The sequence below is a fragment of the Homarus americanus genome, unplaced genomic scaffold (genome assembly GCF_018991925.1).
Source record: "Homarus americanus isolate GMGI-L3 unplaced genomic scaffold, GMGI_Hamer_2.0 scaffold6317, whole genome shotgun sequence".
Taxonomy (NCBI): Eukaryota; Metazoa; Arthropoda; class Malacostraca; order Decapoda; family Nephropidae; genus Homarus; species Homarus americanus.
The window spans coordinates 18,783,961-18,912,902 of record NW_024730668.1 but is presented as its reverse complement, the minus strand read 5'-3'; the positions used below and the strand labels follow the sequence as shown (position 1 = coordinate 18,912,902).

The 128,942-nt window shown below is 41.1% G+C and overlaps 2 protein-coding genes across 2 annotated transcripts; one reads left to right on the top strand and one right to left on the bottom strand.

Annotated features, from left to right (window-relative positions):
- Positions 1-34,020: 34,020 nt before the first annotated feature.
- LOC121867264 lies at positions 34,021-72,277 on the top strand. Its single transcript, XM_042367130.1, has 10 exons — positions 34,021-34,152; positions 42,633-42,852; positions 46,299-46,427; positions 47,157-47,264; positions 52,191-52,385; positions 56,975-57,257; positions 57,613-57,711; positions 65,904-66,047; positions 66,341-66,585; positions 71,389-72,277. The coding sequence occupies exons 2-10, from the start codon at positions 42,655-42,657 to the stop codon at positions 72,016-72,018; spliced, it is 2,031 nt and encodes a 676-aa protein (XP_042223064.1). The 5' UTR covers positions 34,021-34,152; positions 42,633-42,654; the 3' UTR covers positions 72,019-72,277.
- A 14,367-nt stretch (positions 72,278-86,644) lies between these two features.
- On the bottom strand, positions 86,645-101,453 carry LOC121867263 (protein canopy homolog 2-like). The gene is made up of 5 exons (XM_042367129.1): positions 101,297-101,453; positions 96,099-96,186; positions 93,864-93,923; positions 93,295-93,387; positions 86,645-89,913 (listed from the first exon to the last, which is right to left on the bottom strand). The coding sequence occupies exons 2-5, from the start codon at positions 96,177-96,179 to the stop codon at positions 89,590-89,592; spliced, it is 558 nt and encodes a 185-aa protein (XP_042223063.1). The 5' UTR covers positions 96,180-96,186; positions 101,297-101,453; the 3' UTR covers positions 86,645-89,589.
- Positions 101,454-128,942: the final 27,489 nt, after the last annotated feature.

Sequence of the window (128,942 nt, the reverse complement as noted above, 5' to 3'; positions counted from 1 at the left end):
TCGATGCCGTTCCAGTTACATGTGCTCCTCCAACTGGTTCATTAGGGACAACGAGGTGCTTGAGGTTGACGTCATGTAGCCAGTGTTAACAGTGTTGATGTGAGAGTAAGCTCAAGTGTGCCTTACCTGTATTGCCTGTGCGTTGCCTAGGTGTTACCTAATATTACCTGTACGTTTACCTGGGTGTTACCTGTGTGTTACCTGTGCGTCACCTGTGTGTTACCTGTGCCTGTGCGTTACCTGTGTTACCTGTGCGTTACCTGTGCCTGTGTGTTACCTGTGTGTTACCTGGGTGTTACCTGTGCGTTCTTGTGTTTTACCTGTGTTACCTGGGTGTTACATGTGTGTTACCTGTGTGTTACCTGTGTTTTTACCTGTGTTACTGTGTGTTACTTGTGTTTTTACCTGTGTTACTGGGTGTTACCTGTCATACTTGTGTGTTACCTGTGTTACCTGGGTGTTACCTGTGTTACCTTTGTTACTTGTGCATTTTGGGTGTTACCTGTGTGTTGCCTGTATGTTACCTGTTATCATTGTGTGTGTTACCTGTGCATTCTAGGTGTTACCGATGCCTTATGCGTTGCCTGTATATTACCTGTGTATATTCCTGGGTGTTACTGTGCGTTACCTGGGTATTATTTGTCTGAACCTGTATTGTTACCTAGGTATTACCTGTACGTTACCTGTATATTACACCATTGCCTGAGTGTTACCATGCATTACCTGGGTATTATTTGTGTACCTGTGTATTACGGTCATGGGAGGTGCTTGTTACATTCCTTTGTTGTTATTAGGACACTCGGTGATTACAGGTAACGATCATACATTCATACATAAAACAGACCAGATATTCATACTACAGTTTCATACATCACAGAAACAGTGAAACCTTTATTTAATAGACTTCATGGAAAAAAATCCGTTATATCGAGGGGCTGTTAGATAATATGAAACCTCCATCTAATGAACATATATAGAGATGACATTCCGTTATATTAAGGGTCCTTACATATGAAACCCTCACCCTCTAACCGGATTTTATGGAAGATAATCCGTTATTGACTTCCACTGCAAAAGTCCGTTATTTAGAACTTTTCATTGTAGAAATCCCGTTATTTGGAGCTTTTCACCAACAAGTCCGTTATTGAAGGCTTCACTTTCATAAGTCCACATTATTTGGAGCTTTCATTGTAGAAGTCGTTATTTGGAGCTTTCTTGTAAGAACCATTTTCATAATAGGATAACGTAAAATAACCAACCTCGTTAAACACTCAAACATCAAAACCACGGTTAGATTCGGTTAGATTAGTTTAGGATTGGAATTAGGTTAAGTTAGAGTTAGGTTAGGGTTGTGGGAAGGGATTGGAGTTGAGGTTGGCTGGGAAGGTTAGGTTAGGTTAAGGTTGGCTGGGAAGGTTAGAATGAGTTAAGGGGTTGGCTGGGAAGGTTAGGACAGGTTAGGGTTGGCTGGGAAGGCCCCAGGTAAGGGGATAGCTGGGAAGGTTAGGTTAGGGATCGCTGGGAAAGAGTTAGGTTGGGGATTGGCTGGGAAAGGTTGGACCAGGTTAGGGTTGGCTGGAAAGAGTTAGATAAGGGGATAGCTGGGAAGGATTTATAGAACATTACACCAATTCAGAGAACTTAAAATGTCAGGTAAGTGTTAAGTGTGAGTGGAATATTACGAACACGCATCTATTTAACCATGATCTACTATCAGCACTACCCATCAACGCCATCTAGGGACCAGAAACCCGTGTATGACTAGTCTTGAAATCACCACTCAGTTTCCTTTCTCTATATCCTGGTTGTTCGTCACCTCCTCAACTCTTCCTCATCAGCTCGGATCAAAGTTCAATTCCTCTGGGAAGTGACCACACTTGGATTACCTATCCTCCTGGAAACCTACGGCACAGTGACTACCTACCATCTTCTTCAATACTCAGCCCTATCAGACTTCAGCACCACCTTGGAGTATTGTAACCTATATTACCTCCCTCACTTTAGCTTCAGATTGTTGTATGTTATATAAATATGTATATACTGTTAAGCCAATGTTCGTATGTTTAAGTTAAGTATGTTTAAGGGTAAATTATAGAAAAGATGGATATTTTTGTTAAGGAATTTATGTACTTTATTATACAACAAAAAACTTCATCCTTTGTCTACCCTTTTATAGTCGGATTGTCTTTGTTTGTTAAGTTTTTTTATTGTTGTTGCCTGTTGGGATCTGGGTAGACTTTTAACTATATTCTAAACCAGTTTCTAAATCCCCAACTCGTAGCAGTAAAATAATAATAAATAATAATAATAATAAACCATTTATTAATAGAGTTGCAGCCGTGTGTGTGTGTGTGTGTGTAAATAATAATAATAATAATAATAATAATAATAATAATAATTGCGGTTTATTGAAAAAGTTCTGCAGCCAGAAGGCTGAAAATATACATTGGACATAAATGAACATTACATACATTGGTGGTTTAACAAAAGCTTTCATTAGAAAGGTAAAGGAACATGCAGAACATACAGATTGTGAGGTGTTAAAAGCAGCAATCACGTAGTGTAGTAATTCCCTCACAGATGGTGTTATGAGGGACCTCGCGTGGTGTAATTCCCCACAGATGGTGTTATGAGGGGCCTCACGTGGTGTAGTAATTCCCTCACAGATGGTGTTATGAGGGCCCTCGTGGTGTAGTAATTCCCTCACAGATGGTGTTATGCTGGAGCCTCCGTGGTGTAGTAATTCCCTCACAGATGGTGTTATAAAGGGCCTCACGTGGTGTAGTAATTCCTACAGATGGTGTTATGCGGGAACCCTCACGTGGTGTAGTAATTCCCTCACAGATGGTGTTGTCTTGGGGCCTCGTGGTGCAGTAATTCCCTCACAGATGTAAGTGTTATGAAGGCCTCGTGAATGTAACTCCTTCACAGATGGTGTTATGAGGACCTGACGTGGTGTAGTAATTCCCTCACAGATGGTGTTATATATGGTGAGGTGTGGTCCCAGGCCTTCCTATACGTAGACGGATTAACACATACGCTGGTTTTTGGGTCTCACGGGCCGTCATCACTGGGTACCTGGGACCTCACTGAAGGTTAACTTAGGTACGACTGTTTCTGTTGAGTTGTTCTCACTGACTTAAGCACTGTTCACCTCTGTTTAACACGGTTCCATTCCTTTCCTAAATGAAATAGTAACTGGCGAGAACTTGTTGATATTCGGTGGGGAGGAGGTTCAGGGAGTTGGTATGGGCCAACTTAACAGTTGACCTGGCTGCTCCGAGAGGAGCCAAGGCCGTCTTGTTATGAGGTGGTCAAGGTGTGTATATTATATGACTGTGTGTGTGTGTGTGTGTGTGTGTGTGTGTGTGTGTGTGTGTGTGTGTGTGTGTGTGTGTGCATGCGTGCGTGCGTGCGTGAAAGTGCACACAACTTATGTAATAAGAGACAGGTGATTATCCCACTGTAACAAGACTAAGGTAAATACTTTAATCCATAGAGAGAGTAAAGGCAGCGTGTTGCGTGAGGTGACTTTCAATATATCACTAATCATGCAATAGGTATGGTGGGCAAAGAGTTAAATACCTGTAGATTAAATGTCTAACTCTAATTACAGGTATGAAGAGACACACTATACACCTGGTGGGTAATTAGGCTGAGGAAGGGAGGGGGACTGACATGACTATATTATATGAAGAAGAGTTGATATATGGTATAATAAATGGGTAGATACAGTAAAACCTCTATTTAGCGGACTATATGGAAAGGAAAGTCCGGTTTATCGAAGTCCATTAGATGTGAAACTCCATCTAACGGATAATATGGAAAAGAATGACGTTATGTGGAGGTTTCATTTCTCGTGTTGGAGAATGGTTACGTCAAAGTGCGGATGTTGGTTGGGCGGAGTTGGGTGGGCTTGGGCGGGTTGGGTGGGTTTGGGCAGGGTTGGGTGGGTTTAGGCAGGGTTGGTGGGCTTAGGCGGGGTTGGGTGGGTTTGGGCAGGGTTGGGTGGTTTGAGCGGGTTGGTGGGCAGGCGGGTTGGGCAGGGTTGGGTGGGCTTGGGTGAGCTTGGGTGAGCAGGCGGGGTTGGGTGGGTTTGGCTGAGGTTGGCGGGGTTTGGACAGGTTGGGTGGGTTTGAGGGGGTTGGTGGGGTTGGGTGGGCTTGGGCGGGGTTGGGCGTGTTTGAACGTGTTGGAAGCGCTCTCTCCTGGCCTTTTCGTAAGATATAAAGATGGAAGATAAATAGAGATCAAATAGATGGATAAAGATAAAAAAAAGACAGGGTTTTATATTCTACTATTTGATCAATTTCTTCTTTTTAATTCTTTTTCTTCTATTTTTATTATTTTCTTTAGTTTCATTTTTTTTGAGGGGGTACATTTTCGGCTTATCTTCGATTAATTTATTAGTTTATGGTTTTTTTGTCTGTTTCTCTTTGTTTATTTTGGAGTATTTTTCCTTATTCTCTTCCTCTTTCTTTCCCTCTTCCACCTTGCTAACAGGCCAGACTTCCTCCTCCTCCTCCTCCTCTCCGTCCTCCTCCTCCTCCTCCTCTCCTCCTCCTCCTCCTCCTCTCCGTCCTCCTCCTCCCTCTCCGTCCCTCCTCTCTCCTCCTCCCTCCTCCTCCTCCTCCTCCTCCTCCTCCCCGTCCTCCTCCTCCTCCTCCCATCTTCCTCCTCCTCCTCCACTACCGTCGCCTTCCTCGCCAGAACATGCCTCAGCAACCAATGAGTGAAGCAATCAATCGGTAAATCATGCGAGACTCCCGGCCCGTCAGGTGTCCGTGGAGGATGAATGATGGTCAGGTGGTGACGATACCCTCCCAGGTGTGTGTGTGTGTGTCTCTCTCTCTCTCTCTCTCTCTCTCTCTCTCTCTCTCTCTCTCTCTCTCTCTCTCTCTCTCTCTCTCTCTCCTTCAATCCCTCCCTCTCCCCTTCCAACCCTCTCCACCCCTCTCCTCTCCTTCCATCCTCCCTCTCACCTCAACCCTCTCCTCTCCTTCCATCCCTCCTCTCACCTTCCAACCCTCTCCACCCTCCTTCCATCCCCTCCCTCTCACCTTCCAACCCTCTCCACCCTTTCCTTCCATCCCCTCCCTCTCACCTTCCAACCCTCTCCACCCTCTCCTTCCATCCCCTCCTCTCACCTCACCCTCTCCCCTCTCCTTCCATCCTCCCTCTCACCTTCCAACCTCTCCACCCTCTCCCATCCATCCTCCCTCTCACCTTCCAACCCTCTCCCACCCTTTCCTTCCATCCCCTCTCACCTCCCCAACCCTCTCTCTCTCCTTTCATCCCCTCCCTCTTACCTTCCAACCCCTCTACCCTCTCCTTCCATCCCCTCCTCTCACCCTCCCAACCCTCTCCTCTCTTCCATCCCCTCCCTCTCACCTTCCAACCCTCTCCCTCTACTTCCATCCCCTCCCTCTCACCTTCCACCCTCTTCACCCTCCTCCTTCCATCCCTCCCTCCTAACATCCCAACCCCTCCTCTCTTCCATCCTCCCTCTCACCTTCCAACCCTCTTCACCCCTCTCCTTCCATCCCCTCCTCTCCCCCTCCCAACCCCTCTCCCTCTCTTCCATCCTCCTCTCACCTTCAACCCTCTCTTCCATCCTCCTCTCCTTCAACCCTCTCCCTCTCTTCATCCCTCCCTCTCACCTTCCAACCCTCTCACCCTCTCTGTCCTTCCATCCCTCCCTCTCACCTCCCAACCCTCTCCCCTCTCTTCCATCCCCTCCCTCTAACCTTCCAACCCCTCTCCACCCTCTCCTTCCATCCTCCCTCTCCCCTTCCAACCCTCTCCACCCCTCCCTGTCCTTCCATCCCTCCCTCTCACCTCCCCAACCCTCTCCCCTCTCTTCCAACCCCTCCCTCTCACCTTCCAACCCTCTCCACCCTCTCCCTGCCTTCCATCCCTCCCTCTCACCTCCCAACCCTCTCCCTCTCTTCCATCCCCTCCCTCCCTCACCTCCCAACCCCTCCCCTCTCTTCCATCCCCTCCCTCCTAACCTTCCCCTCTCCACCCCTCTCCTTCCATCCCCTCCCTCTAACCTCCCCAACCCTCTCCCCTCTCTTCCATTCCCTCCCTCTCACCCCTTCCAACCCCTCTTTTCCTTCCATCCCCTCCCTCTCACCTCCCAACCTCCCTCTCTTCCATCCCCTCTCTCACCTTCCAACCCTCTCAACCCCATCTCTCTCCTTCCATCCCCTCCCTCTTACCTTCAACCTCTCCCTCCTTCCATCCCCTCCCTCTCAACTCCCAACCTCTCCTCTCCTTCCATCCTCCTCTCACCTTCCAACCTCTCCCTCTCTTCCATCCCCTCCCTCTCCTTCCAACCCTCTTCACCCTCTCTTCCATTCCCTCCCCTCTCACCTCCCAACCCCTCCCCTCTCCTTCCATCCCTCCCTCTCAACTCCCAACCCCTCTCCCTCTCCTTCCATCCCTCCCTCTCACCTTCCAACCCCTCCCCTCTTCCATCCCCTCCCTCTAACCTTCCAACGCTCTCCACCTCTCCTTCCTCCCCTCCCTCTCACCTCCCAACCCCTCTCCCTCTCCTTCCATCCCCTCCTCTCACCTTCCAACACTCTCCCCTCTCTTCCATCCCCTCCCTCTCACCTTCCAACCCTCTTCACCCTCTCCTTCCATCCCTCCCTCTCACCTCCCAACCCTCTCCCTCTCTTCCATCCCCTCCTCTCCTTCAACCCTCTCCTCCCATCTCTCTCCTTCCATCCTCCCTCTCCTCCAACCCCTCCTCTACTTCCTCCTCCTCTCCTTCCAACCCTCTCTCTCTTCCATCCCCTCCCTCTCACCTTCCAACCGTCTAGACCTCTCCTTCATCCTCCCTCTCACCTCCCAACCCCTCTCCCCTCTCTTCCATCCCCTCCCTCTCACCTCCCAACCCCTCTTCTTCTATCCCTCCCTCTCACCTCCCAACCCCTCTCCCCTCTCTTCCATCCCCTCCCCTCTCACCTTCCAACCCTCTCCCTCTCCTTCCATCCCCTCCCCTCTTACCCCAACCCTCTTCACCCTCCTCCTTCCATCCCCTCCCCTCTTACCTTCAACCCTCTCCACCCTCTCACCTTCCAACCCTCTTCACCCTCTCCTTCCATCCCCTCTCCCTCTTCCCACCTTCCAACCCTCTCCCCCTCTCCTTCCATCCCCTCCCTCTTACCCCCTTCCAACCCTCTCCACCTCTCCTTCAACCCCTCCTCTCACCTTCCAACCCTCTCCACCCTCTCACCTTCCAACCCTCTCCACCCTCTCCTTCCATCCCTTCCTCTTACCTTCCAACCCTCTCCACCTCTCCTTCAAACCCCTCCCTCTCACCTTCCAACCCTCTCCCACCCTCTCACCTTCCAACCCTCTCCACCCTCTCACCTTCCAACCCTCTCCACCCTCTCCTTCCATCCCCTCCTCTTACCTTCCCAACCTCTCCACCCCTCTCCTTCAACCCCTCCTCTCACCTTCCAACCCTCTCCACCCTCTCACCTTCCAACCCTCTTCACCCTCCTTCCATCCCCTCCCTCTCACCTTCCAACCCTCTCCACCCCATCTCCCTCCTTTCATCCCCTTGTATTAGCCTCTGTCACAGTAATATTATATAAATATGGGCTAAGGACATATATTCATTATATACATTCTATCACCCACACTATTGAGCTACATAAACATTTGTTCTGTCACACCTCATTGGGTGGACAGCCCATAAAACTACAGACTCAACCCTCAGTGTGTGGTAGGCTGTTTAGATAATGTCCGTGTTGAAGTGTGGGTTACTCTCCAACCACCAGACACCAGACTCAAGAGAGTACAGCCCAGTTCTCACCAGTTCACAGCCCGGCATGATACACTAAAGTCGTGTCGTGAGACCAGCTCTCCAGGCTGTACCTCTCTCTAATTATATCAGCTAATTACAAGCTAATAGCTAATGCTCAATAGTCTGTCAATACCAAATAATTGTACAGACATGACTAACCCAATGTAACTAGAAAATCACCACGTGTGTTTACATTAAACCAAGGAACGAGTGAAGAGAACAGTACCTGTGTGTCTTGTTTAACTTACAAGCTAAGATAATTACAAGAACAACCCAGGACAGCTGTGACGATTTCAACTATCAACCAATCTACGACTGTATCAAAGGTGACACGACGTGAGATTACCTGATATCTCACTCAGCTACATCAAAGGTACCAGCGACATACCTACACTCGTTCAGGCTCCCTGTTACCTTCCAACCCTCTCCACCCCATACCTCTCCTTCCACCCCTCCCTTTCACCTTCCAACCCTCTCCACCCCATCTCTCTCCTTCCATCCCCTCCCTCTCACCTTCCAACCCTCTCCACCCCATCTCTCTCCTTCCATCCCCTCCCTCTCACCTTCCAACCCTCTCCACCCTATCTCTCTCCTTCCAACCCCTCCCTCTCACCTTCCAACCCTCTGCGCCCCATCTCTCTCCTACCATCCTTCCCTCTCACCTTCCAACCCTCTCCACCCCACCACTCTCCTTCCACCCCCCTCCCTCTCACCTTCCAGCCCTTTCCACCCCCTATCATATGCCGTGTCCTGCCTAGAAGAAGAATTGGCAGTGAATGGTTGTCAAGGGCAGTTGGTGTCAACGGCCGTCTTGACAGATATTGCATTTCAATATCAGTCCCATTCGTTGGCAACTAGTACAACTTTTACAGCAGAAGGGACCTTTATGCTAGGGATGGGGTGGCAACCCTGGCTGGCTCGCTCGAGAGGACAGGGGCAGTTCAAATGATTTCGAAGTTTTTACAGTAAACTGCTAGAGGAACATATGAGCACGGGAATCGAAGAGACTGCAGTGGGAGCGGGTAAACAAAGTGAAAGGTTACAGAGAAATAGTGCTAGGAATGATGACAAAACTAAACTAGGCAGGGAGTTAAAACCTAAACGCGACAAAGAGAGGACTCAGTTCACAACTAACTTAAATGTCTACTACGCAAACAGTAGAAGCATGAGAATTAAAATGAATGAAATCAGGGCGTTGGTATGTACCCAAAAAATCGATATAATAGCATTCACAGAAACATGGATAAATTTAGACTCACGGGAGTTACTTGTCGAATATCAAATTGCAGGTTTCAAAGTATTGCATAACAATAGGCAGATTAGGAAAGGAAGCGGAGTACCAATCTATGTCAGGGATAATCTGAAGTGTGAAATAAATAAGGAAATAAAAACTGAACTGAATACAGAAACAATTTGGATAGAATTGACCGATGGTAGGAAAAAATTAATCACAAGAGTAATATATAGACCTAATCTTGATAGAGTTAATGAGCGACTTATTTGGGATGAAATGCACAGGGCTTCCAGACATCGCAAAGTCTGTATAGTAGGTGACTAACTTTAGTCATATAGATTGGATCGACCTTAAGGGTAGCTCAGAATCTGAGGATTTTCTTGAAGCAGTTCAGGACTGTTTCCTAAGTCAATATATAACCGAACCCACCCGGGGTAATAATATACTCGATTTAGGTCTGTCAAACAGATAAAACCTCATTAATAATGTCGAGGTAGGGAACGAACTTGCTAACAGCAATCACAAAGAAGTAAGATTAAAATTAGAATTTAATGGCAGTCACAAGTGAAATTCCATTTAAGTCCTAGACTTCAGAAGGGCAAACTTTGATAATTTGAAATGGCAGCTGAGAGAAGGGGTATCACGTTTGGGGGTGAATTATATGACCTCACGTGAGGTGACCTCACACAATGTACACACAAAAAGTGACCTCACTTTACCTGGTGACCTGACAATGATAACCTTACAAAATATGATGGTGAGGATGACCTGATCACGATACTGAGGTTGAGGAGTTCTGCACAAAGGCAGAACATACCATACAGAAAACTCAGATCAAACAACAAAGACCCTAAATGGATAATAATTATTTAAAGAATATTATTGTACAAAGGAAGGCTATAGGTAGGAGACTAAATCGTGGTGAAGGTTACCTCCGAGATTATTATAGAGTATAAGCCAGTAGGGTTGAGACCGAGATAATTGTTGTTGTTGAGATTGTCGGACCGTAGTCCGACGCGGGCCTTTGCCTATAGGCGGCCCGTTTGGTGGTTCCGGCTAGAGCTCCAGGAGCAGCCAGACCGGATTGGGATTGGAGGTGGTCCCACCTGCAGATTGGAAGGATACTGCAGGTTGCAGTGGACGCTTACCACCAACCCCCACTCTTGGACGTGGTCAGTTTCGGAGTGGCGCGCCCCCCGAACTGGGGTCCGCACTTGCTGGGAGAGGATACTTTCTAAGCTATCTGGGTGGTGGGTATCGTGTGATGACCCGGAGTAGGTGGTGAATGTGGTCTGTTTGGGCCTTTCGGGTTAGAGTGGCCGCTGGTGTTGTGTGTGTTCCTTGGGAGATTTGAGTTCTGTTTCGGAGGCTTTGTGTGACCTCGCAGTCGATGAGATAGTGTTCAAGTGGGTTGGCTGCTGGCTCCTGATAGTAGGTGCATTCCATGACGTCATTTCCGATCATCTGCCAGGAGCACTTGTACCCTAGTCGTAATCGATGAAGGCTGACTTGGGTTTGTCTTGGAGTTTTCTTGTCAGCGAAAGGTGGTTCCCCTTTTGTGGCCGCCAGGTACCATTTGGCTGATTGGGAACCAGCGTTGAATGCGTGAAGGAAGCTCTTTTTGATGTGGAGCTTGCTAGTCTTTCTGAGGTGATTCTTGATCTGTTGCACGCTTGCTGGAAATTGAATGTGTACGCTACTAGAACGTGTAGCTGCCTTGGCTGCTTCGTCTGCCACGTCGTTTCCTCCGATCCCTACATGACTGGGAATCCAGTGTAAGACGACTGGGCGGTTTTGGCTTTGGAATTCCTGTAGCTGTGCGAGGATCGAGGTAATGATGTGGACGTTGTCTCTTGGTTGACTGTGTTGCAGCGCCTGCATGGCCGATTTCGAGTCCGTGTGAATTATGATGGACTTGTTGTGTTGTGTTGCAGCGTGTTGTAGGGCCTTTGAGATTGCTACCAGCTCTGTTTGTAGGGTGGAGCAGTCATTGGAAAGTCTCCATCGGAGGGTCTGACCTTGGGTGTAGAAGGCCGCTCCGGATCTATGATGTTTTGGGTCCACCGAGCCGTCTGTGAAGTATGATGCTGCATCAGCCGGTGTCTCGGTGGCTATGGCTTCGAGAGTTATTTTTTGAGGTCCTCCTTCTGGAGGTTGGCTTTACTATCGCCTAGGTCGGTAATTTTGAATGTGGCTGGTGGAGGGCTCCATGGTGGAGGAACAACGTAACCATTGTCTCGTGTGTCTTGGTTGTTCTTGACGAGTGTTTCTGCTTGCAGGTGTGGGATGACCTCGCTTGCCTCGTGCGACCAGGTGGCCCCTCGCACTCTGTGGTCGAATTTTGGCAACTGTGGGCTTATCTGATCTACAGATTTTGGCGAGGAGACCGGCTGTCACCTGCTTGACTCGTACTGCCAGGGACCGAGATAAGAAAAGCAAAGAGGAATAGTGAACTGAATGTTGCAAGGGATTTTTTGAAATGTATCAAACTAAAACACGAGAAAAAGATTGGACCAATACAGTCAGATACCGGCGAGCGAACTGATAACGACAGAGAAATGAGCAATAATCTGAATAAATATTTTTCAACAGTTTTCACCACCGAAAATTTAAACATGATACCCGAGGCACCAACTATGTGCAGAGATAGTGAAGAAAATAGATTAAGCGAGAGTGTAGTGACTAGTAACGATGTTAGTAAGCAAATAGACATACTAAAACCTAATAAATCACCAGGTCCCGATGAGATATTTGCCAGAGTATTAAAGGAATGTAAGGAAGAGCTTAGTATGCCCTTAGCAAATTTGTTAAACATGTCCTTAAAAACGGGTGTAGTACCAAAATCATGGAGGATAGCGAATGTAATACCGATTTTCAAGAAGGGAGATAGATCACTATCTTCTAACTACCATCCATTGAGTTTAACATCAATTGTAGGCAAATTACTGGAAGCAATAATTTCAAGCTCGATTCGAAATCACCTGGAGAAGCACAAGTTGATCAATGATTCCTAACATGGCTTCCTAAGATGGCGTTCATGTCTGACTAATCTAGTAATTTTTTTTATCTGTTTTTGAATTAGTGGTCGACGGGCACGACTATGATGTGGTATATCTCGACTTTAACAAAGCCTTCGACAGAGTCCCCCACGAAAGACTAATAAGAAAAGTGGAGGCTCATGGCAATCGAGGAGATATTCTAAAATGGATTAGGGAGTGGTTACATGACATGAAACAGAGAGTGAGCACTAACGGCTGATTGGAGTAACGTCACTAGTGGAGTACCCCAAGGCTCAGTACTTGGACCATTATTAATTATTATATACATAAACGATATTGATATACTGTAGGCATAGACAGCAATATAAGTAAATTTGCTGATAACACTAAAATAGGACGTGTAATTAAATCTGACGAGGACTCCGCAAAACTACAGGAAGATGTAAACAAATTTTTCGAATGGTCTGAAAAGTGGCAGAAGAAATTCAATGTGGACAAATGTAAAGTACTTAGTTTAGGAGATGTAAACAGAGAAACCATATACCAGATGAAGAACGATGTTATAGGGAAATCCGACTGTAAGAAAGATTTATGAGTAATGATAAGTAGGAATCTTAAGCCAAGTAAACAATGTGTATTTGCTCGAAACAATGCTAACAAAGTACTTGGGTTCATACAAAGGAGTGTTAGTGACAAGACTAGCGACGTCATCCTAGAACTATATCTTGCGCTTGTGAGATCTCACTTGGATTACGTTGTTCAATTCTGGTCACCGTATTACAGAATAGATATAGAATCACTAGAAAAAATTCAGATGAGAATGACAAGACTAATCCCGGGCATTAGGAACCTTGAGTACAGAGACAGGTTAAAGCATCTTAATTTGCACTCCCTCGAGAGACGTAAAGTGAGGGGCGATATGATAGAGGTGTATAAATGGAAGTCAGGGCTGAACAAAGGTGATATAACAAAGGAACTGAAACTATCCAACCAGGAGCGAACTCGTAACAATGGTTATAAATTTGACAAATGTAGATTTAGGCGCGAAATAGGTAAACATTGGTTTGAAATAGAGTAGTAGATGAGTGGAAAAAGTTATGAAACATCATCATTAACTCGAATACGCTGGATAGCTTCAAACATAGGTTGGATGGATATATGAGCGGTAGGGGGTTGGGTGTAAACTGGACTGCCCAGTATGGGCCAATAGTCCCGCTGCAGTTTCCTCCCTTCTTATGTTATGTTCCGGCCCTCTCCACCCCATCTCTCACCTTCCACCCCTCCCTCTCACCTTCCACCCTCTCCACAATCGCCGTCCATGTGTAACTCGACCTTGTTTACAACAGAGAGGAAGTTATGTCAGACTGTAAGCTGCATTTTTCATGTTGATTCTCTCCTGTGACGTCATCCCGATCTCCACCAATCACCTCTAACCCCGCCCTCAACTTCAATATGGAAACAAATGAATCTAGTGAGATGTGTTTACGTCATGCCAACCTACACCAAACACCTTTGACCCCTCCCACAAATTCAACATGTAAACAAATGAATCTCTTGAGGCGTGTTTTTATAAGTACAAAATATAGGTAAATGAGAATTATATAAACACTTTGTACCATAATTGCATGATATGATATGATATATATTTTGTCTTATATTTTACAAAAGAAGTTTATACTCTGTGATTATGTAATTAAATCTTCGTCTATTTGGAAAACTTATTTATTTTGGGGGGGGATTCAATATGACAGAATTTATGCAGAAATATGAGGCTTTCAAGTGTGTATGGAGGTCTTCAGGTGTGTATGGAGGGCTTCAGGTGTGTATGGAGGTCTTCAGGTGTGTATGGAGGGCTTCAGGTGTGTATGGAGGGCTTCAGATGTGTATGGAGGGCTTCAGGTGTGTATGGAGGTTTTCAGGTGTGTATGTACGGCTTCAGGTGTATATGGACGGCTTCAGGTGTGTATGGACGGCTTCAGGTGTGTATGGAGGGCTTCAGGTGTATATGGAGGGCTTCAGGTGTATATGGAGGGCTTTAGATGTGAATGGATGGCTTCAGGTATGTAGGGGTTGGCTTCAGGTGCGTATAAGTTGGCTTCAGGTCTGTATGGAGGGCTTCAGGTGTGTATAGGCTGGTTTCAGGTGTGTATTGATGGCTTCAGATATGTAGGGGTTGGCTTCAGGTATGTATGGAGGGTTTCAGATGTGTATGGAGGGTTTCAGGTCTGTATGATCGTGTAGTGGAATAAAAGAATTAGCTTTGTTACTCGTTGTCACGTTTCAGTCATAAAAGAAAGAATAAAATAACAAATAACTTTTATATGTACAGTATGTATGCATGTATGTATGTATATGTGTATGTATGTATGTATGTATATGTGTATGTATGTATGTATGTATGTATGTATGTACTTGTATGTATGTATGTATGTCAATGCTTTGATCTCTCCTCCCCTTCTCCTATTTCCCCTCTCCTCCTCTCACCCCCTCCCCTCCCCTCCCCTCCTCTTGTTAGGACAATTACCAGAGCAAGATACACTACACCTTTCTTGTCTCACTGTACCACCACTACCACCATCCACTATCACTACCACCATCCACTACCACCATCCACTATCACTACTACCATCCACTACCACCACTACCACCACCATCCACTATCACTACCACCATCCACTACCACCATCCACTATCACTACTACCATCCACTACCACCACTACCACCACTACTTTTTTTTTTTACAAAATAGCCTCCAGCCTCCCCCAATAGCCATACCTTCGCCACCATTTTATTACCTTAATATTAAATATCCTAATACATAAGTAGCTATCTTAGCTGTGTTGAGTTAGTTGAGCCGCAGATCTATACGGCATTCAGTGACTGTAGCCTCATAGTCAATATCTGCAACTGTTGTCGGCTTTGGGGCCGATGCTCTCGTTCCCCTGAGGCAGAGCAAAGCCGACCGAAGGAGAGAGAAGGACAGTCGACATCTCATCCAGGCTGTAACATAACTTCTGGGCTGCTGCTTCTGTTCGGATAGCACCTCCGCGAGTCTGGCGTAGAAGCATCTTGCACTTGGTCCCATCCCACCAGAGGTTGTGAACACTAGAGGAGTGAAGCTGCCTTGATCAATGTTCTGAATTCTCTCCCCGTATGCCCTTATCTTGTCGTTCTCGTTCCTTCAGTGTGCAGCATCGAGAGCTAAGTTACGGTGACATGCGGCGATGGATCAAAAAAAAATATTGACATAGAAAATATAAGCAAAGAAATATAAGATAGATACTAATAGAGAAAGACTAAGAGTAGAAGAATATAAGTAAATAAGTATAGAAAAGAAGAATAAATAGAATAAATCTGAAGTAAGGAAAAACGGACTCTTACACCACCATCCAGTACTACCAAAACTACCATCCACTACCATCCACTACCACCACTACCACCACTACCACCATCCACTACCACTACAACCACCATCCACTACCACCACTACCACCACTACCACCATCCACTACCACTACAACCACCATCCACTACCACTGCTACCACCATCCACTACCACTACCACCATCTACTACCACTACTACCACTACCACCATCCACTACCACTACTACCACCATCCACTAATTACTACCACCATCCACTACCACTACTACCACCGTCTACTACCACTACTACCACCATTTACTCACCAATTACCACCACCATTTAATACCAATTACCACCATCTACTACCACTACTATCACCATCCACTACCACTGCTACCACCATCCACTACCACTATCACCATCCACTACCACTACCACCATCTACTACCACTACCACTACTACCACTATCCACTACCACTACTATCACCATTACCACTACTACCACCATCTACTACCACTACTATCACCATCCACTATCACTACTACCACCATCCACTACCACTGCTACCACCATCCACTACCACTGCTACCACCATCCACTACCACTACCACCATCTACTACCACTATCCTTTTTTTTTTTTATAACGTGGCCTCCAGCCTCCCCCAATAGCCACACCTTCGCCACCATTCATTTACCTTAATATTAAATATCCTAATACATAAGAAGCTATCCTATCTGTGTTAAATTAGTTGAGCTGCAGATCTATGCGGCATTCAGTGACTGTAGCCTCATAGTCAATATCTGCAGCAGTTGTCGGAGTAGGGGCAGAAGCTCTCGTTCCCCTGAAGCAGAGCAAAGCCGACCGAAGGAGAGAGAAGGACAGTCGACATCTCATCCAGGTTGTGACATAACTTCTGGGCTGCTGCTTCTGTTCGGAGATCAGCTCCGCGAGTCTGGCGTAGAAACATCTTGCATTTGGGCCCATCCCACCAGAGGTTGTGAACACTAGAGGAGTGAAGCTGCCTTGATCAACACTTTGAATTCTCTCCCCATATGCCCTTCTCTTGTCGTTCTCGTTCCTCCTATGCGCAGCATCGAGAGCTAGGTTACGGTGACAAACGGCCATGGGATCAAAAATCCTGATGTCGAAGAAAGCTCGCTGTCCCCGCGTCCAGAATCCTCGAGCACTGACGTCCACACTTCGTTAGATGTGTTTGAAGTCCTGTGTTGGAAGATCTCGCCATCCAGTGGAAGGAGGGTCGGTTCTACCATGACGTCCCGGCAGATTTCCTTCAACATATTTGCTGTGAGATCCCTTACCCGTCATGCCCATATGAAGCCCCCTTCTGCAAAACCATGGCGTGATCGCCATCATAGGAATAGCCACACACGCATTGGGAGGGCAACCATCTACTGGCCAACCGTACCTTAGAGCAATGGCATCTGTAAATTCTTGTTTGTTAAGGCTGAAACCATTTGCCCTTATCGGTAACGTAGTTAGCCAGTTCGAGGCGCCCACCTCCTGCGCTATAGCTACTTTTTTTTGTCAAATTTTCTGGAACCAGCAGCAATAGTTGCTGCAACATGTCATTTTGGCAGTGCTGCCGATCTGTTGTAATGGACCTACGGATCTTATTGACTTCGGTGTCCACTTCCCCTGTTGCATTCCTGGGCGATTATGTGTCAGTGAGGGCTGCCGTGAGCTTAAGTGAATTTTGATGTTCAGAGTCAGCAATCTCCTCTGATTAGTTAGTCCCATCCTCCCAGTCTTGGTGGAAGTGCGTTCTTTCTGAGGGTTAAGTCGTGGTGTTTCACTAGTTTGGGAATGAACTTGACACTGATAGCTTCTTCCAAAGGGTGGAGGAGAGGTCGGATCTCAGGATGGTACGCACAGTGTAGTTCCAACGATGCTTGACTCCATGTGTAATGCTGCAAAGGCCGCATGTGGCTCTGTGTAGCAATATCCCATCCACTACCACTACTATCATCATTACCACTACTACCACCATCTACTACCACTACTATCACCATCCACTACCACGCTACCACCATCCACTACCACTATCACCATCCACTACCACTACCACCATCTACTTCACTACTACCACTATCCACTACCACTACTATCAATTACTACTAACTACCACCATCTACTAACTACTATCACCATCCACTATCACTACTACCACCATCCACTACCACTGCTACCACCATCCACTACCACTGCTACCACCATCCACCCACTACCACCATCTACTACCACTACCACCATCCACTCACTAAACAACCATCATCCACTACCACTACACCACCATCCACTATCACTACTAACACCATCCACTACATATCACTATCCATCACTACCACATATCCACCGTCTACTACCACTACTACCACCGTCTACTACTACCTACCACCATCTACTACCACTACCATCATCCACTACCCCTACCACCATCCACCATAACTACTACCACCATCCACTACCACTAATACCACCGTCTACTACCAGTACTACCGCCTCTACTACCATCACTACTACCACCATCCACTACCACCATTCACTACCACTACCACCATCCACTACCACCATCCACTACCACTACCACCATCCACTACCACTACTACCACCATCCACTACCAAAACCACCATCCACCACACAACTACCACCATCCACTACCACATACCACCAGTCACGACCATCACCACCATCCACACTACCACTCATCACCATCCATTTCACCACCACCATCTACTACCACTCACCACTACCTACTATCCACTACCACCACTATCACCATTACCACTACTACCACCATCTACTACACTACTATCACCATCCACTATCACTACTACCACCATCCACTCACTGCTACCACCATCCACTACCACTGCTACCACCATCCACTACCACTACCCATCATCTACCACTACCACCATCCACTCCACTACAACCACTATCCACCACCACTACTACCACCATCCACTATCATCAACACCATCCACTATCACTACTACCACCATCCACTACCACTTATACCACCGTCTACTACCACTACTACCACCGTCTACTACTACCTACCTCAACCATCTACTACCACTACTACCATCATCCACTACTCCTTACCACCATCCACTACAACTATTACCACCATCCACTACCACTAATACCAATCGTCTACTACCAGTACTACTGCCTCTACTATCACTACTACCACCATCCACTACCACCATTCACTACCACTACCACCATCCACTACCACCATCCACTACCACTACCACCATCCACCACCATCACTACCACCATCCACTAAAACCACCATCCACCACACAACTACCACCATCCACTACCACTACTACCACCAGTCACGACCACCACCACACATCCACTACCACTACCACCATCCACTACCAAACTGCCAACTTATCTCATCTACTACCATCCACACCACTAACTAACACCACCTTCCCACCATTCTCTATTAACCAATACCAACTACTACCACCACCACACCTCACCACATCCACCACTATCCACTATCACCATCCACCACCATCCACAACTACCACCACCTCTACCACCATTCTCTATCACAACTATCACCATAACTACCACCATCCACCACCACCAGCCACCCCACCACCATCACCACCACCATCACTACCACCATCACATCTTCCTATTAGCTCTCTCAAGTGTAATAAGAACGAAACATTTCTTTTTTTTTATCAATTTGGTGATGAGAAATTTATGTCTTGTAAATAGTCTCACTTTTGTTATAAATTGACCGATGTTGTTAGTCTTTTGTTTGTGTCTGTTGTTAAAGGTGTTTAAGTGTTTTCGTATTTAAGAAGGTGTTGGGATATAGAGAAAACACACACACTCACACACACACTCTCACCTCTCTCTCTCTCTCTGCCTCTCTCTCAACACACACTCTTGGTTTGGTTAGGTTAGTTGAGCCGTGTGAGTAGACTTACAGACGCAGGGATGGTTGCCCGGCAGGAGTCATCAACTGAGGGTGTTTACTTCGTCAGCCCATGAGACACGAGCCTTCCTATGTCACGAGAGAGAGAGAGAAAATTTAATAAAAATAAAGGCGTACATGTAATTTGATAATGAACAGGATGTCAGTTAAAACCTTTAATAAACTGCTTTGACTGTGTTGACTACAAAACCAAACCTAACTTAATAACCTAACCTAACCTTTCTTTACGGTGGGTTCAGGTGGCAGTGTTTGGGGTCGTCAGCTGAGTGGATCAAAACAGCGTCTTAAATGACAAGCGGTAGAAGACACTCAGCGCCTGCCACCACATGACGTTCCTAACACCCTTGGTCATGTGAGAGTGTTGGAGGGTGGAGGAGAGTGTGTTGGAGGGTGGAGGAGAGTGTTGGAGGGTGGAGGAGAGTGCTGGAGGTGGAGGAGGTGTTGGAGGTGAAGGAGAGGTTGAGGGTGGAGGAGAGTAGGTTGGAGGGTGAGGGAGAGTGTTGGAGGTGGAGAGGAGAGGCTGGAGGTGGAGGAGAGTGTTGGAGGGTGGAGGAGAGAGGTTGGAGGGTAGGAGAGAGGCTGGAGGGTGAGGAGAGTGTTGGAGGTTGGAGGTGAGGAGAGTGTGGGATTGGGGAGGAGAGAGTGTTGAGGGTGGAGGAGAGTGTTGGAGGGTGGAGAGAGGTTGAGGGTGAAGGAGAGTGTTGGAGGGTGGGAGAGAGTGTTGGAGGGGTGGAGGAGAGAGGTTGGAGGGTGGAGAAGAGTGTTGGAGGGTGGAGGAGGTTGAGGGTGGAGGAGAGAGTGTTGGAGGGTGGAGGGAGAGAGTGTTGGAGGTGAGGAGTGTTGGAGGGTGAAGGAGAGTGTTGGAGGTGGAGGAGAGAGTGGAGGGAGAGGTGTTTGAGGGTGGAGGAGAAGTTGGGGGGTGGAGAGAGTGTGTTGAGGTAGAGGAGTGTTGGGGGTGGAGGAGAGGTGTTGGAGGTGGAGGGTGGTTGAGGTGGAGGAGAGGTGTTGGAGGGTAGAGGAGTGTTGGGGGTGGAGGAGAGTGTTGGAGGGTAGAGGAGCATGGGGGGTGGAGGAGAGTGTGTTGAGGGTGGAGGAGAGATGTTGAAGGTGGGAGGAGAGTGTGGTTGAGGGTGGAGGAGGCAAGGGTGGAGGGAGAGTGTTGGAGGTGGAGGAGAGAGTGTTGGAGGGTAGAGGGAGTGTTGGAGGGTGGAGGAGAGGGTGCTGGAGGTGGAAGAGAGTGTTGAGAGAGATGGTGGAGGTGAGTGTTGGAGGGTGGAGGAGGTTGGGAGAGAGAGGGTGGAGGGAGAGTGCTGGAGGGTGGAAGGAGTGTGAAAGGGTGGAGGAGAGGTTGAAGGGTGGAGGGGAGAGGAGGTTGGAGGGGTGGAGGAGAGAGTGTTGAGGTGGAGGAGAGAGTGTTGCAGAGTGGAGGAGAGAGTGTTGGAGGGTGGAGGAGAGAGTGTTGCAGAGTGGAGGAGAGAGTGTTGGAGGGTGGAGGAGAGAAGGTTGGAGGATGGAGGAGAGAGTGCTGGAGGGTAGAGGAGGTAGTAGAGATGGTGGAGGACAGTGTTGGAGGGTGGAGGAGACTGGAGGATGGAGGAGAGAGGTTGGTGGGTGGAGGAGAGAGTTTGGAGGTGGAGGCGTGGTGGAGAGATGGTGGGGAAAGTGTTGGAGGGTGGAGGAGAGAGTGTTGGAGGGTGGAGAAGAGTGTTGGAGGATGGAGGAGAGAGTATTGGAGGGTGGATAAGAGTTTTGGAGGGTGGAGAAGAGAGTGTTGGGGGGTGGAGGGAGAGTGTTGGAGGGTGGAGGAGAGAGTTTGGAGGGTGGAGGAGAGGTTGGAGGGTGGAGGGAGAGTGTTGGAGGATGGAGGAGAGTGTTGGAGGTGGAGGAGAGGTTGAAGGGTGGAGGAGAGTGTTGGAGGATGGAGGAGAGAGCGTTGGAGGGTGGAGAGAGTGTTAGAGGTGGAGGAGAGAATGTTGGAGGGTGTTGAGAGTGCTGGAGGGTGGAGGAGAGAGTGTTGGAGGGGTGGAGAAGAGGTGTTGGTGGGTGGAGGAGAGAGTGTTGGACAGTGGGGGAAGTGTTGGAGGGTGGAGAAGAGAGTTTTGGAGGGTAGAGGAGAGAGTGTTGGAGAGGGGTGGAGGAGAGAGTGTTGGAGGTGGAGGAGAGAGTGTTGGAGGGAGGAGAGTGTTGGAGGGTGGAGGAGAGTGTTGAGGTGGGAAAGAGAGTGTTGGAGGGGTGGAGGAGAGTGTTGGAGGATGGAGGGACTGTTGGAGGGTGAGGAGAGAGTGTTGGGGGTGGGTGAGTGTTGGAGAGAGGGTGGAGGAGAATGTTGGAGGGTAGAGAAGAGTTGCTGGAGGTGGAGGAGAGGTTGGAGAGGATGCAGGAGACTGTTGGAGGTAGAGGAGAGTGTGATAACGGGGAAAGTGTTGGAGGGAGGGTGGGAGGAGAGAGTGTTGGAGGCAGGGTGTAGGAGAGTGTTCGAAGGAGGTGTAGGAGAGTGCTGGAGGGTGGAGGAGAATGTGTTGGAGAGTGGAGGAGAGTGTTGGATGGAGGGTGTAGGGAGTGTTGGAGGGAGGAGAGAGTGTTGGAGGGAGGGTGGAGGAGAGAGTGTTGAGGAGGTGGAGGAGAGGTGTTGGAGGGAGGTGGAGGAGAATATGTTGGAGGAGGGTGGAGGAGAGTATTGGAGGGTGGAGGAGAGAGGTTGGAGGGAGGGAGGAGAGTGTGTTGATATGGGGGGAGAGAGTGTTGGAGGGTGGAGGAGAGATTGTTGAGGTGAAGGAGAGAGTGTTGGAGGGATGAGGAGTATTGGAGGGTGGAGAAGAGTGTGTTGGAGGGTGGGGAGAGTAAGGGAGGGTGGGGAAGAGAGTGTTGGAGGTGGAGGAGGAAAGTGTTGGAGGAAGAGAAGAGAGTGTTGGAGGGGTGGAGGAGAAGTTTTGGAGGAGCAGGAGAGTGTTGAGGTGGGGAGAGGACTGGAGGAGGAGGAGAGAGTGTTGGAGGGGAGGAGAGTGTTGGGGGTGGGGAGTGATTGTTGGAGGGAGGAGGGAGTGTTGGACGGTGGAGGAGAGATTGTTGAGGGAGGAAGAGTGTTGGAGTGTGGGAGAGAGTGCTGGAGGAAAGTATGTTGGAGGGTGGAGGAGAGATTGTTGGAGGGAGGAAGAGAGTAATGGAGGGTGGGAGAGAGAGTGCTGGAGGAGAATTTGTTGGATGGTGGAGGAGAGAGTGTTGGAGGGAGTAGGAGAGTGTTGGAGGGTGGGGGAGAGAGTGCTGGAGGAGGGAGGAGAGAGTGTTGGAGGGTGGAGGAGAGTATGTTGAGGTGGAGGAGAGAGGTTGGAGGGTGGAGGAGAGTGTGTCGGAGGTGTGGAGGAGAGTGTTGGAGGGTGGAGGAGAGAGTGTTGGAGGGTTGAGGAGAGAGTTTTGAAGGTTAAAGAAAGATACAGAAGATAGTTGAATAAGCCCAGATAAAGGAGAGATCGAGTGATAGAAGAGAGAAAACGGAAGAGAAAAAATATAAATATTTTTCTAAACTTTCGTGAGTCTTTTTCTTGTGTCAGTCAATAAAGCTGTTAATAGCCAACCCACCCAACCCAATCCATCTACCCATCTCACCAGCTACCGTCCTCTGAGTAAATGTGATGATAGTTGTTGATTGTGGTTGTGTTAGTAGTAGTCGATTGGTAGTAGATAGTGGTGATGTTGGGTAGTAGTGGTGATGATAGTAGTAGTAATAGTAGTAGTAGGAGTAATGGTGGTGATGATGATAGTAGTAGTAATAGTAGTAGGAGTAATGGTGGTGATGATGGTAATAGCAGTGGTGGTGGTAATAGTAGTGGTAGGGGTGGTGGGGGGAGAGGTGGGGGTTGGGGAGGGGTTGAGGAAGGGAGGGGGGAGGGGTTGAGGAGGGTTGAGGAAGGAGTTGAGGGAGGGAGGGGTTGAGGGTGTGGTGGGGGAGGGGTTGAGGGGGGGAGGATTGAGGGGGTTGGGGAGGGGTTGAGGAAGGGTTGGGGAGGTTGAGGGAAAGGTTGGGGAAGGTTGGGGAGGGGTTGAGGGAGGGTTGAGGAAAGGTTGGGGGAGGGGGTTGAGGAGGGTTGAGGGAAAGGTTGGGGAGGGGTTGAGGGAAAGGTTGGGGGAGGGGTTGGGGAGGGGTTGAGGAGGGGCTGAGGAAAGGTTGGGGAGGGGTGGGGGGAGGAGGAGGGAGGGGTTGAAGGAGAGGTTGGGGGAGATGTTGGGGAGGGTTGAGGGAGGTTGGAGGGGTTGGGGAGGGTTAAGAGGGCTTGAGGAAAAGGTTGGGGAGGGGTTGAGGGAAAGGTTGGGGAGGGGCTGAGGAGGGGTCGAGGGAGGGGTTGAGGGAGAGGCTGGGGAGGAGTTGGGGAGGGTTGAGGGAGGAGTTGAGGGAGGATTGAGGGAGGGTTGAGGGAGAGGTTGGGGAGGAGTTGGGGAGGGTGAGGGAGGAGTTGAAGGAGGAGGGGGATATGGCATCAATCATTCAGACAGACAGCCACCACCACCGTTTATGATAGATTATCTCAGGATTTCCTTAGGCGCTTCACCCACACTGTTGACCCCCCCGGCCCTCCTACCCTCCTCACCTCGATCATTTCTCCTCACTCTCCTCCCCCGCCCTCCTGCCTCCTCTCCTCTTCCTCCCATCCTCCTTCACCTCGACTCCCTCCCCACTCTCCCGCCTCCTGCCTCCTGCTCACCCACTTCTTCCTTCATGTGATTATATTTTCCTTCCTCTTAAAACAGCTGGAAGAGGCTTGTGTCTATTGTAGAGTATCGAGATATTAATGTTGTCTAGCACTCAGGATGGAAGGAAACTCTAATGTTTTTGTATAATATAAGTTATAGGATACAGTCTGGTGCTGGAGGTGCCGTGGTGAGGAGCTGCTCAGTAGAGACGTTCGGTGAGTAGCTTGTTGAAGGAGGTAGATGCAGGAGCTTGTAGGAAGATGTTCCTGTTGCTGGCCTCCGTTGAATGAATGCTGACAGCGTGAGCTTGCTGGAGGAGGTGTTGCTTGTTCAGAAGATGGGCAGAATGAATCTCAATGGAGAGACAGAGCTTATATACCCAGCAGCAGCCGCCATGAGTCATGTTGGGAAACCCGAGAAGTCGCCGGTTCCTGTTCTGCTAAGATACGGTAACATCTGGTTGGTTGCTAGGGAAGGCGGTAGCAGGTGGTGGCTGTGGCTACACAGTTGTAGGCAGTTGTAGGAGAGACGTCCCATCACACATTCTTCCTCTGGAGGCGGTAGGAGACTTGTTGTCTGTAGAGTTGCTTAAGCACATGTGAGGCAGACTGGCGGTGCATGCCTCATGTGAGACAACGGCGATGGCGTGAATGAGCCGATCGCTGAAATACAACTGTCTAGATACACACTATCTGTGGGAGAAGGAGAAAAAGGGTGTGTGGGGGCGATGAATGTTGTGCTTCCTCACGACAGGTACAGGGTCGTCAGATGCGCCTGCTGGGGTGTGGGGCCTGGGTCAGGAGCAGCGGGCGTCAGCAGAAGGAGTAGAGCTCGTGACAGCAGCTGGCCTGACAGCAGCAGGGTGCAGGACAGTAGCAGGGAGTACCTGAGAGAGAAAAGAGGGTGTGTGTCCCAGACCAGGAACAGAGGCAACAGGGGAAGGGGTTACTGCTGGGCCGGGGTCGGCGTCTGAGGCAGGACGGGTGTGCTGGGGTCGTCAGGATGTGGTGCTTGGGGCAGGAAGAGGAGCCGGTGTCTGCTTGAAGACTGGGAGCGTGATCAGTGTCTCCTCCATCCTGTGTGAGTGCTGTCACTCTGGGGTCACCATTGTAGGGGTATAGAGATATTCATGTTGTCTAGCACTCAGGATGGAAGGAAACTCTCTTGTGGTTTTCTTATATAATATAAGTTATATGATAGACAGTCTGGTGCTGGAGGTGCCGTGTGGGAGGAGCTGCTCAGTAGAGACGTGAGTAGCTGAAGGGAGTTAGATGTGCAGGAGCTTGCTAGAGAAGATGTTGCCTGTTGCTGGCCCTGATTGAATGAATGCTGACAGCGGGAGCTTGCGGGAGGAGGTGTTGCTTGTTCAGGAAGATGGGCAGAATGAATCTCAATGGAGAGACAGAGCTTATATACCCAGCAGCAGCCGCCATGAGTCATGTTGGAAACCGAGAAGTCGCCGTTCCTGGTTCCGCTGCAAGATAAACATCTGGTTGGTTGCTAGAAGCGGTAGCAGGTAGGCTGTGGGAAGTAAGTAGCAGTTGTAGAGACGTCCAACACAATAATAATAATAATAATAAATAATAATAATAATAAACATAATAATAATAATAATAATAATAATAATAATAATAATAATAATAATAATAATAATTAAAGGTTTATTAATAATTCCAGCAACCATCAGCGTAAAATATACAGATGACATAAATGGTAAATATATTGATTAATGACAAGGAGAACAGCGTCACTTAACAAGGAATTTCAGAACAGTTAGGATACCAAGGTGAGATTACCAGGGAGGAAACACACTGGCGAACTACGAGTTGTTGATAGTTTTTACAATAGTTGGGATTAGCCTCGTATGGGCTGCATGCGCTTGTGTAGTGTGTGTGTGTGTGTGTGTGTGTGTGTGTGTGTGTGTGTGTGTGTGTTCACTGTACTTTGTCTACATCGTTATACTTACTAATTTATTTCGCGTCTGTGAAGATTATACACACCAGCTTACTTGCCTTAAGATTAACCTAACCTAACATAACATAACATAACATAACATAACATAACATAACATAAAAAAACATAACATAACATAACATAACCAAACATAACATAAATAAAAACATAACATAACATAACATAACATAACCAAACTGACGCAACATAACATAACATAACATAACATAACCAAAGACGCTAACATAACAACTAACATAACATAACATAACATAACATAACATAACATAACCAAACTGACGCTAACATAACATAACATAACATAACATAGCCAAACTGACGCTAACATAATACAACATAACCAAACTGATCAACATAACATAACAATAACATAACCAAACTGACGCAAATAACATAACATAACATAACAACCAAAGATGTAACATAAATATAACATAACATAACATAACAAAAAAATAACATAAAAGCTAACATAACATAACATAACATAACATAACATAACCAAACTGACTAACATAACATAACATAACATAACATAACCAAACTATTACAACATAAATATAACATAACCAAACTGATGCTAACATAACATAACATAACATAACCAAACTGACGCTAATATAACATAACATAACCAAACTGATGCTAACATAACATAACAATAACATAACCAAACTGACGCTAACATAACATAACATAACATAACATAACATAACCAAACTGACGCCAATATAACATAAACATAACATAACATAACATAACTGATGCTAACATAACATAACATAACATAACCAAACTGATGCTAACATAACATAACATAACATAACCAAACTGACGCTAACATAACATAACATAACATAACCAACATAACATAACATAACATAACCAAACTGACGCTAACATAACATAACATAACATAACCAAACTGATGCTAACATAACATAACATAACATAACCAAACTGACGCTAACATAACATAACATAAAAACACGCTAACATAACATAACAATAACATAACCAAACTGACCAAAACATAACATAACATAACATAACTAAACTAAACTGACGCTAACATAACATAACATAACATAAACATAACATAACATAACATAACACAACATAACATAACCAAACTGATGCTAACATAACATAACATAACATCAACCAACTAACTAACATAACAAAATAACATAAAATAACATAACCAAACTGACGCTAACATAACATAACATAACAAACCAAACACGCTAACATAACATAACATAACCAAACTGAGCTTAACATAACATAACATAACCAAACGACTAACATAACAAAACATAACCAAACCGACGCTAACAACAACAAATAACATAACCAAACTGACGCTAACATAACAACAACATAAACATAACACAACATAACATAACATAACATAACCAAACTACGCTAACATAAACACAAACAAAAACACAAAACACCAACATAACATAACATAACATAACATAACCAAACTGACGCCATAACATAACATAACATAACATAACATAACAAACAACATAACATAACATAACATAAACGACGCAACATAACATAACATAACATAACCAAACTGACGCTAACATAACATAACAAACATAACCAACATAAACATAAACCAAACACGCCAACATAACATAACATAACAACAAAACTGACGCCAAAACATAACATAACATAACCAAACGACGCAACATAACATAACATAACATAACACACAACATAACATAACCAACACCAACATAACAAACATAACATAACAAACACGCTAACATAACATAACATAACATAACATAACATAACCAAACTGATGCTAACATAACATAACATAACATAACATAACATAACATAACATAACCAAACTGACGCTAAAAACATAACATAACATAACCAAACTGATAACATAACATAACATAACATAACATAACATAACAACCAAAACTGACGCAACATAACATAACATAACATAACATAACCAAACAGCTAACATAACAACAACATAACATAATAACATACAAACACCCAACATAACAAACATAACATAACCAAACTGACGCTAACATAACATAACATAACACAACATAACATAACCAAACTGACGCTAACATAACATAAACATAACATAACATAACACAAAACATAACCAAACACAACATAACAAACATAACATAACCAAACTGACACATAACATAACATAACATAACATAACATAACCAAACTGACGCTAACATAACATAACATAACATAACATAAATAAAAATAACCAAACGACCTAACATAACATAACATAACATAACCAAACGACGCTAACATAACATAACATAACATAACATAACCAAACTGACGCTAACAACATAACATAAATAACATAACATAACATAACATAACATAACCAAACTGGACGCTAACATAACAACATAACCAAACTGATGCTACATAACATAACATAACATAACATAACATAACATAACATAACATAACCAAACTGCGCTAACATAACATAACATAACATAACATAACCAAAACTGACGCTAACATACAACCTAACATAACATAACATAACAATACAACAAAATAACAACATAACATAACATAACCAAACTGACGCTAACATAACATAACATAACATACATAAACCAAACTGACGCTAACATAACATAATAACCAAACTGATGCTAAACATAACATAACAATAACATAACCAAACTGACGCTAACATAACATAACATAACATAACATAACCAAACTGACTAACATAACATAACATAAAATAACATAACATAAACATAACATAACATAACCAAACTGATGCTAACATAACATAACATAACATAACATAACATAACCAAACTGATGCTAACATAACATAACATAACATAACATAACATAAATATAACATAACATAACATAACCAAACTGACGCTAACATAACATAACATAACATAACATAAACCAAACTGACGCTAACATAACCAAACCTAACATAACATAACATAACATAACATAACCAAACTGACGCTAACATAACATAACATAACATAACATAACCAAACTGACGCTAACATAACATAACATAACATACATAACCAAACTGACGCTAACATAACATAACATAACATAACATAACAAAACATAACCAAACTGACGCTAACATAACATAACATAACATAACCAAACTGACGCTAACCTAACATAACATAACATAACATAACATAACATAACCAAACTGACGCTAGCATAACATAACCAAAATTGATGCTAACATAACATAGCATAACATAACATAACTAAACTGACGCTAACATAACATAACATAACATAACCAAACTGACGCTAACCTAACATAACATAACATAACATAACATAACATAAACCAAACTGACGCTAGCATAACATAACCAAACTGACGCTAACATAACATAACCAAACTGACGCTAACATAACATAACATAACCAAACTGACGCTAACATAACCTAACCTAACATAACATAACATAACATAACATAACCAAACTGACGCTAACCTAACATAACATAACATAACATAACATAACATAACCAAACGGACGCTAGCATAACATAACCAAACCGACGCTAACATAACATAACCAAACCGACGCCACATAACATAACAACAACCAAACTGACGCCTAACATAACATAACCAAACTGACGCTAACATAACATAACATAAACCAAACTGACGCTAACATAACATAACCAAACCGACGCCAACATAACATAACATAACCAAACTGACGCAACATAACCCAACCTAACATAACATAACACAACATAACATAAACCAAACTGACGCTAACCTAACATAACATAACATCAACATAACATAACATAACCAAACTGACGCTAGCAATATAACATAACCAAACTGACGCTAGCATAACATAACCAAACTGACGCTAACATAACATAACATAACATAACATAACCAAACTGACGCTAACATAACATAACATAACATAACATAACATAACCAAACTGACGCTAACATAACATAACATAACATAACATAACCAAACTGACGCTAACATAACATAACCCAATTCTTAGGATGACTAGACTTGTATCACCGTAGCTGTTTATAAACCCGTGTATAATAGTACACAATACTTGTGCCTTCTTGTGGTGCCTTATAACGGAGAGGAGGAACGAGTGTCTGGCCGGGCCGGTGGCCACAGAGACACTCAGAGGTTTTTTTGAGATGTTGCTGTGAGTCCTTAACTTTTACTTTACTTTTATCCTCTTCACAACTGATCGGCTCGTTAGCCGCTTTGGCGATCGGACACGTCTCTGTTACGCACTGTTGGCAAGTACTGGGCATGCACCGGCTCCTGAATGTACCTGAACCTGCTCCAGTGTTGGTCAAGTCTGGTCTTGAAAGAGCTCACACTCGGTGCCGTCACAACACTCTCTGTAAGATTTTCCAAGAGTTCACAACTCTCAATCCGAAAAAGTTTGCCCTCACAGTTTTCTGGACTTGCGGCTTCTTCAATCTTGAGCTGTGACCCCTTGTGGGGCGAGCGTCCGCCAGCTCCAGTTAAGGACACTCGACTGAGTAGTGCCACTTGAGATGCTTATACGCCTCAATTAGGTCGCCCCTTGCCCGTCTGTAGTATAAGCTAGGCAAGTTCAGGCGCTCCAGTCTCTCAGGGTAGTTTAGGTGCCGAGGTGCAGGCACCAGTCTGGTGGCCCTCCTTTGAACATTTTCAAGTAACTTACAGTCCCTAGCACATCTCGGGGACCAGACGGTGTGACAGTACTCCAGATAGGGAAGCACTTCATTCTTGAAGATCGTTACGAGGGACGGACCGTCTAGATATCTGAATGACCTTCTTTTAGACCCAGTAATTTATTTTCCTGATTTACCTTCTTCTCGCAATGGCCCGAGAACTTCAGCTCATTGTTAACATACACACCTAGGTCCTTCTCACATTGTCTCAAATAGTGCAGTTTCTTCATCCCGTTGGGACATATGATACGTCTCCTTACCGTTGGTACGCCCCAGGTGCATCCTCTTACACTTCGTGACATTGAATATCGGCAGCCATTTCTTCAACAATTCTTGAAGCTCACAGAGATCCTTCTGCCGCTCTTCACAGTCCGCTTGGTTCTTGATTTCCCGAAATAACTTGGCGTCATCCGCAAACATTTGTATGAAGGAGTGTACAACGTCAGGCATGTCATTTATGAAACAAACAAACAACAACGGGCCCAATACACTGCCCTGTGGTACCCCGCTTGTGACAGGCACTGATGATGATTTCGTGCCATTAGTCATGTCGAAAGTCTTCTATCCACGCTAGGACATATCCCCGAATTCCGTACCCTTCCAGTTTGATTTTCAGCCTTTCATGGGACACACTGTCGAAAGCCTTGGCAAAATCTAGGTAAATACTGTCGATATTACCACCCCATTTCAGAATATGGGTCCAAATATCCAATACCTTGAGCAATTGTGTTAAGCAGGAACGCCCCGGCATAAAGCCGTGTTGGCAATCCTTTACAAGATTGTTTTGTAGTAGATGTTCCATCGCGGCATCTCTGATAATACTCTCAAGTACTTTACATACTATGCTGGTTAGGCTCACCGGTCTACAGTTGTTCGTGGAGTGACGATCGCCCTTTTTGAAGATAGGACTCACAAAGGTCATTTTCCAATCACTGGGGACCTTTTGTTCATCCAGGTATTTGCAGAACAGGATCTTCAGGGGCTTGGCAAGCTCGTTGTACAACTCTTCAAACTCCTTCCTCCATTTCTCTCCTCCCCCATTTCTTCCCCTTTACCCTCCTTCCCCACGTCTCCCTCTCCTTGTCCCCTTTACCCTCCACCCCCTCTCCTTCCCCTTCCTCCTCCTTCCCCACTTCTCCCCCCTCTTCCCTCCCTGTAGCAGCGACAACCAAGGATTTGCATACCCTCTTAGTGGTCCGGCAGCAGGAATCGAAAGGCGACTTTTGGATAAGAAGGTGGAAAACTTACATCCACTTCGCCACCGCCACAATGGACCACCTCGTTTGTCCTTCATCATCACTACACACACACACCCTATCACTCGTTGACGTTATGTTGCCCATAAACGACTATACCTGTATAGTCTTAAGCATGGGCCTATATTAATTACACTTGTCCAGTCTGTCTTCAAACCTTTTCACTGTCATTATTTTATCCTTGAGTCATTCACCCCAATCTCGCTCTCTGATCAGTTGTTAATTTCCCTTTTGTTATTATTATTATTATTATTATTATTATTATTATTATTATTATTAGTAGTAGTAGTAGTAGTAGTAGTAGTAGTAGTAGTAGTAGTAGTAGTAGTAGTAGCAGCTGTTTGTCTCCCTGCTCCCGAAGCTTACAGTAGATGCTGGATGGATGGTGACAGCTGGTCGTCTACCACAAACTGGTTCATAGAAGAAGTACCCACATAACACACACACACACACACGCCACACACACACACACACGAGTAACCAAGTTGTTAATTACTATGCAGAGCTTTACGCGTTCATAAGTGAAAAAAAAATATATCTTTCTTCTCATTCATTATACAGTTATTGTGTTAAACCTTTTGTGTGCCGCTACTCTGTTCTCCACACACCAGAGACAGCTTAAAGGTGTATTCTGTCTCTCTCTTAGGTGTGTATCCAGAACTCCAACTGTCTAACCTGACCTAACCTAACCTAACTTTACCTAACCTAACTACCATGCACAGTGCGACTGCTACAGGCCGACCTTGCAAATTCGTGTCTCAGATAAACAAACTTATTTAAAAATTATTGCATTCTATATGAACGATGTGGCTTAGAAATATAGAACATATAATATAAAACTATAAAATAAGAAAAATGATGAGCATGGATATGTATGTGTGGTCTTATAAGGTCGTTCAGATATCTAGATCAAAGGCTATGTACGCTTATCTTTGATCTAGATGGTCCGTCACTCGCCACGATCTTCAAGAGTGAGATCAGTGAGGTGCTTCCCCGTCTGGAGTACTGTCACCCCGTCTGGTCCCCCAGATATGCTAGGGACTGTCAATTATCCAGAGAGATTAGAACGCCTACAATTGCCTAACTTTACTACAGACGGGCAAGGGGGGCCCTAATTGAGGTGTATACACACATCTCAGTCGAGCAGCCTTCTGGAGCTGGCGGACGCTCGCCCCACAAGGGGTCACAGCTCAAGGTTGAAGAAGCCACAAGTCCAGAAAACTGTGAGGGCAAATTTTTCGGAGTGAGTATTGTGAACTCTTGGAACAACCTGCCAAAGAGTGTTGTGACGACAACGAGTGTGAGCTCTTCAAGGCCAGACTTGACCAACACTGGAGCAAGTTCCGATACATTCAGGAGCCAGTGCATGCCCAGTATTAACCAATACTGTATCAGAGACGTGACTGACCGCCCAAGCGGCTCACGAGCCGATCAGTGGCGAAGAGGATAAAAGTAAAAGTGTAGGGATGCAAAGGATATATGCATTATTTGTCAACAGTGTGAAATAAAGAACAGACAGAAGTGATATAAAGCTGATCTGTTCTGAGTGTTTACTGAAATGAGTCCTTTTGTTACTTTCATTCCTAAAAAAAATCTCGTAGCCTGAAAGCAGAACATTAAAGGAATTAAACACGAAGTATACATTTTCCCAGTGAATAAGTAAAAATAAAGGAAATTACCACTCAAAGAAAAGGTAAAATTATCCTACTCTTACTTGCCTCTCACTTTTGTGTCCCGGATTTGAATAAATATCCTTTATTCTTTTCTCACTAATACTTGAGGTAATTAAAAGTGAAACAAACAACAAAATACCCAATAGATTGACAAAGTAATGGGAATGATAAATTTAATAAACCAAAAATAATGGAAGTTTAATAAATTTCCATCAAGAACTGATTGAAATCTTACAACAGAAAATGGACGAAGTAGCAGCACAGAAGCGACCTCGTGAAGTGTATCTAAACAACCAATAGTAATTATCTTGACTAACGTTGACTACAGAATTACCTTCAGACATTTTAATAAATTCTTGCTGACAACATTTCCAGTTAACAGGTATGGTGTGGGTGTTTAATAGTTAGTTGGTTTAGGGGTTGACTAATGCAGCTGTACCCAAAGTTAAGCACTACCAAAAGATTTATCTGGATTTACCCCTTGGATAAAGTAGGTATATATTTCTATTGCCATATATGTAATTTATTATGGAAAATAGCTTTATATTATGTATTTCATTTCGAATTTGAACGTAATTTCCGTGAAAAACGAGTAGTTATTGAGTTATGACCCCCACCTACCCTCCCAAATTACCTGCAATATTGGGTACATAAAGTGGACAGGGCTTTGAAGTAGAGGGAAATTGTTGGGTAAAAACACGTAAAAAACTAATGAAACCAAGGTAATTATAGAGGACTAACCAGCAGTGAGCGAAATTGATTGACAAAAATTATGAAAACACCTGATTTCCACTGTTATAGTTTAGTGGACACTGTTAGTAGGTAGTTTGTGGAAATATGTTAAAAAAAAATTATTTTTAAAATAAACGTTGCTTAACTTGTGGGTATGAAGAACAGACCTAACCAAACAAACCTACTTAACCTTACCTAACTTCCTTGCACGGACCCACCCGGTATATTAAACAGAAAAAACTTACTATAATATGGTGAAATTTTAGGCGTTTTCTGGACGTGAGATGATACAGCCGCATCGGCGCTATGCACCCCGGGCACCGGAGTGATTTACTGTGTTGGCGGGTCCCACAATAAATGATTATAATATCAGAACTCACTGATGAAAATAATGTAAGAAAATATACAGTCTCTATGATAGGAACAATGCTGTAATCTTTAAACAATTGAAGCGTCGCGTTGTCTTTATTCCTAAATTCAGAAATTACGTCTATGTAAGATCGGCGACAACCTTCACACGACATGCTGAAAAAAACTGCCTCGGGCGCGGGAAAATCCCCTCGGCAGAGTGCGGCCTCCTTATCGCCTGCAAGATAAACTAGTGTGTGCCTAGGTGCCTAATTATCTATGAAATGAACAATTCTCACAATAAATGATTATCATATCAGAACTCACTGATGAAAATATTGTAAGAAAATGAACAGTAATAGGTCAATTTACAATAGTAGCCAGGTTTTGATTTTCCATAAAAAATAGGCAGTGGATATTTTCCTGTGACCGGCTAAGTTCCTACGAATGCTTTTTACTGTGAGTGCACTCTGATTGGCTAATCATCCATTACCGGCGAACAACACGAGAAGTATATTTGATTGTGACTGATAGCATTTGGCATTTTGCAGTGAGTCGATCGTTGTGTAGCTGTAAACATACCTAACCATATTTCTGTTGTTCACGGAAACTAATCATTATAAAAGAGGCGCCATTCACTAGAACCAAATAGAACCTAACCTAACCAACCAAAGAAACCTACTTAACCTTACCTAACTTCCTAGCCGGGGGGCAGACCCCCCCGTCATATTAAACAGAAAGTACTTAGCCAATCAGAGTGCATTTACGGCAAAATAGCGTTAGTAGGAACTTAGCCACTCACAACAAAATATCCACTTTGTAAAAAATATGTTTTTCCTATGGTTCTTGTTGTGATTCAAATGAATATGACCTTAGTTTCTGGTGCTAACCTAAACTAACCCAGCTGGGAATCTGACTGCTAACCTAACCTAACCGGTAGGACCTGACCTTACCTCATAGTCCTCAATATGATAAAAACTTGTTACCATGGTAAAGAGGTGTAGGACGATAAAGTGATGCCACATGAATGATGAAGTGGTGCAGTATGATGTTCAGACAACGTAAACCCACAATTATGAGATCTGTTTCCCTTGGGGGAGTGTCTGTCTCTTACGGCAATACCAAGTGCAATACTGACAGTCTGAATCACACCTTGGACACTTGACCGAAGAAGGGAGAACACCCTGAGCCCCGAAGAAGTCAACAGCTGCGGCTTCGTTTGTAAATACTCGGTGAATTACACGCCAATCCGCCATGGAGCAAACTTCACAGAGACTCCATCATACAGCTATTGTACTGTATGCAATTCAACTTCCAGAGCTTGTGTATGCTCACAAGTATCACGAGACATCTAAACTTCCGTTGATTGGCTGAGTAATAAGTAAACAATGTATTTCCCTGCAAACTTGCATTATGTGAGGTAGAAAAGTCAAAATAACTCAAAAACTATAAATTTTCAATGAAAATGCTTTAGAGTAAAGTACTATATTAAATTTTTGTTTGCTCCATCTCCCAATACTGTATGTATAAGAATCTATATAGAATTCTGTGCATGGCAACATTGAAATTTTAACCATAATAGCTTTTGTATCTATATTTTAGGTAATTCTGACTTATTAAGGTACAAGAACGCAGACACTACGCTGAATATCATAACTAGTAAAATGACCCATTTGATCGATAAATATATACCCAAGACCAAACCCAGTGCTTCTAGGAATACGAGGGGATCCCTACACATGAACCATGCGGCGGTCGACAAAATTAAGAAGAAAACCCAGAAATTCAAGACGTGTGTTGGGTCAAACGATGAGCAAGACAGGAGGATGTATGCAAGAGCCAGAAACCAAGCAAAGATAGAGTGTAGGAGGGCTGAAAAGGAGTTCCAAAGGCTGGTTGCACGCGAGGTCAAGTCAAACCCAAAGGCGTTTTACCGCTATGCAAAGTCGAAATTGAAAACGCGAGTAGGAGTATCAGACCTGAGGCTTGAAGATGGTAGTTACACAGATTCTGACCAGGATAAAGCTGAGGCATTGAACAGCTTCTTTTCCTCAGTGTTCACAAGAGAGGATGCAACTAACCTTCCTGCGTTTGAGGACAGACGGTTCGACACAGCACTGACCCACATTGTGTTCACAGAAGAGGGTATTAGAAATAAACTGTCCAGGCTAAAGGTCCATAAGAGTCCTGGACCTGACATGGTGCATCCTAGAGTGCTAAGGGAGCTGTGCAACGAGCTTGCAGAGCCCCTGAAGATTCTGTTTTGTAAATGCCTGGATGAACAAATGGTCCCCAGTGAATGGAAAGTGGCTTATGTGAGTCCTATCTTCAAGAAGGGCGATAGTCACTCCACGAACAACTATAGACCGGTGAGCCTGACCAGCATAATATGTAAGGTACTTGAGAGTATTATCAGAGATGCAGCGATGGAACATCTACTACGAAACAACCTTGTAAAAGATTGCCAACACGGTTTTATGCCGGGGCGCTCTTGCTTGACACAATTGCTCAAGGTATTGGATATTTGGACCCATATTCTAGAACGGGGTGGTAATATCGACAATATTTACCTAGATTTTGCCAAGGCTTTCGACAGTGTACCCCACGAAAGGCTGAAAATCAAACTGGAAGGGTACGGAATTCGGGGAAATGTCCTAGCGTGGATAGAAGACTTTCTACATGACCGCAAGCAATGTGTGGTGATTAATGGCACGAAATCGTCATCTGTACCTGTAACAAGTGGGGTACCGCAGGGTAGTGTATTGGGCCCGCTGTTGTTTGTTTGTTTCATAAATGATATGCCTGACGTTGTACACTCCTCCATACAAATGTTTGCCGATGATGCCAAGTTATTTCGGGAAATTAAGAACCAAGCGGACTGTGAAGAGCTGCAGAAGGACCTCTGTGGGCTCCAGGAATGGTCGAAGGAATGGCTGCTGAGATTCAATGTCACGAAGTGTAAGAGGATGCACCTGGGGCGTACCAACGGTAAGGAGGCGTACCATATGTCCCAACGGGATGAAGAAAATGTACTAGTTGAGACTGTGTGTGAGAAGGACCTAGGTGTGTATGTTGACAATGAGCTGAAGTTCTCGGGCCATTGTGAGAAGAAGGTAAATCAGGCAAATAAATTATTGGGTCTTATAAGAAGGTCGTTCAGATATCTAGACGGTCCGTCCCTCGTGACGATCTTCAGGAGTGAAGTGCTTCCCCATCTGGAGTACTGTCACCCCATCTGGTCCCCAAGATATGCTAGGGACTGTCAGTTGGTTGAAAATGTTCAAAGGAGGGCCACCAAACTGGTGCCTGCACTTCGGCACCTCAGCTACCCTGAGAGATTGGAGCGCCTGAACTTGCCTAGCTTATACTACAGACTGGCAAGGGGGGACCTAGTTGAGGTTTATAAGCATCTCAGGGGGCACTACTCAGTTGAGTGTCCTTACTTGGAGCTGGCGGACGCTCGCCCCACAAGGGGTCACAGCTCAAGATTGAAGAAGCCTAAAGTCCAGAAAACCGTGAGGGCAAACTTTTTTCGGAGTGAGGGTTGTAAACTCTTGGAACAATCTACCAGAGAGTGTTGTGACGGCACCGAGTGTGAGCTCTTTCAAGAGAAGACTTGACCAACACTGGAGCGGGTTCAGGTACATTCAGGAGCCGGTGCATGCCCAGTATTTGCCAACAGTGCGTGACAGAGACGTGACCGATCGCCCGGGCGGCTAGCGAGCCGACCTTTTGGTGAAGAATATAAAGGAAAAGAGACGTGACCGATCGCCCAAGCGGCTAACAAGCCGATCAGTGGCGAAGAGGATAAAAGTAAAAGTATTACTTGGGGAAATTTTTTGACTAATAGTTTAGATATCAGACGCTTGGGAAGGATTCATTTTATGTCATAATAGGAATTGTAGGAATCGAATAACCAAAAAGGTTTTTCTTGTGGTTTCTGCATGTGTTCTGGGTATCAAGTTCTATCTACAGGAGCGAACACAAACACCTGTAGAGTTTTCGTAGGTTCTATTTCCTGGATAAACAAAGATACACAAGCGAGGTGGCGCTCCTTACTCTGTCTGGGGGGTCAACTAGCTTTTTGGGCGACATGTGGTAAGTGATACATTAGCAGCTTCCATATGTCGCCAGGCACATTAATTAAGCGTGTGGGACATGGTAAATACATTGCCACACGCTGCTAGCTAGGCTGAATAAATAGTGTATATAAATGGAGCACATACATAATATACATACAGTTTCCATGGTGAGTTAAAAGAATATGACCTTTATTTTCATTGCTATTTTGCACAAAGTGGGCTGGGCTTTCAATAAAGGGAAATGTGGGGTTAAAACACTTTAAAAACACCGAACAAACCTTTGAAAACCTGACCTAATCTCTCCTAACATGCAAAAAGTCCTAATATAGTACTTTTACAATACTGTACTAAAAAAAATTAACTTATTTAACCGATGGCAGAGGAAAAATTGAATCAAATTTTGCTTTTGCGTGTTTTCAGTGTTTAGGGCATGAGGAAGGTTTTATTTTTTGTCGGGACATATCTCTTCTCTTATAACTAAAGTCTATGGGATAATGTGATACAGCTTATAAAAAATTAATTTACAAAAGTCTTTTTAGGATTGGACCACTTTCATAAATCAGGGAATACTTTTATGTCACTCTCTGGTAATGTGGGGACTGCATCCTCTCACCATTCCAGAATTCAGTTTGTTTTTGGCCCTAAGCTTGCTGGGTACAGTAATTGATTTATTATCTGTATTGTATTTTTGCATGTCCAGGGGTAGAAATTCACATTCGCCTGGTCGCCCAAGGCGACCAAAATAGCATAAGGGCGACAAGATTTTACTACAGTATTTTGCTGGTCTGGGATCACCCGATGGGCGAGTGGGCCGATGACAGTGGTAAGACACACTCAATGTGTATAAGAGCTTCCTATAGAGAATACACTATTAATGCTAGTTATCTTAATTGTATCACCAGTATTGCAAGCGGAAGGGATACCCATTTTCTGTATATAACACTTTATATGAAAATTAAAATAAAATATATACACTCAATGATATAATGTAGTGTGATAAAACTGGGCAAATGAGTTGGTGCAATGCCACCTAGAACACCAGGCCGGTTCAGGGATTGTATGACGTCACACACACATACCACCGCTATTCATGTCGGTGTATGGAAACCGTGCATTGTAATGAATAAACGCAGTCTGATTATGTAGATATACAATTATTATTGACGAATTCATTTCTATACATAATACTACAATATATAAAAGCAATGACAGCAAAATTTAATACCTGAATGTATAATAGGCAAGAATAAAAACAACTGACAAGTGATGAAAACTGCCTTTCTATCAACAATCACACCATTTATTATCAAAAAACAATTTCAAGTACTGTACATATTCAGATTATCACCGATACAAACAAGGTATCGAAAAATAATAACGCGTACAAAATTATACAACCAATTCACACACACATTCAAAATCAAATAGTAATTGACTATTGTATTTTAGAATTTTTTTATTTTATTTTTTTATTTTTTTATTGGGCACTCCCCTACAGCCTTGTGCAAGGTGAAGCGCAGAAGCGTTTACAGTGCCCAACAGGGAAGCATGCTAAGTTCATGCTTGCCTTTATGTCTCATGAGTTAAGGGCGTAGAAGCCTGAAGAGTCAAGGGTTTATGTCATTAAGTTATTGGAAGCTCCAACAACTTGTCCCTGAATACGAATTCGCAACTTTCGATTTACAACAAGTACCTACTTTACTGCTAGGTGAACAGGGACTAATGGGGGCTAGGAAGTATGTCCAAACAACTTCCACCGGCCCGGGAATCGAACCCGTGACATCTCGCTTGCGAAGGCAAGAGCGGTACCACTCTACCACCATCACCCCTGTTTTTTTTTAGAACAAAGTGAATTGTAAAGATATAGTATGAGAATTTGGTCATGGTTAAAAGCTTTTGCACATTCTTATTTTTTACTCAAACCTTATCATTATTTATTTTGCATAAATTATATATTATTATTATCCAATTGGGAAGCACTGGTGGAACTACACCAAGTTTCAATCGAAGTTGATGCTGCATCTATCAAGAAATGTGTCTGCTCTACGATGAATTCATGCTATGGCGAAACTTGGAAGCAGAAGCTAGTTGGCATTGGTACAGATGGGGCCAGCATTATGACTGGGTGCAGAAATGGTTTAGTAGCTCGATTGAGAAGAGATCTAGAGAAACCGGAGTTGGAAGGCATCCATTGCACTGCACATAAAATTGAACTCACTTACAAGGATGTAGTAAAGGATGTTCCACTAGCCAAAAAGGTTGACTTACTGCTGCGAGGCATATACCTGTTCTATGAAAAGAGTTCTCTCAACAGGAGCATGTTGAAGGGTGCTCATGACATATGTCAGGTACCATTTCTGGTTCCAACACGTGTGGGTGGTATAAGGTGGCTCCCGCATATGCTGCAGGCATTGGAGCATCTACTGAAGAGTTACAAGGCGTACCACAAGGATTCATCCAGAAAACCTAAGAACTACCTGCTCCTTCTAATCAGTGCTGACATAGTCCAGTACCTTCACCTCCTGCTGGTTGTGGGGTGTGGTGCCTTAGGGGCCTCTCAGAGCTGGTCCAGCATGGGCAACCAATATTTCTTCTACCGTGAATGAAATTCAGACTGCAGTTGTTGTACAGCTTAACAAATATTTGACTTGGCCAGGACCCAGCCTGAGAAGGATTGTGGAAGGTGACACGACCATGTTCCAGGGAGAGAAGCTGAGTGGTAGAAGCAACACTTTTAAGACTGCAAGGCGTGATTTGCTGACATCACTGATTTCATGTCTAAACAAAAGATTTATTGACATGGCCAGCACGATTCTCCAGAGCGCATGGATTCTGAATATCAAATTGTGGCCTGCAGAGTGCAGTGGAAATGAAGATTTCGGGGATAGCGCTGTGCAAGTGTTGGCCCAGGCTCTTGAGACAACACTGATGGAGGCAGAGGTGAATCCTACTTTGGTAGAGGATGAATGGACTGTGCTCAAAAGTTACATTTACAAGAATAAGACATCACTTGTTTCAAGACTGTCTTGGCAACAAATCAACCAATCATACGGAGAAAGGTGTGCCTCATTTCTCCATCTGGTTGACCTACTGCTTTCCATTCCGGCTAGTTCGGCTGATGCTGAACGTGGTTTTAGCCAGGTCAAACTAATTAAGACTGACTGGCGCAGTCGTCTCACTGATGACCACCTGACGGATCTCATGGTGGTTCAGTTGCAAACAGAGAGTGTTGGCAACTTCAATCCGGACAAAGCATTTGCCAGATTCTTAACAACTGGGGCCCGCTGTGTGGATGGCTACACTCACACTGCTGGCTGCTGCACAGTGGAAAATCTGGACGATGACAATGAATTGAACGAGGAGCATGTACAGGAAATGCTTGTTCAAATGCAATGAAAAATCTGTGTTCCATGCAATTAATTAAGTTATTCCAGTGTTGGTTTATGATTTAACATGGTTTCTACTTGTAAATAAATGTCACACAGTAAATAGAACTTTGTATAAACCCGGTAAGTGCCAATGTTTAATGTTTCTTGACAAATTGTTTAAGGGCTAGTAAAAATTTATAAGGACTAGTGAATTTTCAAATCTACTAGTCCTGCTGGCGACTGAAAAAATGGTGAATTTCTACCCCTGCATGTCCATATTTGGTAACTGTGTTCAACAGACTTCAATTTTGCATTTGCATTTTTTGTTTCAGGTCACAAGGCATTAGTATCAGAATGGAATCCCAAACTACCTCCCTTGTTAATTATAACTCACCTGCTGGCTCACCTGGGGTTCATAACCAGCTGCCACAGAGTACATCACTGCAGCCATCACCACACATCAACACAGAACAAATTGAGCTGTCACCAAGAACTGTTGGTATTCTGTCTGAGGTTCCTGAAGAAACATTAAAGACAAAAAATCCATTAGAGGTCAGTATGATAACTTAATTCCATAAAACAGATCTTGTTATAGTGATAATTTATATTCAACCCATCTTAGGACAATGCAATTTGATATAGTCATGAAGTTAGAGGTGGATCCCAGGGGGCCCTAACTTCTGTCTTAGATCTAAAGAAAAATAAATTCAATAGTTATATTATCCTTTCCTTTATTCTGAGTTTCTAAAAGATATCTAATTGTTGACGTTAGTTACAAAAGGCTCCAACTTGATAACTTCCCCATACTGTACAGTCGGCCCTTCACATACGCGGGTTTAGCATACACGGATTCGCAAATAGCGGATTGCCCCGCCGGAGGAATATTCTGTACATTGAAGTAATTGAAGTACATTCAAATCGAGCACGGCACCGCACACCGCCCGCCACCCCACACACACACGCGTCACACCACCCCGCTCTCCCTCACTCAGTCAGTCTCGCTGTAACCACACTTGTGTTGACATCAGCATTGTAGGTCGACCCTGATTTTTTGACCAAAAAATCGTTAATTTATGATATTCCTTGTTTATAAGTCGACCCAAGTTTTTGAGGGTATTGGAACAACAAAACTTTCAGTAAAAACACTACGTCCTATAAACTGAGGCTCGCCGTGCCTGAAACACCGAGTGCCGAAGGCAAATTGTTTACCATTTATTATTACGACACTTTACACTGAAACACTGGTAGTTTCAACAAAAATATTGTATATTTCCATTCAAGTATTTATTCAAGTCTATTAGGAGGGAATATTATTGTAATACAACAGTTTTTAACTGAAAACCAGTATTGTTCACTAATGAACAACAATTTTTATCTCTTGAGCAAAATATATGACATTTATATTCAAATTATTGGCTGTCTTGCAAGGATTCCAGCAATGCAAATTATAATCTCCTAACTTTAGTTTGAGATATTATATAAGATAAAAACTGTAAGCCTAAATAAACCCCTGGCTGAGCAGATGGGGGAGGGAGGGAAGGACGGAGCCAGCCAGCCGGTGGGGGGTGGGGGGGAGGGGGTTGAGGTGATATGTTTGACAGTTTGAGCCGAAGGTCTCTGAGTGTTTATTTAACAGTCCTACTACGCTTCTCCCATTTTAAAATGCCAGTGAAATGACCTGAGAGAATATAATTAACATTGCTGGGATTCTTGTAAGACACTGATTAATTTGAATAGCAACATGCTCTAATTTGCACTAGACATAACAATTTTAGTACCGTAATGAAATTAGTACATGTACACTCCAGCTTTGCACTAAGGTCATTTATTTCTTTTACGTTTCTTTTAGTATGGTGTGTGTATGTAAATGGATGAAAATAAATGAAGAAATTTATGTAAATCTACCCAAAAATACAGTTGAAAACTTTATACTGTATTATAAAATGTACTACACAGTATTGTACGCTAATGTACTACATTTTTATATCTTGAGCAAAATATATGACGTTTATATTCAAATTATTGACTGTCTTACAAGGATTCCAGCAATGCAAATTATAATCTCCTAACTTTAGTCTGAAATATTATATAAAATAAACACCTTAAAGAATAAAGTTATCACCAATCTTTTGTCTGGGAACACAAGGAGGGAGCATGGGAGGGGAACAGGTGGGGGAGGTGAGGTGACAGAGTGTGGTGTTTGTTTATTTATTTGAGATAAGATGTGACAGTTGGCGTTGAAGGCCTACTGTTTATTTATCATTACTTAAGAGTGACTGAGCTCTTCTCATAATTTGCCACCCAAATGACCTGGGTGAATATAACTTACATTGCTGGGATTCTTGTAAGATAGTGATTTATTTGAATACCTGTATAAACAATCTATATTTGCAATAGACATAACAATTTAAGTACCGTAGTCATTTAGTACATGTACGGTACAGGTTTGTTCCACGGTAAAATCTTTGAACAACGAAAGAAAGCTAAAGTCATTGTTTTCATCATGATTTTATCCCACTTTCCACTGTAATACGTACGTCATTTCAGCAAAAATTTTACATTTCCATATTTATTTCTGGGAATATATTCATTCAGGCACAGTTAAGGTAAAATATACTTGTGATGTAATATTTTAATGACAATACCCGGTATTTAGAAATACGGTATCGTAGTTTTCTTTTGTTTCAAATTTAATTAACAAAGATTGATGTTTCAAATGTAATGAACAAAAATTTATGTATTTGTATCTATAAATAAACTTTAAAAAATGAATACTTTATGTTTAACATCGTCCTGTGCATACCATACCATGCATTTGGCTACTTTGGGCTTGCTATGATGACTCAAGAGATCTGCCCTGGCAACTGTACTGACACTCACAGCTGGTGGTGCGTTGGTGCGTCGTTTCCATTGTTTACTGGTAGTTACTGGTAAATATTTTTCAACCTAATGAAACTATTACCAGTTTAGAGGTCGACCCCCAATTTTTTGCCAAATAATTTGATCTTAAAAACTCGAACTACACACAGGTATATACGGTAAATAAGGACATGGGGGGCCAGGGGTTTTTTAGGGGGGAGGGGGCAGCAAAAGTACACGGATGTTTAACATTCACGGGTATCTCTGTTACCTAACCCCCGCGTATGTTAAGGGCCGACTGTACTGTGCTCCGGTCACCCTTTACACAGCATGGTCACTTTGCTCTTGCTCTCATCATTCAGGCAGATAAGTGTTACATGATCCCTGGATCTAGGCACTTGGGTAGATTGTTAGGTTGTGCTAATAACTCAAGTACTGTATTTGGTTAGCTACAAAGTTGATTATGGAGTCATCATTCTACACCAAGTAAAATACAGCTCCTCCCCGACTTATGACGGGGTTAGGGACCCAAATCCAGGTCGTAAGTTGAAGATGCTTAAATAATACATAGAAAATCTAAAATGGGTGTCTCTTTTTCTTCTCAGCACCACAAAACTCTCACTTTTAAGCTTGCCAGCCATTTTAAAGTGAATTACAAACGAAAATTTTCTCTGTGTACTGATGTTGGGACTCGAAAATACGTAATTTGACAAAATTTTGGTACGACTGAGGCAGGTCGTAAGTGTGAGTGGTCATAAGTCGAGTTGGTCGTTAGTCGGGGAGCAGCTGTATACAGTATAAAAAATTCAGTCATTGTATCTCCTGTATTATCAGTCAGTCAGAAGAGAGCAATCCTCATATCAGAGGGTTGGCGACCACAGCCCACCGCTCGAAACGTTCTCAGGCTGTATTACAAGACACTGTAATTGTGTACAAAAATGTGGAATTTGGTTTAAGGCTACAGAGGGGTATTCCATGTTAGGTTAGGTTAGGTTTCCTCCTGTACTGTATTCCCCTGTATTGAATGTTGTAGGATGAGGAAATGATCTATAAGAATTAAATGGTTTAGATGGTCTGTTAATGTTTGTAGATTCTTTTTGAAAATAATGATTATATTCTTAAGGATTTATTTTTTGCAGAGCCTAGTGAACCCTTCTCTCCCATCTGAGCTGGGTGAGGCAGAGTGTGCTGTGTTGCGTGGTGATGCTATTGGAAACACTGCTTATACTCATCGCTGGGTTCTAAATACCCTTCTGACAATTACACAGGTCAGTATGCAAGGAGTCAGAATGGCTGGCACTGCACACGAATGCCAGAAAATGATGATGATGAATATAGCTTTACATAATTTATAGTCTTTTGTATTATATTTAACAACACTCCATTACAGTCACAACAAGAAAGAACATCACTAACAATGAAGATGAATTTAGTTCTTTTTTGTTCTTAGTGTTCTTGAGTTCATTTTATCAGGGCATATTGTCTGCTCGTGCATAACAAGTGTGCTGTAGGCTATTTGTTCAAGATACTCTTTTTAATTAAGAAATAATTTAAACCCTATCAATGCGATTGCCGCACCACATGCAGTAATAATTTTCCTGCCCATACTTTAAATCTTATTGCCAGATATATTCATCCCATTTGGTCAGCTGCCATGTAGGGAGGCAGCCACAGCCCACAAATTATCTCTAGGCCTGCCAGTAACTTCTCAATCATGGCTGAGATAAATGCATGTGCATGCAAGTTTGTGTGTGTCTGCACTTTCATTGTGGGCAAATACTGATATTTATTGTCAAAAACTACTTTTTACATTGTACAGTATAAAACAACTTCAGATGGTCAAATATTTTTACTTTTTTTTTTTAATTTTCAACTTTCCTTTGCACTGGGGGTACAGCTGTCTACAGTACATGGGATTCGCATAGAAAGGGTTGATATAAATTTGAAAAAATACAAGATCATTGTGGATTTATAATGTGCACTGTACCTTATTTTAGGCCTTGCCACGCTACCTCACTACTGATGACAAAACAATTGGGGAAACTACAAGTAATTGTCCAGAAGCTACAAATGAAGATGTGGGAATGGAAAATTTTGAAAAAAAGGTAAGACTTTGATCAGTACTATAGTCCAGGCATGGGCAACCTGCGGCCCAGACCACGTGTTTGTCCGGCCCGTGGAGTGATTGAGAAATTCTACTTTATGTGGCCCGTGGTTCAGGTAGATGCAACCAGTTTATGGTGAGTAAAGGAGTATTTATTAAAAGAATAATCTTCACACACAATTCATTACTGTTTCATCACCTGCAAAAGTGTAACAGTGAAATAAGTATATACTGTATAGTCAACAATATAAACATTATAACTTGTGTGTGTTGCAGACTAAGTTTGGCATGTTTTTTTTTTTTTTTTTTTTTCACACGGACATTAGCCCACCCGGTGTGTTATCCAGGTTGGATGTGAGTAAGGCGCATGGACTGGACGGAATACCCCCTCGTGTTCTGAGGAAGTGTGCTGAAGCCCTGGTCCCTGTGCTTGCTCGCCTCTTTCGCCTGTGCCTCAAAACCCAAACTTTTCCTTCTTCTTGGAAGCATGCCTTGGTTCAGCCCATCCCAAAGAAGGGTGACCATTCTAATCCCTCTAACTATTGCCCCATTGCCCTAACTTCATCCCTCTCGAAGATTTTCGAAACTGTCTTGAACTCCCATTTTCTCCGTCACCTTGAACGCCTTTCTCTTTTGTCGGATCACCAGTATGGCTTTCGCCAGGCGAGATCTACCGATGATCTGCTCTCCGATTGCACCCATCTTTGGTCATCCTCTCTTTGGGATTATGGGGAAACTTTTGTCGTGGCTCTCGACATCTCCAAAGCATTTGACAGGGTATGGAACAAGTCTTTGCTATCTAAACTTCCCTCTTTTGGTTTCTCTCCCCCACTTTGTTTTCTCATCTCTAGCTTCCTTGAGAACCGATCCATGGCAGTTGTTGTCGAGGGATCGATTTCTCGCTCTTTCTCTACCAGTAGTGGCGTCCCACAGGGTTCTGTTCTTTCACCAACTCTCTTCCTTCTTTTTATCAATGATTTACTTCACACTACAACTAATTCTATCCATTCTTACGCTGATGATTCTACTCTTCCTCACATTTTCCCCTTCCTCCTAACTCTCAAACTAGATCTGTTTCTAGAACTGATATCATTACTTCTATCAACGCGGATCTGTGCAGCATCTCTGAATGGGGAAGTACAAACTTGGTTAAGTTCAATGGTAATAAAACTCAATATTTACCCATTACACTTTGTAAATTAGACGATCTCCCACCAATTACATTTCAGGATGCTATCATCCTCCCAAATTCTGAAATAAATATGTTAGGCCTCACCATTTCCTCCAATATGTCCTGGAAATCTCACATCCTTAGTATAACTAAAGCTGCCTCCCAAAAGTTGGGAATGCTGTACAGATGCCGCAGCTACTTCACCCCTGAGCAGTTGCTCCAAGTATATAAGGGATTCATTCGTCCTAACTTGGAGTACTGCTCTCATATCTGGGGTGGCTCTTCTTCTGTCCAACTATTAGATAGGGTGGAATCTAAGGCATTTCGTCTTATTAACTCTCCTCCTTTAATCGACAATCTCTCTTCCCTTTCTCTTCGCTGCAATGTTGCTTCACTCTCTCTCTTTTACAGATACAGTATTACCCCGCTTTACACGGTTTCACTTTCTTTCACTTTCCGCGATTTCTCATTTACGCTGTACCTTGCCAGAACCGGACTTTAACTTTCCACGGTGCATCTACTCATATACGCGGTGAAGTATAATTTTTTTTTTTTTTTTTATTTACCTCATAAAATTCATACAAATTACCCTGCCAGAATATAATTTACATTGCTGGAATTCTTACAATATGATGATCATTTTGAATGTAAACATAATGGATTTTGCATTAGACATACAAATTTTAGATCTAATGTAATAATTTGGTTTACACAAAGCAAATATTTTATCGTTTGTGCAAAATATATGAAGTTTACATTCAAAATATTCCCTGACCTGCAAGGGATCTAGAAATGTCAATTATATTATCCTAACTTTAGTCTGGGTTATTATTTATTACTAAACGCTAAAAATCTAGTGTTTTCACCCAAACATTTCTCAGAGAGGTAGGAGCTAGTGAGCTGGGAAGAGGGGGATTGAGTCCATTATTTGAATGGACATTAACCTGGTGACTGTATATCTCTCTTAAATATTAATGTGTGAGCATACCATCATATATGATGTTATTTTTACTACAACATAAGTATTGTGTCGGAAAAAGTGGAGTTTGGGGTCGGGCCAGTCTCTATTGGAATTAATCCCATATGTTCTGTTGTTCATTTACGCGTACCCTGTGGGTTCAATTGACTGCAAATCGGGTACTACTGTACTTTAACGGGCAATGTTCAGGGGATTTGGCATCCTGTGTACCGCCGGTAAGGCCGTTGGTTCGTAACACACGCCTTGCCCGCGGTGCCCACCATTTCTCTGTGGATGTCGGTCACACGAGAATAACCCGTTATAGTACCTCCTTCTTTCCTCACACAGCCAAACTGTGGAATGCTTTGCCTTCTTCTGTGTTTCCATGCTCTTACAATCTGTCTCAATTTAAAAAGCTGGTTTTCCGGCATCTTGGTGGTGTAGCTTAATACAGTATAACCTTTTTTCTATATTTACAATTTCTTTCCGTTTTTTTTTTTCTCAGGCTCTGTTGTGGGTCGCTTTGACCCAGCCCGGGTAAAGTGAGAAACGCGTAAAGTGAATAACATAACATATGGGATTAATTGAAATGGAGTCCGGGCCGATCCCCAAACTCCACTTTCTGACGACACACAACTATGTTGTAGTAAAAATATAATCTTAACTTTATGATGGTATGCACACACAATTAATAATTAAGAGAAATATCAATAATATTAGGTTTTTTAACACTTACATTAGTAGAAAAAATGGCTGGGCACACGGGGGTGGGCGGTTGGTTCCGAGGCAGAGGGCAGATTATTGGCCCTCACCTGTGTCACTTGTATCAATTGTATCACTATCCATCACAGAGGCTTGCAGGGCCTCTTTGTCAAACTCCCCAAAGTCCATATAAGTCCATATCCTCACCATAATTATCACTATCACTGACTTGGGCCGGCTGTGGTGGGTGGCGGGTGAAGAACTGGTAATGTTTTGATGACTGGGCGACCTTGTGCGCACCATGTTCACGCCGCTTACACAACATGGCGGATGGCGGGAGGTTTGGATCCAAAAATGGCGCGGCTCGCCAGCCGCTCTCCGCGTAAAGGGGTACACGCACCGCGGAATGTGAGCATCCTGGGTTCCGGCAGGGCACCGCGTAAACGTGGAAACGCGGAATGTGGGACCGCGTAAAGTGAGGGTTAACTGTAAATGATGTGTGTGTATGTGATGTCACATTGAGGGAGGGAGGGTTGGAGGCGGAGGGAGGGCTCCTCATTTATCGGGCAGCGTACTTTCCATCCACCCACACACCCATGTTCTTTATTTTTTCTTATTTTATAGATTTATATTATACAGTATTATCTTTATTTCTAAGCCACATTAGAGTATTTTAATGATTTTCTACAACTTTTATTGCATTAATGCTCCAGAAATGGTTGTGAAATGTGGCATAGTGTGTGTCTACTGCGCTGTATGTGATGCCATGGGACACAGCTGGAATGGTGAGTCAGCCATTCCACATACTCACTTTCCACACAAACATCCATGCTTTTCATATGTCTTAGCTTATACTGTAGTTTTGTATTATATTTTATAGTTTTATATTATATTATCTTTATTTCTAACCCACATTAGAGTATTGTAATGATTTTTCCACAACTTTCCTCGCATTACTGTTGACTTTTAGTAGTTGTGGAACATATCCTAATTTTCTCATAAGATTAAGTACTGTACTGTATTCACTGTATGCAGATTCCCATTATGCTGTGTTGTTGCAGAACACAACCATAGCATAAAGCGAGGGTCAGTTGTACTGTGACACAGAAATAAGTGGATTAGCAGAAAAGGCAAAGAGAAAATTTTATATTATAGGCCCACTGATACCGTCCCGAACCATCGAAGCTACCGGACTATCGGGTTCCGGATTAGCGGGGTCCAACCTGTACTGTACTGTAATTTGTTAAATAGAGGTTTTGTTGTATATTTTTAATCATAATCTTCATTTTCTACATCTGCAACTATCACAAATTCTTTTACTGTCTGCAGAAACTTTTTTACTCAACTTGTTGCAACTGTTTGAAAATGTTTTTTCCATATACAGTACCTTTCTTCCCTTTCTCTTTGCTGCAATGTTGCTTCACTCTCTCTCTTTTACAGGTACTTTAACTGGCAATGTTCGGTGGATTTGGCATCCTGTGTATCGCCGGCATGTCCGTGGACTCGTAACACTTGCCTTGCCCGCGGTACCCACTGCTTCTGTGTGTATGTCGGCCATGCTAGAATAACCCTTCCCATTATAGTACATCCTTCTTTCCTCACACAACCAAACTGTAGAATGCTCTGCCTTCTTCTGTGTTTCTATACTCATATAATCTTTTTCTTTTCTACTTTTAATTTCTTTTTACTCCTATTTTTTCGCCCCCCTAGGCCCCGTTGTGGGTCGATGACCTGTGCCTGGGTGGCTATTCCCCGTAAAAAAATCCTACTTCCTTTTCTGACCCCACACTGCACTACTCTTACTTCATACACTCTGTTTTTGATACAGTTCTCTCACATGTAATGATAGTATACACTCTACCTGGTACAGTATACTGAACAAATTGATTCTTCAATGACTTTTATGTGTATCCTTTTTTTACTTTCCTTTTTTATCTTATATATGTTTCAGTATTATAGTAGAAGACATTGACAACTGCATCACTTATATGGTAACCTATCCAAAGTACATTTTTCTAACCTTCAAAAATAAATTTACATTGTACACTGTACTGTATAATGGCTAGGTTAGCTTTTTAAATACTATGTTCCCTTAGCCTGTTGAAGAGGATACAGCAGAGAAGAGCGATAGCATCCTAGAGTTGGCAGAAGATGTAGAGAATGCTGCCTGCCAGTTGTGGGACATGACAGCAGAGCCAGATGTGGTGGATTACCTTTTAGGTTTAAGCGTTGTGGACATTTTACATCTGGCCAAAGATATCATCACACTGTCTCGAGCACCTCGGCTTACCGTGAGTATCATATATGACTTGTCCGTGTTGTAGACTTTGCTTTTTACTTGTTTGTCTAAAATTGTGTCCCAACATTCTAGAAAGGCGTTTACTACTGTACTTAGGAAAGGTGTAAGATTATGATGACACTGGAATTGGGAAAGGTATTGAATGCAGGGTTGATATTTCTTTTGTAGAATATGAGGTTATTTTATAAAGGATTATTGACAAAGTAATACAAGGTTGATATTATTTAAATAGAGGGGCCAGTGTCATGAAGGGAGTTGAATAGTTCGAAGAGAGAATGATGTTACCAAACGTGGTGTTAGTATGGTTGAGGGTGGCGTTATTGTTGGTGGACCTATGGAGCAGTCTACCACCCCAAATTGTGGAATCGAGAAAATACTGGGCTTCAAAATAGCCCTGGACAAAGTGATCAAGAGGAAAGGTCATGGCAGGCTTAGCTCCCGGGGATTAATTGTCAGTAATGGCTAGTGCTACTTGTGAACAGGGCTGTACCCTTCTGAGGGCCGAGTTAGAGAGGGTCAAGGAAGAAACCTTGAAATTTAAGGAAGTGATAGTGAGGATGGAGGAAGAAACGAGACAAGGAAAGCCCGTGTCTGACGAAAACTCAGGCGAATGGAAGGTCGTGAGGAGAGGGACAACCAAACTGGTGGTAAAAAAACACACCAAGGAAACGACAACAACAGCAAAGTTTGCCAACTCTTTCAGTCCTTTGATAGACAAATTGGACATTTGCATAGTCAGGGTCAAGGCTGACAAGGAAGGTACGAAAACCTTAATTGTTGGCGATTCCCAGGTATGGTACCTGGACAGAGCTTTTTGTGGTAAAAATAAAAATAGGATGAGGGTGTATTTGCCAGGAGCTGGGGTGGAGGATATAGTTGATAGGATAGACAATATCTTGTATGGTAATGGGACTAAACCCATTATCTGCCTCAGTGCAGGAGGCAATGATATTGGCCGGTGTAGGAGTGAGGAGCTTCTTGATAAGTTCAAGACAGCAATAGAATGTATTAGGTTGAAGGGAGGGATCCCTATCATATGTGGTGTCCGGCCTAGAAGGAGAGTTAGCAATGAATGGTTGTCAAGGGCAGTTGGTGTCAACGGCCGTCTTGACAGATATTGCAAGTAAATATCAGTCCCATTCATTGACAACTGGGACAACTTTTACAGCAGAAGGGACCTTTATGGTAGGGATGGGGTGGCAACCCTGGCTCGCGCGCTCGAGAGGACAGTTCAAAAGATGTCGAAGTCTTTAAACTGCTAGGAGAACATATGAGCATGGGGATGGAGGAGATTGCATTGTGGGAGCGGGTAAACAAAGTGAAAGGTTACAGGGAAATAGTGCTAGGAATGATGACAGAACTAAACTAGGCAGGGAGTTAAAACCTAAACGGGACAAAGAGAGGACTCAGAACATGACTAACTTAAATGTCTACTTTGCAAAGAATAGAAGTATGAGAAACAAAATAGATGAAATCAGGGCGTTGGCATGTACCGAAAAAATCGATATTATAGCATTCACCGAAACATGGATAAACCTAGATTCACGTGAGTTACTTGTCGAATATCAAATTGCAGGTTTCAAATTATTCCATACCGATAGGTGGATTAGGAAAGGAGGTGGAGTAGCAATCTGTGTCAGTGATAATCTGAAGTGTGAAATAAATAAGGAAATAAAAACTGAACTGAATACAGAAACAATTTGGATAGAATTAATCGATGGTAGGGAAAAATTAATCACAGGAGTAATATATAGACCTCCTAATCTTGATAGAGCTAATGAGCGACTTATTTGGGATGAAATGCGCAGAGCTTCCATACATAGCAAAGTCTGTATAGTAGGCGACTTTAACTTTAGCCAAATAGATTGGATTGACCTTCAGGGTAACTCAGAATCTGAGGATTTTCTTGGAACAATCCAGGACTGTTTCCTAAGCTAACATATAACCGAACCCACCCGAGGTAATTTAGTTCTGTCAAACAGAGAAAACCTCATTAGTAATGTCGAGGTAAGGAACAAACTTGCTATCAGCGATCACAAAGAATGAGATTCTATTTAGAATTTCAGGGCAGCCGCAAGGATAATTCCACATAAGTCCCAGATTTCAGAAGGGCAAACTTTGATAGTTTGAAGAGGCAGTTGATAGAAGGGGTACCACGCTTGGGGGTGAATTACATGACCTCACATGAGGTGACCTCACACAATATACCCACAGAGGGCGACCTCACCTTACCTGGAGACCTGACGGTTGAGGATGACCTGATCACGAGATCTGGGGTTGACAAGTTCCACAACAATTTAAATAATGAGTTACTTAATGCACAAAGGCAGAACATACCATACGAAAACTCAGATCAAACAACAATGACCCCAAATGGATAAATAATTATTTAAAGAATATTATTGTGCTAAGGAAGGCTATAGGTAGGAGAATAAATTGTGGTGAAGTTTACCTCCGAGATTATTATAAGGTATTGGCTGGTAGAGTTAAGACCGAGATAAGAAAAGCAAAGAGGTGTAATGAACTAAAGGTAGCAAGGGAGGCGAAGTGAAATCCCAAGGGATTCTATCAAACTAAAACACGAGAAAAGATTGGACCAATACAGTCAGATACCGGCGAGCTAACTGATAATGATGGAGAAATGAGCAATAATCTGAATAAATATTTTTCAACAGTTTTCACGACCGAAAATTTAAACATGATACCCGAGGCACTGACTCTATACAGAGATAGTGAAGAATAAATTAAGCGAGATAGTAGTGACTAGTAACAATGTTAGTAAGCAAATAGACAAACTAAAGCCTAAGAAGTCACCAGGTCCCGATGAGATATTTGCCAGAGTATTATAGGAATGTAAGGTAGAGCTTAGTATGCCCTTAGCAAAGTTGTTTAACATGTCCTAAAAAATGGGTGTAGTACCAGAATCTTGGAGGATAGCGAATGTAATACCGATTTTCAAGAAGGGAGATAGATCACTACCCTTTAACTACCGTCCAATCAGTCTAACATCAATTGTAGGCAAATTACTGGAAGCAATCATTTCAAACTCTATTCGAAATCACCTGGAGAAGCACAAGTTGATCAATGATTCCCAACATGGCTTCACAAGCGGGCGTTCATGTCTAACTAATCTATTAACATTCTTTTCATCTGTTTTCGAATCAGTTGACGAGGGGCACAATTATGATGTCATATACCTCAACTTTAGCAAAGCCTTCGACCGAGTCCCCACGAAAGACTTATAAGAAAAGTGGAGGCTCATGGCATTAAAGGAGATATTCTAAAATGGATTAGGGCGTGGTTACAGGACAGGAAACAGCGAGTGAGCATTAATGGCACTTAATCCGATTGGAGCAACGTCACTAGTGGAGTTCCCCAAGACTCAGTACTTGGACCATTATTATTTATTATATACATTAACAACATATATATCGGCGTAGTCAGCAACATAAGTAAATTTGCTGATGACACTGTAATAGGGCCTGTAATTAAATATGACAAGGACTCCGCAAAACTACAGGGAGATCTAAATAAATTTTTCGAATAGTCTGAAAAATGGCAGATGAAATTCAATGTGGACGAATGTAAAGTACTCAGTATAGGAGATGTAAACAGGGAAACCAGATATCAGATGAACAACGATGTTATTGAGAAATCCGAATGTGAGTAAGATTCAGGAGTAATGATAAGTAAACAATGTGTATTTGCTCGAAACTTGGGTTCATACAATGGAGTGTTAGTTACAAGACTAGCGAGGTCATCCTAAACTATATCTTACGCTTGTGAGACCTCACTTGGATTACTCAGTTCAAATCTGGTCACCGTATTACAGAATGGATATATAATCCTTGGAAAGAATTCAGAGGAGAATGACAAGACTAATCCCGGGCATTAGGAACCTTGAGTACAGAGACAGGTTAAAGCATCTTAATTTGCACTCCCTCGAGAGACGTAGAGTGAGGAGGCGATATGATAGAGGTGTATAAATGGAAGTCAGGACGAAACAAAGGGGACATTACAAAGGTACTCAAACTATCCAACGAGGAGCAAACTCGTAACAATGGTTTTAAATTAGACACATTTAGATTTAGGCGCGAAATAGGTAAACATTGGTTTTGAAATAGAGTAGTGGATGAGTGGAACAAGTTATCAAATATCATCATTAACTCAAACACTCTGGATAGCTTCAAACATGGGTTGGATGGATATATGAGCAATAGGGGTTGGGTGTAAATGGGACTGCCCAGTATGGGCCAATAAGCCCGCTGCAGTTTCCTCCATTCTTATGTTTTTATGTACACAGGTCACTGGCCTCCTTCCCTCGTCATGGCCGCCTTTAGTGGGTGGCCAACTGGCCATTTGGTAAATAAGTAAAGATAATAGAGTTTTGAGATGGGTAATCTCTGTATACTATTTATGTAACATATCTTGTGCTTTTATTAAGATTTTGTTTATGACTATATATTTCAGTGCATTATGGTGCATGCAGATGTGTTTTATTCTTAAAATTGTAAATTTTGATATGTTAACTTGGTGTTAAATGGCTTATTTTTGTTGTTAAATAATAGATTTTAAATGCAGGAGGTTGTGGTTGGTGTGGTAGCCAACCTGTGCTGTCAGTCAGTCGGCTGTGAGAAAGTGATAGGTCATCGTCTGCTACTCAACTCCTGCTTGACGCTCATGCACACCACAGATGATGTGCCCACCCTTATAGAAGCTTTCAGATTCTTGAGACTCTTAATCTGGCACTTAACATATCGTATGGCTCCACAAGATCGCTCTCAGTGCCCAATCATGATTGCCTTGAAGAGTCATGAGTCTCTTAAAGAGGCCTTGGTGTTTATGTTAAAGAATAGCCTTAGTGGTAAGTAATCACATTCGCTTTACTAAGTGTATAGGGGCTGCAGTTTAACCATTTCACACACTTTATCACTGTATTCTGGCTACTGCTAGGTGATGTTTTTAGCTGAGGGGAACCTCTTGCAGGCTAAGGGAGAGATTCTATCTTTAGTTTTCTAGATTCACTGCATTTTTTTAACATGCAAGCTTGCCAGTGCCAGTATATAAATTCTCGATTTAGTTTTATCATTAACAGCATCTTTTTATTTCTTAACTTTTGACAACATTTCTCTCCATGTTTCATTTGCCCATTTTTGTCTCTGTCTTTGTGGTAGTGTAGCTGTAATACTTGGTTACTGTACACAAGTTTTGTTTCACAGATTCTCTCCTGGGTGCTCTCTCAGAATTCTTGGAGGCATTAATGTATATCTGGCTCCCCAATGATCAGTGTTATATGGCAGCTTACTACTCAGAGTCAGGTTAGTGTGATTGGAATATTGTATAATGCCCTGTATTTAAAACCCTATTTGCCATTATATACATTTACTCAGTAATAATGACTCTATTTATGCTTTAAATATGTTAGTTTTCAGCTTCCAGAGAAAGGGCATTTTATCCTGACAATGAAGACTGACCTATTACCCATCGTTTTTTGGCATGAGGCCTAATGTGGATTTTATTAAAAATTCATACAAAGGTACCCTTTAACATGCTGGTTAAGGATCTAGGTTCAGAATTTAAAAATTCAAGTAATTAGTGTTAATTACAGTGGTCCCTCGGTTAACGAACTCAATCCATTCCAGCAGGTTGTTCGTTAACCGAAACCATTGTTTCAATGGGTTTTTGGGTAATTCGTTCCAGCTCACCGAAAATTGCCTAAATTCAACAAAAATGGTAGAAAAGTTCACTTACTTTGAGGTGTGTATGTAGAAGGCTCCTGGATGATGATGATGATAATTAGAATGGGGGTGGAGGAGAAGGAAGAAGAGAAGGCATTGGGGTGGAAGAGAAGTCACCCTATGGCACCATTTCACCCATAAAATTTTAGTTCTCTTGGTGTATTTCAAGATTATTTTCTTTAAATCAACACTGCACTGCATTATATATTGTCAATATGTAAAATATATTTCAAAATGACCAATAATTTGCTTGGAAACACAGAAAAAAGCATTTAGTTGAAGAGAGTCTCAAGCAAGATGTTACCTCCAGTGAAAACAGAGAGAGACTAACGCCTGTTTGCTGTGTTAAGAGGCTGGATGCCGCGCATTAAACTAGTCACTTTACCTTCAATTATGTTCAATAATTGTTAAAATGACTAAAAAATTTAATATTAAACTTTTAAAATTATTGAATAGTATAAACTTCTTGATATTTACTAAAATAGCAAGGAATTTAAGCCCTAGAACCGATTAATGTATTGGCGGACTGATACTAAAGCTGGTTGCCCGGCCAGTGCAAGCGAAAACATGTTGAGGTTGGTTCGTAAGAAATTCGTTAACCGAATTGAAGATTCTTATGGAAGGCAGTTCGTTAACCGAGGGATCACTGTAATGAGCTTTGAAAGAATTTAATACAAAGCAAAAGTAGATTTTTTGCAAATTTTTTTTAAATGAGTCATGAAGGTGTGAGTAAGTACCACTGTTAACATACTGAGCTGTGGTGCTGTGTCTTGTTGGCTGTTTAGTTCTTAGTTCTGTGAAGCTACGATAACTTGGTATATTAACTACTGCTTGAATGGTTCATTCTTTTTTTTATTACAAATTATCTTCAGTTGTTGTGCTAACATGCTATATATAGTAGACTCCACATTATCTATGATAATTAATTAGGAACAAAAACATGGTACATAAGCATGCATAACAGATACTCAGGAAAAAACTAATTTTTAATTATAAATAAAATAAATACATAGTTTTCTTTAGTACAATAATACAGTACTGTACAGTTATTTTAACATATATACCTAGACAAAAGAGAATACAGTGGCCCCTCGGTTAACAGACACAATTCGTTCCACAGAGTCTTTCGTTAACCAAATCTATTATTTCAATGGGATATTGGGTAATTGGTTCCAACTCACAGAAAAGTACTGTACAGTGGTCCCTCGGTTAACGATCACAACTCGTTCCAGAAGCTTGCTCGTTAACCGAAAAATTCGTTAACATAAACCATTGTTTCAATGGGTTTTTGGGTAATTGGTTCCAGCTCACCGAAAATTACATACAAACTAAAAACAAATGCAGTAAAGTACACTTACTTTGAGGTGTGCATGTAGAAGGCTCCTGGTTGATGATAATGATGATGATGGGAATTAGAATGGGGGTGGAGGAGAAGGGAGAAGAAAAGGCATTGGGGTGGAAGAGAAGTCACCCCATGCCGCCATTTCACCTATGAAATTTTAGTTCATTTGGTGTAATTCAAGATTATTTTCTTTAAATCAACACTGCACTGCGCTATATGTTATCAATATGTAAAATATATTTCAAAATGACCAATAATTTGACTGGAAACACAGAAAAAAGTGTTTATGTTGAAGACTCTCAAACAAGATGTTCCTTCCTCTGAACTGGTAAACAAACTGACGCCAAGCTTGGTGTGTTGAGTGGCTGTTTGGCGCGCAAAAAACTAGCTTCCTGTACTTCAATTAAGTTCAATACTTGTTAAAATGACTAAAAAATTTAATATAAAACTTTTAAAATTATTGAATAGTACAACCTTCTTGATATTTACTAAAATGGTATGGAATTTAAGCCCTAAAACCGATTACTGTTGTAACGAGCCGAGTTTCTCCAGCTATTCTTTTCTGTTGTATTATTTATTCATATACCTTTCCTATGTTCTGTGTAATCTCTCCAATAGTACCCTGTTTTTATACTTATCCTTCTTCAATTCTTTTACATATATATATATATATATATATATATATATATATATACTCCTCTGTATATATATATATATATATATATATATATATATATATATATATATATATATATATATCACCCAATGTATGTATTCTTGCTCCATATTTACAGTATGTTTCTGTCCTCTATATACCTTATAAACCTTATATAAAGTAGCTCTTATATTTTCTCTCTACTTGCATGTTCCAGAGTCGTGAACACTTTCTTGCTTGACTTAGCTTTCCTTGCCATTGTATTCTCAGTTTCATCCTTCCTTTACCTTTCTGAAATATACTTATTTATATGTCTATTCTTATACATAAAGTTTAAGTCTGGGGAGCCATGTTATTCTTTTGTGCAACACTTTTTACACTTTGGTGGCTGCCACCACCAGACTTTTCATTATGTAAACATAACTCATATGGAAAAGTTGTTTGGGTAGTGTATGTGGTAAAAGATGTTTAGTAATTAAGTGTTATTTTCAAGACCAATATTTGAAGGTAAGTGGTGATATAAGATTACTAATTCAATATTTATTACAACACCAGTGGTGGAGAAGATACATCTTAGATTCACTCCAGGCTAAACAGAACCAGAAATTAACAGTAGTCCATCAAACACTTCAAGAACTTATTTACCTCATTAAACTACACTCCAAATACTTGACTACTTCATTAGACAATTTATTGTTATTATTCTATCCTGATAAATAGAGATTCAATGTATTTATACAGATAATACTGGACCCTCGGGTCTTACTTTCTGAAAGTAACAAGCTTCATCTTCAAGTTTCATGGTTTTAACAACAATCAATATGTTATTTCCATTGTTACTGCAAGTGGATAATATGACACACTTGACATTGTCCCAAATCAGAATTATAACCTCCGGTTCTGCTCGTCATGAACATGATACTTTCCTTCAGTTCATGTACTCAACCACATAACGGCTGCAAATATCAACATTTTATGGTTTCTTTCCGGCAACCTGGGATTTCCATCTGTTAGTTAATCCCGCAAATCAAGATCTATCATGCTTAGGCCGTGCTGAGTGCCTCGGGGTATATATCCCAGTATCTCTTTCGTGAAGATCATCAGAGGTCAGTTGTACACGACCTGCGCCAAGGGGCTGCCGCTGATTTGCAGAAAAGACTTTGGTTTAATCCTGTGAATTAGCAGCACTCCGTTAGCTGGCTACCGACCGGTAGCGATGCGATATCCACTCACTGGCCTGGAATCTGTGAGGAAAAGGTCGCGATGCCTCAATAATTCTTCAACTTCTTTTTCAAAAACTTATCACGTCACTTGGGTTCAGGCGATAGCTAGAGACTCTACTTTTTACTTGACTTAATTTGGCGCAAGAGATTTTATGTTAAAACAATTCAGTAAATTCACAAAGTCATTAAGTCAGGCTGAATTAATGTAATGGGGAACTGCAGTGAACGGAATCTGGGTGAGGAAGGAGTCAGATGAGGCGTTCCTCGTTAATAAAGTATATCACGATGCACCTGGACCTCCATATTATTCTTAGAAAGATTAAATCTTGCAACAACATACCTTCTCTACCATTTTTACGGGTCCGCGTATACTTAATTATGCCAGACTCCGGGTGTTCCTGATCAGAATATTCTATGTCTATTCATATCAATCTAATCAGAGTTTGAGCTTGCCAGGGAAAAGATTGGAATATGCGATTGATAACATCAATTCGCAAACCAGGCCTGAAATGACAAGGACCTGTTCTGGGAAGGTTTGGGTCTTTGGAGATTATACGGTTGACAGAATAATTCAGGAAATTATTGACTTTCTTAAATAGACAGCTATTTTAACTAAACTACAAAACATCAAGTTCTCTGATGTGGGAGGCATTTCAAAATCTTACTCTTTGGTAGCGGTGTCGAAACTGTGGGTATTCTTAGAGAGGCAAAGGAAGCCGATGGGTAGCGTTTTGTCCTGTAGGGCTTTCAGCACTCCACCCATAGTGCGATCTTGGCTAGCATCAGGACAGTTGGAAAATAAAGCTTTCCCTCACAATGGATCTTGAATGTTTCAGCATAGTAGACATATCTAAGTTGACCATTAAAGTTATTCCTCACCCACATTCAAAATTACATTTATAGAGGTTGGTTCAGGCAGAATCAGAGAAAGAAATGGATGGCAGGAGGACTGAGGCATCTTTGAAGTGATGAAAAAACCAGGACTCTGGATGGGACTCAAAACAAAAACAAGAATTATGTTTGTGGGCTATTGGCGTAATATGAATCATTTGATTTTTGGTGCTAGTATTCGACCGTGGTATTCCTCCTTGGCGGACTAATACTTCAGCGCTGGTGGACAGCCAAATGCGAGGCGGCTTTATGTTGGGAGAAAAATTAGTACAAGGAATTCGTTCTTTAGGGGTTTGCTCGTTCGCGGTGAAAAAGAATCTTGATGTTATTAACCAAAATTTACGTTTAACGAGGTGCTCGTTAACGAGGATCACTATACCGATACTAGAGCCATAAACATTAAATTGCCCTAAATACAGTACTTTTTATACAGTATTCTGTACGCAATAATAAATAAAAAACAATAGAATACTGTATTTTAACACTTTGAGGTGTGTATGTCATATTGCAGCAGCTTTGTTTATCAAACAGCGTCAATTTGTAGAGGCGATAGATTGATATTCTTTACAGAGTGCATTGTTGGTTCTAATACCTTTCTTCATGTTTTCATAATAATTTCTGCACTGTATATTATTATCAATATTATGTTATTAATTTCAGATAATATGTAATTTTAAATGTAAAATACAAAAACTCTTCAAGAACCAGCAAATCTGATGTTCCTCCCTGTAAACAAAGTTAACTGAAGCGTTGGTAGGCGGACTTCGAAAGGGTGGCTGATAGGCGCACAAAAACGCTGTTTCACCAACACTGTCCTCAATATATTATGTTAACTAAAATTTCAGAATGACCTATCAATTTTAATATATAAAAAATGCAGAAATATTCAAGAGACCAACTTTTAACCGATATTTGCTTCACTGAAACGAATGTAAACATAGAGACAGGTTACTGTGATGGCGGACTACTTGATCGGTTGATCGCACAACAAAACGTGTTTGTAAATGAAGTTTTAGATTAATCGAAGTTTAGTTCGTTAATGGAACTGAAAGAAATCCTTATGGGAGCTATTTCGTGTCGAACCGTTTATTTAACCGAGAGACCACTGTACTTATGAAACCTCCATATAACGGACTTCTCTCTCCATACAATCTAACGGACCCTCAATATAACAGATTTTCCTCTCCACATAGTCAGTTAATTGAGGTTGAATTATCTTCTCTTACACAGTTGTACTTGCTGGATAAGGCAAGGGTTTTGGTAAATAGAGGAAAAAAAAATAATAATAGGAAAAGTCTAAGGAATGCCTTATAAACTTTGAAAATGGCCAGATTATAAGGTCTTGGAGGGACAATTTCACTAAAAAGATGTTTTATCAGAAGATCACTGTTCAACTCGATAAAAATATATTTGATTTTATTCAAATTGTTTATTAGTTAGTTATAAAATAATAAGCCTCCTCTGGGGTGGTAGAATAAATACAATTTGAGGTAGTCTGGCCACTATAATCAAAACCTTAGAAGAAAGTGGGTCTGTATCTTAGACAAAATATTATTGTAATATACCAGACCATTTGTTTTTCACTGCCTGTAAGAAGAGATTTCATGGTCACCCCCAATTTTTACCATTCACCAATTTATTTTTAATAAAAATAGTTTTCAGATTGGGGAATTTTTTATTGTATCGGAATATAATTTTTAAGTCAGTGCAAGGCTGTTTCAGTACAGTGCAGTACAGTGTAGAGCAGTACAATTTTGAGGCTAGGAATTGCAGTACAGTACTGAAACAGTACCTGATGCAGTACAGTACAATTCAGTACACCAGAACAGTTCAGTTCAGATTTCAGTTCGAGCATTTCAGTACAGTACAGTACAATTTGGCTGATACAGTACAGTTCAGTACAGTCGCATCTATCCAGTCAGCCAGTTTACTCAAAAAATATATTACAGTCGGCCCTTAACATCTGGCGGGGGTTCGTAACAGAATACCGTGGATGTTTACGTCATGCTCCCCCTAAAAAAAAACCTTCCCACAACCCCCCATGTCATATTTACGTATATATCTGTGTGTGTAGTTAGAGCTTTTGGGCCAAATTATTTGGCAAAAATTGAAGTCGTCTAAAGACAATAATTTCAGACCCAGTTGAAAAATGTTACCAGTAACTACCCCATTAAACAATGGAAAACGATGCACCAACGCACCACCAGCTGAGTGACGGGTAGTTACCAAGGGCAGATCTCTTCTAGTCATCATATGAAAGCCCAAAAGTAGCCAAATGCCAGGCAGCACAGGCGATGTAAAACATAAAAGTATTCATTTATTAAAATTAGCATTTATAGATACTGTACATAAATTTTTTTTTCATTACATTTGAAACATTAATCTTTGTTAATTAAAATTTGAAACAAAAGAAACTACGATACCATATTTTCATTAAATATTTACATCGTATAACTTTTATATATCGACTGAGTGAATATCACGGCCATTTAAATCTAAATAACTGGAAATATAATATCTTTGCTGGAATAGCGTACATATTACAGTGAAGAAGATAAAATCATACTTGAAAAACAACCAACAGCTTTCTTTAGATTGTTCAAGATTTTACTGTGTCGCTTTTTGAATGGTTTTCAGTTAAAAACTTATTTTACTCGTACTGTATTACAATAATATTCTATCCTATCGTGTATATAATCCTAACTGAAATCATTCAAAAGCAATTGCGGCAACATCTTTTGAGCAGAGTCACCATTGCTTGCATCCACAATTATCCACTTTCCATATGTCATTACATCATTTTAGCAAAATATTACATTTCCATGTTTTTGAAACTCGTAAAAGTAGTTTTTGTTGAAACGTAATGTACAGTATTTTAATATTAAATGCAAAAATAGCTAAAACAATTAATACACCGAAATGTACTATTTGTATCTCCACTCCGTCCCTGCTCCGTCCTGGTCACCCTCCTCCCAACTAAGCTCCCTCCCTCCGCCTCCTCCACCTCCTCACCGTCACTACTGCGACATAAACAAATGTTTTGTGAATAACTGCCTCACTTCCACCATGTACAGTACTGAACTGTACTGTGCTGTGCCTTTACAGAAGCAACCAAACATAGCAAGAAAAGCTATTAAAAAAAAGAGATAAAAATTTCCTTTACTGTGCCGTACCTCTCCTCGGCGACAGGGCGAGTCATCGGAGCTCATCGTCACTCAATTCCATAACGGGTGGTGAATTAGAGGCGACTGTGGATTCAACTGCTTCCTCACTGTGGCCAGTGATTGATGGTGTTAAATCTCTCCTGCCGGTGATCAAAGAACATGGTAATGGGGAGTTGTCTCTTTCTTTCATTTGGCGCCCTACTTAATGTTTTTTGTATGGAGCAAAACGTCATCCATCCCTGTGAATTTCAGGGCGCGTATTACCATGGAGGGTCCATACTATAGGCCAGGTTTTCAGTGCCTCCAATATTCCTGGTCATCTCCCCAACTACTCCAGCGTTATTTTAGAGCTTCTGTGCTGATGTCAACACTGGCGTGGTGCAGACGCTGACTAGTGAGAGAGCTATGCACTGGACTAACCTGTCTAGTTTGTAAAGAACTTACTGGAAATGATTCAAAAAGGATTTTCTTACAACTGAAGAATGAAATTATTTCAGGTTTGGTTGAGGGTGTTGTGGAGGTGATTAGACACTTCTTGAAGCAGTGGGAGAAAAGCAGTGGCCAGGAGCTGCCGAAGATTGTTCATCGGGGTGTTCTTATTCTTTACAGCTTTGTGGCCACACCTGCAGTGGACATCATAAGTAAGTTCACAGTATTGTTGTCCTGGCAGCTGACAAATTTTGAATTAAATATTAGATGAATACAGTATGACATTCCATTTGATAGCCAAGGGACATAGTGGCCTACAAGGTACAGTACTTTCATTCAAACATCCCTACCAATGCCTGGCAGTTGTAGCAGCAGTCTACATCTTTTTATCTCATTAAAGATGGGAAATTTCAGAATCTGTGAAAAAGGACCACAGTAATTTGCTTTAATCATTAAAGAATTGATTGTCTTGCTTTAGATATAAAGTGTATTGGTTAACCTTCAGGCAGTTTTGACCGGTATGAGTCCCTCCTGGAGCCCATCTTGGTGAGCTATGTTGAGCACTTGGCCAAGGTGGAAAGTGTTGATGAGCTGCTAGAAGGGGAGAGTGCAGAAAGGCTGACGTATGCCTTGGGTCTGAGTGAGCTGCTGGTGCCAACTATGAGACATCCAAACATATTACTGACTGTGGGAAAATTGTTGGCCCTCACTCAAGAAGCAAGTCATCACTACACTGCAATACATAACCAGGTATGAATAGGTTTATTATATTTGTTATAACCTTATTACTGTCCTGGGCTCACCTTAATTTTGAATTGTAAATGAGTTTAGTGGATCATTATGTTAGATATTAAGATACTGGTGTACTAATATGGTTCCATAGGGGTTGCTTCTGACAAGGAAATAAATATATATATATTATATATTATATATTATATATTATATATTATATATATATATATATATATATATATATATATATATATATATATATATATATATATATATATATATATATATATATATATATATATATATATATATATATATATGTATATATATATATATATATATATATATGTCGCGCCGGTTAACGTCCGACCGAACAATGTCCGATCGCATATACGTCCATGGCCCCCCAACAAAAAAACTTAGTGACGCCTGCTGGACCACCACTCCACAACCCCCTGACGAGACACGATGATCCTCCCCATACTGGTCAGATATTATGTGTTAAAGGAATATGCTTCCTACTTAGGCTTTTTTAAGCATTTGCCTCCAGGTGTAATGTTAACCTACATCTATTGAGGATAAAATCTTTCACCTACAAATTGACAATAACACATTTGCTGTAATCAGACATATCTAGTTGCCTCAACAATTGCAACCCCAGTTGCAATTGGGGTTGCAATTTCAAATTCTGTGGCATTACTAAGAATAGCAAAGTCTCTGGTGCACTCTAAGATTAAGAGAGAAAACGGAGGACTCAGGCGTCCTGATGTGAGAGAAAACGGACTCGTATGATGGGGGACCAAATAAAAAAAGCATAGCTACATGTTTTGTGGACTACAGTATTAAGCGTACCCTTTTCATCACTTTGTAATAAACCTAGCCATGCCTATGTGTGTTTATGATATTTACCATAACATTATATATATATTTAGTGGGTCTAAATGGTCGTAAAATGGGAAACTTGGGGTTGGGTCTTGGGTGCCTGAACCAATTAGAATAAATCCCATAGGTTCTGTACTTTCGTTATCGGCGGGGTCCCAATTAGGCGCGATAACCAAGGGATGACTGTACTGTACTGTATATACTTGTGACACTGGCCAGTTGCTTCTGGTGTTATGGTACAGGGGTACCAAGTGACAGCACTAGGATCCCGCTTCCTCTATCAAGGAATAAACAATTAAAATTTAAATTGAAAAATAAAAAAAACATTCAAATAATGGGACGTAGCAAACCTAAATGGCCATAGAGCGGGCACAGTCACGTATGCATCGCATATTCTTATAGAGTGTGCTGCCAGGCGTACGTTATCGAGTGAATTCAGTCAATATTGTACAGTAACAATGGACCAAAGTGCAAACCTGTATTGTACATGTACTAAATGATTACGGTACTAAAATTGTTATATCTATTGGAAATATAGCTTGTTTATACAGGTATTCAAATAAGTTACTTTCTTACAAGAATCCCACCAATGTAAGTTATATTCACCCAGGTCGTTTGGGTGGCAAATTATGAGAAGAGCTTAGTCACTCTTAAGTAATGATAAATAAACACGCAGGCAGGCTAAATAAACACGCAGGCAGGCCTTCAGCGCCAACTGTCAAATCTTATCTCAAATAAATAAACAAACAAACAAACTCCAGACATTCTGTCACCTCACCTCCTGCCCCCTCCCCCCACCCTGCTCCCCCCCTCTTCCCCCAAGCTCCTGGCTACTTCCGTCCTCGTGTTCCCAGACAAAAGATTGGTGATTTCTTTATGTTTATTTTATATAATATCTCAGACTAAAGTTAGGAAAATATAATTTGCATTGCTGAAATCCTTGCAAGACAGAGATTAATTTAAATATAAGCATCATATATTTTGCTCAAGATATAAACAATGTAGTACATTAGTGTCCAATACTGTAGTACATTTATAATATAAATTTTTTCAACTGTGTTTTGGGTAGATTTACATAAATTTCTTCATTTATTTTCTTCCATTTACATGCACACACCATACTAAAATAAACGTAAAAGAAATAAATGACCTTAGTGCAAAGCTGGAGTGCACATGTACTAATTTGATTAAGGTACTAAAATTGTTATGTCTAGTGCGAATTACTGCATGTTTATATTCAAATAAATCAGTATCCTACAAGAATCCCAGCAATGTTAATTATATTCTCCTAGGTCATTTCACTGGCATTTTAAAATGAGAGAAGCTTAGTAGGACTGTTAAATAAACACACAGAGACCTTCAGCTCAAACTGTCAAACATATCACCTCAATCCCCCACCCCCCCCCTCCCACCCCTCACTGGCTCGGTCCCTCCCTCCCCCATCTGCTCAGCCAGGGGTTTATTTAGGCTTACAGTTTTTATCTTATATAATATCTCGGACTAAAGTTAGGAGATTACAATTTGCATTGCTGGAATCCTTGCAAGACAGCCAATAATTTGAATATAAACGTCATATATTTTGCTCAAGAGGTAAAAATTGTTGTACATTAGTGTACAGTACTGTAGTACATTTATAATATAAATTTTTTCAATTGCATTTTTGGGTAGATTTACATAAATTTCTTCATTTATTTTCATCCATTTACATACACACACCATACTAAAAGAAACGTAAAAGAAATAAATGACCTTAGTGCAAAGCTGGAGTGCACATGTACTAATTTGATTACGGTACTAAAATTGTTATGTCTAGTGCAAATTATAGCATGTTTATATTCAAATTAATCAGTATCTTACAAGAATCCCAACAATGTTAATTATATTCACACCAGGTCTTGTCACTGGCTTTTTATAAGAGAGAAGCTTAGTCACTTAAGAACTGATAAATATACAGGTACACGTGTTAGACCTGGGCCTGTGCCAACTGTCAAACGTACTACCTCCCCTCCTCCCTCCCTCCCTCCCTCCCTCCCTCCCTCTCCCCCCCAACTGCCCAGCATTGCTGGAATCCTTGTAAAACAGTGAATAATTTTAATATAAACGTCATGTATTTTGCACAAGAGCTAAAATTAATCACCTGTATCACATTACAGTAGTGATTTAAGAGTAAAAGTGTATATGTACGTATATAGTATTCCACATACACGTAAATATAAATAAAAAGCTTATGTGATGATCGGACAACTTCCATTTCGGTTAACGTCACGTTTCCAAGAACGTATCTAGGACGTTAACCGGCGCATGACTGTGTGTATATATATATATATATCTCATGTAAATCCACAATGAAAACGTGGATAAGATAAATCTTGATAAAATCACACGGGAAAATGGAAACAACCCCTATGGAACCATATTAGTACACCAGTATAGGTGTTGTTCCTTTCACTATATCACAAATACATTCCTTAACCTTCAGAATAGTGGATATAGTCGAGTGTGAGAAACCTAGGTCGCTTGAGATTGTTGCTACAGTTTTTCCATTCTCATGCTGCATTATTATCTTCATTTTCATCTCAAAAGTAATTGCTTGTCTCCTTTTCTTTGGAGCACCGCCAGCACTCTCACTTTTACGCTTTCCAGTCATTATAAAGTCAATTAAATACGATAATAACGAAAGTTTACAGCACGATCAGTATAGTACAGTGACCCCTCCGTTAACGAACTCAATCCGTTCCAGAAGGTCGTTCGTTAACCGAAAAGTTCGTTAACCGAAACCATTGTTTCAATGGGTTTTTGGGTAATTGGTTCCAGCTCACCAAAAATTTCCTAAATTCAACAAAAATGGTAGAAAAGTTCACTTACTTTGAGGTGTGTATGTAGAAGGCTCCTGGATGATGATGATGATGATGGGATTTAGAATGGGGGTGGAGGAGAAGGAAGAAGAGAAGGCATTGGGGTGGAAGAGAAGTCACCCCATGGCACCATTTCACCCATAAAATTTTAGCTCTCTTGGTGTAATTCAAGATAATTTTCTTTAAATCAACACTGCACTGCACTATATATTGTCAATATGTAAAATATATTTCAAAATGACCAATAATTTGCCTGGAAACACAGAAAAAAAGCGTTTAGTTGAAGAGAGTCTCAAGCAAGATGTTACCTCCAGTGAAAACAGAGAGAGACTAACTCCTGTTTGCTGTGTTAAGAGGCTGGATGGCACGCCATAAACTTGTCACTTTACCTTCAGTTATGTTCAATAATTGTTAAAATGACTAAAAAATTGAATATTAAACTTTTAAAATTATTGAATAGTATAAACTTCTTGATATTTACTAAAATATTAAGGAATTTAAGCCCTAGAACCGATTTATGTATTGGCAGACTGATATTAAAGCTGGTTGCCCGGTCAGTGCAAGTGAAAACATGTTGAGGTCGGTTCGTAAGAACTTCGTTAACCGAATTTTTTTTCGTTAACCGAATTGAAGATCCTTATGGAAGGCAGTTCGTTAATCGAAATTACGTTAACCGAGGTGTTCGTTAAACGAGGGGTCACTGTATACGATAGCCAAACACTAACAAAGCGCTCCACTGAGTGAGTGTACCCACACGGCGACCCAAGCTGCGCCACGCTCTCGCCCGGGACGGAAATGTTTCGGTATAGAAAATGTGCACGTCAATTGAAAATATTTTGGTCACGACTGCCGCGGTCGTATGTCCCGATGGTCGTAAGGTCAGAGCAGGTCGTAAGTACCGATGGACGTAAGTTGAAGCAGTCGTAAGTAGGGGAGCACGTGTGTGTGTGTGAGTGTGTTAGACTTCTCTCTCCACATAGTCTGTTAGATGGGAGGTTTCACATCTAATAGACCCTCCGATATAATGAAATTTCCTCTCATTCTAGTCTGTTACATTATGTTTTAAGTTGATTTTTGTTATCAGGCTTTACAAGACCCAAGCGAAAAAAACAAAGCCGAGAACCAGAGCTCTAAGATGCGACGGAGGAGAATCAGCAGAAGTAGAAGCAGAAGGAGCAGAACCTCACAGGAAGAAAACATGGAAACAGATAATCCTGTAGTGGAGCAGAAACAAAGGGAGTTAGTGGGGGAGGGAGTACATAGTAGTGTTGTAAATAAAGAGAGTGATTGTAAGGAAGTAACACTTCAAAATACAGAGAGTAGCGATGCGAGTTACGACAAAAATAAAAGAGAGATTTGTGATAGTACTACTCCGTTAGAGAAAGTAGTATATGAGGGTAGTAGTAGTATTTGTGGGGACAGTGGTACTAGTTCCATGTGTAAAGATGACTCTCCTGGAAATAATGATGTAAGTGCAAAATTAAGAAGCATAGTGGATAGTTTAATTGATTATTGTGTTCGTGTGGTACGCTGCTGCCCTGACCTACGTGCAGTGCTAACAACACTAAATGAATGCCATGTTCATGAAGTGCAATTGTTTTTAAGAGCTGTGCGTTCAAGAGAACCCAAACTTGTGGGCCAACTGCAGGAACAATTACTTGATACAGGATCTCACAATCGTCTTGTTACTATATTGTCTGATTTGTACACCTGACAGAACACTTACCGGTAAGTAAGGGAAAGGTAAATATTAGTAGTGTGTCAGTAAGTTGATGCAGAGTAATAGAAAAATTTCTAATTGGGTGTTGAACAGTCTGAGCTGATTATGTGTGACATTTACTTTTCCCAGGCACTTGATTTACGAAGTGTACTTGTCCGCATATTTTTTTTTACTTGGATTTAATTTGTTGGCCAGGTTTGTTTTAATTTTTATTTTATTTTATGGGAAAACAGAAATAAACATTGTACTCTACCCTAACCCAGTCAGTTATCCTTGGTTCTTATTCTTGTTGATGTTTTCATAGTAATTTGTAGCACAACTCTGCTTATACAACAATCAGTGGGAGCTTTTATACAGATTTTCAGTTTAAAAATAAGAGTTATGGGCCGGGATCAGGTCAAACACACTCACACACACACACGTCACCCTCACTGGTTAAACATGTACGGGGGAGGTGGGGGCCACAAAGCACTTGACAAATTGCCATCTAAGAATTTTCCGCTTAAAATATTAACTTGTTCTCCAGGCAAGTACCGAGCACACGGACATGAAAAATCATTGTCCGGGCACTTCCAGGCTGCCTAACACTGCTAATCTGCACAGCTGGGTGTAGATAAATTTCCCTAAGTTGGTTATTAACTCATTAATTCTCTTCTTTATGGTCTTGCCATATTGGTGAGAGATTAGAAAAGTAGTCCATCCTACTTATGTAAAGATGAACTCCTCATTTTTTACTTTATATCTTCAACTCAGCAACTCTGCAAATTTCTCGGTAGAAACCCAGTTCTCGTGTGTCTAGATTTGTGATTTGAACCTAAATTTGTTTGAGTTACAAAATTATTTATCCTTCACTTTTGTACTGTACAGTATTGAATTTCATTGAGTCAACACAGCAGAAGACATTTTTATTTCAATGAGTTTTTCATGTTTCCCACAAATAGGTGAAGTTAGTGATCACATTTGAGCCAAGTTTTATGGAAACTCTGCATTATATGTAGGATTTCCAAGTGTCCTCTTAGCTGTCTAGGCAAGGTTGCTACTCTTTTAGGTTATCCTCGAGTTCTGTTGGAAATATGTTAATACTGTATTGTATATACAGTGAACCCTCACTTTACGCGGTCAATTGAACCCACGAGAAACGCGTAAAGTGAACAACATAACATATGGGATTAAATGAAATAGAGGCCAGCTGACCCCCAAACTCCACTTTTTCCAACACAATACCTATGTTCTAGTAAAAATAACATCTTAATTTTATGATGGTACATGCACACAATTAATACTTAAGAGAAATAGAGAAATACAGTCGCCAAGTTAATGTCCATTCAAATAATGGACTCAACTCCCTCCCCCTCTTCTCACACTACACTCGCTGGCTCTTCCCTCTCTGAGAAATTTTTTGGGGAAAACCACTAGATTTTAAGGTATAGTAATAAATAATACCTCAAACTAAAGTTAGGATAATATAATTGACATTTGCTAGATTCTTTGTAAGACCAGGAATATTTTGAATATAAATGTCATATATTTTGCACAAAAGATAATATATTTACTCAGAGTAAACAAAATACTTACATTAGATCTAAAATTTGTATGTCTAATGCAAAATCTATGATGTTTATATTCAAAATGATCATCAAATTGTAAGAATTCCAGCAATGTAAATTTTTTTCTGGCCGGGTAATTTGTATGATTTTATGAGCTAAAACAAATATCTTCAGTTAATAAAAAAAAATAATATTCTTCACGACACTGTCAATCAAAGTACCCCACCTTGCCTCCCCCCCTCTTCCAACCGCGCCAGATGGTCGGTCGGTCCCCCCCTCCCCCCTCCCCCCTCCCCCCACCAACCCTCCCTACCAGAGAAATGTGTGGGAGAAACCAGAATATTTACCTTTTTAGTAATAAATAATACCTCAGACTAAGTTAGGATAATATAATTGACATTGCTGGATTCCTTGTAAGACCAGGAATATTTTGAATATAAATGTCATATATTTTGCACAAAAGATAACATATTTACTCAGAGTAAACAAAATACAGTCGGCCCTTAACATACGCGGGAGTTACGGAACAGAGATACCCGTGAATGTTAAAAATCCGTGTACTATTGCTGCCCCCCCTAAAAAACCCTGGCTCCCCATGTCCTTATTTACCGTATATACCTGTGTGTAGTTCGAGTTTTTAAGACCAAATTATTTTGCAAAAAATTGGGGGTCGACCTCTAAAAGGGTAATAGTTTCGTTAGGTTGAAAAATATTTACCAGTAACTACCAGTAAACAATGGACGACGCACCAACGCACCACCAGCTGTGAGTGTCGGTACAGTCGCCAGGGCAGTCTCTTGCGTCATCATAGCAAGCCCAAAGTAGCCAAATCCATGGTATGGTATACACAGGACGATGTAAAACAAAGTATTCATTTGTTAAAGTTTATTTATAGATACTGTACATAAATTTTTGTTCATTACATTTGAAAAATCAATCTTTGTTAATTAAATTTGATACAAAAGAAAACTACGTTACCGTATTTTCATTAAAATATTACATCACAAGTATATTTTACCTTAACTCTGACTGAATGAATATATTCTCAGAAATAAATATGGAAATGTAATATTTTGGCTGAAATGACGTACATTAGAAGTCCAAAAATTCGGACTGCTTGGGGATTGGGTTGGTCCGGATTTTCGGATTTTCCGGATTCTCAGGCAGTACTTTTAAAATTCAAATTTAAGGAGGAATAAAAAAGAGATGAACAGGTACATTTTGATAGTTTATTCATTAGCAAATATAACATGCTTCATTTGTCAAAACGAGCAGTTTTAATGAAAAAACTGTGAATTCTAGAATTTTATTCTTTGCCATTTTTATATCATAAATTGTATACTTTCCAATGTCGTATGTTTCCATTAGAACAGTATTGCTCACACCATGTTCTAGTTTCTTAATTATTTCAAGTTTGTCACTCAATTTCAACGTGTTCTTCTTTCTCTTCACACAACGAAGTTTATCTACTTTAGGAGCCATTATTATGGGCTTGTACAGTATTCTGTAAATGGAAAGAGTAGGACTCAAAATATTGTTATATTATAATGGTATTCTATTCATACTGTGCTTGATATAATGCATTCACGGAAATGTAATATTTTTGCTGAAATGACATACGTATTACAGTGGAAAGTGGGAAAAAATCGTGACAAAAACAATGACTTTCCCTTTCTTTCGTTCAAAAGATGTTACCGTAATCGCTTTTCGTATGGTTTTCAGTTAAAAAACTGTTGTATTACAATAATATTCTATCCTAATTGACTTGAATAAATACCACGATACCATATTTCTGAATATTTTCATTAAAATCCATCAAAATCATTTTCCTTTTCATCGTCTGCAGCACCAAACAGCTTCTCCCAGTCCTCTCCTTGAACAGGGCTAGAGGGTACGTGTTTTTTGAATCATTTTCAGTTAAAAAATTATTACATCACACGTAAATTTTACCTAAACTGCGCCTGAATGAATATATTCTCGGAAATAAATAGTAGTTTTGCTGAAACGTGATGTATTTCAATGTAAAATAGGATAAAATACATGACGAAAACAAAAGACTTTACCTAAGCTTCCGATGTTCTTGAGATGTTACTCGTTTTTTTAATAGTTTTCGGTTAATTTTCTGTTATATTACAATGATATGATATTCATACTGTGCTTGATATAATACATTCACGGAAATGTAATATTTTTGCTGAAATTACGTACGTATTACAGTGGAAAGTGGGATCAAATTGTGACGAAAACAATGACTTTCGCTTTCTTTCGTTCAAAAGATGTTACCGTAATCGCTTTTCGAATGGTTTAGTTAAGAAACTGTATTACAATAATATTCCCTCCTAATTGACTTGAATAAATACTTGAATGGAAATATACAATATTTTTGTTGAAACTACCCACGTTTCAGTGTAAAGTGGTGTAAAGTGTCGTGTCGTAATAATAAATGGTAAACAATTTGCCTTCCGCACTCGGTGTTTCGGGCACGGTGAGCCTCAGTTTATAGGACGTAGAGCGTTTTTACTGAAGGTTTTGTTTGTTCCATTACCCTCAAAAACGTGGGTCGACCTATAAGCTAGGAATATCATAAATTAACGATTTCTTGGTCAAGAAATCAGGGTCGACCTATAAACGAGGGGGGTTATAGATGAGTATATATATATATATATATATATATATATATATATATATATATATATATATATATATATATATATATATATATATATATATATATATATATATATATATATATATATATTTATTTATTTATTTATTTATTTATTTATTTCAAGTAAATGGAAAAACTTTACTCGACACAGACATTAGTTCCAGTTACTGGTAAATAGCAGACGCTTCAGTGACGTCACTAGTGTTTACACTACACCAGCGGGCAACATTTGATGACATTACTTGAAGTGAATTGGCCTTATTTTAAAAAACCAAGGATGGTTGGTAAAGGACTACTGAGTCAGTGGGTAAGTGTCACATTTGGGGTACTGGTCTTATACAGCGAATAGAGCTCAAAAGCTACTTTTTAAATGGAAATTTGGGGGGGGGGCCGTCTTATGCACCCTGACGCCTTATAGGCCGAGATATACGGTAATAGTTTCGTTAGGTTGAAAAATATTTACCAGTAACTACCAGTAAACAATGGAAACGATGCACCAACGCACCACCAGCTGTGAGTGTCGGTACAGTTGCCAGGGCAGATCTCTTGCGTCATCATAGCAAGCCCAAAGTAGCCAAATCCATGGTATGGTAGCACAGGACAATGTAAAACAAAGTATTCATTTATTAAAGTTTATTTATAGATACTGTACATAAATTTTTGTTCATTACATTTGAAACGTCAATCTTTCTTAATTAAATTTGAAACAAAAGAAAACTACGATACCGTAGTATATTTTACCTTAACTGTGACTGAATGAATATAGGTATTCTCAGAAATAAATTTGGAAATATAATATTTTTGCTGGAATGACATACATATTACAGTGGAAAGTGGGATAAAATCATGAAAACAATGACTTTCGCTTTCTTTCGTTATTCAAAAGATTTTACCGTAATCGCTTTTCGAATGGTTTTCAGTTAAAAAACTGTTGTACTCGTACTGTATTACAATAATATTCTATCCTATCATTAGCCTTATAATCCCACAACTGAAAACCATTCGAAAAGCGATTACGGTAACATCTTTTGAACGAAAGAGAGAGAAAGTCATTGCTTTCGTCACAATTTTATCCCACTTTCCACTGTAATACGTACATCATTTCAGCAAAAATATTACATTTCCATGTTCTCAGAAATAAATGGTAGTTTTGTTGAAACGTAATGTACAATATTTAATATTAAAATGCAAAAATAGCTATAAAAACAATACACCCGTAATGTACTGGCTGGCATCTCCACTCGTCCCTGCTCCTGCGTCCAAAGTCACCACTCCTCCCAACTCGCTCCCTCTGCTCCCTCCTTTACCGCCTCCACCTCCTCCTCCACCTCCTCACCGTCACTACTGCCGACAACGAACACAAATGTTTTGTGAATAACTGCACCTCCACTTCCTATGTACAGTATTGAACTGTACTGTGCTGTGTATTTTTACAAACAATAAACATGGTAAGAAAAGCTATTAAAAAAAAAAGAGATAAAAATTTCACTTTAATGTACAGTACCTATCCTTGGCGACAGGACGGGGGTCATCGGGCTCATCGTCACTCAATTCCACAACGGGTGGTGAAGTGGGGGCGACGGTGGATTCAGCTGCTTCCTCACTGCTGCCAGTGATTGATGGTGTTAAATCTCTCCTTCGGTGATCAAAGAACATGGTGATGGGGAGTTGTCGTCTCTTTCTTTCATTTCTTCCATGATGTTTTTGTATGGAGCGAAAACGTCATCCATCCCTCGCATGAATTTCAGGGCACGCACCATGGAGGGGTCCATACTATAGGCCAGGTTTTTCAGTGCCTCAATATTCCTGGTCATCTCCCCCAACTTCTCCAACGTTATTTCTTGGTGCTCTTCCTCATCCTCTTTCCCTTTCGCTTCCTCTTCCTTGCTTGAGTCTACTAACTCCTGTAGATCCTCCTCGGTCAGCTCAGTGTCGTGCTCTTCAATTAGCTCCCTAATCTCGTCCTCTGCCATGTCCCGGAAGCCTTCAGCAGCCACTTTCCTTGACAGTGCCAGGGTCTTTCTGAATATTTTCATTAAAATCCATCAAAATCATTTTCCTTGTCATCGTCTTAAGCACCAAACAGCTCCTCCCAGTCTTCTCCTTGAACAGGGCTAGAGGGTACGTGTTTTTCGAATCGTTTTCAATTAAAAAAATGTTACAGCACATGTATATTTTACCTAAACTGTGCCTGAATGAATATATTCTCAGAAATAAATAGTAGTTTTGCTGAAACGTGATGTATTTCAATGTAAAATAGGATAAAATACATGACGAAAACAAAAGACTTTACCTAACCTTCCAATGTTCAAGAGATGTTACTCGTTTTTTTTATAGTTTTCGGTTAAAATACTGTTATATTACAATGATATTATATTCATACTGTGCTTGATATACTACATTCACGGAAATGTAATATTTTTGCTGAAATGACGTACGTATTACAGTGGAAAGTGACGAAAACAATGACTTACGCTTAATTTCGTTCAAAAGATGTTACCGTAATCGCTTTTCAAATGGTTTTCAGTTAAAAAAACTGTTGCATCACAAGTGAATTAGGATAGAATATTATTGTAATACAACAGTTTTTTAACTGAAAACCATTCGAAAAGCGTTTACAGTAACATCTTTTGAACGAAAGAAAGCGAGTCATTGCTTGCGTCACTTTCCACTGTACAGTGACCCCTCGGTTAACGAACTCAATCCGTTCCAGAAGGTCGTTCGTTAACCGAAAAGCTCGTTAACTGAAACCATTGTTTCAATGGGTTTTTGGGTAATTGGTTCCAGCTCACAGAAAATTTCCTAAATTCAACAAAAATGGTAGAAAGGTTCACTTACTTTGAGGTGTGTATGTAGAATGCTCCTGGATGATGATGATGATGGTGGGATTTAGAATGAGGGTGGAGGAGAAGGAAGAAGAGAAGGCCTTGGGGTGGAAGAGAAGTCACCCCATGGCGCCATTTCACCCATAAAATTTTAGCTCTCTTGGTGTAATTCAAGATTATTTTCTTTAAATCAACACTGCACTTCATTATATATTGTCAATATGTAAAATATATTTCAAAATGACCAATAATTTGCTTGGAAACACAGAAAAAAGCGTTTAGTTGAAGAGAGTCTCACGCAAGATGTTACCTCCAGTGAAAACAGAGAGAGACTAACGCCTGTTTGCTGTGTTAAGAGGCTGGATGCCGTGCATTAAACTAGTCACTTTACCTTCAATTATGTTCAATAATTGTTAAAATGACTAAAAAATTGAATATTAAACTTTTAAAATTATTGAATAGTATAAACTTCTTGATATTTACTAAAATAGTAAGGAATTTAAGCCCTAGAACCGATTAATGTATTGGCGGACTGATACTAAAGCTAGTTGCCCGGTCAGTGCAAGCGAAAACATGTTGAGGTCGGTTCGTAAGAAATTCGTTAACCGAATTTTTGTTCGTTAACCGAATTGAAGATCCTTATGGAAGGCAGTTCGTTAACCGAAATTTCGTTAACCGAGGCGTTCGTTAAACGAGGGGTCACTGTAATACGTTCGTCATTTCAGCAAAATATTACATTTCCATATTCTCAGAAATACATAGTAGTTTTGCTGAAACGTAATCCATTTCAATGTAAATTAGGATAAACTACATGAAAACAAAAGACTTTACCTAGCCTTCCGATGTTCAAGATATGTTACTCGTTTTTTAGTAGTTTTCGGTTAAAATACTCTTATATTAGTGATATTCTATTCATACTGTGCTTGATATAATACATTCACGGAAATGTAATATTTTTGCAACTACAATGCTGATGTCAACACAAGCGTGGTTACAGCGAGACTGACTTGAGTGAGGTAGAGCTATGCGTGTGTGTGTGAGGTTGCGGGAGCGGGCGGTGTCCCGTGTGAGGTGCCACGCGCGAGTTGAATGGCGCTCGATTTGAATGTACTTCAATTACTTCAATGTACAGAAAATTCTTCCGGCGGGGCGATCCGCGTATTTGCGAATCCGTGTATGCTAAACCCGCGTATGTGAAGGGCCGACTGTACTTACATTAGATCTAAAATTTGTATGTCTAATGCAAAATCTATGATGTTTATATTCAAAATGATCATCAAATTGTAAGAATTCCAGCAATGTAAATTATATTCTAGCCGGGAAATTTGTATGAATTTTATGAGCTAAAACAAATATCTTCAATAAATAAACAAAATATACTTACCGAAATACTATCTGTCAATCAAAATACCCCACCTCCCCCCCTCTTCCCACCTGCTCCCTGGGTCCCTCCCTCCCTCCCTACCCCTCACCCCCACCTTCCCTCCCTACCAGAGAAATTATTGGGTTATAACAGTATATTTACATTTTTAGTAATAAATAATACCTCAGACTAAAGTTAGGATAATATAATTGACATTGCTGGATTCCTTGCAAGACCAGGAATATTTTGAATATACACTTCATATATTTTGCACAAAAGATAACATATTTGCTCTGAGTAAACAAAATACTTGCATTAGATCTAAAATTTGTATGTCTAATGCAAAATCTATGATGCTTATATTCAAAATGATCATCAAATTGTAAGAATTCCAGCAATGTAAATTATATTCTGGCCGGATAATTTGTATGAATTTTATGAGCTAAATAAAAAAAGTATACTTCACCCGCGTATATGAGTAGATGCACCTCGTAAAGTGGGAATTCCGGTTCTGGCAGGGTACCGCGTAAATGTAGAAACGCGTAAAGTGAAACTGCGTAAAGCGAGGGTTCACTGTACTGTAAGAAATTACTGGATGTTAAATTACATCACCATAGCCAAAGCTGAACATTTTCTGTTAAGATTTCATATTTCGTAGTGTTGTTTTAGACGGCATTTTCACAATCTTCAGTTTTGTACAGTGCGGTACTTATTAAATATTTTTAATTAGATTGCAGTACAGTACTTATATCCTTAATCATAAAGGTACATGAAAAGAAATATGATACAGGAAAATTAGACTGCCTTGATGCATAGTTCTGAGGAAAATACAATGGTGAATAGACTTACGTATTTACAAAAAAATTTCAGGGAAATTGTTCATAAGAATGGACGAGTTGACGGTCGGAATTTTTTCGTAAGATGGCAGGTCAATGGGTAAATAAAATGCTTAAATTCACTATGGTAATGATATTTTTAAATAAATTGAGACAAAAAGTGTAAAGATTAAAGGTTGAATTTGCTAAAATGTCACGTGACTGCGAAAAGCTCTGTGATTGGTTGTGACATCACTGGTTCCCTCGAGCTGCAGAGAGGGGACCTGGTTTCAGCCAGTTGTGGTGTATGTGTTATTACCAGTAGAAATACAGGAAAACTTGTGGCCAAATACAATGTTCAAGGAAAGGACAAAGAATTGTTAGTGCTTCGTGCCAATGTGTAAGAGTACTGACAAATCCTCACCAGGCAAAATATTTAGCACAGTACCGAAAGATAAGAAGGTAATGAAGAGATGGTGGCTTGCTGCTCGACGACAGTTTCCCATGTCAGAATCCAGCACCTATTTTTTTTTTTTTTTATGGGATTAGCCCACCCAGGCACAGGTCACTGACCCACATCAGGGCTGAGGGGCAAAAATGTAATAATAATAATAATAATAATTATTCATAGCTAATGAAATTTATAAAATAATAATAATAATAATAAAGAACCATAAAGAAATACAAAATTTAAAAAAAAGTCAAAAGTGAGGAACAATATACTGTATGTATGTGTTGTCAATAGTAAGAGAATCAATTGAGACCCTGCAATTGTGTGTAAATGAGGCAGAAAGTCAGATCAGCAACCTGGGACTTGGTCACAATTTTTGTGATGCCATATGGCAGCAGGGTCTACCATTAGACAACACATGCTTCCAATATCTTCCCAGGCAGTAGTACCTCCCTGTTTGGTAACTGCCTACTACCTGTTGTAAAGATCATTTTGATGTGAGTATTAAGTTGATATACACAGGCATACCTTATTTTTAGGTTAAAATAAATTACTGCTCAAGTATCATCGTGTGTATTTATTTGTTGGGTGCCAAAAGAGAATCCGACGCGCCTGAGTTGCAAAGGAGCACCAGTTTTTAATTCTTCCTAGTCCTCTGGAGAGCGAGACCTCCGTATGGCAGAGTGGAGATCACGGGTTACCTGCCGGAGATGTCTTGTGGCCGGGATACGATACCAGTAGTTAGTGGAGGGGCAGTGCGATTGACAGTCATACACGGCATCAACAAAATCAGCGCTGTAAGAGTCAAGGGATTGGGGGACAACATAGGAATCCACCCAGGTAGAAATGTATTGGGTAAAGGAAGGAACAGCATCTTGTGTGAGACGAAGGTGAGGGGATCGATAAGGAGCTGATGTCGGGGCAGAGAAGGAGAGCCTGAGATGGTCACTATACAGTACAGTGGTGGTTTGGTGCAGACGGTAGGATGAAAGGAGGTATTACCGTTCAATAGTAAGCCAACATCAAGGAAACTATGGGGGAGGCGAGTAGGATCGTCAGGACAAAGAAAGCGAACATCATCATCATCATCCCCATTAAGAAACTGAGAGAGATGTGATCCATTAAGGGTACATGGAGTGGGATGGCGGGCATTAAAGTCGCCAAGAACAATAGTGGGAACCCCATCATGGAGGTCGTGAAGAACCTGGGGGTCCAGAGAATCACTCTTGAAATGAACATTGACTACACGAAGGGTCAGGTCACCAAGAGTAAGGGAGACAGAAAGTAATTCAGACGGGTCCATGTGAGTCAGGTGAAGGAAGACGAACAGATGGAATGGTGTTACGCACAAGGGTGAGGAGGCCACGAGCCTGCCCACGGTACCGAGGCAGGGTGTAAACAGTATAGTCAGAGAGGCGGAGTGGAGTAACATCGTCTGTGATGGTTTCCTGAAGTAGAGCGACATCTACTTGATGGGAGAGCACAAACTGGGCGAAGTCTGTCCAGCGAGGTCAAAGTCCCTGGATGTTCTATTGTAAGAAGAGGAGGGAACAGCCTCCGGTGTGAGATGAGTCGGTGGGGCTAGACAGGGCTCCGGAGGAGGTACCAAATTCTGTTTAGGATATTGGAGAGGGAGGAGTGGGAGAGCGAGGGATGGATCCTCCATCTCGGGAGAAGGAAGGAGGCAGGTCACCAGGGCTTGCAAAGTGCGCCCCTATTGGGCCAGGGTGTCCAGAATGAGTTGTTGTTGCCTCTGCAATGTCGCAATTGTTTTCACAAACAAGTCGAGTTGGGCAGAGAAGGTTGATTTGCTTGGAGTGGCAATCCAGACGGAGAGTGATTGTTTCCATAGAACCAACTTGGTGTACCTGTGCAGGAGCTGGAGGTGGCGGCGAGGATTGCCAAGGACCCGACTGGGCAGGTGGTGGTGGTGGTAGCGACGGTGAGGGTTCAGGTGAGTAAGAGGTGGTGGTGCTGGTGAGAGACAGTGGGGGTCCCGGTGGGCAGGAGGTGGTGGTGATGAGGAGGAAAGGTGAGGGCTCAGGTGAGCAAGAGGTGGTGGTATAAACAATAACTAATTCAATGGATATTAGCTGCCCCTACTACAAATTTCATAGTATAAACATTCCAAACAATATTGGTATTATTTTGGTTGTGGTCATCTGGGATTAAGTACTTTAAACAATGTCACATTATCTCTACGGGATTTCTGTCGCAAAACATTTTTCGATCGCATTAAGAAAATACAGGTCATATGTTAGTTTAACATGCATCAGTAAGGGATGGGTAGTAACTCAAAACTACTGATTTTCGATAGAAATGAACATCTAAATCGCTCATAACACATCGCAAACCATCAGAAAAAAACATGGCCTGCATGTATAAGTACGGGGATGACCAAAACTTAAAATTTACCCAATATAGTCTATCTTGAATCTAAACATCCAAAACTTATGGAAGTTAAAGTAAAATTTTACTCATTAATTAATATAAATTATAATATATCTCAGTGGTTCATTTGTGAATCATCAAAACAATAACAGCACTATGTTGTCATGTTTATCTAGCACCAGGCATTCTCAAAAATTCCAGACAGTCATTGCTTCTAAATTTACTCGTTCTCCATCCCTGCGTTGTCTGCATGGTAAGTGGTGACGTCATTGCAAATGGCAGCCCTGTTTCTAGAGAAATAAACTTACAGTAGGCTCTCGCCAATAACGACTTCCACAATAACGTTTTCGACAATAACGGTAAGTTACAATAGATACCCATTTTCGATAATAACGTCTGGATTCTCTTGAATAACGGAGATTTCGCGGGAAGCGTCCGAGCGCATCAATGAAAACATTTGTTTGCCGCCATGTTGATGACGTAGTTGTCCACTCCGCCTCACTCTCACACACGCTCAGTGGAATACAGCGCTGCGCCCCCGTGTGAGATTTTCGCCACTATAACCAGTTGTTTGGGTCGGTGATCAATAATGGCTTCCGCATTTTTGCTTGTGGGGGCTAGGGGAGGTGGTGGAGGGAGTGATTTGCCACCTGAATGACTGGGAACTTTTAAAGTGAGGAAATTGAACTGTCCTGAGTCTACAGTGTGAAATATTAAGAGGAACTTAGAGGAGACCAAGAAGAGTATTGTGCTGGCTAAAAATATTTCGGTAGTGATGGAAATGCGAGGCGAGCTATGAATGATAAAGGCGATAGAAACAGGTTGTTAGTGATAACAGAGCATTTTCTTGTGAAATGGTTAGCTTGTAGAATGAAAGACAGTGCAAGTGTTAGCGGCCCTCAGATACGGAACAATCATCACACCAAGCACTTCAAAAACTAAGTGTTATATTACTCAAACTCTTTATTTTGATGATTGAATAGTAATTCTTTTTATTCCAGCTAACAAAAAGTGTTAGGAGGGCTTCTATGGGAAAAAATGGGTGAAATTCTTGTGGCAGCAGCACCAATAAACCCTTTTTACATGTATTTTAATGTCACACAAATAACGTTTTCGCTAATAACGGTGTTTTTCAGGCACCTGTTAAACGTTATTGGTGAGAGCCTACTGTATCTCGACTATTATAGCAGGACTGTAAACTTAAATTACAAATTATATATACCATAACACACTACGAACGTGACAGTGTATTTCTTGTGTTTACCCAGAACCGTCAACTCGTCCATTACACATAGTACAGTAGAGTATGCATTATTGCTTAGAAACAACAAATATCTTGCCTTAATGATGGTCTTGTATGGTGTATGACTTACTGGTGTTATGTTGTAGTGTAAACAAAACAGACAACACTTCAGGTTATAGCCACTTAATATTCCTTGTTGAATATTTCTTTGGTTATTGAACCCTAAGAGTAAGTGTTTCAGATGTTTGGGTCCGCTGATGATGATTTTTGGAGTTCATACAGCACTAAGTGATTTTGGCCATAACAATATAACACTAATTCTTGGTCGATGAGTCGCTGATTTTATTTCCAGTCCACCCAGCTGGTTCCTTGCTGTGTCCACACTTTCTCTACTGGGCAGTCACGCCTGATGAGACTACTGTACTTCATTTTTAATGAGGTGGGATTATAATGTCCACAACTTAAAAAAATTAAAAAAAGATAAGACAATATATACATCAGTGAGTGGTGGGCGAGTCGTTCTTTGTGCCTGAGGTTTAGGCCTAGCACTGCGTGACTGCAGGTGTAACACCTTTTGTGAATGTTTAACATTCGTTATATCAGAATGGGATGTGTTGGAGGGGTGTGTGGTGTGTTGGAGGGGTGTGTGGTGTGTTGGAGGAGTGTGTGGCGTGTTGGAGGAGTGTGTGGTGTTGGAGGGGTGTGTTTGAGGGGCGTGTGGTGTCGGAGGGTGTGGTGTGGTGTGTTGTGTTGGAGGTGTGTTGTGTGTTGGAGGGTGTGTGGTGTGTTGGAGGAGTGTGTTGTGTGTTGGGGGTGAGTGTGATGTGTTGAAGGTGTGTGGTGTGATGGAGGGGTGTGCGGTGTGTTGGAGGGGTGCTTGGCGGTGTGTTGGAGGGGTGCGTGGTGTGTTGGAGGAGTGCGTGGTGTGATGGAGGGTGCGTGGTGTGATGGAGGGTGCGTGGTGTGTTGGACGTGGTGTGTTGGAGGGGTCGTGGTGTGTTGGAGGGTCGTGGTGTGTTGGAGGGTGCGTGGTGTGTTGGAGGGGTCGTGGTGTGATGGAGGTCGTGGTGTGATGGAGGTCGTGGTGTGTTGGAGGGTCGTGGTGTGATGGAGGGGTGTGTGGTGTGTTGAAGGGGTGTGTGGTGTGTTGGAGGGGTGTGTGGTGTGATGGAGGGTGTGTGGTGTGTTGGAGGGGTGTGTGGTGTGCTCTAATGTCTTCAGTCCTGGTAAGGAATTTGCACCTCTTTGTCGTAAAATAAAAATCGCTTGTGCATAAACTTGGTCAACAGGAACAAAAATAGAAATAAACTCACTAAGTCTTTGAACAAAATCATCATTATATTTTAAATACAAAATGGGTTCAGTGTTCTCAAAAGTCGGCCTCCAACATAATCAGTTAACCTACAACTTGATACAGCGGAAGGACATCAAGTGGATGGAAGTGAGTACTGTAGTATGAGTAGAAATAGGTGTCATGGTTTAATACAGCCCATAATACTATACTATACTTTAAAGACATAAAATGACCACACTATATTGTTTATGAAGCCACTGCATAAAAATATAAAGAATACCCAAAATGATTATTAAAAAAAGCTCAGAATATTTGTCATTTCTCTTCATAAACATCTAAAACTAGTGACTTAAACTAATGAGAGATGAACATTTATAATGCCAAACCTTCACAAAACAATGTAAATCACAGAATGTCAGTGCAATAGTGGCTTACGACATGTATAGTACGAAAGCCTCGAATTACACCAATTCCTATTTAGGACCCAATTCAATTTACATTGCCATTTTATTCATATTTATGATGGAAATAGAAAAATATACAATAAAATTTAATATAATTTTCACAAATAATAAATAAAACACATACCGGTACTGTACTGTACAGTATTGTACTAATATACTGAAGTAAAAATTTCAAGAGAAATACTGTACTGGAGACATGACCAACAACCCAAGCGGCTAACGAGCCGACCAGTGGTCGTATAAAGGGGTGAGGAGATAATAACAGAAATATTAATTGGCAAAGTTGAGGGTAGGAGGGCTTGGGGAAGACAGAGTCTGGGATGGATGACTGAAATTAAAACCTGGGTCCCCAGAGAGACACAAAACCTTGAAGGATCGGTGAAAAGAAGGCCAACATTTAGAGAAGACTCCTCTGGTCGCCAACCCTCTGACTGATTGAATGATTCAGGATACGTGTACTATGATTCGCCTTGCACCACAACACTGGAGGATATATTACCGTTGTAACTCGAGGCTTTACTGTACAGTATATAATAGGACCAAAAATTTCATACATTTTTATATAAGTTCAAACAAAACTTTGTGCAACAATTTATCTCAATGTAAACAAAAAATTTAATTCACACAACAAACTGTTTGGAATGCTAAGAAATCTTAAACTATCAAAAGTATAGTCAAGATGGTAGAGTTATGAACATATTGGGTTAAAAGTCAAGTCATGAGACAATCAAAGAGAGAATATTGAGGTACAGTCACCCAGTCGTGTCTTCTCCTGAGCCTTGAACCCCGAGATTCAGACTTGTGAATCCGAAGCATTTATGGGCAGAATAATGTATCGATCTACTGCTTTGGGTTCACGTATCTAAATCTTGGGGTTCATGGTTCAGCAGGAGAGGTGACAGGACTTTTATGGGTGACTGTGAAAGGATGACCATAAATATTGGTATAATGACATCATTTCTTAACTATATTCTCACAAATTAAATTTTCAAGTGGATGTAATACTGATCTGCCCACACCTATATTTCGTCAGCTAAATATAATGGGCAATTCATTTATAATTCCTAGTTAACAAGGCTAGTCACTATAGGTACAATCAGGTCAAAAGTTCATTCCCTCCAAAACAAGATAAAACAACAAACCCACACCAGGAAAACAGTTAGGGTAAGTTCGTAGAATCATTCCTGTGGCTGTTGTTCAATCTGTTTTCATTAATATTTCAACATTGAACGATCAATAATTGTATGTAATTCTATCAATAGACTTTTATTTATATTGTTAAATTCTTATGTAAATACATAACTCAAATATTGTATAACATTGCCATTGAAATACACTACTACAGTACAGCTCACTTATTTAAAATGATGAGGAATATAAATTTGTGTTAATACTCAATCTTTCAATAAGATAGTTCAACAAATTAACACAAGCCATACAGGTAATCAGTCATCTTAAGCAATAAAAAAATAAGCTTTCCTGAAAAATGTACAGGTATAGTACTACATATATCCAATCCTAATATCTACTGTATATCCTATGAACCATCTCTCATTACCTGGCAGTAGACCACACAATCCATCTTTATAAAATACTACTCCACAATCACTCACCATCTCTTAAGTCACAAGCTCTCAATCTACTCTCTTCCATTTACCTCATTACCATACTTATCAATTCTCCCATATCCATTTTCTCTCTGCCCAAATTATCTTTACATTCTATCCAATCATTTGTCTAACATGTTCCCATTTACATTACCAGTGCTATCCACATATCCCTTGAAAGGATAAATTTATAGAAAAATCAAGAATGATACTCTTTTACGGCACACTGCCCCCCCCGTTCCATCATCAGGTGCTGCACAAACAAATGTGAAAGAGGAACATTGTTATATTTCTTTTCTTTGCCTGTCCACATTTTATCTCTGGCAAATTTTGAGTTAGAAAACTGAAAATTGATCACAATAGTGACTAAATACTTTGGAAAATACTTTTTTTTTCTCTCATCTTATACACCGCTCCTCCTCCTACTTGTGTTTATTCAGGTTCTAAACACTAGAAATATAATAAAATTGAGCTTGGTTCACATTTTTAAGTGCTAAACATTTGCTACACGAAGTCAAATAATTTAAAAGTATGCAATACTCTGTATCGAACCTTATGAATCCTTCTACCTTCAAGCACTGAAACATGAACAAGTAGCGGTACATTGTGTACACCATCCCACACTTCACCTGTAGATGGAATGGGGTACTCGGGCATGTCATTCCTGGCTTACCAAAAATTTTTGTGAGCTTTTTAGTTATGAGGGTTACCATGTGAGCCATTTTGTAGCCTACTGTAAACTTTTTAAGAGTACTGTACCTGTATTGTACAGTATTTAGTCTACTGGACAAAAAACACATAGTACTCTTGGAATGTAGGATATTAAAAAATTCTATTTGGTTAACAATTGTTCATAAAAAATTAAAATTTCTTATGGTACATTATGAATTTATTAAGTTACAGTTCATCTCTTACACCAACACAAATTTTTGTCACTTTACTACAAAACTGCTCCTGGGAGTCCTTTATATCCAATTCAGAATTGTCTTTAAAATATGCAACTACTTCATCTTCAAAATCTTCAACAATTGATTCACAGTGGAATTGCAGCCCTTTGTTGAGTTCAGGATCTTGAACCATCTCATACTCACTAAAGTGAGGATTCATCGCTCCATTAACAACAAGCTTAATTGCCTCCAGCTTGTTGGTTTCTTTATTACGAGCCTGAGCGTAGTCCTTCATGTTGTCACACACAGTCTCCATCATCTCCAACATATGCATCTGTAAAGTAATTTCCATTCGTTAGAAAATCTATTTCTTAATCAACTGAGTCTAATCTTACACTTTTAACTTTATAACAGAAGGAAATATTTCATACAGAAACAGAGCCATGCAAAAGATCTGTCAGATGGGGGCTGAGAGTCTGCAAAAAGGGCACCAGCCCCCGAGGGACAAGGCAAATGAAGCGAGCCTTTATGACATGGGGGGGGTTAAGCCCCACCTCCCCATTTTTTTAAATCTGATCTATTTGAGGGCCATTTTGAGGCCAGTTGCTATGAATGTCCCTTGAATTTTGGTATACAGGTGCCCCTCTACTTAAGAACGTTCAACTTACAAACTTTCAGAGATACGAACATCATCACTGAGGGGGGTTACCTGCCAGAACAGGTGTTTAATGTGGAGGAAACTGGATTATTTTGAAGAAAATTCCAGATAGAACAAACATTACCTAAGAGGAGAAGAGTGAGCCAGGTTTTAAGGCTGTATTAAAGGTTATAGCTGGAGTACATATCCATAATCTTTTAATTTTTTAATATATGTTTGGTAACTACACCAGTAAAGTTAGACTTACAAACAAGCCTCAGGAACGTAACTCGTTTGTAAGTAGAGGAGCACCTGTATTTTATAATTTGTTAATGAAAATATAGTTAATATGCAATAAAAGCAACATGCAAACTGCTCCTTTACAAAATACTGGTTGACAATATGTACCGGTACTTCAACTTCATGCATAGATGAATCATATACCTTACAATGACATTAGAAAATTTATTTACAACATAAACTAAAGAAACAGGGTCATTAAATGCTACCTTACAGCTCAACCATGGCTAAAACAAATTAAATCTTTCAATGTTTGATATACTGACAATGAACAGAGAACATTTCACATATTCTTTTACTGTAATTATTATATACCCTATATATAAAGAACCAGTTGGAGAAAATGAGCTGATCCGCTTCTTTTTTCATGGCTAGTAGATACCCTACCCTCTTGTTACTGATGATTAAAAAATAAAAATAAAACACCACCATCGAAGAGGGCACTTCATAACTGGCATATCACCTCACCCCCCTCCCCTCCCATCTTCCCAGCCAGGGTTGGGTGGATTTAGGCATACAGTTTTTATCTTAGATAATATCACAGACTAAAGTTAGGAGAATATACAGTAGTTTGCATTGCTGGAATCCTTGCAAGACAGCGAATAATTTGAATTTAAACGTCATATATTTTGTACAAGAGATAAAAATTAATCACCTGTACTTATCACATTACAGTAGTGATTTATGAGTTCTAGGTGTGTGTGTGTGTGTGTGTGTCATTTAAGGGCGATTTAGGAGTGTTTCTCATTTTACACGAGGTCCCAGGAACGTAACCCTCCGGTAACCCTCCCGTAAGTTGCAAGTTTACTGTATATTGGAAAATTTCACTAATTTTGGTAGTACAGGTTGTACCTCTCTAGTCCGCCAACCTCGGGACCTGACCTGTGCCGGACCATGGAAATTCACCCTTTTCCTGGATAGATAGTGACTTGTGCTTACGCTTGGAAGCACTAGCACCACTTTCTCTGCTTCATGGCCTCTTTGAAGACATATTGAAGGGTTAAATGTCGTACAGTAGCTTCTCAAATTTAGCGAGTTTTTAATTCGACGTTTTCTATTTGAACACAAAATTTTTTTTTTTTAATATTTTGACGATGGAAACTCGAATTTCGACGGCCCACCAACGTTCAGACGACGTGCACAATCCTCTAAACAGCGTCATTTCTCTTATGTACAAAAGATTCATTATTGTTTATTACTCAGTCTTTTTGATTGAATTAATGTTTGTGTGTGCAAAATGAGCAATACAATTCATTAATAATACGTAGAATATTAAAACACGAGGAAATGAGACAGCATTGTTTTCGTTGATTACAAAACCAGTGACTGACTGGTTCTACATATAAAACTGAAGAAAATAAGACCCTGGTTGTAGCTGTAGTAAAATTAATATGGTTGTTTTAAGTAATGTTATTTAATGTTAATAAATGGAACAATAGAAGTAGCTAACGATAATGGTAAAGAAAAAAAGAGACCGCATATGTAAGTGCGCATACGTGAAAACATATCGTCATTACTTTACATAAGAATATGAAAGCAACACTTATTTACTGTTCATATATATTTTAATTAATGTTTCTGAATTTGTTTTTATTGAATTAATGTTTGTGTGTGCAAAATGAGCAATACAATTCATTAATAATAGGTAGAATATTAAAACACGAGGAAATGAGACAGCATTGTTTTCGATGATTACAAAACCAGTGACTGACTGGTTCTACATATAAAACTGAAGAAAATAAGACCCTGATTGTAGCTGTAGTAAAATTAATGTAATAAAATTAATATGGTTGTTTGAAGTACCTGTAATGTTATTTAATGTTAATAAATGGAACAATATAAGTAGCTAACCATTACTGGTAAAAAAAAAAGTGAGACTGCGCATATGTAAGTGCGCACATGTGAAAACATATCGTCATTACTCTACATAAGAATATGAAGGCAACACTTATCTACTGCTCATATATATTGAAGGGTTAAATGTTGTACTCTGTATAGACAAGCAGAGAGAGAGAGCAGCCGAACTGCCGGATGTAAACAAACCTTAATTTCCCACGGCTTTGGTGTTGTTTTTTTTACGGGGATTACCCCACCCGGGCATAGGTCACTGACCCACATTGGGGCCTGAATGGCAAAAATTTAATACTCCTGTAATAATAATAATTCAAATAAGTATAAAAAAAAAAAAAAAAAAAAAACAGCTGCCTATCTACCTATTGGACAAACTAAAATTGTTCCGCACCACAGAATGCCGGACTAGAGAGGTACAACCTGTAGTGATAAATTTGAAATATTTCATGCACGATTTCCCTAGTGAAAAAAAAAATAAATTAGCGCTATAGGTACAGTATACAGTATAGGAAAATGTCGATAATTCTGGTAGCCGACATATAAAAAAAATCGTTATATAAAGTCGCTATATATCCCGACCCGACTGTACTGTCAATTAACAATCACCTTTAAGTGTTTTTGGTTATATTATTGCCTATCTCCATGGCTGTAAAACAATGATGATGATGAACATATTTTTTGGTATGAGCATACTGTATTTCTCCTAATTCACCATAATCATTATTATTTCATTTAACAACTGTCACCATTCATAATATCAGAAACAATGATTAGTCAGTCAAATGTTTAACCCTCTTGTGTCACCTTTGAGTTGAATAAAATCATCTGGCATTAGCCAAATAAAATATTAAAAGTGGCATCCCCATACTGAAGGGGTTCACGCTTCTGAACAACAAATCTAACATAACCAAGGTAAAGTATTCTTACCTCTGAACCAGCATACTTCACTGATGACAACTTCTGTTTTCCATCTGCTTCAATTCGATACGAACCTATGTCAATCTTCTTCCTCGGGTCAACCTGAGATACACACAAGAACATAGTATATTACACCTCAGTCTGACTTGTGGTGTAATAGGCCCTACAATGATATCTGTTCAAAAGGACTTTACTTACATAGTTCAGATATTGATTGCTGATGTATGAGAACCATTAAATGCAGAATAACTTCCATAACTTACATAATTATGCAAATTAGAGGGATCTCCTGTTGAATTTACATTTACAAACCACATCTATGAATCATGGAAATTCAGAGAATACCTGTTTATATTTTTCTAATTTTTATTTAGGAGAAATTAAGTGAATAACAACATTACCAAATATATGGAAGAAAGATCCAAGGAGTCACAGCAACACCCCTTCTGCTCTAGTGGCCAGGGGTTGAAAACTTACATTAAGCTTTACTATGAATATTAGTACTATGCTGTATAAGATCAAAGACAGTAAAACAAAAGTCTAAGCATCATAGGTAACTAGGTAACACATTTACTTACCTCACTGATGGCTGCGTGGAATTCATTAACCAAACTGCGACATACTGCACACTTTACTACCTGTTGGTAAGTTACTGAGTTCATGATGGGTGTACACTGCAGGATTTTTGAAAATATATTAAATTCTCATGATCCAATAAAACAATTTACAGTATACAGTAATTTCACAAAAGCATTTTTTTAAACTCAACAGTATAATGACCTGAGCTGTTTACTAATAAGATACATCATCCATCATTCTGGTGTTGCAAATACTGTACAGTGGCTCCTCACCAAGTCAAATCTGGGTACTGAACTTTAGATCAGATGAGTCATTTATTCCTACTAAGTTCCAACCCTACTTAAAGGAGAAAAAGGGAATCTATTGTCACACTATCTATCCCTTTAATAAGAAAATGGAATTTCATACTTCCTTATCTCCATCATTATTACCTATTTTTCCCAAACATCTATATGTTTACTGTGTTTTGCTCCATCAAAAGCTTATTAAAAAACCAATAAGTGGGATTAATCCTAGAATCTTGTTTATAACTGCTTGTTAAAATGTTCATCTGTTCACCAAAGGCTTGGAGCTTAGGACTCAAGGAAGTTCCAACTTGATGGTGAACGGGGTAATGATTAGAACATTGGCCTTCTCCCCTTTGTGTGATACTCGCCTACTTGCTCTCCCTGTTTATACCCTGCACTGTACATTGAGTTGCACTTATATACTGCATCTGGATGTTGTGTTAATCTACACCTGCTATATGAGGACAAGACCGAGCATCGAACACCCTTCACGTAACTCTCCCCCCCCCCCCAAAAGGAAGGAAGCTAAGAAGTCAGATGACACAGTGTATACACAATTCCTTCAATTTCATCTTGACTACAAACCAAGATCTCATGACCTATTAATTTCTCTAACTGTTTCCACAGTGAAATGCTTTAGTCTTGTCATGTTTGAAAATTTAGGTCCTGATTCTTAGTGCACTTTAGGCATTATTGTTTAGGGATACACAGCTCTAGGTAACATCCAACAATTTTAATGGAAAATATTCACTGAAACTAGCACAGTACGGTACAGTATATAAAAACATTATAAAAAGGAAAGTTTTAGTTGCAGGTTTTTAATCTCATATAATCTAAACTTGAGCAAAAACAGAGCTGCCTAGCTATTAAAGAGTCATTTTCAAAATTGGAGCAACAACACCTGCTAGATAATTTCTTTCCTTCAGTTCATTATTGCATGCATGGTAATCCCTAAGATCTTTACCAATAAGGATGATTCTGCCCACTACTGACTGACTGACATAAATTAACTGCAGTCACATGAATAACAAAACATTTTTATGCCTGCAGAACAATTTGTAATCAATTGGCAGAACAACTTAAGTGAAACCCATTCACCTTAATTACTTCAACACCAATTTTTTTTATAAAGTACACTGTGTGGCATTCTGTTCAGGACCTTTTGTGGTAAGAAGTGGGTTTAGAGGAGAGATGTGGATCCATTTATGACTGAAGTAGTCTTGAAATATTTGACTCTAACAAAATTTCAAAACCGAAACTGAAGTCTTAACTAGTCAAATGTCACAACCAATAGACCACAAGTTCAGAACCGTGTTTCAAGAGAGTGACGAGCCTCTTACAACACCAACATTGTTCCCACTGACAATAATTCCTGCTGCTACAAGATACTGTACACTACATTTCCCCTGGTTATAACAGACTACCAAAAGATGTTTAATGGTACTGTAACAGATCTAGCAGGCCATGTACTGTAGGTGCAAACTGGGCAATGTTTAACTGAGGTGAATGGCTGTTTATGTTCAAAATTTTTCTATATAGTACCTGTGCAACACTGGAATGTATGACGCATTCTCCTTTCTATAACCTAGTCCTAGAGCACTTAACAATACTGGTATCCACTTATTTTGTGTAAGCCAACATAAATTCAAAATTACTTTCCTCTTATTACTATTTATGATACACACAAAAACTATTACAGTATTTATATTACTTTATACTCTAAGTTTAAGTCTCAAGCAGAAAAAACAAAACAAGAATGCAAAGAGTTACAAATTTAACACAGTCCATGACAAATTACACATGTCATATTGTAAGGACCTTAATGTGGCCAATCATTAAACAAACCTGTGAATATATAATTTTTTTCTAATTTACTGAGGATTTTTGTAACATATATATACAATGTAGACCTTCATTATACCTCACTGTATCTGCCAAATACTGTACCTGGGACTTGGGAGGTTTGGAAGACAAGGCAGAACACACAACTAATGTTAGCACCATTAACTGGAAGACCAAAGATGACATTTTTGTGCTGTTGAGAAATAAGAAAAACAAAACAAAACATTATAATCGTTCTCACAAGCAAACAATTCAATTATATATATCAATGAATAAAGGAATGAATGATTATGAATACTTGTGTATTGTAATTACATTTGGTCTTTTATGATGTTGCTTTACATATGAACAACAATGGTTAAAATTAAGTACTATACTGTAAACATGCACAGATTCCTAGAGTTAAGAGAAACAAACATACAGAAGATGGTTATGTCGATTATCTTCCTCTGTCAACTAAGGAGACAACACGGGCCAAAAGTTTCTCCTCAGAAGTTTTGTTAAGGAGTGTTTCCTACCAGTTAATGTACATGTAATCTTCTGGGAAAATTCTTTTTGTTTAGTATGTTTTTACTTACACAAGGGTCTCCAAAATACGTTTGGTTAGGGACCAAAGCTGCACCAATTAAAGCGAAGCAACGTTAAGCGTGGACTTTTCCCCCACAAGAATACTGTACTGTACTGCACTATACTGTAGAGTACTGTAAATACTATTTTCTGTGTTTATGTTGCCAAAGAGATACTAAGCTGGACAATAAAAAATAATGTAATAAAGTGGTACAACAATAAAGATCAAATTTTTAAGTATTTTCTACTTATAGAATAGAAAAAGTATTTGTGATAATATTAGGCAATGACTCTAAAAAACCATTATATATAGCATACAGTGGTCCCTCGGTTAACGAACACAATTCGTTCCACAGAGTTGTTCTTTAACCGAAAATTTCGTTAACCGAATCCATTGTTTCAATGGGATATTGGGTAATTGGTTCCAGCTCACAGAAAAGTACATACAAAGTAAAAAAAAAATTCAGTAAAGTACACTTACTTTGAGGTGTATGTAGAAGGTTCCTGGTTGATGATGACGATGGGAATTAGAAGTGAGGGTGGAGGAGAAGGGAGAAGAGAAGGAAGTGGGGATGGAGGAGAAATCACCTTTCAGGGGACCCATGCTTGATACAGTAGTTTCACCAATAAATTTTAAGTTCACTGGGTGTAATTCAAGATTATTTTATTTAAATCAACACTGCACCGCGCTATATATGATCAATATGTTAACTAAATTTCAGAATGACCAATAATTTTTATGTAAAAATGCAAAAATATTCAAAACACCAACAAAATCGATGTTCACTCCACTGTAAACAATGCCACACTGACGCCTGGTGGGCGAGTCAAGCGGCTGATGGACGCACAAAAAACTAGTTCCCTGTACTGCATATATTATCAATATGTGAACTAAATTTTAAAACGACTAATAATTTTAATATAGAAAATGCACAAATATTATAGCAGAATTTTCTTGATATTTACTCCACTGGAAACGAATGTAAACATAGAACAGATTACTGAATTTGCGAACTAGCCCATCAGCTGATGCTCAGAACGTGTTTGTTGTAAGGATTTCATTACTCGAAGTTTTGTTCGTTAACCGAATTGAAGATCCTTATGGGAGGTAATTCGTTAACCGAGGGACCACTGTACAGGTATTGTAAAAAAGCATTTTTAGTGTAAAAAAAATTAACACAACTTTAAAGATGTTAAAAAGCTTTAATCTTGCTCTACAATATAACCAGTAACCTAACCTATAAATTTGTTGATCTTACCTTGAGGAGTGGATGAGTTAATCTTGTTTACTACACTATACAGTGCTGTACAATGTCCAACATAATATTATACTGTACACTTTTTCTTCCCCCCACCACCTGCACTACACCTGTCACTCATCACTGAACGATTGCAGGGATAAATCCAGATATAAACAATGCTGAACGTGAAGCTTAGCCACTACTCACAGTGACAGAACACAATGGGCCCAAGATTCTGACGACGCTGTTTCAGATGCACAAAATAGCTAACGCGTTAGCTATTCTGTCTGCACAGACGCTGCTGCTGACTTCTGCGCATGACACTTTCAGAGGGAAAAGCTAGCACCTCGATCAGGCGTTAGCGTTTGCAGCAGGCAGAGGCGCCCGAATAGCCAACAACCAATCAGCGAGTTTCTCCCTTTGAAAATACGCGAAAAATGGCCGCTTATGGAGAATATTTTGATTAACATTGAAGAGTTGGGGGCATGTATGGCAATAAAAAACTGTGATATAATAATAAAAATCATTCTATATACGGTAGTATATTGGATAGGACCTAAAACAAAGCGGATGGTGTGAAAGAATTGCGCCTAGTTGAAACCAGCTTTGGCTCTGCCCATTTTTAAGTGGGCGCTGTCCGATTTCATTAGCCGTTGGTGACTTTGGTGTAACAATACTGATAATTAATCAAACATGATTAAAACTTTAATATAATTACTTATAAGATACTTTAAATAAGGGTGAACAAGTTGATTACAGTTCTGTAAGCGCAAAAATTAAGACTTAAACGAACCTGAAATTAAACGTATTTCGTGTCAAAATATGCGAACGCATAGCCGTGAGAGAAGAAGCATACAGCTGCTCTAGTTGTTTTTGTAGTTCCCGAGTCCTGGAGAAATTTCCTTTACAATGGGCCCAATTTTTGGTGTTATTCTTATCTCTTGTTGACTGACTTTTTTTCCTTTTTTGTCTTTCTTTCCATAATTTTCTATATATTTTCTTCACTATTTCTTTCCGTATTGTGTTCAAATAACAGTTCTCCTAATTTTATTGTTTTCTGAAGACTGTGTTGTACAACAGTTATTCCAATGGCGCAGTACAAAGTCTTATTTTTAATGACAGTCCGGGAAAGCTAACGCGTTAGCTATTCCGTGCATCTTAAAATGCCTTACAATAAACGCCTTAAGTCAACGAAGTTGAAAACAACACGACAATGTTAGTGCAGGAAGTTTTTACATTGTGTTCCTCAATTAGTCAACGACGTTAGTGCAAAACAACATACAGTTATGTAATTTTTCAGGAATTCATTAACTGCTCTCAATGAGGGATGCCTTATCTACATAAAGAGGAGAAAGTAGGCCGAGACCTCTGAACTTTCAGTAAAACGATACAATTCCATCACTGAACTATTGAATTGAATTGAAAAGTTTATTTAGCCAGAAAAACACAGATACAGAGTGGATAATAATAACAATATTAACATGGCTGAGCCAGTTGAGAACCTGAGCTCTCTTTTAGGCACCTGATATATACTATACAGTACATTTATCTCAAGGAAGTATTATGTAACATTTAGTAACATCTGGAATAGTACAATAGCAAGGTGGTAATAATAACATCTTATAATGTTACCACAATTATCACTTCAATATTTATTAATTTTCTTTATTATTTTTTATATATACATAAATTACAGTGGAATTGAAAAACATAAGTACAGTATAATGGGGGAGCAGTACAACATGGGTTGTACAGTAATATGGTTGAACAAGAGGACAGAGCTGTCAGGATTATGTCTAGTTGGCAATTATGTTTATTGCAATGATAATTACTTATCTATTTAAACATGATAATTTCCGATAAAACGGTTTTGATGGTATTGTACAATAAAAGCAGGTACTGTAAATATAGTTAGTGTTACAAGAAATATTAATACCTAGACAATAGATATTTTTTAAGAGATGATTTAAAGGAAGGGAGCGTAGTCTTTGCTCAGATGGGTGGGGGTAAGTTGCTCCACACCTTCACACCGTGATATTTTATGGAGGTCTGGGATTGAGAGAAGCGCATGGGGGGTGGTCTTAGTAGTTCTGGGTGCCTTAAGTTGCATCTCTTGATTATTCCAGAACTGGAAATAATTATTGTCAAGCAAGTGATTGATAGATTTGTAAACAAAGAGGGCACAGCAGTAGGTGTTAACATCTTCGAATTTTAAAATTTTCAATATAGCAAATTTTTTGTTTGTGTGATCTGTTTTTTTCAAGTAGGTCATTGTCCGTACAACTCTCTTTTGTGCAGTAACCAGAAAGTAGCAAGCTGGAAAAATATATGTACAGTAAGGTTTTGTTGAATGATAAATCGGTTAAATGAGCCAAATTACAAGTGAAACAGCTCGCATATTCATTTGTGAAGTTGGGCTAGTTGTGCTCTGTCACCAGATCAGTGGCCAGCCAAACTGTGCACTTGTACTTGCATTCTCTACTGTACTGCAATCTGAGATGAAGAAAATGGAGTTACACCAATTTTCATAGTTCTAGTTCAACGATTTTGCCGTAGTAGTGTTTCATACCTAAACAGCATAATAGAAACTATTCCCACAGTGATGGAGATGATTTATTGAAGAAAAAGAAAAAACAAACAATGAAACCTACCTAACCTGACCTAATCTACCTACCTATCTTATGATGGCAGTGCAGTACTCTACAGTAGGTTAGGTTAGGTAGGCTGCTTAGTGTTATCTAACCTTGTTGACAGAGGAGGAGGTGGCCGGTAATAAAGTCACAGGAAAAAAAGTCACAGAAAAAAAAGTCACAGGAAAAAAGTCACAATTAATTTATGGTGGCCGGTAATAAAGGCTAGGTTAGGTTGACATATTAACCTTAAAAAATGTGAGAATTCGATAGTTAACTTTTCTTTTTTTCCTGACTTTTTTTCCTGTGACTTTTTTACCTGGATTCGAGGAGGAAGGCGAACATGGTGTCTGCGCAGATCCTATTAACTCCCAACAAAAATATTGGAAAAACGAAAGTAGGATGGTTACAATTTTCTTGAAGTTCCTCCTTTCTGTGCTGTAGTTAGTCTTGTAAAGTATTACCACATATTCTAGATCATCAGTGTTATCAGCCTCAACCAATCAGATTGATGCCGGACAAATAGCAGAAATAATGGTCTGTGACCAGACAAATAACTATTTTCAATAAAATAAAGTAAGATATTAAAGATTAGGCTAAATTTTCATTTCTGAAGAATTACACAAGAAATGAAGATCAGAAATTATTAAAACACATTTAAACATAAATGACAAACATATACAGTACTGCGATATTAATCATTCCCGTGATAGACAGACCTAACCCAGGTGATAAAGATCGCCATAGATATTTATCAATGTAAATTTTAAAGCCAAAGCATCTTTCTTTAACTCCAACATATACGAGCCTTCCTTCTAAAGTCATGTTTATTTATGTGATTGAATAACTAAAAGGAGTTATTTACCTTGGTGCTGAATTAACACACGCCAATGAAGAGGCCGGTGTACCTGTACCTGACTAATGTTTTCCTACTGAGTGACTGAGTCACCTCAGCACCTGGGACCTGACGTGTCACTCGCTGGCTGATACACGTGTAGTACGTCTGGCGCCGCCACCACACCAGACACCTTTACAACTTCTCGTACTGTAATAATATTAATTTAATATTTGTTCAGTAAAATTTTAATAAAATATCTGCTGGTGAATGTGATGTATTTCCTTCCTTGTGTACGAACCTCTGTCCTGCGTGGCAGTGAACAGTGGCATTACCCACATGAATCTGACCTATATATAGTGTCAATGCATATGATGCATTCTTTGTGTACTAACCTCTGTCTTGTATGGCAATGGAAAGTGACATTACCCACATGAATCTGACCTACGTATATGTATGTATGTGTGCGTGTGTGCATGTACGTGTATATGTGTATGTATATACGTCTATGTATGTATATGTGTGTGTGTGTGTGTTTACATATATGTATATGTACTGTCAATGAATATGATGCAACTCTTTGTGTACGAACCTCTGTCCTGCATGGCAGTGAACAGTGACATTACCCATATGAATCTGACCTCTATACATTTATAGTTGTTAATGAATATGATGTATTTCTTTGTGTGTGAACCTCTGTCCTGCGTGACAGTGAGAAGTGATACCATCCTCAGTGTCAAGACCTGACTGAATTACTCAGAATAGGCAAACTGTACTACAAGCTCTGCCAATAAATTTGTTAAACTAAACTAAAAATGCCAGGGGAAGCCTATAATACTTTTACTTTACTTTTACTTTTAACCTCTTCACCACTGATCGGCTCGTTAGCCGCTTGGGCGATTGGTCACTTTACTTTACTTTTATCATCTTCACCACTGATCGGCTCGTAAGCCGCTTGGGCGATCGGTCACGTCTCTGTTACGCACTGTTGGCAAGCACTGGGCATGCACCTACACCTGCCCAAGTGTTGGTCAAGTCTGGTTTTAAAAGAGCTTGTAGCGTACGGTATGTGGCCAGTTGTCAATTCTCTTTAGTTGTCTATTGTCTCTTTGTATAGGCACACAAACGCACGTGCATGTAGATATCTCACACTCAGGAATAAGGTACAGGTTAGGATAGAAACTCACAATGCGTTTTCTGTATATACACACACACACATATATATATATATCTTGATAAAATCACACGAAAATGGAAACAACGGAGTACCTTAGCTGCCCTTTATTCAAGACATCTCTAGAGGCAGCCTGGATTACATGGCGAGAGAGGCTTAATATACAGGCATCTAAAACATGAGGTCAGGTCAAAATGATGCATCCGCTAATCCCTGCCACCAACACACACGTAGAGGAGCCAAGAGTATGGAGTACGGACTATCCATTGAAGCCGCTTGTCGATTAAAGTAGCCAGGCATGGCGTGTTATGCAAATAAATCATTGTAGGTGTTACTAGGTGAGGAGTAGCTTGCTCAGAGGTCCTGTAGGGCGAGGAGCTTTCTGAGGGAGCTAGCTGGGTGGTGAGGCGCTGGAGAGAGATCTTGCTGGTCCAGTAGGTCAGAGTAGAATCGTCTCCCTGGCCAGCCACGCCCGTATTTATACAATTCAGAAACATCAGGATTTGGGGTGGGTGTAATGAGACAAAACTCCCCAGAAGAGGATATGACATATAGGTAGAATATTTATAGCAGGAGGATGTAAAGACAGGAAGTTTGGTAGCATGTCTCGAGGGTGTGGGGGAGACTACGTATATTAACACAGGCCCAGTACAAGTGTAGTATATAAAACGCAACTGCGTGTTACAGCTTTATTTTACTAGTTGCATAGGGGGAATTAATGGGGGGGATTCGTACACAGTGTATAATGGACTATGATATGTTCGTTTAACTTCACAAGTCGAATGGGCACTTCACTAAGTCGATCGTTGGAAGGTCCGGGATCACTGCACTTCTACCGCCTACATAGTCAGCACTTACTGTTATACGTTGAATAGACAGCACTCTGTCGATGGACCCGGCGGAGACCTCGTTGCCTTTAGTGACGGACTTCTTTGATAAGCGGGACAGGGGACGTGGTTGCTGGCCCTCCTTGGTTATCAGATTCTCCCAGGTGAGAGGAGCTCCAGCCCCTATATATTGGAGGAGCCGGAGGGTGACCTCTCCTATTTAAGTGGGTGTGTCTTGACCGGGTTGTTGGGTTGGGTAACAGGGGTGCTGGCTGATTAGCGGGTCCTTGATCTCCCTTGGGTCAGGTCTGGACAGGTGTTTGCCCGGGTGAGGTCATGTCGCAGGACAATAGTGCTTTGTCATTATTACCGCCCGGGTAGGCCTTGGTCAGGTGTGGTTTCCTTAACACGGTTATATCGTAGGGTTAAGCAAGTACTTAGGCCGGGGTCAGGTCTTGACCTGCGGTGTGTCAACCTGTGGTGTTAGGGTACCACGCGGTCTGTACTATACTTGCTGTTATGTGTGATGTAATTTTGGGCTGTAAGCTTTGGTCTGATATTCAATCATTACATGCGCGTAGCGTGAGAGCCAATCACAGAGGAGGATGCCAGGAATACCGGGCACTCTGATCCTAGCATTGCTATGTGTACGTCCGCACTGGAGAGTAGGTTTACGAGCATCGCTGGCTGTACTCTGATTGGCTGGTAGGCGCGCGGGCAGTGCCGGATTTAGACCTGTGGAGGCCCATGGGCAGCCTCTTTGTGGAGGCCCCCCTCATTATAACTACCTAAGAGGGTGGGGTGGCGAGTGAAACGAGCCTAAACATCTGGGAGTTCCGGGGGGCGCTGTAAGCCCCCGGGAAAATTTTGAAATTTGAACACTTCTTTGGAGAATTTTGAAGCCATATGCAGTTATATTGAGGAAATTAGAACACAGCGCCCTGGTGGCATTCGTAATGGAAGTGATAATGAAAAAATATTTTATTTGTTTTTTTTAATCTCACTTTCGTTATTCCATGTAGTTCATTTTTAATCAATATATGTTTGTGGAATTCTAAATATATTATTAGCAACACAAACAATAGCATTCATTAAAAATATACTGTTCATAGGAAAACCAGGCATTCATGAATTTCAAGGAGTAGCTAGCCTAATTTCTATCATGCTTCTTGATGAACATAGTTTTCCGTGATGGAATAGATAAACATGAATTTTAAAGAATGAAAATAAAAATAATCCAAATGAATAAACAAATAAATAAAATATTGTAATATGTGGAGGCCCCCAGATTGTGGAGGCCCCTGGGCAACTGCTCACTTTACCCACTCTTGAATCCGGCCCTGCGCGAGGGAGCTCATTCGTCACTTGTAGGGGATGGGGTCCACTACAATACTCCCCTTCTCCTCCGGGCGCGGCGGGAGGCTGGAGGTTGGCAGGGTTGCGTCCCACAAGTGATACATACTGGGCAGGTGTACAGACGACTCGGCCGCTGCAGGTGACGACTCCGTCTAGTGACACAAAACCTGTGGGAGAATCAGGGGGAAAAGGAGGGTTTTGGATTAGAGGAGGTTGTACAGGCAATGATTGTTGTGCTCCTGTCGCGGCAGGGGCAGCGTCACTGGCTGGGTAGACTGGGTAAGGGGCAGGGGCCATGACAGCAACATGGTCCACGACAACAGCAGGGTGCAGGACAGGAGCAGGGGGTACCTGAGGGTGGAAAGAGGGTGCCCAGAAATGTCGTGGGCGGGGTCTGGCTGGGTTGACTGGGTCAGGGGCAGGGGCCACGTCAGGAGAAGGGTCCATTACAGCAACAGGGTCCACGACGGCAGCAGGGTCCACGTCAAGAGGAGGGTCCATGACAGCAACAGGGTCCACGTCAGGAGCAGTAGGTACTTGAGGGTGGTAGGAGGGTGCCCAGAAATGTCGTGGGCGGGGTCTGGCTGGATCAGGGGCAGGGGCCACGTCAGGAGGAGGGTCCATGACAGCAACGGGGTCCACGTCAGGAGGAGGGTCCACGACAGGAGCAGTAGGTACCTGAGGGCGGGGTATTGCTGCAGGTGGTAACGGCAGGAAGACTGGTGCAGGCATAGTTCGTTGGGGGTGCTGCTGGGCCAGGGGCCCAACGGGTAAGGTGGCCGGCTTGATTCGGTCTATGCTGACGGTGTCGTGTCTGCCATTCCGGATAATCGTCAGGAACTTCGCTGAACGGGTAACAATCTGGAAGGGTCCATGGTAGGGGCGTTGTAGTGGGTTGCGGTGAGCATCACGCCTGACAAAAACATACTCGGCTGTGAGTAGTGGAGGAGGGATGTGTTCAGGGCGCCGAGGAGCCTGGCGTGGAGCAGTAGCTCTGAATGCAGAAATTGCTTGTAGTAGCTTTTGGAGTAAGTCGTGGCGAACGGTAGGAGTGGTTTGGTGGAGGTCAGGAGGGAGTGAGAAATTCCCGGGTAGGCGAAGGGGCTCGCCTAGGGTGAGATCTGCTGGGCTACAGTCCATATCCTCCTTTTGTGAAGCACGGATGCTCCCAATCAAAATATACAAGGAGTTTGCAGTCGAACTTGCCACCCCCCTCTGTTCTATTATTAATGCATCCCTCAGACAAAGCAAATGCCCTAATGAATGGAAAACCGCATTTGTCACCAGTGGCGTAGCTAGAGTGTGTGCCGCCCGGGGCGGCCCTTGAGTTTGCCCTCTGTGCCCCCACAAAAAAATACATACACAGTGATCATATATATATATATATATATATATATATATATATATATATATATATATATATATATATATATATATATATATATTAAATAGTTTGTGTACCATTATAATATTACTGTACTTTCACATACTCAAATATAGTATGCTTTAAATACACACCAAACATACTTAAACTTTATAAGTAACAGTTAAACAAAAAGCAAAAACGACATATAGGATAGGGAAAAAAGTAAAAAAAGTGTAAAAAATTAGGACCATCTTTATTTCTGAAATGAAAACTACAACTTTCTACAAAGTAACTTTTCTTGTTTTTTTGTTGGCAAATTCTTCAATGACATTGTCAAAAACTATTTCATCTGTCAATTGTCGCTCTATAGACAGTATGGCAAGATTTCTCAACCGCAAGGTGCTCATAGTAGATCTTAAGTAATTCTTGATCAGTTTTAGTTTCGAAAAACTCCTCTCACAGGTAGCAACACTAACAGCAATTGTGAGGAAAATCCTCAGCATTATTACTATATTTGGAACCGAGTTCCCAAGGTTATACTTTTGAATAAACTGCAAAAGTTCAAGGGGGCCTTCTTTCCACGTCTGTATTCTGTCTTTAATAGTTATAGCAGCAACAGCAACAAAATGCTGAAGTCTTTTTCTCTCAACGAGGAACTCCTCTTTATCAATGTCGTCGTGATCGTGATCTATTTGACACTCATATTTATCATCCAAAAGATTCAATGGGGTAAGGAAGGCATATTTCTCAGCAAGTTCATGAAGCTGTTGAAATCTCAAAGTTATTTCTTGGATCACTCTGTCCAGCGAAGAAAACATTTTTCTCCTCAATTCAATGTCGTATGGCAATTCAGCATCTCGTGATCCTTCACCAAACATTTGTTTCTTCTTTTTGGTTCTTCATCACTTGAAGGAGTTGAAGTTGACGAATCGCTTGAAGTTGAAGTTGAACTTGAATCCCTTGAATTTGATAATGATTTGGTTTCTATACGACTGATGTATTTTAAGAGTGCCCCTTTATTCTTGTTTAATACTTTCTCTCTTGCCTTTCTCTTTTTTCTATACGCAGCACCACTTTCTTTAGCTCGCTTCATCTGGGGACAGAGTGATAGAAGTATAAAACATTAATTTTTCGAGAAATAAATTCACACTGCATGTTTAAGATTAAAAGATAAAAAAAAAATGAAAAAAATGACGAGAACTTTAGATAAAAGTGATGAAGCTAAACATCACAAGTCACAAATTCTACACTTTTGACAAATAACACATTAAGAAAAAAGCTCTGTGTAGCAAAAGAATGTTTTTGTGAATTTACAAGAAAAACTTCAAAATGTATTACGTACATTATTTATTATTACGGCATTGAATAATATAAAAAAACGCTATTCCAAAAGTAATATGCATAGGAAATTTTTTTTTCTTAAATAGCATTTCCTCAGCAAATGCATAATTTTTGATATATTATATATATATATATATATATATATATATATATATATATATATATATATATATATATATATATATATATATATATATGCACAATAACCACTGGAGAAAGGAAAGACAAGCAACAGGTACTTTCGTTTAATACATCCTCTGCCTGAGGATGTATTAAACGAAAGTACTTGCTGCTTGTCTTTCCTTTCTCCAGTGGTTATTGTGCATCTATTCTTCATGGTGATGTGAAGTTTCTGCATGCATATATATATATATATATATATATATATATATATATATATATATATATATATATATATATATATATATATATATATATATATATATATATATATATATATATATATATATATATATATATATATATATATGTGTATATATATATATATATATATATATATATATATATATATATATATATATATATATATATATATATATATATATATATATATATATATATATATATATATATATATATATATATATATATATATATATATATATATATTATTTTAGGTTAGGTTAGGAATCCGTTACATAAAACAATTGTACTGCACCGTTATCTTTTATTGAGTATGATCTAAAATCACGGTATAATGACACTGTCACACTAGTGTCATTATCATCTAAAATGATTAAAATCACAGCAATGTAAAAATAACAGCTTGATCTAAAATCACGGTATAATGACACTAGTATCAATGTAATACAATGGAAATGTAAAAAGTAGCAACTTAATCTAAAATTACAGACTCAGAGTACAGTGAAAATGGATGTCTGACATAAGCCCCCCGACGAAAGCCACCCAGACAAAAGCCCCCTACTTTGATCGGGGTGGCTTTTGTCTGACAACCCTAACCCTAACCTAACCTAACCCAACCTAACCTAACTTAACCTAACCCTAACCTAACCAATAATTAACCACAGAGAAGAACAGTATATTTTACCCTCAACTATTTAATTATGTCCGTAACTTTTGAAGGCCCTTACTGTTGTCAGACAAAAGCCACCCCGATCAAAGTAGGGGGCTTTTGTCTGGGTGGCTTTCGTCTGGGGGGCTTTTGTCTGGGTGGCTTTTGTCGGGGGGGCTTTTGTCTGTACCCCAGTGAGGATAGTGTCTTAGTATAAAATCGCAATGCTGTGAAACAAAATCTTAATATTTAATCTCGGTACCGCAGCAAAAGTCACATCAATATTTTTTAACCAATACTTTAATATTTCTTACCTTATAGTATTATGTCTTCCAACGAAGTAAATAACTGGATCGAAAACACAAGAGAACTTAAAAGTCGTCTAGCCTCCCCTCGTCTTGTCACGATGGAGACTTGTGCAGAACTGAAGTGAATTGCTTGTAACTGGTGGATTGGTCGGCTGTACATGAACTGATATGACCCGAGACTGCATGGTTTTGCAGCTACTGGAGACGTTAATCCTTCCCTTTGTATCGGCGGCAAGTTAATCCTCGTCGTGTCTGACCTAACACCTGACCCACACCACATGAGCTCACTGGCGTACTTGTTTGAAGTTGTTTCCTTAATCCTCAACAGGTTACAGGTTGTGTGTGTGGCGGGGGGCCTCATAGCAAGGGTGTAGCTCATGACGTGGCCGTGATGATGTGGGTCAGGTGTTAGGTCAGACACGACAAGGATTAACTTGCCGCCGATACAAAGGGATGGATTAACGTCTCCAGTAGCTGCAGATATGGGTGATGAGCAGACCCAAAAGTGCCGCCCGGGGCGGACCGCCCCACCGCCCCCCCCCTAGCTACGCTAGTGCTCTGAGCAGCTCCTCCTCACCTAGCCACTCCTAAGCACTGCATTGTACAACTATATATATATATATATATATATATATATATATATATATATATATATATATATATATATATATATATATATATATATATATATATATATATATATATATATATATATATTTGCCAGAATCTATCAGTCAATTGGTCCACAGCAATTTGGCAATATGAGGACCTCCTCTACATCACACTGCTTTGTGAGCTTTCTGGATTTTCCACAAAAACCTGCAGAAACGTAAGACATCACTGGCCGTTGCCCTTCTTGACTTCAGGAAGGCCTTTGACCTTTTTGATCACTGCACTGTTATCAACAAGACCATTGTACTAGGGCTGCCCACCAACCTGGTCTCATGGGTTACTGATTTCTTGAGTGGACGTCGCCAGGCAGTGAGGTATCAGGGCTTGGTCTCCACATTCCAACACCTCACCTGCGGTGTTCCCCAGGGGACCAAGATGGGACCACTGTGCTTCCTCATCCTGATCAACGACACTCTATCGGACACTCCTCACAGGTGGAAGTACGTGGATGACTGCACTATGGGGGTTTCAGTGGACAACACCGCACCAGACTACTCATCGCTACAAGGCACCCTGGACAGGCTACAGGCATGGACTACGGAGAACAAGGTCACCATCAACCACACCAAAACCGTAGTCATGCACATCAATACCGCCACCACTCCAGTGCAAGCCCCAGCAGTCACAGTGGGTGCCCATCCTCTCCAGCTGGTGCAGTCTGCCAAACTCCTGGGTGTAACTATAGACAACAAACTTGACTGGAAGGCCCATGTAAATAACACAGTCAAGGCAGCCTCGTACCATCTCTACATGCTACGACGACTTAGGTCACTTGGGACACCCACGCCATAACTGAGGACCATCTACAACGCCTTTATTCTCCCCAAACTAACGTATGCGTCACCAGCCTGGTCGTCTTCTCTCAACTCCACCCAACAACGTCAGCTAGAGAAGGTACAGAAGAGGGCCTGCAGAATCATGCTCGGCGCAGAATACTTCGGCTACACCAACGCTCTCTCCACCCTGGAAATGCCATCCTTCAGTGACCTCCACCACCAAGCACTGGAAAGGTTTGGCAGTGGACTACTGCACCTCCCTCGTCATCGCCACCTCCTGCCACCTGCAGCCCCCCACCCAACTCGCGCAGTCCGTCACAACAACAAAATTCAGCCCATAAGAGCCCCCACTGATAGATATAAGAACAGCACCATCCCATCTATTGTTAAAATAATAAACAACTCCTGATTTATGTACTGTACAGCCCTGTAAATGTATTCAATGCATATTATATCATTATGTCTAAATCAATTGTAAGTCTGTATATTTTCATCCACCGGCTGCAACTCTATTAATAAACCGTTTATTATTATTATTATTATTATTATTATTATTATTATTATTATCCATCCAGCTGTAAGGGTCGTGCTGTGCCTTGAGTGCGTCCTTCAGCTGCCGGTGAAACCGCTCTACCATGCTGTTGGATTGAGGGTGGTATGCGGTAGTAGGGTGTGTCATACGGAGGCGAATTTTTTTTTTTTAGTTTGAAAAATCGGCCCATGGTATTAATGATGTCGTTCTATGTGCAGAATCATGTGATATCTTCAGATTTGAAAAGTTTTTATTTTTTGCTAGGTAAATTTTAACTTGAAATCTTATGAAAATTCAGTATTCCCACCCTTTTACCAACACCACTAAATAGCTTATTTAAAGTAAAGTAAATGTATCAGGTTAATTTATTAGGATGAAAATGATCCATAATAGTGAAACGAATGATCTTGACACATTTATTAAATTTAATATCCCTTTAGAAAACAAAATCATCAAATACAAAAACCGGTTTTACTACTACGACCCGGTGTTGCTGCACACCATAGAGAACATGTCTTTCTTGCTTCTGTTTCTACTCATCACCTCCCTGCTGACCACCTGAGCTTGGATGTAGCCTTCCCTCCTCTCCTGGCTGTACACGTGACTGCTGGCCTCGCTCACTTGCTGTACACAACGCTCTATACTCTGGGTGTGCGAGGGCCAGGCAGGGACATGCATGGGGTTGTCCAGGAAAGCTCTGACTTGTACATTGGTGAGGCTGCAGTGGGGAATGCCACCAGCTGGATTGTCAGTCTGTAGAGATCAAGTGAGGTCTTGGCACCTAAGATTGACTTCAGGAGTCTTCCTGACCCTGAGAATCGTCTGCTGATTCGTCATGCCCAGATCCTCATAAGTCTCATATCCAAGATCTTTTTTGACTGCCACTCTTCTCTCCTCCTCATCGCTTGCCAGGACTTATTGTCTGCCAGAACTTTACTCGGGATGAGCATGCCAGGAAGATCTCCTGGAGTCTGCTCCACAATCTGAACAACCTTCATGGCTGACTCCTCCAGGGCGTAAGCTGAAGAAGAACATACCTCGGACCTTCGGAGAACCTGATGACTTGACGGTGTTGAACCAATTTGGCAAGTAGACATACGATGAATTGGACAATAAGTCTCAGGTTGTGAAGCTGGTTCCCTTTCAGTTTATGATGAGCGACCCAAATTCTGCAGAACCTGAGAGCCGTTGTCAGCCACCTAGAATGTGAGACTGGACCTATCTGCAGGTAAGCAAGTCTATCAGGCATGACCCCAGGTTTGATGGCACTGCAAATCATGTAACCATAGTACTGGTCAGTACTCAGGTCGTCAATGACAGTATGTGCAAGCTCAGCGAGTGGAGGGCCAACTGTGATTTTTTCAAAGCTCAGATTTATTTCTAACTCAGTGGCAGAGTCCAGCATCTTGCCAAGAGGACCAGACCATCTGTTGTTTGAAAGAGTCTTGCCATCCAGCTCCCTGGATCAGATCTGAGTGGCAACTCTCGTTGGTGTGGAGGTCACAAAACAAGTGGACTTGGCTGCTCCCAATCTTCCGCTCTATCCATGTTTGCCGCCACCCTGCCTTTCCGTGTTGGTGCTGTCCTCAATGGCCTGCAGGGTGGTTGTCGCATACTGGCCAGAGCTATGCTCGGGATATCTTTCCTATTTCGAATCTTATGCCTGGAAGGTTTGGGATCATTATTTTCTGGGTTAGGGACAAAGTCACCATTCTCCTGGTCAGCACTCAGATCAGCCATGGGGAAGTCATTAAACTCTGAATCAGCTTGACTCCAATCATCGGCCTTTTTTACCTCACCCTGGGCCTTCTCAAGTCTCTTTTCCTCGGCAACTCTTCTCTTCTGTCTCTCTGTGGCAGCCTCCTGTCTCTTGGACTCCGGAATGTCTTGGCTAGAAATCATGAGAGCCCCTATACTGCCAGTCTTCTCTCTCTGTCCTTTGACAAATGCCAGTTCGATCACAGGAATCTTCAGTTCACGCTTGCAAATACAGGAGATGTGGGCCTCGGATTTACAGTCACGATCGCATCCAAACTCAGGACAGAGAACAGGCACTTGCAAGTAATTATGTCAAATAACTGGTCAGTTGGCAGCAAAAGCTGTCCTTAACTGCAGGATTTTCACTCTCCCAAGAGATATCTCTTGCCTTTTCCCAGCAGCTGTGATCTCTCCACTAATCTTCTTCTGACTTGTTATGACTGGAAGCGGGCTGAGCGTTAGCCAGAGTGTACTGTGCCAAGACAGCTTTGGTCATATCTTTGTGTCTTTGTTTGTGTATGGATTCTTTGGTTCTTTTCACTGATTGCCTGATTAAAACCACCCGTGTCTCAGCATCTGCCGTGGCGCTCCACCGACTTCAGGAGCTCTCTCCCCAGACCCAAGATAGTGACTGTGGGCTGGCTGGATTTTGGTTCCTCGTCCTGACACAAGCAGCCATCATAGAATATTATCAACAACAAATGCATCAGAATCTGAAACGAAAAAAATATTGTTAGTTGGGTTGTTTAAAAAGTGAGTAAAACGTGCTATTTAATTGTAATGCACTAATGCAGCTGTACGTTAGATTTTCGATAAATTTCACGCTAAAATTTACCTAGCAAAAGGTTGCAAAATATTGAAACTGAAATTATTTTCTGTTTATATTCACTAAAATCTACCAAAAAAGTGATGGGCCATTAGTTTTAGCTGATCTTCCCTCCTATGACACACCCTAATGCGGTAGTGAGTTGCCTAGACGTGCAGAGGAACTGTAAGAGGCTTTGCCAGAGTTGTGACTCAAACTGGGCTCCTCGGTCGGTGATGACGGTTGCAGGGGGGGGGGGGCGAAGCGGGAAACCCAACCGGACATGAAGGCGTGGACGGTAGACTCTGCTGTAGCATTGGGCATCGGGACGGCTTCTGTCCACCTGGTGAAACGGTCGATGCAGGTGAAGATGTAGGTGCTACCGCAGGATGATGGAAGAGGTCCCACTATGTCGAAGTGTACTACTTGGAAACATCCTTTGGGTACAGGGAAGTTTTCTAAGGGGGCCCATGTGTGACGATGTATTTTGTAGGACTGACAGGCCAGGCACTGGGCAGCCCATTTCTTAGTATCGGTCTTGATGCCGGGGCAGACGACACGTTGCGTGAGGAGGCGCTGGGAGGCCCGCACACCCGGGTGGCTGAGACCATGGATGCGGTCGAAAACAGCGCGGCGGTGGACGTGAGGTACGAACGGTCTAGGCTGCCCACAGTATACGTCGCACCGCAATTTGATGCTCGTGCCGGGAATTGGAAGTTCTTGTAGTGTGAGGCCTGAGGGAGATGTCTTGTATGCTGCCAGGTCTTCGTCGCTCTCTTGAGCTGTGGCGAGCTGCCCGTAATCAAAGGGTGGAGATGAGGGAAAAATGTTGAATATACAACGAGAGAGGGCGTCGGCGATCTCGTTGTGGCTGCCTTTAATGTGTTGGAGAACTCCGAGATGTACGCCAAGTGGCGCAGGGCATGAGGTTTATGTGACTGGGAGGCTGAAGTAAAGGCGTGGACGAGGGGCTTGTGATCAGTGAAGATGATGAACTGACGGGCCTCGAGGAAGTGCTGGAAATGCTTGACAGCCAGGTATACGGCCAGGAGTTCTCGATCGATACCGCTGTACTTGAGGTGTGGTGGTTGAAGCCGTTGTGAGAAGAATGCAGCGGGCATGAGAATTCCGTTGATCTCTTGCTGTAAGACGGCGCCCACTGCAGTAGAAGAAGCGTCTGTTGTGAGAGTGGTGCGGGGTGGGCCAGGAGGGTAAGGCGTGTGATGTGGTGTTTGATAGCGGTGAATGCCGTAACAGCCTCTTGAGTCCACACGAGAGGCTTGTGAGACTTCTTTGGGAGTCTCTTGAGAAGGTTGTAGAGGGGGACTAGGACGGTGGCAGCGTTGGCAATGAAGCGGTGGTAGTAGTTGACTAAACCTAGGAATTCTCGGAGTTTCTTCGCCGTTTCAGGTTTGAGGAACTCCCTAATTGCAGTTATCTTCTGTGGTAGGGGTTGGATGCCACTAGGCGAGATTCTGTGACCGAGGAAATCGATGGAGGGGGCTCCGAAGACGCACTTAGCAGGATGAACTTTCATGTTGTTGTTCTGCAGGCATTGGAGGAGGAGTTGTAGGTAGTGATGATGCTCGGCAGGCGTCGAAGATGCGACGAGGATGTCGTCTATGTAGACGGTGACAAAATCGAGGTCGCGAAGCATATGGTCCATGTACCTCTGGAAAGTCTGTGCTGCATTGCGTAGGCCAAAACTCATGAAAGTATACTCGAAGAGTCCGAACGGAGTGGTGATGGCTGTCTTCTGAGTATCTGCAGGTGCTACTGGGATCTGGTGGAAGGCACGCTCCAAGTCGATCTTCGAGAAGATGGTCTTGCCATGAAGTTTGTGGTGGAAGTCCTGGACATGCGGAATAGGGTACCTGTCAGGTTTGGTGACGAGGTTCAGGGCTCTGTAGTCGCCACACACCCTCCAGTCGCCGGATGATTGCTTAAGAACCATGTGAAGAGGCGATGCCCAAGGACTCTTTGAAGGATGAATGATGACGTCTTGCAGTAGTCTGTTGAATTCCGCCTTGGCTGTGTTCAAGAGCTCAGGGCGCAGGCGGCGAGGGCGTGAGAAGCTGGAGGTCCTTTGGTCTCGATGTGGTGGAAAATTCCCGACGTAGGTGGTGGGGCTGGAGAGACTTGGGGTAAGAAAAGTTCCTTGAACTCTTCAAGCAGGGGGGAGAACTTGTTGGACGGCCAGAGACAGGTGATAGTGTCGGTGTCTTTGGCACGTGAACCCTGGATCTTGCGTGCTGTAGGCTCATGGATGAGGCGAAGATGGCTTGAGTCGACGCCGAGCTTGTGGAAGGTGAGGAAGTCGAAGCCAAGGATGGGTTAAGACACGTCTGCGACCACGAATGACCAGCGCAGAGTCTTGGGAAGACCGAGGTCTACGGCGAGGATGCGTGCGCAGTAGGAGGCGATGGGGGTACCGTTGGCAGCGAACAGGTCATAAGAGGGTTGCTTTAACGTGTCTTGTGGTGAGGGAGGGCTGATACTGACCGATGAACCTGTGTCGACGAGGAATTTTGTGCAGGAGGTGCGGTCGGTGACGTGCAGTAGTGAGACGCCTGAAGGGATGGGGGCTGAGGCGTCTACCAACCTCCTTTGTTGCCGTTTTCCGAATAGGTGCAGTGGGGCTCACAGTGTTGAGCATTGGGGCCGAAACGTCTTTGATACCAGCAGAGGGTATATTTGTTGTGCTGGGGCTGGCGGCGGTTTCCGGGGCAGGAAGGGCGCGTCGGGGATTGTAGGGTGCGGTGCGTGAGTTAGGCACAGGCCCAGCAGTAGGCTTGGGGGAGCAGAACTGTTCAATGGTGTCCATCCTGCAGTTCAAAGTTTGCAACAGGTCTCTGATGTCTTATGAGGTATTGCTCGGTTGAGGGGTGTTGACCCGGCTTACAAGTTCGGAAGTAAGTACTGGTGTGGTCGTTGTGTTGTCCGCGGCGGCAAGGCGCGCAGCAGCACACGTGTTGAATATTCTGTCTGCCGCGGTTGCGTAGATTTCTGGTGTCGTAGAGTAGTCTACTGCGGACAGGATGATGCGTAATTGTGTGGGGAGCTTTTGTGTGTGAAGCTGGCACAGGATAGAGTCAGGAAGTCTGTCTGTGTGCCAGGAGTTCAGCCTACACATCTCCTCCCAGAGAAGTCCCGGAGTTGAGTTTCCAAGGGAGATAGAAGATAGGTTCTGCAGGAGACTGGGGCGGGTAATGCGTCTTTAAGGCATCCTGCAGGGTGGCGAATTTGTTGTCTGTGAGACTTGCGTGGCGATTTCCGTGGGCAAGGAACACAGCAGGGCGCCGTACTTTTGCTCGTCAGTAGTTTGTGAGCCGATGAGGGTTGCTTCCACATGAACTAACCAGTCCTCGACGTTGTGGTTGAAGGTCGGTAGAGAGATCCGTCCGTCCATTTTTGCGGAAGTGTGTCACACCTGTTAGGGAAGGATGAGGGATAGGTGCTTGTTCCGACCCCCTTCCGTGTTCACAATCTCCTGGGAGGGAGGTGAACAGTTGCAGGGGGGACTTCGGGACGAATACACTTTTTAGGATGCAGGTCCTTAGGCCAGAACTAAAAAAAAAAAAGAAAAATAGGAGAGTAGGCAAAAGAGCTCAAACCACGTTTGGAATATTGCACAGTAGTTGCTCTCCAGCTGTGATGTGGGTCACTCATATAACGACCACGGTCATACACGTCAGTTAGCGCCAAAATCAAATGATTCATATTACGCTCAATAGCCCACAAAACTTGTACCTCTGCTTTTATTTTGAGTCCTCCATCTGAGGAGTCCGTTTTCTCATCACTTCAAGACACCTCAGTCCTCCGTTATCCCATTTTTTCTGACTTACTGAAACCAACCTCTCTATAAAATTAATTTGAATGTGAGAGAGAACACCCTTGTTTTGAGTCAACTTAGATATGTCTGTTTACAGTTGGAACATTCAAGATCCATTGTGAGTGGTATTGAACGCTTCAACTGTCCTTAGTGTTGTGGGGTATGGGATGTTTGTGTTCACACTCAGGATGGGTTGGAGAAAGGAAACTCACAATGTGATCTCATGTATACATGTTGCATTGGATGTACATTGCAGCTTGGTGCTGGGAAGGCAGCATGGTTACAAGCATGATGTAGAGAGAGCTGGTTGGTGAGGATGCTCAGAGGAGGACCAGCTTGTAGGTCGCCATGCTCGCCGGCGGGAGCGAGGACCGCCAGGCAGGCGGAGGAGGAGGAGGTGTTGCTGGCTGGTTGGTGTAGGTAGAAAGAGGCAGGTCACCACGAGGTCAGGTCTTAGATTGCGAAGCGTGGCTTAGTAGTTGACCCCGCTCCGTGATGTATGGCGGCGCTGGTTGACCTAGACCACGAGGCATGCACTGGGGAATTGGTGGGGTCGGCTACTCAGCGACAAACAGCGTTTGTAGGGGAGAAATCCACTACAGTGTTAGTAAGACGTTTCAAGTAAGTGAGTGTCGAGTTTGCCAGCTCGAGTGGCATACTTTATGTCGTCCGTGGGGATACCCATGAGTTTCTGATCGCTACTGAAGTTATATTATTTTGTCGCCCCGACATCAGAGAATCTGATGTTTATTGTTTAGTTAGTGTCAGTTGCTTATTTGAGAAAGTCATTAATCTCCTGAACAGTTCCTGTTAAACTCAAAATTCTCCAAGATGTAACGGCCGTTTGACCTGGGATGTGGTTTGCGGTCAGGCCGATAGAGTTGCGAACGCATATGTAACTCCATTTCACCTCTTTACTGACAAACTCAATCTCTGACGGTCACAGCTAGGTGTCCAACGACTACTTTGAATAGAGGGCCTATTGTTAGTAAAATTAGTCTTTCTAGTAGGAATATGCCCTCAGGCCCATATATATGCCAGAGCGCGAGGTAAAATCACTCCCTCTGTGATTTCTCCTCCACGTCTCCAGGTATGTTCACGTGTGTTCCTCGCCGCCATATTAATTCAGTTTAACTTAGTCAATTTTGTGAATATCAGTGTTCATGTTTTAACATGGTAACTTCCGTGCCAATTGAGTCTAGTAAAGTAGAGATCTAGCTATCGTCTGGACCGGTGCCAGACGTATGTTTTGTATAGTGAAGTTAAATATTCACTCCCTCTGTGATTTCTCCTCCACGTCTCCAGACGCTGTTGTGGGGGTTAGCAACACTCCTGAAGTTCGGGAGCCGCCTATGGGCACGATGTCTCTCGAAGGATGTCTTTAAGGTGGCGAGATTAGAATCCCAGGGCGAGATTCCTTGGCAGACGCCATGGCCCACCACCACGAGTCAACCTTTCCCGGGCCAGGCGCTCCGAGCTAGCGAGCGAGCCTGTAAACAACTTTGGCCCACTGACTCGGTCGTATGATCATGGTCTATCTACTGTTCTTGGTTATATGTATGGAGCCTTATTAATATCCATGCTTGGGGATGACTAGCAGAAATATAGTCATCCCAGGTTAAGTATTGAACCACTGAATGAGAGTTCAAGGTACCAGGTTGTTCCTTGAGAACTAACAGGAGGTATTGTATGTTACTATAATTGTGGAGTTGTCCAGTGTGTTATGTATTTGTCGGTAGTGACCAGGAAAGGATACCTGAGAGTATGAAGTTATAACCAAGAATTGAGGAGGTAATTTGTTCCTTGTTAAAGTAAGACCTACGGGACCAGTGTTATTGACAGTGTGTAGTCATTTCTAAATCTTACTTGTCAAAGAAATAATACAACAGTTGTCTTATGAAGTAATGAGTAATAGTTGTTGAATTGTACTGCGCACATCATTGTCATTCCTAAAAACCCCATTTATTTCATATTACGCGATATAACATTCAAATCCACCGCGCTTGTTGAATCTCAGAAAACGGGAAACATTGTTAGGGGATAGTACTGCGCACATCATTGTCATTCCTAAAAACCCCATTTAATTCATATTACGCTATATAACATTCAAATCCACCGCTCTTGTAGAATCTCAGAAAACGGGAAACATTGTTAAAGGATAACTCACCTACTCAATGTTACTAGGCCATGTGTTGTATTGTATCCAGGTACAGTTATACAATGTTAATTGTATGTATTCATAGCATTAAGGAGAATTCAGGGTATCCATAAGATGATTGGGAAAGTCCAGTTGAGCCGGACTAGTGTACTGTAGGACTAAGTGTGGATCAGGGTTTGAAGGTCATACTATTTACGTCTGTGAACGTGTAGCGAACATAACTTCCACAGATATCATATGAAAATACATGAGAACAATGATCTGGAAAAAGGATAAATGTATCAGAACTATGTGAGGTGTTGGAAGTGACCCAGAAACTATACTTGAAAGGAAATAATCTTGTATGCGTCGGTATGAACTTAATACACCTCGTATCCTCACGTGACATATACCCACGACAGGTACAGTGATCAGAGAATCTTATGTCTGTGTTCAAATAGTGCAATGTGTGAGAGGAGGATCCCTCATTACAGTTTTAAGTGAAGTTGATACACCCACGCCATGAACATTCAGCCTTTGTTTTAAGGCGCGTCATGTACCCGCCTCGGGTGTGCTGCGTTGATATTATAACCCAATGAATTTACCCACGAACTAGCAAACCAAGACCTTACCTTAGTGTGTAATTTAGGATTAAAATATGTGTTTATACGGCATGAGTGACAATATACCGAAAAGTGTTCAGGTGAGAACCGTAAGAAATAAAAGTAAAAATTAAAGATTGGAAACTGTAGGCCTATGCGGTGACGAGCGGCAGGGCACTGCCCTTAGTACCCTCCGTTCTACCGTCACCTCAGGTCAGTGTCCTATCGGGCTATATCCCGCCCTATAATTAAGGCTTATATAGAAGTTATTACAGTTTAAAGCTTTGCCTGATATATAAGTGTAATAGTAATGTGTTAGGGGGTGTGATAACTGCCCGTTAGGCATTATTTCTCAGTACCCTCCGTTCTACCGTCACCTCAGGTTCCATGCGGTCGGAGTGCCTTGCTGTCCGGCAGCCATTATCCCTATGAGCGTCCCAACAGGTGGTGACTACTCCCAGCTATGCCACTCCACTGTGAACCTGTGGATTTCCAGCACACCACTCCAAATGAGTAGTCACAAATAAGGAGACCGTGAGAAACTCTGCGGTCGTCACTTGGAGCGACCTATAATACCAGGCGTAGAAATAGTACTGGTATGTCTCTGGGTGAAGCCTGCGTCTTTACCCACTGAGGGCGGTGTGCGAACGAGGTGCCTGTTGTGTATACCTAAAAGTCACAAGGAGTCCCATACCTGCAGGTATGGAGTGTAACATGTGTGTTGAGATGGTGCTACTATGTATGATAACCGACGGTGCTATATTCCATACAGGTGGAGCAGTCTGATGTGTTAAGGGATAGTGTAAGAAGGAATGACCGAGGTAAGGAGGTCACAGTAACGGGCCGAGTTTCTTTAATAATTTACCATAGTATATTATTTCTTCTGTTAGTATTCTATTTATTCATATACTTATATGTTCGTTGTAGCATTCTTTCCAATGAGTATCCTGTTTTATATAGTTATCCTTCTTCAATTCTTTACATATATACTTATTCTTATGTATTCTTGCTTATATTCTTATATGTTCTTTATCTCTATATACCTTATATTCTTATATAAGTACTCTTATGCTTCTCTGCTTATATTTTCCAAGTCAATGTTCTTTCTTTTCATTTCCTTTCATATATTATGATCTCTTCCATATATTTTGTTCTAGTTATATTCTAAACCATGGATTAACCTGGGAAACCATGTCTTTCTTATTACCACACTTATTATACTTACAACGGTAGACCTGCCACCACCCAGGATTTTATTAGAATATAACATATCTTAGTTAACTGTTAGGTAGCGAGCTTCTGGGCACGTGGGTTAGTTATTTTCTGAGAACCAATGTGGGAAAGGATAGAGTGGTGATACTCGTAGATTACTAATTCAATATTTATTAACCCAGTGGTTGGATAAGATGCATCTTAGATTCACTCAGACAAAACAGAACTGCAATTTATTTATTAAGTCATCAAACACTTCAAGAACTTATTACCTCATTAATTACCTCCAAATACTTATTACTTCAATCGACAATTGTGGTATTATTACTCTGCCAAATGATATTCAGTAATGGGTATACACCAGATATCACTGGACCCGCAGGTCTTACTTAGTAGCAAATTAACTCTTCACTTCTTGGTTATATCATTATACTCTCAGATTATCATTTCATGGTACTACCAATGAATAGGCCTACATAGCACACTGAACAACTCCACAATTATCGCAACATACAATACCTCCTGTTAATTCGCAAGGAACAACAGGGCACTTTTAACTCTCATTCAGTGGTTCAATACTTAACCTGGGATACTATATTTCTGCTAGTTATCCCCCAAACATGATACAATAATACTTAGGTCCATGCAACTGTGAGGAGTGCCCCAGGGTAACGCTGGTCTCTACAACAAATGAAGATCGCTGTTAGGGGTCGGTTGTAGACCGACACACGCCCAGGGAGTTGGCGCCTAATTTGCAGGAAACGGACTTCCCAGTTTAATCCTGTCGAATTAACGGCATCGTCCAACCCGGTTACCGCCCCACGTTAGCCGATGAGTATTCAGCTCAACACACTGGAGAGACGTTGAGGAATAGTCACAAATGCCTAAATGTCTAACTTCAACTATACAAAACATACGTCTGGCAACGGTTCAGACGATATTTAAATCAATACGTTACTCGACTTAATTGGCACAGAATTCACTAAGTTAACACATGAACACTGATATTCACCAAAATTGACTAAGTTAAACTGAATTAATAGGCGGCGGGGAACACACGTTAACATACCTGGAGAGACGTTGAGGAAGAGTCACGAATGCGTGATTCTCCCTCGTGTAGAGGTATATACGTGCACCCGCAGGGCAGATTGGGCCCCCATATTCATACCAGAAAGGTCGATCGTACCAACAACATAACTTCTCTACCATTTTGGATCACTGTATACTTAGTTATGAACTCCGGTGTTCCTGATCAGGGTAATTTCCTGTCTATTCCTATAATCTAATCAGAGGTTGAGCTTACCAGGAAAAGGTGGAATATACACGTTGATAACATTAATTCTGCGAGCTCAGGCCTGAGGCAAACAAGGAGCTATTCACGGGGAGATGTTAGACCTTGGAGATTATACCGGTTGACAGAATAGTTCAGGAGATTAATGACTTTCTTAAATAGACAACTGACACTAACTAAACTATAAACATCAGATTCTCTGATGTCGAAGCAGCCAAATGATATAACTTCAGGCGCGATCAGAAACCTTCATGGATACCCCACGGACGACATAAAATACGCCACTTAGCCAGCAAATCACACTCACTTACTTGACACGTTCTACTAACGATATGACAGTTGAAGCATCTTCTACCCCACTCACAATGGATCTTGAATGTTCCAACTGTAAACAGACATATCTGCTGACTCAAAAACAAGGGTGGTTCTCTCTCACACCAAATTCATTTCATAGAGGTTGGTTTCAGTAAGTCAGAGAAAAATGGGATACAACGGAGGACTGAGGTGTCTTAAAGTGATGAGAAACGGACTCCCCAGATGGAGGACTCAAACAGAAAGCCGAGTTACATGTTTTAGGCTATTAAGCGTAATATGAATCATTTGATTTTGGCGCTAACTGACAAGACCGTGGTCATTACAACAGATTGTTATGCAATAAGTATGTGGATGACACGCCATTAATGTAAGACGTCTGGTGCCCATCTGGGTAACCAACATTTTCGTTGTTCTTCTGAGGAAGACCCATTCATTTGTATATTTTTTACCAGTATGCTTTATAAGGAATAAATTAATTAAGACATGTTATGGTTTCACCCTTCTTTCCCCTTATCGATCTGGTCAATGGAAAACCTAACCCAATGCCTAGTCCACTCTGCACGCTACCTAACGAGCTACATGCTGTCCAGAGGGGGTCTGGTGGCAGCGACCCTTAGAAATTAAGATTAGAGTTAAGTATTTACCCTTAGTATTAGTGACCCCAGTCTCTCAGTATAGAATGGTATAAGTACTTGGAGTTGTTTAATGGTATAATAAGTATTTGGAGGTGGTTAATGAGGTAATAAGTTCTTGAAGTGTTTGATGACTTAATAAGTTAATTGCGGTTCTGTTTTGTCTGAGTGAATCTAAGATGCATCTTATCCACTCACTGTGTTAATAAATATTGAATTAGTAATCTACGAGTATCACCACTCTACTCCTTCTAAACATTGGTTCCCAGAAAATAATACTTACTCACGTGCCTATACATCTACCACACTACCCAAAAACTTTCCATGAGTTATGTTATATAATGAAAAGTCTTGGTGGTGGCAGCTACCCTTTGTAAGTGTAAAAAGTGTTGTACTAAGAATAACATGGTTCCCCAGACTAACCCATGTATAAGAATAGACGTAAAACAGAGTATAACTCAGAAAGGTAAGAACATTGAAACTGAGTAAACATAATATATTTGAAAGAAATGAAAGACCTGGGAAGTACAAGAAAAGAAAGATAAGACATGTATGTACATTGTGGAACTAACGACACAGCATAGAAATTATCAAATAAATACACCATGAAAGTTTAATATAGAACACAGACATAACTAAGGCAAGAATTACTTATATAAGAATACTAAATAAGAATATAAAGTATATTTATAAATAAAGAATTGAAGAGTAATACAGAAAAGAATATCTGGATGGTAAAAATCACTAGCGTAGCTAGGGGGGGCAGGTCTGCCCCGGGCGGCACCTTGGGGCGGCAGTTTTGGTCTGCTCATCACCCATATCTGCAGCTACTGGAGACGTTAATCCATCCTTTGTATCGGCGGCAAGTTAATCCTTGTCGGTCTGACCTAACACCTGACCCACATCATCACGGCCACGTCATGAGCTACACCTTGCTATGCGCCCCCCGCCACACACACAACCTGTAACCTGTTGAGGATTAAGGAAACTTATAAAGTTTAAGTATGTTTGGTATTTAAAGCATACTATATTTGAGTATGGAAAGAATAGTATATTATAATGGTACATAAACTATATATATATATATATATATATATATATATATATATATATATATATATATATATATATATATATATATAAGAGTGAGTCACGCAATATGTATTTTTGTGGGGGCACGGGGGCAACTCATATGCCTCCCTGGCGGCACCTGCAGCGTGCCCGGCGGCAACCTGCAGCGCCTCAGGCGGCACACACTCCACATGCCACTGGCAAAATATAAAAAGAGAAAACTCGGCCTGTCACACTCACACCGGCAGTGGGGAGAACAGACTATGTGTTATAAACCCATGGCCGGGAGATGGTGTCGTCATGGAGCAGGGTGCAAGCGGTGTAGGTAAGGCGGTTGGCCTAAGGCTGGCAGCAGGCAGGACGATCTTTCCAGCTCCAGGAGTAAGGCAGCAGAAAGGAGTGTGGTGTCTACGGCCCCATGAGGCAGCAGAAAGGAGTGTGGTGTTCACGGCTCCTACGGGTCACCAATTGTAGCAAGTGCTGTTGCAGGGCTGTCACTTTTATATGGCCTCACAACATACGTACATGTAATATATCTAACACTCAGGATTGAGGTAGAATAGAAATCTCACATGTAAGCTTTTGTATATATATATATATATATATATATATATATATATATATATATATATATATATATATATATATATATATATATATATATATTTCTTATGTAAATCTACAATGAAAATGTAAAGATAAATCTTGATAAATCACACGGGAAAATGAAACAACGGAGTACTTAGCTTGTCTTTATTCAAGACATCTTCAGAGGCAACTAGTTTACATGGACAGAGAGAGGCTTAAATATACAGGGTGACCTAAAAACATGAGGTCAGGTCATAATGATGACATCCACTAATCCCCACACCAACACAACCGTAGAGTGCAGTGTTAAGGAGTTACTAGGTCAGGTGAAGCTTGCTCAGTTCCTGTTCAAGGAGGGCTTGAGGAAGCAGGTGTGGAGCTGTTGAGAGATGTTGCTTGCTGGTGGCGGTAGGTAGAAAGAGGTAGGTCACGGCGAAGTGAGGTCTTATATAGCGGGGGTAGGCGTGGGTTGATAGTTGACCTCCGCCTTGTTAGAGGGGGCTGGTTGCCGACCTTGACCACGAGGTGCAGGCTGGGGAATTCGAAGAGGGTCGTGTAGTCAGCGACCCACAGCGTTTACATAAGAACATAAGAAAGTGGGATACTGCAGGAGGCCGACTGGCCTTCTACTGGGCAGATCCCTTTCACATCCATCCCAGCATCTATGTGCCTATTCCAACTTGCCCTTGAAGCTCTCAAGCGTCCCCCGGATCCTACTATAGCACTCGGTAGCCTATTCCACATATCCACAACTCTATTACCAAACCAGTGCTTGCCTATATCCTTTCTGAATCGGAATTTATCTATATTTAAAGCCATTTGTTCTAGTTATTTCGTATTACTGAGCTTCAGAACATCTTCCATTTTACCCTTGTTAATCCCACTTACCCACTCTGAACACCCCATCATATCTCCCTAACTACAGTTAATCAATTATTACTGGCTTCAGAACATCTTCCATTTTACCCTTGTTAATCCACTTTACCCACTTGAACACCTCATCATATCTCCCTAACTACGCCTCTCTAATGAATGCAAGCTTCGCTTTTCAAGTCTTCATCTTCATATGGAAGGTTTCAATATTATGGATCATTTTTTGTCATTCTTCTTTGTACTCTCTCCAAAGAATCTATTTTCTTCTATAATAAGGACAACCAGAATTGAACCGCATAATCCATGTGTGGCCTCACTAATGCTAGTAAAGTTTCAAGATAACGTCAGCAGTTCTGTTATCACTCCTAGATATGAACCCAAGAACCTGTTTTTATTATTGACCTAATACATTGTTTTCTAGTTTCAAGTCGTTGCTAATAAATACACCCAGATCTTTTCACAATCTGAGTTTTTATTTCCATGTTATCAGATTTATACTTAACGTTTTTATTCGTCTTCCCTATCATAATACCTTGCATTTATCAGTATTAAAAATTCATTTGCCAGATCTCTGACCACTCATGTAAGGTATCTAGATCTCTTTGAAAGTGTTCAAAGTCACTGTCTGAATTTATCACTCTCCCATTTTGGTATCATCTGCAAATTTACTAATCCTACTAGTTATACCTAAATCAAGATCATTAATGAATATAACAAAGCAGCAGAGGGCCTAATACAGATCCTGGGGAACTCACTTTGACCGCACCCCAGTCTGACTTTAATCCATTTATGCTGACTCTTTGTTTCCTACCAGTTAACCTTGACCTAATCCATTTTAATAATGATCCACCTATTCCATGTGCTTCTACCTTCCTTATCAATCTCTCATGAGGACTCTATCGAAATGCTTCACTGAAATCAAAATAAATTATATCATATGACTTATCATTATCTACGCTTCTTTAGAAAAAAAGCTAAGCAAATTTGGAGGAACAAGAACGTCCCTGGGTGAACCCATGCTGGGAAGAATGAATTAAGTTGAATGTTTCAAGGTGGCTTCTGATTTTTGTAGCAATAATTGACTCAGTAGCACTATGATTGACGTGAGACTATTGGACGGTAATTTGATGCAATTGATTTATCTCCTTTTTGAAAATCGGAACTACATTTGCAAGTTTTCAAACTTCTGGCACTAGGCCCGATTCTAATGACTTATTAAATAAAACTCTAATGGATTATACAACTCATCTCTACATTCTTTTAATATTCTAGCATATACCTCGTCTGGACAGGCGATTTATGAGAGCTTCAGTTTGTTTATTACTTTAAGCACATCGTTACTAGTAATATTGATATTCATCACATATTTTCTATCCTGTCGTTATATACCTTATGAACTTCTGGAAACTGTGCTAGGTTTTCATTTGTGAATAGGCGAAATGACTATTAAACATACTACACATTTCTAACTCATCATCAGTCATTTTCTCTGTCGTAGTTTAAAGGGACCTCTTGTATCTCTAACCTTGATTTATACAGTTGATAAAAAAGCTTTGGGGTTATTTTTCGATTCGTTTTGCTACCTTGATTTCATAATTTCTCTTTGCTTTCCTAGATTTCTGTTTTACCTGTCTTGTTAGGTTCTGATAGTAACCAAGTAAATGATTTTCGCCTTTCTTAACTTTTCTATATACTCCTTTCTTTTTCCCTAGAAGATCTAGAGTCTATTATTCATCCATTTTGGTTGGTTTCGTATCGATCTGAATTTTCAGATTCCTGGATAATATTTCATTGCTAAAAATTTGTTATGGCAATGGGTAATCCTCTCACCAGTATTAAGCAACCTATATATGGAATTCTTTGAAAAACTATTAAGTAATATTTTACCACCTTCAGCAACTTGTTGTTTAGATATGTAGATGATGTATTATGTCTGGCCATGTAATGGACCTAAAAGCTTTCCTACTACTACTTAATAACTTAGCCCCTACGATCAAATTCACTGTGGAATTAGAGCAAGACTGTAAATTGCATTCCTTGACTGTCTGCTCCACAGAATAGGTAACACCTTTAAGTTTAGTATTTATAGGAAACATACTAATATATTGTTCATACATTCATTATTATTCTGCCTATAATAAGGTCAAACAGTCAGTATTTTCATCAATGTTTTTACGTGCTTTGAGAATTTGCAGCCGGAATCATTAAGGAATATAAATATATCTATAATATTGGCTTGAACCTTAAATACCCTAGATCTTTCATAGACAAATGCCTGAACATTACAAACAAATCTTTTATAGAACCGATCCCAAGCCCACCCATGACCATAAGAATCTCTAAGTATTACCATTTCACCCAAAAATTCTCTCAAATTCCTTTACAACTAAAACCTGGAACGTCAATGTGGCATTTAAAAACTCATGCACTGTTAAACAAATGTTAATCAAGAACTCCCCAACAATACAGGTGGCTGCATTTACAAGGTTCCTTGCAAGGAATGTAATATGTTTTACTTATGCAGACAGGTAAAGATCTTGTAACTAGACTTAAACAACATAAATATAGTGTTAGGACAGGCTAGGAATCCAATACACTGTTTCATCATTTGAGGATAAGCATTGCATTGACTGGGATAATGCCTCCTCAATATTACCTTGTAATTCAATTAACAGTAGGAACATTATAGAATCAGTCTCATTAAACATACCAGAATCCGTCAACATGAATTTGAGTAATGGTATGTACAAACTCGGATAATTTCGTAATTAAGATTTGTAACCAGGTGAAGAAAGTTGGGTCATTCTTACCCTCTGACCTGACCAACCAACTGGCATTGCTTTTTGAAGTTAGTAGGGTCACTCCAAATAACCTGACTATTGTGGACTTGATCTCACCCTCCTCTACTGCATTGGTTCTTAACCTGGGGGCGTCAGTGATTTCAGGGGGCGCAAGCCCTATGGAAAAAGTAGGAATTTCTCTAATATAATTATAGTTTCTTTTCTTAACAAGAGCGTGGGCTAATATTGAGAAGTTTATGAAAAATGCAAAGTATGCCTTATAACTTTAGTTTTCTATAGGCTACTTTTTACTTAGGGCTTACCATTTTCGGTATCTATTAACCCCTCCCTATCCTCGAAACCCATGGGTAGGGGGTGTAACTCGTCCTGGACCT

What these genes read in the sequence shown, in the direction of transcription:
- LOC121867263 (XM_042367129.1), bottom strand. Translation starts at nt 96,179, where the DNA reads ATGTCATCTTTGGTCTTCCAGTTAATGGTGCTAACATTAGTTGTGTGT. An exon ending in CCAAACCTCCCAAGTCCCAG is followed by an intron (nt 93,924 to 96,098) that starts GTACAGTATTTG and finishes ACTTACCAACAG; the next exon opens with GTAGTAAAGTGTGCAGTATG. An exon ending in TGAAGTATGCTGGTTCAGAG is followed by an intron (nt 89,914 to 93,294) that starts GTAAGAATACTT and finishes ATTACTTTACAG; the next exon opens with ATGCATATGTTGGAGATGAT.
- LOC121867264 (XM_042367130.1), top strand. Translation starts at nt 42,655, where the DNA reads ATGGAATCCCAAACTACCTCCCTTGTTAATTATAACTCACCTGCTGGC. An exon ending in CTCGAGCACCTCGGCTTACC is followed by an intron (nt 52,386 to 56,974) that starts GTGAGTATCATA and finishes TTTTAAATGCAG; the next exon opens with GAGGTTGTGGTTGGTGTGGT. An exon ending in ACCTGCAGTGGACATCATAA is followed by an intron (nt 66,048 to 66,340) that starts GTAAGTTCACAG and finishes GTTAACCTTCAG; the next exon opens with GCAGTTTTGACCGGTATGAG.